Consider the following 144179-nt stretch of genomic DNA (forward strand, 5'->3'; position numbering starts at 1 on the left):
CGTATATGATAGACAGTGAGAGCACATGAACAGACAGCACAACGTGTAGCAATAGACGGTAGTAGTACTGGAAACATCCAGAGATGAGATATATACACAGCACTATAAGGCACAGTACGCATGACAGAGCAGTGGGCGTGTGTAGCGTAGACAGTACTGTTGAGCTAGTCACTGTACTGAGGCGTGGCACACAATGCTATTGGAAGGGCTGTATGAGGGGGCGTGTCACAGATGCGGCTCCACAAGATTGCTATTGAAGGAAGGCAGGGGGATGGCTGCTGACGCGAAGGAAGGGGCAGGCATGCAGGCGGGGGAAGGCGGCACCTGCCTGTCAGCTCTGTCCTTCGTGTATTCCGTGTAAGCGGGATTTTGCTCACTTGTGTCTGGGCTGTGAGTCCGTGCCGTGTGCCAGCATGCCCAGATACGAGATGGCTCTGATCCTGAAGGCCATGCAGAGGGTGAGTACCGCCGCTATTGTTGCTTCACCTTCCTTGTCTCTTGCAGGAAACGTGCTGGTCCCTGATTGGCACGCGGCGGGCCCGGGGCTCTTTGCCCTTCCTTGGGGCTTTCTGCCCTACCCCCCGGGGCCCCACGTGTCCTATGCGGACAGCAGGTAAGTCTGACCCGGGCTCCTGGCTGCCCTGAGATTCTCTCTTTGGATTACTGGCAGAGCAGTCTATGAATAGGAGCCCAACGCGCTTATCTATGGGACTGGCACAGCTACCAACGCCACAGTGTACGTAGCAGCTGGACAGTGCCTTCTACTACGGAACTCACAGCCTGGCACGGGCCACTAATATCCCACACTCACTGGGCAAAAGCCTGGCACGGGACACTAATAGCCCACACTCACTGGGCAAAAGCCTGGCACGGGCCACTAATATCCCACACTCACTGGGCAAAAGCCTGGCACGGGCCACTAATATTCCACACTCACTGGGCACACAGCCTGGCACGGGCCACTAATATCCCACACTCACTGGGCACACAACCTGGCACGGGCCACTAATATCCCACACTCACTGGGCAAAAGCCTGGCCCAGGGCATTTATATTCCACACTCACTGGGCACACAGCCAGGCAAGGGCCACTAATATTCCACACTCACTGGGTACGGAGTCTGGCACAGGGCATTAATATTCCACACTCACTGGGCACACTGCCTGGCATGGGACAATGATATTTCACATTGAATTTGCACACAGTCTGGCACAGGGCATCTACCCTCACTGGGGGCACAGAGCATTTATATTCCACACTTTCTGGGCACACAGCCTGGCACAGGGCATTAATATTCCACACTCTCTGGGCAGCAGCCTGGCACGTGGAATTACTATTCCACACTCTCTGGGCACATAGTCTGGCACTGGCCACTAATATTCCACTCTCTATAGGAACACAGGATGGCACTGGCCAATAATATTCCACACTCTCTGGGCAGCAGCCTGGCAGGTGGAATTACTATTCCACACTCTCTGGGCACATAGTCTGGCACTGGCCACTAATATTCCACTCTCTATAGGAACACAGGATGGCACTGGCCAATAATATTCCACACTCTCTGGGCAGCAGCCTGGCACGTGGAATTACTATTCCACACTCTCTGGGCACATAGTCTGGCACTGGCCACTAATATTCCACTCTCTATAGGAACACAGGATGGCACTGGCCAATAATATTCCACACTCTCTGGACACACAGCCTGGCACTGGCCACTAAAATTCCACACTCACTGGGAGAACAGCCTGACATGAGTCATTAATATTCAACACGGCACGGCCACTAATTTTCCACATTAATAAACCACATAGCCTGGTATGTGACATTTCACATTCACTGGGCACACAGCCTAACATGGGAACCTAATATGACACACAACCTCACACTGGCCACTTACATTCCACACTCACTGGGCACACAGCCTGGCACAGGCCACTTACATTGGTATTTCTCTGGGCAGATAGAGTGGCACGGGCCACTGTTTTCTTTGTGCAGACAGCTTGGCACCATGTACTGTAACTGGGCATATAGCTTAGCTCTAACCACTAAAATTGTTGCATCACTCAGCGCACAGACTGGCACTGAGTACTGTCGCTGATCATGTATTCTGGTTCTTGCTGCTGACACTGTATTGACAGAGGATGCTGTCACTGGGCACCTAGCCTGTCAGAGGACTGTCACTGGTCTGAGTACTATCTCTGGTGACCTATCTCAAAGCAAGTCACAATTACAGTTGAACTAGCATGGCACTGGTCGCTGCCACTGGGGTCCTAGCCTGGCACTGGCCATTACTGCGGAGTATAGAGCCTGGCACTGGCTTAGTGCCCTCTGTGCTACACTGTGTTGTACTTATACCCACCATGTATGGTACACTGCACTGTACTTCATTAAACACTATGTAATTTACAGTCTACTTGAGTCCGTGTAATAATCTATGTATATCTGGGTGATGCAAAGAATGGAACATAATTGCATCTGTAGATTTTAGTGTATTTTTAGTGTGTTGTATTTTTACTTACCGTAGTAATTTTTAGTTGTATTCTAAACTGTAGAAATCTCTTTGATGTTGAGAGATCTGGTTCAGTCTATCTATAGCTTAGTGCAGTGGTTCCCAAACTTTTTCGGTTGAAGGCACCCTTGATGGCTCTGAAATTTTTTTCAAGGCACCCCTCGGCAAAAATAACTACTGAAATGCTGTTACGACCCTTATTCAGCAGCACCCCCCAAAGGCACCCCCCAAAGGATGGGAATGAACGCCGAGGCACCTCTGACAGGTGCTCAAGGCGCACCAGGGTGCCGCGGCACCCAGTTTGAGAACCCCTGGCTTAGTCTATTGCTGGGCGTGTATTATTTTTGCACGTGTGTTGGTGTGAAATATATCTATAGCTGTACAAGCCACGATTATGACCATACTCCTTAGATTTCTTCAGCCTAATACTAATTCATTCCTGTGTGCTTCTTTTGGGGAAGTATCTATTAGCTGCATTATACAATGAAACATATTACTTTCATAGTATTCCATAGAATAACATTCTTATTTACAGTTGAATGGGGATTAGCCCACTATAACTTTAACATACAGTTCAATGCACCTTATCCATAGTTATAACATAGTTATAATCATACAGCTAGCACACTTGTATCAGATACCTACAATAAAGTCTGTATTTTGTTCTTTTGCACACAGGACCTCAATGTGTATGAACTATCCCCTTTCAAATGAAGTAAGAAGAATATGGAGACTGCCATATTTATTTCATTTTAAACCATACCAGTTGCCTGGCAGTCCTGCTATTCTATTTGTCTGTAAACAAGCCTGAACCTGAAACAAGCATGCAGCTAATCTTGTCAGATCCGCCAATAATGTCAGAAACATCTGATTTGCTGCATGCTTAGTCAGGTTCTATGGCTAAACGTATTAGAAGCAGAGAAACAGTAGGACTGCTAGGCGATTAGTATTGCTTAAAAGGAAATAAATATGGTAGCCTCCATATCCCTCTTGTTACAGTTGTCCTTTAAAGAGACTCTGTAACAAAAATTGCATCCTGTTTTTTATCATCCTACAAGTTCCAAAAGCTATTCTAATGTGTTCTGGCTTACTGCAGCACGTTCTACTATCACCATCTCTGTAATAAATCAACTTATCTCTCTCTTGTCAGACTTGTCAGCCTGTGTCTGGAAGGCTGCCAAGTTCTTCAGTGTTGTGGTTCTGTGATGCATCTCCCCCCTCCAGACCCCTCTCTGCACACTGCTGTGTGTTATTTAGATTAGTGCAGCTTCTCTCTGCTCTATTATCTTTTACAAGCTGGATAAATCCTCCTCTGAGCTGGCTGGGCTTTCACATACTGAGGAATTACATACAGGCACAGCTGTCTGCACTCTGCAGGAAGAAACAGCCTGACACTTCAGTGGAAGATAGCTGCAGGGGGAAAGAAACACACAAATGATCTCTTGAGATTGAAAAGGAAGGGTGTATACAGCATGCTTGTGTATGGATGTATTTTCTATGTGTGGACATGCTGTACATCAACCTACTTCCTGTTTTGGTGGCCATTTTGTTTGTTTATAAACAAACTTTTTAAAACTGTTTTTAACCACTTTTAATGCGGCGAGGAGCGGCGAAATTGTGACAGAGGGTAATAGAAGATGTCCCCTAACGCACTGGTATGTTTACTTTTGTACGATTTTAACAATACAGATTCTCTTTAACCTTTTCGGGACCGGCCACCTACCCCCCCTTAAGGACCAGGCATTTTTGGCGGGAAAGGGGTGCGCGCGTTTGGGGGGGGTCAGGCGGCCGGATCCCGTGTGTGGCTGCCGGGCATTGTGTCCCCCCTTGGTGGCCTGGGCCCCCCCTTCTGCCAGCAGCCTTCACTTACCTTCCAGGCTCCAGCGATGAGCCGCACGGGACCCTCTTCTCCGGCCGGCATCTCCGCTTCATCTGACGAGCAGTTCCGGGTCGCGGCTTGATGACGTCATCAAGCCGGGACCCGGCGCTGACGTCAGATGAAGCGGAGATGCCGGCCAGAGCGGAGGGGGGCGCCGATCGTCGCTGGAACGGCAGGGAGGTGAGTGGATCCTCTTCTTTCCCCCCCTGCCGCCGCAGCTGTCAAACAGATCACTACGATCCGACGGCGATCGTAGTGATCGTGTGATCAGCAGCCATACGCGATGGCTGCTGATCACTCGGGGGAGATGTCGGCTGTCATATGACAGCTTGATCTCCCCCTCCGGGTGCGCACGATCGCGTCGGGAGCGGAAATTTCGGGCCGGCGTAGATCCTACGCCGCATCAGGCTAGAACAGCCACAAGTGCGGCGTAGGATCTCATGCACATGGTCCCGAAAAGGTTAAGCATGGTGCTCATTATGCAATAAGTGGTAGATCGAGTAGATGATCATCTACCTGATATCGATTGTTTCTGTTCTGTCACTTCATATCATTAAATATTGGACAGGATTTTTGCTGAAGTCTTGTCTAATATTGATTCTGCCACTGCCACCAGTAAACGTGGTACCATTGTTTGTTTGCTGTGCCCTGCTTTACTTGCAAATAAAATACAGTATATACTTTCCTAACACAGTCCCAGTCGTATCTTACTTCCACTCACACCCCACAGCTAATCTTTGACCCATACAGGTTGCTGCGACTTGCATAGTGCAAAGCTGCATAGCGGCATGGGTAACAAATGGCAACCCACATCACCTGCCCATTCACTGGACTGCAGCGCGCCCGCAGAGTGCAGGAGCTGTGTACGGCCAATTAGAGCAGACAGTAGCTCCACGATGACCTTCAGCGCATTACAGCAGGAGCCTCAATGGCCGTATTCCTGGTCCTCGGTGAGAAAGCCAAAGATCTACTGGGAACCCCGTAGGGCATACCAGCCACCATTTGAGGTGAGGTTTTCCTTGTCCGGCCACCTAACCCCACGGACACCACTGAGTTTGCTCTTTTGTCATCTCTATTGCCACTTGTGTGGTTGGCCCTGTTGAGTTGCAGGTAGAGCTACAGGGGCAGATGATTGGCGGTTTCTAGGCAGAATTGTTTGATTCAGCTGAACTTCTTCTGAACTACCCCTTAGAACTGAAAGAAAACATTAACTGACCAGATGTCATAGTAATGTTTGGGGACCAGAACGATCATTTCTTGTAAAACCGTGGTAGGACAATCTAAGCAGAGAGGGAAAGATTAATGTCCTGTCGTATCAAATATATCAAAGCTTTACTGGCATTTGCCAAGCTGATGTATATTTATACTATAAACAGATATCAGTGTAGACGATGTGATAACGGTATTTATTACTGGCATCCAAAGTGTCTCAGTTCCCTTGTGTCTAAATATAGTAGAGCTAAAAATAACAGACAGTGTATTGCAATTGTCTCATACTACTGCATGTGGCTAGGATAGTGTTTGAAGTTGCTTGTGTGTAGCAGATCATTTTGATCTGCTTCACACAAGCACGGTGGCATAGTGGTTAGCTCTCTCGCCTTGCAACGCTGGGTCCTCTGTTCAAAACCCAGTCAGTCCACTATCTGCACAGTTTGTATGTCCTTCCTGTGTCTGTGTGGGTTTCCCCTTGGCACTTCAGTTTCCGCCCACATCCCATAAACATACAGATCATTTAACTAGCTATATGCATTAATATCCGCACTGGAGAAAAATCATAAAAAGTCTCATAAGCTGCCAAGAAGTTAAAAGTCCTCAGACTCCATCACCAATATTCCTTCAATAACTTCAGCGCTATAAATCCTCTCAAGCTAGTATCTCCACCACCACACACCCTTCAAAGTGCAGGCTTACCAATTTTTGGTGAGACCCAGATTATAAGGTCTAAAAGCTCAAACGGATCACCCTTGTGATCACCCAAACGATCAACTTCTCATAAGTCCTTGAAAGCTCGTGCGACCATTTCTCCTACCTATGCCAGCAGCGGCTCACAGCATAAAAAAATATAATAACCGGGACAAATCTAAGTGTACTCCTTTAAAATCAAGCACATTTATTGCACATCCAAGGAAAATTGCAGTCACAATACTCACTTCCGGGCCCTCGTGACAGGGACCCGTATTCTTAACTCGCATGTCACAAATAAAAGTCCTGTAGTGCCGTCCTCGTCTACCATCTGTAACACGCAAGTTAAGATTACGGGTCCCTGTCACGAGGGCCCGGAAGTGAGTATTGTGACTGCAATTTTCCTTGGATGTGCAATAAATGTGCTTGATTTTAAAGGAGTACACTTAGATTTGTCCCGGTTATTATATTTTTTTATGCTGTGAGCGGCTGCTGGCATAGGGAGGAGAAATGGTCGCACGAGCTTTCAAGGACTTATGAGAAGTTGATCGTTTGGGTGATCCGTTTGAGCTTTTAGACCTTATAATCTGGGTCTCATCATAAATTGGTAAGCCTGCACTTTTTACAGAGGAAGGAAGTAAGTCTGGCACTATAGTTTAATATGCAGCAATGACCCATAGATAGCAAGTTGTGGTAAACGTAGCAAAAATATGACAAACTTGACAAGCATCAAAAACATATGTCATACCAAAAGAATCCTAGGTGATGTCTGGGTGAAGGTGGGAGGCAGTGGATTTGGGTGCCGGTGGGTGCACGGCCTAACTACCGTTTCGCATGGCGGACGCCAAGCTTCTTCTGAGGTGAGCGTGCTATATTTATACATTAATACACTGTACAGTGCTGCAGAAGATGTTGGCGCTATATAAATACTAAATAATAATACAATTGTAAGCCTGTGATGTGCTGTCATTGCATCTACTTTAGCCTACACAGGAAACGGAAGCGACAAATGATCATGTCCATCAAACAATTTTGATTCAATTTCAGTTTGCATATAAATTACAATTCAATTTGCATCAATGTAGAAAAATTTGCAAGTCATATTTATCTGGCCAGTTCCTCTGCAGCATTATGTATTGGTACTAGAGATGGCCGGTACTCCTGCAGCATTCTGTATTGGTACTAGAGATGGCCGGTTCCTCTGCAGCATTATGTATTGGTACTAGAGATGGCTGGTACTCCTGCAGCATTCTGTATTGGTATTAGAGATGGCTGGTACTCCTGCAGCATTTTGTATTGGTACTAGAGATGGCTGGTACTCCTGCAGCATTTTGTATTGGTACTACAGGGAGTGCAGAATTATTAGGCAAGTTGTATTTTTGAGGAATAATTTTATTATTGAACAACAACCATGTTCTTAATGAACCCAAAAAACTCATTAATATCAAAGCTGAATATTTTTGAAAGTAGTTTTTAGTTTTAGCTATTTTAGGGGGATATCTGTGTGTGCAGGGGACTGTTGCTGTGCATAATTATTAGGCAACTTAACAAAAAACAAATATATACCCATTTCAATTATTTATTTTTACCAGTGAAACCAATATAACATCTCAACATTTACAAATATACATTTCTGACATTCAAAAACAAAACAAAAACAAATCAGTGACCAATATAGCCACCTTTCTTTGCAAGGACACTCAAAAGCCTGCCATCCATGAATTCTGTCAGTGTTTTGATCTGTTCACCATCAACATTGCGTGCAGCAGCAACCACAGCCTCCCAGACACTGTTCAGAGAGGTGTACTGTTTTCCCTCCTTGTAAATCTCACATTTTATGATGGACCACAGGCTCTCAATGGGGTTTAGATCTGGTGAACAAGGAGGCCATGTCATTAGTTTTTCTTCTTTTATACCCTTTCTTGCCAGCCACGCTGTGGAGTACTTGGACGCGTGTGATGGAGCATTGTCCTGCATGAAAATCATGTTTTTCTTGAAGGATGCAGACTTCTTCCTGTACCACTGCTTGAAGAAGGTGTCTTCCAGAAACTGGCAGTAGGACTGGGAGTTGAGCTTGACTCTTTTTGATGATACCAGCCCAAACCAGTACTCCACCTCCACCTTGCTGGCTCTCTGCCCTTTACCAATCCAGCCATGGGCGCATCCATCTGGCCCATCAAGACTCACTCTCATTTCATCAGTCCATAAAACCTTAGAAAAATCAGTCTTGAGATATTTCTTGGCCCAGTCTTGACGTTTCAGCTTGTGTGTCTTGTTCAGTGGTGGTCATCTTTCAGCCTTTCTTACCTTGGCCATGTCTCTGAGTATTGCACACCTTGTGCTTTTGGGCATTTCAGTGATGTTGCAGCTCTGAAATATGGCCAAACTGGTGGCAAGTGGCATCTTGGCAGCTGCACGCTTGACTTTTCTCAGTTCATGGGCAGTTATTTTGCGCCTTGGTTTTTCCACACGCTTCTTGCGTCCCTGTTGACTATTTTGAATCAAACGCTTGATTGTTCGATGATCACACTTCAGAAGCTTTGCAATTTTAAGAGTGCTGCATCCCTCTGCAAAATATCTCACTATTTTTGACTTTTCTGAGCCTGTCAAGTCCATCTTTTGACCCATTTTGCCAAAGGAAAGGAAGTTGCCTAATAATTATGCACACCTGATATAGGGTGTTGATGTCATTAGACCACACCCCTTCTCATTACAGAGATGCACATCTCCTAATATGCTTAATTGGTAGTAGGCTTTCGAGCCTATACAGCTTGGAGTAAGACAACATGCATAAAGAGGATGATGTGGTCAAAATACTCATTTGCCTAATAATTCTGCACTCCCTGTAGAGATGGCCAGTCCCTCTGCAGCATTATGTATGGGTACTAGAGATGGCTTCTACTCCTGCAGCATTATGTACTGGTAATAGAGGTGAGCGGTATGCTTGCAGCATTATTTATTGGTACTAGAGATGGCCGGTGCTCCTGCAGCATTATGTATTGGTACTAGAGTTGGTCAGTCCCTCTGCAGCATTATGTACTGGTACTAGAGATGGCCTGACTCTCTGAAGCATTATATACTGGTACAAGAGATGGGCAATCCCTCTGCAGCATTATGTACTGGTATTAGTGATGCCCAGTCCCTTTGCAGCATTATGTACTGGTAGAAGAGATGGCCAGTCCCTCTGCAGCATTATGTACTGGTAGAAGAGAGATGGCCAGTCCCTCTGCAGCATTATGTACTGATAGAAGAGATGGCCAGTCCCTCTGCAGCATTATGTACTGATAGAAGAGATGGCAAGTCCCTCTGCAGCATTATGTACTGGTAGAAGAGAGATGGCCAGTCCCTCTGCAGCATTATGTACTGGTAGAAGAGATGGCCAGTCCCTCTGCAGCATTATGTACTGGTAGAAGAGATGGCCAGTCCCTCTGCAGCATTATGTACTGGTAGAAGAGATGGCCAGTCCCTCTGCAGCATTATGTACTGGTAGAAGAGAGATGGCTAGTCCCTCTGCAGCATTATGTACTGGTAGAAGAGAGATGGCCAGTCCCTCTGCAGCGTTATGTACTGATAGAAGAGATGCCCAGTCCCTCTGCAGCATTATGTACTGGTATAAGAGAGATGGCCAGTCCCGCTGCAGCATTATGTACTGATAGAAGAGATGGCCAGTCCCTCTGCAGCATTATGTACTGATAGAAGAGATGGCCAGTCCCTCTGCAGCATTATGTACTGGTAGAAGAGAGATGGCCAGTCCCTCTGCAGCATTATGTACTGATAGAAGAGATGCCCAGGCCCTCTGCAGCATTATTTACTGGTAGAAGAGATGGCCAGTCCCTCTCCAGCGTTATGTATTGGTACCAGAGATGGCCGGTGCTCCTGCAGCATTATGTATTGGTACTAGATTTGGCCAGTCCCTCTGCAGCATTATGTACTTGTACTAGAGATGGCTGGCGCTCCTGCAGCATTATGTACTGGTACTAGAGATGGCTGGCGCTCCTGCAGCATTATGTACTGGTAGAAGAGATGGCCAGTCCCTCTGCAGCATTATGTATTGGTACCAGAGATGGCCAGTGCTCCTGCAACATTATGTACTGGTACTAGAGATGGCCGGCTCTCCTGCAGCATTATGTACTGGTACGACAACAAAACATTTGTAAAGCCCTTTTCTCCTATAAGATCCAAAGCGCATAAGCTTATCTCAGATCAGTAGATAGTGACGTGTACAGGGGAAATGTTATGTGATCATAAATGCCAGACTAAACAGGTGGCTTTTTAGTTTTGATTTAAATGTGTCCAGGGTTGAAGCTGTCTTGATTACGTTTGACAAGGCATTCCACAGAGTAGGGGCAGCATGACAGAAAGCTCTTGCTCCAAAGGTTTTTAGTTAAACTCTGGGGGTGGTCAAGTTATTGAATCCTTGTGATGTGAGGTTGTGGGAGGTGTGAGGCAACAAATGCTTGAGGTTTCCAGGACCTAGGTTGTGTAGGGATTTGAATGTTAGCGATCCAATTTTGAAAATGATTCTCCATTTTATGGGTAGTCAGTGTGGTGAGCAAAGGATTGAAGTTATGTGGCAATGGGGGGATGTTGGCTTGTTAACAGTCTTGCGGCAGCATTTTCTACTAACTGCAGGCAGTGCAGGTATTTACTGCTTGTCAGCTTGTTATATTATCTACGCAGCTAAGCACACCTCCGGCTCAGTGGTGTAATAGGCCTTCCCAGCCAATATGCACTGTTTTCACTGCTTTTTCTAGCAACACCACTTGGTGTTTTCCTGCATTGTCGTTTGCATGGAAAAGCAAGTTTGATGCAGTGTGACAGCAGGGCAACTTTCTCATTGACAGTTCTGACAGCCACAACCAGATCATAATTAAGGCTCATTTTATACTGGGACATTGCTTTGCATTATAGCATGCACATAATGCAACAAAATATACCATATCTTTGCAGTGGCATGCACACTGTAATACCTGCAAAGATGTAACCAACCAATGTCAACCTTCATGACATTGAACGCATCAATGGCTATCATTCATAAAGCATTCCCGCATGCGAAAATGCTAAAAACAGCCGACTTTACTGAACACTGAGCAAAATGTCAATTCATAAAGGCTGTTTCCGCATGCGAAGCTGACATTTCCGAGCAGAGCGATAAATTACCGCATTGTGCGGTGATTCCATGCAGAAATGTAACAATGTCAATTCATAAAACTTTACGCAAGCGGTATGCGGACGGGGATTACTGCTCCCCTGGATGTAGCGATAAGCATGTAAGTGAATGGGACAGACCTCCCAAGCAGCAGCAGAGAGAACACCGCATGGAGGGACTCGGCCAGCTTCTCCTGTTTCCGCATGCCTACCGACAGCCTACAGCGGGATATCTCCTCACTCCTATCGCAACAGGCAACCTTTTTTATGAATGACCACCCAGAAGGCTGAAATACCGACAGCTGTATTTTCCCGCACGGATTATTGTTACCGACAACACGTTTATGAATGATAGTGATTGTGTGCGATTGTAGCGCTGCATGTTCATGTGTTATAGCAACAGAAGCTCTTGCTTCACTATTAATGAGACATTAACCGATCATAAACTTTGAATAGCACTGTTACGATGCGTCAAACCGTGAAAGCTAAGTACACACACTACCAAGGCGGCCCACAACAAACGCTTCTGACGAGAATCTAGTGTGTCACTTACAATGTAACCAATGGGTAGGGCTATTGATTGTGTAAAGTCCATAGTGAGTCCATTATCAGTCCATAGCATATTTTTAGCTGTTACCTGAACTATCACATGAGCCGCTTCATAGTTATCACTGTATATTTGACAAGACACAAAACATTTATATCGCACTTTTCTCCTGGCAGACTCAAAGCACCAGAGCTGCAGCCACTAGGGCGTGGTCTATACCTGGCTTACCTATACTGGGGTGCCAATATCTGGCCAGGACCCAAACCAAACATATTTTTATATATATTTTAAATATTTAGTTGCACCACTCTGACACATACAAAGATAAACACTCCTTCAAGCCTATCAAGTGCATGCTTTTCACCCTTCTCTTTTCATAACTAGGGTTATACAGGTGGCAGCCATTAGCAATTTCTCCTTTGCTGGACACCACCTACTCCACCAGTTTGCCGGATTCTGTCCCGGCAATATGAAAGGAAGGGGAGGGTTTCTCCAATAAATGTAAAATATTTTATATTTGTCATCATGCAGCTGAAAAAAAGGCTGCTGTTATAATTTAGAAAATAGATTTTATTTCTGAAATCTTGTATTTTTAATTTGGGTCCACTTTAACTTTAAAGTGTACCCGAGCCAAAGCTTCCCTTGCTACTCCGTTGTCATTATTTCATACCGTTGCAAACCTAATAGTGGCAACTAAGTCTTGTTTAAAAGTAAATTAAAGCAGACCTGAACCCAGAACTTCCTTTCTGCTCTAAAAGATACACAGCAGCATAATAACCTTTAAACAAAAAACATTTCTTTGTAACACCTGATTCAAATCCTAAAATAACTGCATTTCTACTTCCTGATTCATGGAAGCAGACATATTGATAACAGCCTTTGCTTTCAAATGAGCTTATCTGCCATGGCAGTCATGTGACACAGGGGAGAGATCAAATTACAACTTGTGATTAGACAGGCTAAACTCTCTCTAGACAGGCTAAACACCTCCTATGCTTACAGAATAGGAGGTGAGCTGATGACAGCCTGGTGCTCACCAAAACTAGTCGGGTAGAGCACCCGCCTAATAGAGCCTGACGAGAACACTGCATACAGTGTGCATTTCTCTGTTTTCCTTCTGTCCTGTGCGAGAGTTCAGGTCCACTTTAATATGGCAGCCTCCATATCTTCCTCATGTCTGGTGTGGCAGGGAAGCAGTTAACTTTAACCATATAATAGAGGCTTCCTGATAACTGCTAGTCTGTCACCAGCGGTATCTATAGCAGCTACTTGTTCCTGATGCTCTTTACAACAGATGTATGTGATAACAGAAGACTAATTCAGAGGAAAATTACAGATGGGTAACCATGGCTTATTGCACACTGAGGATATTCTAGCTGCAGAGAAGATTCTCTTGATAGTGCAGATAGTGGTAAGGGCTGGTTTACCCTGGTCGCTTTTGTAGCTCTGATGATCGTTGGCGATCAGCAAAGCACTGCAGTAATGTATCCAATAGGGATTATTCTCACTGCAACGTTTGCGATTTGAACAAATCGCCAATGCGCTGCATGCAGCACTTTGGGGACAATTGCTTTTTGATACTCATTCTATTAAATGGGAATCACGAGCAAATTGCGGTAAACATGCAAACCTTTTTACACCAAAATCGCGAACGTGATTCGCAATTTGTGCTTCTAATGTGAACTAGCCCTAAGAGATACTTGTTTCTGCTCTTAAAGTAGACCTGAACTCCTGCAGAGAAGGAAAACATAGAGAAATCCACCCTGTATGTATTTAGAGAGTTTAGCCTGTCTAATTCCCCTTAATCTGTAACTAATCACCAGAGTAATTTGATCTCTCAGCTGTGTCAGTTAGCTGCCTCAGCAGAGCAGCTAATTTGTAAACACAAGATGTTAACCCTAAGTCTGCTTCCATGAAAGCAGGATGTAGTCAGGTCCACTTTAAGTAAAGCCCAAAGGCACATACACATGTTAAATACTGCAGAGATAGAGACTTGATCCCTTGGCTGACAGTTCTGGGCCCAGTGCTGTACAGACTCATCGTTGGCTTTCAGGCTAGCGATGCATTCTGTTGCTATGGAGAGGGGCTGAGAGCACAGCACATGATATAGCATCACAGAGCTTTTGGGGTGACTAGGAGAGCAATGCATATGATTGACATGATCCACCATTCACTGATGCATCCAGGGGGATTGGGGACCACTTTTCACAAGCAAGGGTGTGTACAAGGTGTTCGTATGAAATCACGCCGGGAGACTGGAGCGCTGGATACAGCCGATATACTGCTTACCCTGCTGCTGCACAAGTCCCGGCGGCGTTAAATACTATTCCCCCTCCAGGTAGACGTGGATGGTGGGGAATGATGTAATTCGGCTGCTAGCTATCGCTGGTGGCAGAATTATTGTGTTTTAAAAGTAACTTCAGCTCTGTGTTCTGCTGGCGCCCAAGTTACTCACTGTGCGCCGCTCTAGCCGTAATTCCTATTACAGTCTACGGTGGTGCTGACTGCGCCCAAATCTCCTGCGCTGGTATTACAGCATTCGAGTACAAGGCCCAAATAAACCCAAGATTGAACAGGGCATATTGTAAAGGCATTCAGGATAATATCATTAATATAAGCACATTATAGAAGCAAAGCAGTGAACAGAATATATCTGCTCTGTGCTAAATGTTCTGCATTACAGCTTGATTCCTCTCCTCTATGGATTCAGCTACCAAGTGGATCAGTCAGGTGTGACTGCGGGGCAGAAAATGTAGTTGCAAGACTCCATTTCCCATAGTCCTTTCATTACAGGAGAAACCATGGGGCAGATATAACAGTTGTGTGAAGAGAACTTTCATTCAGTCATGTGGGGAATAAGGACTGTTTTCCACTGCTAAGCACAATCGCACTGTGTTGCAGTCGCGCAAGCCCTAGTTTCCACTCACAGCGTTTGCATCATGAAACCGCCGTGAACGAAACACAATTGCCCTGAGAATTGCACAACCCAACGACTGCGTTTTGGGGAAAAAACAGTGCGCTAGTGGTAAATGCAGGGCTGTGGAGTCAGTATAACAATCATCCAATTCCGCCCCTCCATTTTATGAAACCGACTCAAAGTACCCAAAATTGCTCAGACTCCTCGATTTCCGACTCCATAGTAATTTTTACAAAGGCTATGGATTTGGTTCAAAAATCATCCGACGACTCAGTTTATGAAACCTCTGACTCCAGGTACCCAAAATTGCTCCGACTCCAACTCCACAGCCCTGGGTAAATGTGCTCTTGCGATCGGCTTTTTGAAACGGATTGCAGCTAGCAGAAAAGGGCCCTAAACAATATATACAGTACAAGCTGACAGGTCAGTTGAAGTGTTGCAGCTTTGCATGAGATTTAGACTTGCAATCAACCATGTCTTATTTGTATGACGGTTTTGCACCATTCCACCAGTATTTCTCATGTAAAACTAGTGCAAAAGTAAATAGTGATTTTACTCTCAGAACGCACGCAGATTAGTTTCTTCCAGTTGTGATTAAATGGGTAGGAAATAAGAAGAAAATATCATAGCATTGATAAGCCTTCCCCATGTATCCACATGAGGAAATGGCCCCTGGTACCTCACAGGAAGTGTGTGGGGAATGATTAGGAGAGCACTCTTCCAGCAGGAAGTAACAGGCAGTCTTGTATGGACAGGTGAATAGCTGATTTTCCTGTTGCATAGCCTTGTAGCGCTGCAGGCCACTCACAGACCTTGATACTAACGTTTCTGCATTTGGGTATAAGCAGGCGGAGCAGTGCTTTTCAGAGCTTCTAGATTTGGGCGCAGCCAAAGACTACAATAGGAATCATTCCTATTGCAATCGCTGGAAGCCGAATTATTTCATTCCTCCGCTATCCATGGTGGCCTGGAGGGGGAATAGTAATTAAAACGGCCCGGACCTGTGCAGAAGCAGGATCAGCCGTATAACAGCTGTATCCTGCGCCCAAGTCTACCGGCGCCGATTTCAAATGTACTCATAAGCAGGTACAACATATGCAACCGATGCTTTTTTCTAAACTTAAAATACAAGAAATCGTGTGGACGACTAGTTTATATGTTTGTGGAAGTACAATAAATATTTAAAGGATACCAGAGCTAAAGATATTTGGAGAAACGGGGGAGCAGGCATGTATGGGAAGCTGTCCTGCTGCCATACACACCCCCCCCCCCCCTTCTCCTCCGACTCCCTTATCTCCTTCCTAAATGCCCCCTGGCAACCTCTTCCGGGTCGGGCACTAGTGGATATCCAGAAGCTATCCTGTAACCATAGTTTAAAGGGACACTTAAGCCAGGAATAAAAAAAACAGTTTTACTTGCCTGGGGCTTCTACCAGCCCCCTGCAGCCGTCTTGTGCTCTCACTCACTCACGGAGCCTCCGGTTCCGCAGCCGCCAGCTAGTTTCGTTTTTCGCTGACGGAGTTGGTGGGCTTTCTGCGCTTTCGCAGGCCTGGCCACGCTTATCCTTCATGTTCCTGTCCTCAATAGCATCCTGCACAGGCGCAGGACGCTATTGTGGACGGGAACTCGATGAAAAATACACGTGGCCAGGCCAGTTGTGCCTGTCAGCGAAAACAAAACTAGCTGGCGACGTGGGACAGGAAGATCCGTAAGGACTGCAAGGGCATGGGACGGCTGGAGGGTGCTGGTAGAAGCCCCAGGAAAGTAAAACTGATTTTTTTTCCCCTGGCTTAAGTGTCCCTTTAAGGAAACTTAGTTAAATACGACCGAACCGTGACGATTGTTAGTTTTGAGTGATCGCCATGATGGACCACATTGCAAACGATAATTCATCATTTGCACCCTGTCCGCATTATGCTGATCGTGATAATGAAAGATTGGGGAACGACTGTTCACCATCTTTCCGTAGGTACTTAGCTTACTGATAGAGAGAAGTGTGATTTTAGACCGTTTGCTCTTCGGAAGCCAGTGGGCGTAAATGTTTGATTAGGTGAATTAATCTGCTGTATTATTGGGGGGAGGGGGGGGGGGGGTGCACAGCTGAAGTAAGAGGAATATGGAGGCTGACATATTTGTTTCCTTTTAAACAATACCAGTTGCCTGGCTATCCTTCTGATCCTCTGTCTGTAATACTTTTAGCCATAGACCCTGAAAAATTTTACGGGTCAGGTGCTCTGACTGAACTCTGACTGGATTAGCCTTCTACTTGTTTCAGGTGTGTATCAGATACAACTGCAGCCAAAGAGATCAGCAGGACTGCCAGGCAACTAGTATTGTTTAAAAGGAAATAAATATGGCAGCCCCCATATCTCTATCAGTTAAAGGGATACTGTAGGGGGGTAGGGGGAAAATGAGCTGAACTTACCAGGGGCTTCTAATGGTCCCCCGCAGACATCCTGTGTTGGCGCAGCCACTCCCCAATGCTCCGGCCCCGCCTCCGGTTCACTTCTGGAATTTCTGACTTTAAAGTCAGAAAACCACTGCGCCTGCGTTGCTGTGTCCTCGCTCCTGCTGATGTCACCAGGAGTGTACTGCGCAGACACAGACCATACTGGGCCTGCGCTGTGCGCTCTTGATGACATCAGCGGGATCGAGGACACGGCAACGCAGGCACAGTGGTTTTCTGACTTTAAAGTCAGAAATTCCAGAAGTGAACCGGAGGCGGGGCCGGAGCATCGGTGAGCAGCTGCGCGGGCACAGGATGTCTGCGGGGGACCATTAGAAGCCCCGGGTAAGTTCAGCTCATTTTCCCCCGACCCCCCTACAGTATCCCTTTAAGGTTTCCTTGAGGCCACTTGCAAGCTGCGTCGCCCCACTCTTCTGCGCCACTTCACCACTGCAAGGGCCATGGAAGTCTTTGGAGACTTGCACAGTTGACACGGTGCACTAGAAGTATCAAAATTGATGCAATACTAAAGCAAAGTCTGCAGCGCGTTACCACATAGTCTGTGCCTGCCGTACAGATTATGCAGCAATGCAAGACAGTGGGCGACGCAGCAAGGGCTTGATTCACAAAGTAGTGATAAGCTTAGCGGCGCGTGTACAGGTTTGCGCGCATAACAGTAAAGGTTTGCACGCATTAACTTTCCTGTTCACGCGCTAACATATGGGTTAGCGCGAGAACGGGGAAAGTTAATGCGTGCAAACCTTTACTGTTATGCGCGCAAACCTGTACGCGCGCTAACCCGCACGTTAAGCGTATCACGGCCGTGATAGCATTTATCACGGCTTTGTAAATTGAGCCCCAAGTGTGCATAACGGGAGCGTGGACTAATGGGAATATCGGTAACTTACTTCACGACCAGCAGGGATTATGGCACTAGCCCAGCAGGGGCTACCTTTTAGCCGCACTGTGGCGCAGGGTCATATGAGCGAAGCAGGTGGTTCGGTGCACGAAGCTCACTGACGGGGGCTGAAACCAGGCGCCCCATAGCAGCATTGTAATGCTGCGAGGGGCGCGTAATGGTCATTCGGGGCTCCGGGGAGTTTAGTGGCAGCCGGGAGAGCCGTCATTCAGCTTTCCCGGCGCCCAACTCGCCGACAACACGATATGTACGCCATATGAAGACTGATTTCTGAGATGCGGTGCTTGCACCACTATTAGGTGTGCAGCCAGCCTCAAGGAGTTTGCAAAGCTGTTTGTTTTTGAGATGACGCAGAATACTTAAATTCCTCATAATCCATTTCTGTGAGCGGAGCTATTATGTAATCAGTGTTTCTATAGCTACTGTTCAACACCTTGCGCTGACAGAGGCAGCAGCCAAGCATTGAAGACAAAGACATTTACAGATAGCCCCAATATATGCCACTTGGCCACCAGGACTGAAGGTAACCTTTCCTCTGACACTACATGCTTTAATGTATGCGGCCAGCGTGGGAATGTACTGACTGAGGTAAACTCCTTTAACCTTTCACCTACTTTAGTCAGAATAATGTAAGATGTTTTCTGATTGGTTACTTAGTGCTGTGTGGCTTGCTAATGTGTGAATGACTCAGACCAGCAGGAATCAAACAGTTCCCATGATGCAATAGGCTTTTCCTTGTGTTCCTCCTTGTCTCAGGGCTTGTTCGCACTATGAGGTATAATCACTAAATTGCGGTAAGCAGAACACGTGCGTAAAGCCTTATTTCACGATGAATAGAGTGTAAGGTGTTGCATGTAATATACGCATCGTGCGGTAAGAGTTTACACGTTATTCGTAATACCGCAGTTTAGTGAATACACCTGTTCTTGTGGTGCTGTCTGTTATGATTCAGTGCACATCGTATGCGATCTCCATGGCAACGTAAAAATTCATGGACTCTCATGTCTCTGTTCACAGTAAAGAGCGCGTTCCTGTAAGGTGTGATGTAATGCGTCCAATAGCATTTCAGCGTACAACGCACGTGATCTCCTGACTGGCTGTATTGCAGCCGACACCTGTGTTATAATGAATCTCACGGCGCATGCTGTTAGGATAGGAATTTTATAGTGTAATTGGGCCTTACAGTGTTTTTCCCCCATAATATACATTCAATAGCATGACATGGTGCAGTAGTCGTGAGCAGCATCTCATTGGCTGTCTCCTCTGGTAATCGACAATAAGGTGCCCATTCATGGTACAGATTTTAGTAAACAATCTAATTTAGACCAGATTATTCTGATTGTTTGTTTTTTTGCAAAACTCTTTCACGGGTAAATCATTGAAAATCATATCTGACCTATTAATTGCATATAAAATTGTGCCTGATTTGGGGATTTAAAGGACACTCTTGCATAACACATACTTCATATGCCTGTAATATTATCTGAATCTTAAAATAGCAGACATGATTACTATTCTTTTTTAAATGTTACCTTTTCCACATACATCCACGTATATACTCGCATATAAGCCGACCCGCATATAAGCCGACCCCCCAACTTTTCCCTGAAAAAACTGGGAAAAATGATTGACCCCCATATAAGCCGGGGGTAGGAAATGCTGGATTGGTGCAGCCCCCCAGTGTGTCCCAGTATAGCTAGTATAGTGCCCAGTATAGGTAGGTAGTGTCCAGTATAGCTAGTATAGTGCCCAGTATAGCTAGTAAAGTGCCCAGTATAGCCAGTATAGTGCCCAGTATAGCGCCCAGTATGGGTAGGTAGTGCCTCAGTTTAGCTAGTATAGTGCCCAGTTTAGCTAGTATAGTGCCCAGTTTAGCCAGTATAGTGCCCCAGTTTAGCTAGTATAGTGCCCAGTTTAGCTAGTATAGTGCCCAGTTTAGCCAATATAGTGCCCAGTTTAGCCAATATAGTGCCCAGTTTAGCCAATATAGTGCCCAGTTTAGCTAGTATAGTGCCCAGTTTAGCCAGTATAGTGCCCAGTTTAGCCAGTATAGTGCCCAGTTTAGCTAGTTTAGTGCCCAGTTTAGCTAGTTTAGTGCCCAGTTTAGCCAGTATAGTGCCCAGTTTAGCCAGTATAGTGCCCAGTTTAGCCAGTATAGTGCCCAGCATAGGTAGGTAGTACTCCCGGCTCCCCCCTCCCCCTCCCCGCCGCTGCTATTACCTGCAGGCAGCGGCCGCTTCCTAATCCGCGTTCCTCTTCTTAAACTTTTCAGCGTGTATCACAGCAGCGCGCCCGGCGCTGCTGCTGTGACGATGCAGAGTGCAGGAAAGAGCGCGGCTCCCTATAACGGCGATCTGTATCGCCGTTACCAAGGGAACCGCTCTTTCCTGCCCCTGCATCGTCACAGCAGCAGCGCCGGGCGCGCTGCTGTGATACACGCTGAAAAGTTTAAGAAGAGGAACGCGGATTAGGAAGCGGCCGCTGCCTGCAGGTAATAGCAGTGGCGGCCAGGGGGGGAGCGGGGAGGGGGGGGAGCGGGGCGCGGAACACCCACCACCCACCACTATACCACCAGGGAAGACTCGCATACAAGCCGACCCCCCCCCCCCCCCCCCCCCCAACTTTTGACCCCCTTTTTGGGGGTCAAAAATTCGGCTTGTATGCGAGTATATACGGTAGTTGATTTCTTTGCTTTTTTTTTTGCCTGTGTGGGTGCATTTTGATGGTGGTCTCAGCACTTTGCCCGAAACAGGGAGCATTTGCTGCATTTTGTGCCTGAAGTGCATTGCATTGCATTGCATTACCTTTCAACTTTCAGTAGAGAGACAAGACAAATGACCTTTATAGTCCACTTTTCTCAAGGCGTAATCAAAGTGCCAAAGATGCAGCCACTAGGACGCCCTCAATAGGCAGTCGCCGTGTTAGAGAGTCTTGCCCAAGGTCTCCGACTGAATAGGTGCTGGCTTACTGAACAGGAAGAGCCGAGATTCGAACCCTGGTCCCCTGTGTCAGAGGCAGAACCCTTAACCAGTACACTAGAGTTAGACTGAACCTGAAGTGGGAGTGAAACTATTGAACTTATTATATTACCATGCGTATATTGGTCATAGTACTCACGCACAACCTTATCTTTATTTTCCTCTTCCTCAGTGTATTGATGTAGTTCCCCTTCCCAAATGCTGTTCCATGTTCAAGAATTTTCCAGGATTCCTGTAATAACAGGAAGTGGGGAAATCCTTCCAAGTTGAAGAGCAGCAAATCCTTTTATTTTTATTTTTTTTGCAGCGTATAGAAGAGTCAGAGGCTCACACTATGCAGAGCTAAAATAAAAACCCTTCCGGCACTGGGCTTTATGCTTCAGGTAAAATAAGTGTGTAATCTCTGCTCTGCTTGTGCATGCTTGCTGAAATCCATCCTTGTCCACCCAAGGTAAACGTGAAAGGGTCATAAAAATTGATTAGCTCTCCATATAAGTACAGGAGATACACCTGTGAAATAATACATTTGTTTATTCAGCGCATGCATTTTATTTGAATATTTTTCTTGCCCAAGATATACTAACGTTCAGGGCTGTAGAGTGGGAGCAATTTTGGGTACCTGGAGTCGGTGGTTTCAATAAACTGGGGAATCTGAGTTGCATGATTTTTGTGCCGACTCAACAGCCCTGCTAAAATGTTACTCCAAGTTTATGGAAACCAATGAAAACCCTTCATTACAGGACATCCGTATTGCAAGAATTTCAGCAGACTCTGTGTTGGGCAGTAATCCAAAGTAGGGTCCCCACACAGACAGGTTGAAGGAACCAACAATTTATTGTTTCATGCAAAAATCACATAGGCATATGACCGTCACACCTACGATCGTTTCGGGGCTACAGAGGGGGTCCCCTTTGACAAGGCAGAATAACAGACTGTGATACAGTGTCCAGCACTGACAGGTACCTTGCTTAAGTTGTGCAGTCCTTGGGAATCGTCAATAGATCTGTGTTGGGCAGGTCTTTTCATTGTGCATCTAGCACAGGTGTAGTGATGAGGAATGTACATGGGCACATAGCCAAAATTGCTCCGACTCATCGACTCCGACTCCTTAGTCTAATTTTTACAAAGGCTATGGATTTGGTTCAAAAATCATCCGACTCCGACCCCTCAGTTTATTGAAGACTCTGACTCCAGGTACCCAAAATTGCTCCAACTCCTCGACTCCACAGCCTTGTTTTTTTCCAATTTGGGGATGATCAAGTCATTATAGAACTGAAATTTAATTTTAGCATTTCCTAATGGGAAGATACTGTTGAGGTTTTGTCACTTCATGCATTTTGAACAATAACTTGAGCAATTATCTGTATATAGCGAGTCTCATTGTGCTAAGGTGATGTAGTGTATGTGGAGATAATTTTACCTCCTGTAAAAATTTCTTGTCTGTCTCAGTAAGCCAGTTTTCAGTAAATATTACCCATACATATACATGTCTGAGTATTCAATTTATTTGAATTGACTGACCCAGCCTTTCCAAAAATTCAAGGTTATAGAGCTGGAGTTAACACCAAGGGTTATTGGAAGTATCCTTGAGGACCTTTGGCCCTTTTGTCCTCCCATGCTGTTTATCTGGGAAAACCGTTCTTTTCTTCTGATCATAGATGGGCTAGAGCCAAGCTGAAGAGCTCAGGCATCCAGTGATTGTGACCTCCAAATGGACCTATCATGCCCTGGTATTAAAACTGGCAAAGTACCTTCGAGCTCCGTACTAGATTGCATCTTGAAATAAGTGTGGCATGGCAGGAAGCACCTGTAAGCAGAAACCGAGGCTACAAAGTCTTCAGGACCGCTTTGCTGTAGGGTTATGAAAGTTTGATGGTTGCTCAATCACTAATAAAATGGAGGAAATGAGAGCAGTGGTGGTATTATAAAGGCAGGACATGCAAAATCTATGGCAGCATGCTGCTCAAGCACAGCAAAGGATGTCTCATCAGGTGACTCCATTTTCTGGCCAGATCAGAGCTACAGGTGTTGGAAACTACACATAAACAAAATGGCTAGGATTCCTGGAGAAGCGGCTCCTGCGGCAGACAACTATCCAGATTATGGGAATGCCTAAAGAGGTGCAATGTAGAAGGATTTGTGGAGCTAGGATAATTTAGGATCTTGGGGTTTCTCATACACAATCATTTTTGTATAAACCCTCCACCAGAAGCACCATTCAGACTCCTCACAGTTCACTTATTGAATTGTAAGAAAGACACCTTTTTGAGATAATTAATTTTATTTTACATGTATTTTAAAGGCAATAAGAAGAGAAAAGTTGTAAAAAATAATTAATTCTCAATTTTCTGTCTTTTGTAGTTTTAAAAAACCCACACATTTTATTTGTCCTGGCTATCACTGCAATTAAGTTTTTTTTTTGTCCCTAGCACAATGTATGACAACGACAATATTTTATTTGGAAATAAAGGTATATTTTTTCCGGTTTGTGTTTCTTTATACCGTATATACTTGTGTATAAGCCTAATTTTCAGCTCAAAAAATGTGCTGAAAAGTTACCCCCTCGGCTTATATGGGAGTCAGTGGAGGAGAACGGATGGTGGAGCAGATTTTGTTACTGGCAGAGGAGCGTAAGGATTATGCACTAGTGATGCTGCTCTGGCTAGCTAGTTCCCTGCTTTGTCCATGCCCCCCATCCCCTGAAACATGGTGTGCAACGTGTGCTTCTCAAGGCTACCTGTATCCCCCCTGGCTTTTGGAGCGGAACGTGCAAGCAACGTGGCAGCTGTTCAATGATCAGGGATTCTTCCTGTGTGGCAATCTCTGTGTCTTATCTACAACATCATCTAGTGGCGTCTTGAGACACAGCTGTATGATCTTTGGGTCACATCTGGCTCAGTGTTCTCCCCAGGCTCTTTTAGCCGGGTGCTTCACCCGGCTAGTTTTGGTTAGCACCCGGCTGTTATCAGCTCACCTCCTCCTATGCTGTGAGCAGAGTTGTGCACAGAAGCACCGGCCCTGCATTCTCTCATTTTGCCCCACCCGGCTACTATTTTATGCCACCCGGCTACTATTTCATCCCACCCGGCTAGAAATAATTTCTGGGGAGGACACTGTGGCTATGGGGAGGGGGGTTGACTTTTACTGTGGGCACATCTGGCTACTGTGGAGGAGGCTATACTGGGGCGGGGGCTTATATGCGAGTCAATAACTTTTTACTGGTTTCTGAGAAAAAAGTGGGTATGGCTTATATGCGAGTATATACAGTAATTATTAATATTGTAGCCTACTGGATTTCTGCCTGGCCACATGGAAAGCAGTACTGCCTATTTCTGTGACCTTAAGAGAAGTTAAACTCTTGAGGAGCAGGTTCTGGCAGGGAGCACCCGTTGCAGAATCGCCAGCGTTTCTCAAAAGTGTGGAAAACTCAAGCGTTATTGCACACAATAGAAATCTGAGTCACATAGTAAAATGCATATCTCTGCTTTTTGCACAACTAGCCATGTATTTTGCTTACTGTATGTGAATCGCATGCGATTTGCATACAATGTCTACCTATGCATTTTGCATGTGTTTTTTAATAAAAAAAGATACTGTATTTTTTTTCTATTGAATAACGGAGAATATTGAAAAAAAAAACACAAGCACACCAACAATGCATGGAGAGGCGGAGAAGGGGCATTCCTAACTCCAGAGGGGGTGTTTTGCGGGAGTGCTTTTCCTGCTAAGGACGCTCTTTCCTCATCAGGCTACTGACAACCTTGGGTGCACTTAAAAAGGAATAGAGCAGAAGCCCCCTGGCTAGAATCTTCTCTGAATAGCAGTGTCAGTGGGACAACTTTCTGAATGGGTCTTTGTACTCTAGCGGTGTGAGTGTGTATTGGTGCTATAATGCAGTGTTCTCCAAAGGCTCTTTTAGCCGGGTGCTCCACCCTGCTAGTTTGGGTGAGCACCCGGCTGTCAGCGGCTAACCTCCTCCTATTCTGTAAGCAGAGTTGCACATAGAGGCAATTCTCTCATCTCGCCCCATCCGGCTATTTTTTTTCATGCCACCTGGCTACTATTTCATGCTACCCGGCTGGAAAATTCTGTGGAGAACACTCGAGGGCAGTGGTTGCAAACCTTTTCGAGACTGAGTGCCTAAACTTCAACTCAAAAGTCTCTTGTAAAGTGCCAACACGCCATTTTGAACAAAATGACACCCCCCCTCAGAAGAGATGACAAACACCAGGCCATCAAACCTGCAGTGACCAGATTCTTCTGGGTTCAACGCGCGGGGAGGGAGGGTGCGTGCGGAAAAATGGGCGTGGTCATGACATTGTATGGGTGGAGCTAATGTAATGATGTAACAGCGAGCATAAGAAAGCAGTGTTTCCACCATGATGTAGTGAAACGAGGATTCGTATCATGAGTGTGCAGAAACTGTGTGATGCTATTTATTAGTATACCGTAACCCCAAAGCAGTAAATATAGCCAACTATGACCATTAAATAATAAATGCAGCAAGTTACCCCAGACTAAGCAATGAGTGCAGCATTTCACCAGAAAATAAACGCAATGTGGGCAGCTTTTCACCTGCAAAAAAAAATGTACTCACCTGACAGTCTCCTCTCCTGGCCGGACTCTGGCGCGCAGCTCCCTGGACGACTCCTGCAGTCTCCTGCACTGAATGCAATAGCAGGGCTACGGGAAGATGGCGCCCGAAGCCCTGTACTGGAGACACAAATAGTCTCCAGTGCAGGGCTTCGAACGCCATCTTCCCATAGCCCTGCAGGCTGGAGAGGGGCTGCGGGCTATGAACTGGAGCGGCGTCTATTAGACTCCTCGGCCAGTTAAATTTCCCGGGACATAGCGCAGCAACGATGGCGTGCCTGCCGATGAGGCTACGCATGCCGGGTCTGGCATGCGTGCCATAGGTTCGCCATCGCTGCTCTAGTGATATGCTGAAAATAACAAATTATACGCTGTACTGCTGAGTCATTTAGGGAACATCATCCTCATCAACATTATCTGTAATCTGATCTTTCTATAAATCGTAGAATAATAACACCCCCACCCCAAAAGCTCCCTCCTATTAGTCCCAACAGTTGTTTGCATTTTTCGTATTTTTTTGACCCATAAGACACTGACGTATAAGACTCACTTGGGTTTAGAGGGGGGGGGGGGGGGATATAACCCTAGGTGCGTCTGTGGTGCAGGGGCGTCTTATGGACCGCTCCCCCTAAGGCCTCGTTCATATCGGCCGTTTCTGTGCGCTTTTCACAGCGCACTGCCCTGGGCGATCAGCAAGGTATTGATTTTCCCCTGTAACTAAATGTAGCTGGTTCACATCTATGCGCCGCTCAGCGTTACAAAAACGTAGTGTTACATGCATTTCTGTGCACTGAGCTGTAAAGCGCACATCAATGCAAGTGAATGGGTGCGCTTTTTTTGGCGCACAGAAGCGCGTACAAACACATAGAAGCGCATGCGTTTTTTACCCCTAATTGAAGAAAAAAATACATTTACATACAAAAACAAAGTTTTATTGACAGCTGCTGCTGCTACAGTAAGCAAAACGCGTTTTAAAAAAGCACAACGCACAAACACGCACTAAAGCGCGCACAAGCGCATGTGTTTTTTACCACGCGCTTTCACACGTTTTTCAGCGCAGCAGATGTGAACGAGGCCTACGACGTTTATCTAAGCTACACTGACCAGCTACGCCAACTCCTACTACACTGATTCCCTTACCCCTGCAACCCCCATACACTACACTACCCTAACCCCTATGCCCACTAGCTATACTACACTAACCTCTGAAGCTATGCTACGCTACGCTTCACTGACCCCTGCTGCCTACACCAACTACAGTACACTTCACTAACCCCTTACACCCACCAGCTACAGACACTACACTAAACCGCTGTGTCACATCTTAATAACAACAAGTTTGCTTTATAAAAAATTAACATTTTAATTTTTTTTACCAATTACTGTACCTCTAAATAAAATATTTACGCAATAGATAACCTTTAATATGGTTGCGGGAATGGCAGACACTTCTTATGTGGGACTTGGGAGAAGGGGAAAGTCCTCATCAAAAAGAATCCAAAAATGATATACTTTATATACACAATTGAGAAACTCTCTTGGGGGTTAAAACAAATGTGGCCACTAACTTTTTCCCTAGCATTGTCCACTCCACAAGCCTGACTTATATTGTTGGTGTTCAAGTTCATGTTGTGGAAATTCAGAAACCTGAATCCGCGCGTTACCACACTTCAGCACCCAGATAAGTGGACGGGGCAGGGGATGTTTAATTGTTTGCGCTTCATTTGACTCACGTGAAACCAAACGTGTAGTGCAAATAAATGAACTCCACCTTCCCCTGTCCGCATGTCTGGGTGCTGAAGTGTGGTGATGGGCGAATTCTGGTTTCCCGATTTCAATAAACCTGAATTTAAATACCAATGCTAATCACTTATACCCTCTCTATTAGTTCAACCATAGTACCCAATAAGTGAAGCCATACTTCCCCCACACAAACTCAGCTTACATACTTTTCCTTATTCGCCCAAATTACAAGAATACAGTGAAGATGTGCTTACAGTATGGGAATATTCTGTGCAGCAATTTCCCTGCAAGGTCAGGCCTCCCTTATGTTTGATGACTGGTGAGAGAGAATACCATCATGTTGGTGTGCATCCCTTTAACATGCTAGGTGGCTGGAGCCAACAATCTTCTGGAGCAGTCTTCGCTTTGGCTATAAATCCATCTAGACAGGACTGCTACTATGCTGCAGCCATGATGGCCTCCATAGAGTACACAGGCTCATTCAGAATGTTGCCCCACTGATGTGGATTTTCCTCCACAGTGCAGTAGCTGATTCTTACAGCCAGTCATCCTGTCCAGCTATTTTCGATGGCTGAAATGCAGACTGCTCTTGAGGATTTCTGGTTCCTGTCGACTTAGCGGGAAGCATGCCTAAATTCTGGTATTCTCTCTCACCGACCGCCAAACACAGGTGAGACCAGACCTTGCTCCACAGCACATTTCCATACTGCGACCTTACCTTGTCTTCTTGTATCTTACAGTTCCAAACTTGATAGTGGCGCCAGTCACTACAGGAAACCTTTGTTCACCTAATTACTCCTTCATAATTATGGTAGTGTTTAACTGTTTATTGCATCCTTAAAGCCAATGTAAATTGAATTAAAAAAAAAATAAACAAACCTACTTGCCTAAGGCGAGGGGAAAGCTTTGGAGCCTTCCCATTCCTCTCACGGTCCTCTCGTTCCAGTGCTGTTATCTCGTTCCAATCTGCCGCCACATGAGGCTTCGCAAAGTCTTTGGGAGCCCGAGAGCTCCCAAAGATGAGCTGCTCCGTACTATGCATGTGTGAGCCCGCAGTATGGAGCTGTCTGTATTCGGGAGCACTTGGGCTTCCAAAGTCTCACGTGGCGGCAGATCGGTTGAATACTGCCAAAGGTGGTGATAGCGCTGGAACAAGGGCACCAGGAGCGGAAGGGGAAGGCTCTATAGGACTCACAGCCTTCACTCTCTATAGGTAAGTATCTGTGTTCTTTTTTTCAGTTTGGTTGACATTTTACTTTGGTAGTTCAGGCATAACATCCTTCAGATAAGGGCATTCATGACTCCCTTGCAAATTCAGAGCTCAGTGCAGGAGATGTTGGAATTCTCTCTTATGGCTCTGAATAAAGGTCCTCCTGGGTGTCTCATATCTATCTCCTCTTCTCCCTGTGTTCTGTTGTGTTCCACTGACCTCAGCAATAAGGGGTGGGGGTGGTGGTGAATAGTAGCCTGAGAGGACTGCCATGGGAAGACATGGAGCAAGCGAGGTAACTATGATATGTTTGCTATGCTTCCTAAACCTAGCTTTGCATTGTAGGGTGTGGAAGGCCCCAGTATACACCTAGACTTTTTATAATTGATATAATTTTTGAAGGAGAGGGATCTCTGTTTATATGCGAGCTTATACTGCCCTGTTATTACTAAAACTGATCAGGTGCATTTTTGTACAGCATATAGAAATATTTTTTTAAACATTTTTTGTCATTGTGCTCACAATGACTACCTTTTCTAATTGTCTTTTGTTTTGCTGCTTTGCAGGGTTCCTTACTGTAGGTCCTGTCTCCACGTTTAATTAGCTGATGGCTTTGGAAATGGTGGAATTAAGTAAAAACTGCATGTTAAGAATTGGATCTTTCAGGAACCGACTTCAAGAGAGCAAACCAAAGGACAAAGACTTTTCTTGCACTGTTTTAAGCTAAAGCACCTGTGTTTTTCTAAAATTGTTTTGGGGAAAAAAGGAAGTACTGTACAAAGATTTCTCTCACTGCAACCATGAGGGCTTCAATGGAAGCTGCAGATATCGCCATAGTGGCGCTCTACTTTGTTTTGGTGTTATGCTTTGGATTTTTTGCGATGTGGAAGTCGAACAGGAGTACTGTAAGTGGATATTTCCTGGCTGGTCGATCCATGAATTGGGCAGCTATTGGTGCCTCCTTATTTGTAAGCAATATTGGTAGCGAACATTTCATTGGACTCTCAGGATCTGGAGCAGCAAGTGGATTTGCTGTAGGGGCCTGGGAACTCAACGCCCTGTTGCTATTGCAGCTCCTCGGATGGGTCTTCATTCCAGTGTATATCCGCTCTGGAGTGTACACTATGCCAGAATATTTATCTAAGCGTTTTGGTGGACATAGAATCCAAGTGTATTTTGCTGTCCTGTCCTTGATTTTGTATATTTTCACCAAACTTTCTGTAGACTTGTATTCAGGGGCACTGTTTATTCAAGAATCTCTGGGATGGAACCTCTATTTGTCTGTGATTTTGCTCATCGGAATGACGGCACTCCTCACCGTAACGGGAGGTTTGGTGGCTGTCATTTATACAGACACTCTTCAGGCCTGCCTCATGATCATTGGGGCATTGACTTTGACCATCATAAGCTTTGTGGAAATTGGAGGGTTTGAAGAAGTTAAAAGGAGATATATGCTTGCAACACCTAACATCACATCTATCTTGCTGACCCATAACTTTACCAATACCAATTCATGCCACGTCACACCAAAGCCGGATTCACTTCAGATGCTTCGAGAACCCACCGATGAGGACATTCCGTGGCCTGGCTTTCTCCTGGGTCAGACTCCAGCCTCAGTGTGGTATTGGTGTGCAGACCAAGTCATCGTGCAAAGGGTTTTGGCTGCAAAGAACATCTCTCATGCCAAAGGGTCAACTCTTATGGCTGGCTTTTTAAAGATCTTGCCGATGTTTTTAATAGTAATTCCAGGAATGATCTCTAGAATCATGTTTGTTGATGACATAGCTTGCATTAACCCTGAGCACTGTATGGAAGTGTGTGGTAGCAGAGCCGGGTGCTCCAACATTGCCTACCCCCGGTTAGTAATGAAGGTCCTTCCTGTTGGCTTGCGTGGTCTCATGATGGCTGTAATGATTGCAGCTCTTATGAGTGATCTGGACTCCATCTTTAACAGTGCAAGCACCATCTTCACTCTTGACATCTACACATTTATCCGGAAAAGTGCCACCTCTCGAGAGCTCATGATGGTGGGAAGAGTCTTCGTAGCTTTCATGGTGGTCATTAGTATTGCTTGGGTTCCCTTAATTGTGGAAATGCAAGGGGGTCAAATGTACCTTTACATCCAAGAGGTGGCAGACTACCTGACTCCCCCTGTTGCTGCTTTGTTTCTGCTGGGAATATTTTGGAAACGGTGCAATGAACAAGGGGCCTTCTATGGTGGCATGATAGGTTTCATACTGGGGGTCACTCGTCTTATTTTGGCATTTGTTTACCGTGTCCCAGAGTGCAACCTGCCCGATAACAGGCCCAGTTTCATCAAAAATATCCACTACATGTATGTAGCAACTGCACTTTTTTGGATCACTGGGCTCATCGCTGTAGTAGTGAGCCTCCTGACAGCCCCTCCAAAGAAAGAGCAGATCAGAACCACCACCTTCTGGGCATTAAAAAACGTAAAGCAAAAGACATGCAAAGAGGACTCTTACCAAGTATGTGGTAAAAGTTCCACACCTGTCACAGAGAATATTAAACCAGCACTTCTGAATGGGAAGTCAGATGATCATATTAAGAGTGTCCAAACTGAGGACTCCAACCTTTTATTGACTTATATAGATGACTCTAACCCGCTGAGCTCCTTGAGCGTTTCTGAGGCTGAGACGCCGGTGGATTGTTATTCCAATGGGCAAGCAGCTCTTATGGGTCAAATCCCTACCGAAGAGGTTAAAGAGGACCAGAGCCGGTGCTCTAAGTTTGTTGACTGGTTCTGTGGCTACAACAGCAGCTCCTCCAACAAAAGAAACGTGAAGGAGGAGGACGATGAAGCGGTGTGCTTAAAAATGCTAGAAGAAACACCGGCTGTTCAGCGAATTCTCAACACCGGACTGGTCTGTGTATGCTCCGTAGGAGTGTTCATGTTCATATACTTCTCTTTGTAAGGGAAGAATTGGCCTTGTGCAAGGCAACAAGAGCAATCAGCTGACTGACATAAGGCAAAGCCTTTGAAGTGATGGGCACAGTATGGGGCCATTTCATATTTTGAGACATTGTTTACTTCGAAAAGGCCTTCATCCAGCTCATTGATGACCACACCAGAGCACTATCCCATGTGGATTTCCTTAAGGACCAATGTTTAAGTCTACCAAATACGTAATTTATTGTTTTAAAGGAATGTTTACTGGCGGGTAGATCAAGTTAAAATTAGCTTTCTGTACATGGTTCAACAGAAGGAAGTATTTGGCACACCAAATTTTCCTCCATTTTTTTTTTTTTAGAAAACTACCTTGACTTTGCCTTAGTCTTTAATGTGAACTAACTTTACTACAGTGTGTTTCTTAAACTTCAGCTAGTGTTTGTTTTGTTGTTTGTTTGTTTTTATTTAAAAGTAGTAGGGCGGTGCACATGTGAAATATTTTAGCAGAGTGCTAGCTTCCCATCTTTTACGTCTCTAAAGTAAACCTAAAGAGAAAATAGACTGAGATAAACCATTGTATCTGTCCTCCTACTCCTAAAAATTAGTTTTAGATTAGATTAAAGCTGGCCACTAACGGTCCAATTTCTAGCGAAAATTCGTTCGAGCGATCAGAAATTCTGATCGGATTGGTTGTAAATAATCTCCATTGGTGGACACAATCGATTATGAACGAGTGAAGGAAAAAGTCGCCCGAATGAATTTTCGTCGAACGAAAATTTGGATTTTCTTGGTGGTCGTCATAGATAGGAAGCATTGATTGGTTAGTTGATGGTGTATTGAACGATTTTTCGTCCGATCAGAATTTCTGATCACTCGAACGATTTTTTGCTAGAAATTGGACCGTTAGTGGCCAGCTTTAGATATGTTAAACTTGAAAAAAATTGTTTTATTGTTTGCTTTCCGCTCAATAACTAAGGGCTCGTTTCCATGTAGCGCGTTTTCAGCCGTGCTTATGGTAACGCAGGGACAGCAGAGAGTGCATAGACTGCACTGTCTGCTGTTTCCATACATTATTATTATTATTATTATTATTATTATTATTTAGTATTTATATAGTGCCGACATATTACGCAGCGCTGTACAGTGTGTATGTATGTATATATATATATGTATGTATGTATGTATATATTATATATCTTGTCACAGCGCATGGTTGCCTGCAATTTAGGGCGATTGCGTCCGCGATCCCATTCAGTATAATGAAAGAAATCGCTAGCGCTGCCTCTGGGGAGTTTCGTGCAAAGTTGCAAATGGAAACGAGCCCTTAGTCTGTCCAATGTCTTAATAGGTAAAAAGTAAGAAATATTGTCCCCCCCCCCCCCCCCCCCCCCCTTTTTTTTATTTTTTTTTATTTTAATCTGGACTCAGAAGAACAGTTCTCCGCCAGGAAAGTATTGTATGGCTGTAATTCCTCATCTGTAAGGGATGCTATTGTCTGACTGGGTTCCGACTGGAGAGAAAATCCGTTGCATAGCTGAATATTCCTCTTTTTTTCATGCAAAAAAAAAAAAAAAAAAAAGCAGAAAATAAACACACGTCTTTCTCATCATGTCACTTAAAGTGAACCAGAGACGAAGCACCCTCATGTATTTTACCATATATATCGGTGGGAACATTAGAGAAAACACCTACCCTGCTCTCTGTTTCATTCTTCACTGTTCAGCTTGCTTCTTATCAGCCCTGATGAAATCCCCGACTGAGCATTCAGTCTGGCTTTGCTATAATAACTCAGCTATAATGATTCCTGAGCAGAGCCACAAGGGGGCAGGCTTGGGCTTGAAAAAACACCAGAAAACACACACTCAGCTATAATGATTCCTGAGCAAAGCCGGACTGAATGCTCAGTCAGGGATTTTATCAGGGCTGATAACAAGCAGGCTGAGCAGTGAAGGATGGAACAGAGAGCAGGGTAGGTGTTTTCTCTAATGTTCCCACTGATATGTATGGTAAAATACATGAGGGTGCTTCGTCTCTGGTTCACTTTAAGATTCCTTTTAAAGCCTGGAACTTAAGACCCTAAATCTCTCCTAATCTCATGTAGACCCTTAAAGGGATACTGTAGGGGGGTCGGGGGAAAATGAGTTGAACTTACCCAGGGCTTCTAATGTTCCCCCGCAGACATCCTGTGCCACTCACCGATGCTCCGGCCCCGCCTCCGCTTCACTTCTGGAATTTCAGACTTTAACCACTTCCGGATACCGGGTGGTTTTGCTGATCGGTGCTGCGTGGGCTCTCCAGCCCGCAGCACCGATCAGCTAGCAGCCAGGCCGATCAGACTTCCCCCCTTTTTTCCCCACTAGGGGGATGTCCTGCTGGGGGGGTCTGATCGCCGCCGGCTGCTTGCGCTTGAGGGGGGGGGGGCTCTCTTCAAAGCCCCCCTCCGCAGCGCTTCCTGGCCGCCTTCCCCTTCCCTCCCTCTACCTCCCCCTGTGAGCGGCGCAGGACGGAATTCCGTCCTGCGCCGGATAGGATAGGCTTCAGCCTATCAGGTGCCGGCGGTCCCCGGCCAATCAGAGGCCGGGGATCGCCGATCTCCGCCACGGCGCTGCTGCGCAGCAGCGCCGTATACATGTAAACACCGGGGAAGATCTTCCCCGTGTGTTTTACATTTACCCTGCGAGCCACGATCGGAGGCTCGCAGGGTGTTCACGGAGACACCCTCCGTGAACTGACATGGAACGGCCGCTCATACGAGCGGCCGTTTCCATGCAATCCACTTCAGGATTCAGGGGCGTAGTTAAGCGTACGCCGAATCCTGAAGTGGTTAAAGTCTGAAAACCACTGCACCTGCGTTGCCGTGTCCTCAATCCCGCTGATGTTTCCAGGAGCGTACTGCGTAGGCCCAGTATGGTCTGCGACTGCGCAGTACGCTCCTGGTGACATCAGCAGGAGCGAGAACACTGCAATGTAGGCGCAGTGGTTTTCAGACTTTAAAGTCTGAAATTCCAGAAGTGAAACCGGTGGGGCCGGAGCATCTGTAAGTGGCTGCGCGGGCACAGGATGTCTGCGGGGGACCATTAGAAGCCCTGGGTAAGTTCAACTCATTTTCCCCCGACCCTCCCCCCCCCCCCCCCCTACAGTATCCCTTTAATGGTAGAGCCTCTTTACTAGCCAATTTCTAAAGCACAGACTTGCCACATCAGCAGACTGCAGTTGTCTCAGACAGATCAGTCTGTGCCCCGCCCACACAAACTCTTCCAGTCAATTGACCACATTTTTAAAAATGCCAAAAAATCCAGGTGCACAAAAAGTGTATTTGGCCAGTACAAGAATTCTTGTATGTGCTCATGACATCCAAATGTATTACATTACATAAATTGTATTGGAGAAAGAAAAATAATTTTCTTTGCAAAGAAATGCATAGTTTGCTTGCATTTACTCCACAGTGTGGAAATACATTAGTGTAGACAGCCCGTGCTAATCAATGGGCATATTCACATAATCCATTTTTATGCAGAAAAATGAACAGCTTGCTACGTTTTTGTAGTTGCATACTTTTCTGTAGAAGATACACATGGTGACATGGTGAGACAGACACGTGCATGTACACTGCCAAGCGCACAAATTACTATGCTGTGTACACTTTTTTTTTTTTTTTTTAATTTATTTTTATTTCTCATCCTGCAACGGTTAAACTTGGGTATGCAAGTGACAGTTTCTGTCCTGTTGAGATGTTATCGGGACCTGGTCCGGAGTGTTGTATAACTGATGAGAAATTACAACCGTAAAACACTTTCCTAGCAGAAAATTGCTTTTGAGAGCAGGAAAGCAATAAAAAGGGTATATAGTTCATTAATTTTAGCTCTGGCATACTTTAGTGAATCAGTCATTGAGACAATGAAACATTAAAAACGTAAAAAGTCGTTTTTGAAATCTAAAATAAAACTGTGGGATATCTAAAACGTCTTTTTATTTTTTTTTTGTTTTAGGAGCAGGATCACAAATCAATTGTTTATCTCATCTGTTTATTTTCACCTCGTGTTTCATTTAAGCTTGCCCATTAACAGTTCAAATTTTAGCAAACACACTTATCAAAATCACAAGTTTGATAAGATCACTCAAATTGAAAGAAAATGTGGTATTCCATCGATCCACACCACAAAACAATCCAACTTGTGATCATATCTTCACCAGTTATGATCCCATCTATGAACAAATCTGCCAAGCGGAGTCATTATTTCTTAGTGACCCAGAAGCAAAAAAAAAACAACAAACTCATGATATAATAAATTGGTTGTGTAGTACGGATAAATAATAGAACATTAGTAGCAAAGAAAATAGTGTCATTTTTATTTTCAGGTATATAGCCTTTTTTTTTTATAACATTGCATCATTCTCCAGTAGTTGCAGATTCCACAATGCACTCAGCATTTTAAATGATTTTACAGAGCAGCCTAAAGACCCTTTAAACTTTTCTCTGCAGAAAAAAACATAAACAAAGAAGATACAATTAGAGACAGTTGAGATAAGAGCTTCAAAAGAAAGTGCTGTCCACCACTTTATAAAGTCACATAGCTCACAGAAGCTCTTTTGCATAGATAACTGAAGTTTCTTAACTCTTTCTGTACTGGAAACAATACGAGACTCAGATCTGTGCTAATGTTTTATTTCTTAGTAGTATTACACATACAAATCATTATATCATAAGTTTATTTTCATTTAAGATTCCCTTTACCCCCCTGGCGTTCTATTTTTTGCGGCGCTCGGCTGCGGGTGTTTTTTTTTTTTTTGGGTCATATAGCTAGCCTAGCGCTAGCTACATGATTCCCCCTCCCTGCGCCATCCCGCCCACCCCTCCAATCGCCGCCGGCAATCATACCCAACAGGAAATCCCGCTCTGAGCGGGATTTCCTGTTAGGGCTTCTCTCGTGGCCATGGCGATGATCGGAATGACGTCGGGGGGGAGGTCCCAATCCACCCCATAGCGCAGCCTGGAGGTGATTGGCCAGGCTGCGCTGGGGAGGGCCACTTTCACGGCGAGCGGCGGCGATTGAATAAAAAAAAATGCCACCAGGGGCTGAGATCTCCACGGCGGCGGTAATGGACGAGCTGAGCTCGTCCATACCGCTAAGGTGGTTAAAGGAAACCAATCGATAAGGCTATCGTTCAGGATCGATTGGGCTCATCAGCTTCTCTGCTGTCATGCAATTCGATCTTAACAATCTGATAAAAAATATGACCATTCACTACAAAGGGTTCTGCTAATGGGCACCTTTTACAGTGTACATGGGGCAGCACAACAGGAATCGCAGAACTATAGACCTGTTTCCCAATAAAACGTATGCAATGCAAACAGTAATGATGCAGCACCCAGTGAGCCAATCGGATACCAGCTTTCATTCATATACCCACTCTTGGCTGCTGTGCACGTAATTTTGATTGGGTGCTTTGGGTCAATGTACACCACTGATGTGTGTAGTGAGTAACATGCTGACGGACTCCAACATACAAGTGTTTCTAAAAGCACACAATTTACAGAGGCAACCACCCACTAATTTACATCCATTTCTTCAACTATAATTTATCATGACTCCAATTTAGGTTAAAGGGGCACTACAGCGAAAACAAATAAAATTTAAAATATGTGCAAACATATACAAATAAGAAGTACGTGTTTTCCAGAGTAAAATGAGCCATAAATTACTTTTCTACACTTACAGTAGGTAGTAGAAATCTGACAGGAGTGACAGGCTTTGGACTAGTCCATCTGTTTGTAGGGGATTCTCAGGGATATATTTATTTTCAACAGCACTTAGTGAATGGCAGTTGCTCTGTCTAACTGCCAAAAAACTGCGTAGGAAGCAGGGAAGCTGGCCAGCATCATTGTTTAAATCCTTTTTAGGGAATATATAAAGAATAAAAGCCTTGCTGAGAATCCCCTATGAAGAGATGGACTAGTCCAAAGCCTGTTACTTCTGTCAGATGTCTACTACCTACTGTAAGTGACAGCAACATAGGAGAAAAGTAATTTATGGCTCATTTTACTCTGGGAAAAAATGTACTACTTATTTGTATATGTTTGTACACATTTAAAATTTTACGTTTTTTTGCTGTAGTGCCCCTTTAAGTAATTAACCCTGAGGAAAATACACACACACACACACACACACACACACACACTCTCTCACTCTATAAAGGACAACTGAAGTGAGGTACGTGGAGGCTGACATATTTCTTTCCTTTTCAACAATACTAGTTGCCTGGCAGTCCTGCTGATCTATTTGGCTGCAGCAGTGTCTGCATCACAACAGAAATTAGCATGCAGCTAATCTTGTGAGATCTGACAATAATATCAGAAACCCCTGAATTGCTGCCTGCTTGTTCAGGGTCTATGGTTAATTGTATTAGGAATTCTGCCTCTAATACATTTAACCATACACCCTCAACAAGCAGGCAGCAATTCAGGGGTTTCTGACATTATTGTCACAAGATTAGCTGCATGCTTGTTTCTGGTGTGATTCAGACACTGCTGCAGCCAAATAGATCAGCAGGACTGCCAGGCAAAGAGTATTGTTTAAAAGAAAAATAAATATGGCAGCCCCCGCATACCTCTCACTTCAGTTGTCCTTTTAAGACCGAGCAGACATCACAGGCTCTGTCTTTTATACTGGAGGTATTCTTAAAACGAGACAAAAACATGAACATGTGGCATTGCCTAAAATACTGTACATGTGCACTGAGCCCCAGTCCTGCTGTGTAGGTATCTTTAAAGTACAACTCCAGGCTTTCAACTAAATACAGCGTTCAAATACATTCACACATGGGAACCAGTTTACTTGGGTATTGCGTTATCAGTTTTAACAGTTTATATTAAGGCAGATAAAAACTTATTTTCCCTACCCAGGGGTTGCAGGATATGTCAATGCATCCAGATAACAAGCAGGTACAGCGACATGAGATTTCCGCTTTTCTTTGCAAACATTATGAACCCGCAAGACTTCCCACTGACCATTGCTGGCATCTGTATTACTTTTACATTTCGTACAGCTATTCTTGCGACTCCCACTGTTCTAAAGCCAGCCGTTTCTTCTTGGTACAGCTGTGCAATTTCCTGTGTCACCTGCTTGTTCAAGCTATAATGATTATGCCTCATGGTGATGATGAATTACATAGCCCAGTGCCCCTGCAGGTGCAGAGCAGAAACAGGAAATAGGGGTGTCACCAGACTGGCTGTGTGGTTTGATAGGGAAGTATTATTGTAGAAAGTTTAGTCCTATGTTGTTGGTGATTAAAAGGAAGAAAAAATGGTGTAAGGAATCATGAACATGTCCAATCATCAGCATGGAGCTGAACAAATATAGCTTTATACCACCTATGCAAAACCTTTAAAAACTTTCTGCCAAACTTTAATGCATATTAAAATTAGGATATAGTACTGACAAGATACTTCACCCGACACATAATTTCAGGCAAACACAATACAGAGAGCTGTTACCACCAGGAAGCTCATTCGTATCTACAGCATGTGTGGACCCAATTCAATTCACTTTATCTCCTATGTGTTCTAGAGCAGTGTTTCTCAACATTTTATTGGTATGTACCCCTTTTAAAACCCTGTACTCACCAAGTACCCTCTAGCATAGTAAACATTATCACAAGTACCCCTTGACAAATACACATTTAATCGTTGTACATGATAATTGGTTCTAAACAATATCCAAGCTTTTACTATTGCTTTTAATTGGCTAAAACACTAATTTGGTGTTTAAATAAGATTTATTATTTTATAAAACTCTAAATTTGGTATTCTTGGTTAAGTATATTAAGCCTGAGTACCCCCTGGAACAATCAGATGAACCCCTGGGGTACACGTACCACATGTTGAGAACCTAGGTTCTAGAGGATATTTTCACACCTTTTTAAATGGGGTTGTAACATCTAAAATATTGGAGAAAAAATAGGTAATGCCCCAAATATTTATGTAAACTTTTTTTTTTTTCTGAAATAGGTCCTATATAAATAGTTACCTTAGGGACTTAACTTGTTTTATTATGTATGTCATAAGGGTATATTACTATCATTTTTGCAAATAATGGCTTGTAATTAGTGACGGATGCAAAACTGAAAAAATACACCTTTTGTTTTCAAATAAAATACTGTGGCCATACATTGTGATATGGACATAAGTTTAACAGTGTAATAACCTGGACAAATAGGCAAATAAAATATGTGGGTTTTAATTACAGTAGCATGTATTTTAAAACTGTAATGGCTGAAAACTGAGAAATTAATTTCTTTTCATTTTTCTTCTTATTATTCTCATTAAAATGCAGTTAGAATAAAATAATGCACCACCCAAAGAAAGCCTAATTGGTTGGGGAAAAAACAAGATATCGATAATTTTGTTGTGAGAAGTAGTGATAAAGTTATTGGTGAATGAAAGGGCGGAGCACTGAAATGTGAAAATTGCTCTCGTCCATAAGAGGAAAAACCCCTTAGTGTTAAACTAGTTAAACAAAAAATAAAACATTATCTCCTAGGAGTAAAAGTGAATTGGATAAGAACATGTGACTTTCAAGAGCTTTTTGGAACATTTTTCAGATGCTCACTAAATCGTAGCTCACAAATCTCCCTAGTTTGGAAGCGAAGCCTTCTGTCCCTCTTCACTCTTGTACATCCCTGTGCAGTCTGTTTTAGCGCACTGAACATGGTGTGTAGATTGGGAGGACACATATAAGCCATTTAATGTTCGTATTATAGTCCATGCCTGTGCGTTGCTGTCCTATTGCTTATTTTTCTATTGTATAAATTTTTATGGAAAACGCACAAAAGCACCTCCTCCCTGCGATTGGGCGTGTTTTATCTTTGAGGAGTTGACTAATTGCAAAAGATTACATTTTACTGAATTTTTTTAGGAGCATAGTTGTCTTATTTCTAAATATGTTTAGAATGTTTTGCATGGTTACAGACATGCTTAGAGACAAACAAGTGCCTCTTCACACAAGAATCTGGCAGAGAATTTGCAGATTACTATTTATTTATTTTTTTTAATAAGAGAAAAATTACTGCATTTAATTTTATTTTGAACGGATACTGATGTCCTCAAGCCACTGCTGCAGACCTCAATGTACCGTGGCAGGAGCTGTGTTCATCTCCTAGTCATGGTTTCTTCAGCTGCCCTTCTGTTTTATGACATTAGTGGGGATTCCCTGGGGCTCCTCACCTCATTGGTTAACTCTGATCACATGATGCAGAGAACCCGGAAGAGTGTAGTGTAATTCAGTGGGATGCTTGACTGCATTATGTAGCCCAGCCATCCACAGGGCTGGTCAATGAGATGCAAATAATTACAGGTTTATGCAAATTTTCTATGCCACTTGGAGATGGACCAGTGGAATAATTCCTAGGGGGTCCATTTTCCAGCTGCATACATTTTCTTACAAAATTTGCATGATCCTGCATCAACTCTGAGGGGCCGCTCACATTGGCGCGGTACGGTGTGTCATTTTACTGCAACCTAACGCCAGGGCGTTGAAACTCTATGGGGTAGTGCATACAGCGTGTGGTGCACTGCGCCATAAGAATCCTATGTGATGCAAGCGCATACCTACATTAACTGCCGACTTGTGCGGCGGACCAGAAGTCATGTAAGTCTATAGCAGCGCGTGAGTTTAAAAAAAGACCACCACAAGTGTTACACGTCGCTCATGCGTGGAAGCGTATTTCAGCAATACATTTCCGTGCAGGTCATGGATTCAGCCACAGGAAGTGAGCGTCACTTCCTGCTTGGTGTGCTGCCAGACGGGGATTACCGCGGTAATCCCTGAAGGCATGTTTTTGATGGGGATTGTACTGCAACCGTAGGGATGCAGTGTGAAACCGCCCTCATTGATTTGGATCTCAGTAACTATCCCCAATCTTTAGTCCCTGATGAATTGTTTGAAGTTTGCCTTTCAAAGAGCCTCAGACAGCAGAAAAGAAAACGAAAGCACTTTCTTAGGCTAGCGGTAGTCCTTAAAGGATACCTGAAGTGACATGATGAGATAGACGTGTGTATGTACAGTGCCTAGCACACAAATAACTGCTGTGTTCCTTTTTTTCCTTTCTCTGCCTGAAGGAGTTAAACATCAGATATGTAAGTGGCAGTTCCTGTCTGAGTCAGGACTGGGTCAGACTACAGTGTGACCCTCACTGATAAGAAATTCCAACCATAAAACACTTTCCTAGCAGAAAATGGCTTCTGAGAGCAGGGAAGAGATAAAAAAGGGTCAATAGTACATAGATTTTAGCTCTGGCATACTTCAATGAATGTGTCATTGAGCAAAAAATAAAACGGTAAAAACTTAAAAAGTAGATATAAATATAAAATAAAACTAGAATATCTTAAAGTCATTTTAGAAGAAGGATAGATACAAACTTTATTTCATTAGTTTATTTTCACCTCGGGTGTCCTTTAAACATATACATCTAGTTTGTATTATTCATCAGTGTTTTAGCTGTTTGCCTGGAGTTATGATTTCCTATCCTACATCATACCTTATTTGTGTTTTATATTTATTTTCTTTGTTGTCTAATAACTGCACTTTGTGTGCAGGTGATCGCATTTTTGTAAAATTTGTTTCTGTGCTTTTCTACAGTGCATTGTTACACCAATCCTGTTTGGGAAAATAAATTAATTGATTTTGGTATTCTATTTTGTGATAATATAATTGCCTTACCTAAGTATTTTTTTTTTCTTTTATTTAAAAAAAATTACCTGGAAAAAAAAAATAAAAATTACAGCATGGTGGGGATATTAACCACCATACAAAAGCTTTTGTTGACTTTTTGATGTGTTGTTGATTGATTACTTGTGTTCTGTAATAAGGCTCAGCTGAGTAGTGAACTGGTTAAGAGCATCACCTTTGACATTAGAGACCAGGGTCTAAAGTGACTCAGAGCTGAACTAAAGAAAACGTTTTATACATACCTGGGTCTTCCTCCAGCCTCATACGCTCCGATCGCTCCCACACCACCGTCCTCCTCTGCTCGCAGCTTCAGTACCGGATCCCCGCACTTTTGTCAGTTGGAGCCAGTCTGACGTAAGAGAAGTGCGATATTCGCTTATCTCTCCAGCAGGCACTGTAGAGATAAGTAGAGGGCGCACTTCTCTGGAGTAGAGCGATCAGAGCGTATGGGGCTGGAGGAAGCCCCAGGTATGTATAAAACGTTTTCTTGAGCCAATCTCTGAGTCCCTTTAAAACTTGCTGGATTTAATACTCGTCCAGAATTCATGGACAAGGTGCCTTTTTAATGGTGCGTTTTTCTAGCAAATGATGCTAGTTTCGCTAAGATCTTTCAGATGAAAAGAAAAAAATCATATTGAATCAATCCACAGCATTAAAGGAATCGTCGGGCAAAAAAAAAGTTTCACTTACCGGGTGCTTCTACCAGCCCCATGCAGCCATCCTGTGCCCTCGTTGTATGTGTTAATGTTCCTGCACCAGCGGGAATGCGTAAAAATGTACGCAATGCGGCCCTCCCACCCCGAGGTCGGCAAAAACGTAACTAGCTGGCGGCGGCAGAGGACTGGAGCAGCAATGAGTGACTACGAGGGCACAGGATGGCTGCATGGGGCTGGTAGAAGCCCCAGGTAAGTGAAACTGATTATTATTTTTTTTTTGCCTGACAATTCCTTTAAAGAATACAACTTGCAATTGTATCTAAACCAGTAGCGATCATATCTATGGAAAATCCGATATGCAGCTCAACCATTTCTCTAAGACTGGGAACACGCTAGGCAGAAAAGCTAGCAGTTCTGAAAACGCTAGCGGATGCCACTAATGAAAGTCTGCAGCCGCATGTTAAATGCATACATGTGCGCTTTCTGTAATTGCACAGAAACAACACACATATATAATGTATCTGAATGGAGACGCAGAGGAATGAGTTTTTACTTTTTGTTTTCTTTAAATATGATACTATATTTTACTCATTGATTAGGGAACATCATAAAAAAACGCAAAACTCATACAAAAATGCAGCACAAAAAATGTAAACGCACAGTGCAGAAAATGCATGATTTTCTGCACTGCCTAGTGTGATCCCATCCTTTGGAAACAATTGGTAATTGTTCAGGGTTGATTGGGCCCACAGCTTCTTTTTTTTTTTTCTTTTTTTTTTCCCATACAATACAATAGTTCAATAAAAATTGTACTATTGCTTGATGCTCCAGGGTAGCCTACTGAGAGCAACATTAGAGGCTGCCACACTTGGTTACCATGAGGAGAAAAACACTATACAAATGTATAGAATGCCTTGAGGAATTCCTATGTGCTTTATGAACAAGGGACCATGCATGAACACAGCAGACAGGATTTACTAATGTTGTCTGAACTGTAAATCAATAGGTAAGAACTTATCCTGCAAATCTTTGTGATGACATCAATTCATCAAAGGCTGTTAGGTACACACCATACAATTTTCTGTTAGACCTATCTGCCAGATAGATTGTTTTTATTTATTTTTTACAACATGAAAAAAAATCTATCTGGCAGGTAAATCTAACAGAAAATCGTATGGTGTGTACCTAGCATAACTGCTGTTCAGTAGCAAAATCATTCCTCACTATGGTCTGTCATCACCCTGGCAAGAGCTAGTATTATTATTATTATTATTATTATTTCTTTATAGAATACTGAACAAGTGATTATGTTGGCACTTTATAACTCAATAATAATAATACAAAAAATGTCTGCAGGGCACAATGAATAATTCATGTCTCGCTTAAAGTGAACCTGAGATGGCCCAAAAGGAAAAATGTATACATACCTGGGGTTTTCTCTGGTCTCCTTCAGGCTGATCGGCCCTTCACTCTCCTCCTCCGCCACCTGGATCCTCTGCTACGGCTCCCGGTAATGCAGCCAGTTGGGCCGTAGTGCTCACATGCAGAACTTTCTGCGCCTGTGCACTAGTACTGCGCAGAATGCTCCCGGATGCAGGAGCGCGACGGGAGCGTGCGCAGCCAGCCTGCGCCGACTGGCCAAATTACCGGGAGCCATAGCGGAGGATCCAGGAGGCGGCGGAGGATGGGGAGGGACCAATCAGCCTGAAGGGGCTAGAGGAAGCCCCAGGTATGTATACATTTTTTTTCTCTTGGGCCATCTCAGGTACACTTTTACTGTTCCTCAAAGGACCACATCATCTAATGTCCCTAACATACTTAACAATTCATGGAGCCATATGCAATTCACTTTTTCACCTGAGCTTTTTCTTAGGAGATATTTTTTCATCCTTAAATTAAAATAAGTTTACGGCACTTCAACTAAAAAGTATGAAAAAGTAAACGAAAAAAGTACTATCAAAATCACTTTTAGCATTTCTGCTTTCTGATAGCTTCAAATGCATTTTATTGACGAATTTAAAAATATCACCCAGGAGAAAACTCAGGAGAAAAAGTGAATTGCATCTGGGCCATAGAGTTGTTAAAAATAACATTAGTTATATGCAGGTGTACAGTGGAGGCTGAAATGTGGGCAGGAACTAATACACAAGGCATGGAGGTGATGATTGCATTTCAAAGTTCACTGGAATGTGCTAGTCTACAGAGATTCACCGGGCTCTGCTAGTCTACAGAGATTCACTGAGCTCTAGTCTACAGAGATTCACTGGGCTCTGCTGGTCTACAGAGATTCACTGAGCTCTAGTCTACAGAGATTCACCGGACTCTGCTAGTCTACAGAGATTCACCGGGCTCTGCTAGTCTACAGAGATTCACCGGGCTCTGCTAGTCTACAGAGATTCACCGGGCTCTGCTAGTCTACAGAGATTCACCGGGCTCTGCTAGTCTACAGAGATTCACCGGGCTCTGCTAGTCTACAGAGATTCACCGGGCTCTGCTAGTCTACAGAGATTCACCGGGCTCTGCTAGTCTACAGAGATTCACCGGGCTCTGCTAGTCTACAGAGATTCACCGGGCTCTGCTAGTCTACAGAGATTCACCGGGCTCTGCTAGTCTACAGAGATTCACCGGGCTCTGCTAGTCTACAGAGATTCACCGGGCTCTGCTAGTCTACAGAGATTCACCGGGCTCTGCTAGTCTACAGAGATTCACCGGGCTCTGCTAGTCTACAGAGATTCACAGGGCTCTGCTAGTCTACAGAGATTCACAGGGCTCTGCTAGTCTACAGAGATTCACCGGGCTCTGCTAGTCTACGGAGATTCACCGGGCTCTGCTAGTCTACGGAGATTCACCGGGCTCTGCTAGTCTACGGAGATTCACCGGGCTCTGCTAGTCTACGGAGATTCACCGGGCTCTGCTAGTCTACGGAGATTCACCGGGCTCTGCTAGTCTACAGAGATCTGGCAGGCTGCACAGATGAGATAGTACAGTACGAGAGGACATCACTATACAATCTGATGCATATTGTGACCTGTGTTGGCAACAGACATGAGTTAGACCAGAGCAATTCTTGTCATAATTAGTGTTCCATTGACTACATCTCTAGTGTAAATGGAGAACTCTCTGACTCTGTAGTCATGTGGGAAAATAAAAAGATAATTCTATTTCCTCAGTAGTTCTGGATGGTGTTGCATTGATTTATGCTTGATTAGAAAAAAACACTGTGATCATTCTGTGTCCCGTGTAGAGCTCCAGCAACCTCTGCAGTGAGAGTAATATGGAGGCTGCCATATTTATTTTGTTTTAAACCGTACACGTTGCCTGTCAGTCCTCCTGCTGATCCTCTGTCTTGTCTAATGCCTGCTACACACCATGCAATTTGCCATCAACTTGACTGTCAAATCGATAATTTCTGATAGCTCCGATCTGATTTTCAGTAATTTTTCTGATCGATTTTCCAATCCCTTCTAAACAAAATCCATTCCAAAAAACGTTTGGAAATCCGATCGGACTTGTCGGGAATCAACTATTCAGCCGTCAGTCTGACGGGAAAGTGCATGGTGTGTACTAGGCATAATACTTATAGCCAAAAACCCTGAACAAACCTGCAGATCAAGTGGTCGGACTGGATTAAACCACATGCTTGTTTTAGGCATGTGACGGAGACACTACTGCAGCCAGAAGATCAGCAGGACTGCCAGGCAACTGGTATTGTTTAAAGTGCAACTGTTGGGCATAAAATAAAAAATCAATTCTTTATTTTTATCTGGGAAACAAGTAATAAGGATGCTAACCAGGCAATCCTCTTTCCTTCCTATTTTCCCCTCCCACATCTCTGTTCCTCTCTGATTGGCCAATATTTGTTAAGCTGAGAAAATGCACTTTCTATAGTGAAGGGCGGGCAAATCAGGCAGAGGAGAGTAACGGAGGAAATGACATCAGGATTGGCTTCAAAATAGCCACACTTAAAATTGGAAATGCTAAGGAGTTTCTCTTTTTTTACTGTAGAAAAATCACTCAAATCAAAATGTGGACAGTGCAATACATACAGTATGTTATGTAAGTAGAGCAATATGTGGACAGTGCAATACATACAGTATGTTATGTAAGTAGAGCAATATGTGGACAGTGCAGTACATACAGTATGTTATGTAAGTAGAGCAATATGTGGACAGTGCAATACATACAGTATGTTATGTAAGTAGAGCAATATGTGGACAGTGCAATACATACAGTATGTTATGTAAGTAGAGCAATATGTGGACAGTGCAGTACATACAGTATGTTATGTAAGTAGAGCAATATGTGGACAGTGCAATACATACAGTATGTTATGTAAGTAGAGCAATATGTGGACAGTGCAATACATACAGTATGTTATGTAAGTAGAGCAATATGTGGACAGTGCAGTACATACAGTATGTTATGTAAGTAGAGCAATATGTGGACAGTGCAATACATACAGTATGTTATGTAAGTAGAGCAATATGTGGACAGTGCAGTACATACAGTATGTTATGTAAGTAGAGCAATATGTGGACAGTGCAATACATACAGTATGTTATGTAAGTAGAGCAATATGTGGACAGTGCAATACATACAGTATGTTATGTAAGTAGAGCAATATGTGGACAGTGCAGTACATACAGTATGTTATGTAAGTAGAGCAATATGTGGACAGTGCAATACATACAGTATGTTATGTAAGTAGAGCAATATGTGGACAGTGCAGTACATACAGTATGTTATGTAAGTAGAGCAATATGTGGACAGTGCAATACATACAGTATGTTATGTAAGTAGAGCAATATGTGGACAGTGCAGTACATACAGTATGTTATGTAAGTAGAGCAATATGTGGACAGTGCAATACATACAGTATGTTATGTAAGTAGAGCAATATGTGGACAGTGCAATACATACAGTATGTTATGTAAGTAGAGCAATATGTGGACAGTGCAATACATACAGTATGTTATGTAAGTAGAGCAATATGTGGACAGTGCAATACATACAGTATGTTATGTAAGTAGAGCAATATGTGGACAGTGCAGTACATACAGTATGTTATGTAAGTAGAGCAATATGTGGACAGTGCAATACATACAGTATGTTATGTAAGTAGAGCAATATGTGGACAGTGCAGTACATACAGTATGTTATGTAAGTAGAGCAATATGTGGACAGTGCAGTACATACAGTATGTTATGTAAGTAGAGCAATATGTGGACAGTGCAGTACATACAGTATGTTATGTAAGTAGAGCAAGTATTTATCTACTTGTATCTTTTTTTTTTTTTTTTTCTGAGATAGTATGGCTGACAGCTCCTCTTTAAAAGGAAATACATATGGCAGCCTCCAAATCACTCTCTAGCTTGGGTTCACTTTAAACAAAGAGCAGCTAATTTCTGTTTTTCGTCTCAACTTGAAGTAAACCGCCTGTGTTAGGAATATAGGCGCTGCCATTACTGGGGCTGTTGTAGTGAGAACTATGCAGCCAATGAAGCTGGAACTCTATCTGCATATTTATGTCTCTATCTGTGTTCACAAGGAGAAAACAACCCTGTATAACTATTAATCAAGTCATTTTATATTTCCCTAATCTGAAAACAAATTAAAGGCCATAAAACTTTGTGTGGTTGTGCAAACCCTTAGGGCCCTTTTTCACCAGCGCGTTTGCGCTGGCTGAATCAAAGTCGCAAACTGCTAGCGATTTTACAATCGCTACGGTTTGCTTTTTAACATAGGAATCGCGGTAGGTCATTTCCACTACCGCGATTCGTTTTTTTCAGGAACGCGAACGCGCGGCGGAGCGATATTTGCTGCAAATTGCTATGCAGTGCATAGCATAGCAAAATCGCGGCCACAAACGTTGGGAAATCGCCGGTAATTACGATTCAGTGAACGCTAGCGACTGCTAGTGGAAAAGGGCCCATCCAGTAACATTTCTCATGAGAAAGGGGTATCGGCTACTGATTGGGATGCAGTTCAATTCTTGGTTACGGTTTCTCTTTAAAGTGGACCTGTACTCTTGCACAGGACAGAAGGAAAACATAGAGAAATGCACCCTGTATGTATTTAGAGTTTAGCTTGTCTAATCCCTCCTCATCTTTGGCTAATCACAAGTGTAATTTGATCTCTCAGCTGTCAGCTCAGAAATCTTGGCAGAGAAGCTAATTTGTAAACACAGGATGTTAACCCTATGTCTCCTTCTAAGAAAGCAGGAAGTGGACACTGCAGATTTATTGCAGGATTTTGTAACAAAGAAATGTTTTACTTTACAGGTTGTTATGCTGCTGCTTATCTTTTATAGCTGAAATCAAATTCTGAATTCAGGTCCACTTTAAAGGGTAAACTTAAAAAGAGCAGTTTAACTTGCCTGGGCTCCTCCCAGTCCCCTGCAGCCGTCCCGTGCCCTCGCCCTCATCCCCTGTGCCTCTAGTCAGCCGCAGCCCCCTCTCCAAGCTGGGCGCCTGATCGCACTCCCGTAGCGTTCTTCTCAATTTTTACATACTGCACAAGCACAGAACACTCTTGTGGACACAGCATACAGCTGATCGCAGAACGTGGCAGCTGATTGGAAGAAAGTGGAATGACGTTGAGGGCACGGAAAGTCTTTCTGCAGGGGGCTGGAAGATGCCCCAGGTAAGTTAAACTGCTTTTTTACATTTAGGTTTCCTTTAAACCCAAAATCGGTAAACTCCATTTAGAATAGGTGTGCTACAGATAGATAGATAGATAGATAGATAGATAGATAGATAGATAGATAGATAGATTGATAGATATTATTTTTTTTTTTCACTTTGTTTGCTTTGACTGGCTTTTGCCCTTTTCCACTGGTGAAATGCTGGCGTTAAATGTCTGCAGGGAGAACAGAAACACAGTTTTCCTTTAATTAGAACACTGGGTTTGATCATGTGAGTTTAGCAAACAGATGCTGCCTCCTGGCACTCCTTGAAATGTTCTGTCTCATGATCTGTAATGTAGAATCACTGTAAGGTTTTTTTTGTTTTTTTTTATGGTCCATGCAGTGTATAATGAGAGCAATGGCAGCACCCCCATATACTTAATGGGTCCTAAACGTAAACATTATGGTATTTATGAACCCTTATTTAACTGGTTCCAGACCAACACAGTTGAAATCTACGTCCTGCTTGTGACTTTGCGGATCCGACAGGACGTAGATTTCAACAATGGTCCCTCCGATCGTGCCTGTTTCTCCTCACCACAGATCACTCGCCCTGCCGTCTATATGGCATCAGAGCTGTGTGAGCCAGTCAGGAGCCGTTTTTATAGGCTCTTGACCCTGTCATCACTGTAAGTCAATCCCATTGGCATACATTGATTGACAGCATCAGGAGTCAATGAAAGCGGCTCCTGACTGGCTCACACACCTCTGCCATCTTAGAGACGGCAGGGCGAGGGACCTGCGGTGGGGACAGAGCGGCGTGACCAGCTGAAGCAGCAAATTATTGCGGCGAGTCAGTAAGCGCCGTTTTACTGTACTAGCAGTCTCTGGTCCTTAAACGGGCAGAGACTGCTGGTATGGAAGTAGTTATACGGCTTCTGCATTTACAGTACCATAGATAAAAACCTGTCCACTTTAAAAAAAAAAAAAAAAAATCTATAAAAAGGAGCCTTCCACAAATGTTACTTTTTTTTTTTTTGGGAAGGTGTGTGTGTGTGTGTGTGTGTGTGTGTGTGTGTGTGTGTGTGTGTGTGTGTGTGTGTGTGTGTGTGTGTGTGTGTGTGTGTGTGTGTGTGTGTGTGTGTGTGTGTGTGTGTGTGTGTGTGTGTGTGTGTGTGTGTGTGTGTGTGTGTGTGTGTGTGTGTGTGTGTGTGTGTGTGTGTGTGTGTGTGTGTGTGTGTGTGTGTGTGTGTGTGTGTGTGTGTGTGTGTGTGTGTGTGTGTGTGTGTGTGTGTAGGGGGATGGGTGATGTGACATCAACACACTCTGCTCTGGTCCACAAGCACATAAGGGGAGTGTCTGCGACTTGAATTGAGACACGTAGCAGTCAAGCTCTGAGGAGCAGTTCCCAGACTGCCAAGTATACTAAAGCTACGTACACACACTCTATAACTAATATTTAAACGATCCCCCCCCCCCATGAATGATTGACACCTGACAACATTATACATTTGAAGTCAGTGACCGCATAACGATGGTGTACCGATCTTTCAAAACTTGGGACCGGAAGTATGTAGTGCGTAGGTTTTGAACGCAGCGATCATTCATCATCGTCCGATACCTGTGTTTTACATACCGATTGTCCGAACAGAACCGTCAGGATAGATCGGTCTATTGGACGAGAATCGTCTGTTGGGGTCGTTCATTACTAATTTTGCAACAGCATTGCAACGATTATCAGTTGTTGGTCATTTGTTGTCTGTTTTCCAACCATTCCAGTCGAGCAGATGTGGAAGGCTTTAGTTCATTATTTCATGCATTCAGTTTTACAAACCGGTAGCTGTACTGGGGATACAGTAGTACTAAATACCACAGTGTAGTATATGTAACATACAAATCACAACCTCAAGAAAAATTGATGCCCACTTTTAGGATCTCCAAGTAATTTTGCCCTCAATGTTCTTTGTTTGTTTGTTGTCTTTTTTTTAATGGAGATCATTAAGGGAACAAGAAGTGAGAGGGATAAGGAGGCTACCATATTTATTTCCTTTTAAACAATTCTAGTTGCCTGGCAGTCCTGATTTCATTGGCTGCAGTAGTATCTGGATCACACACCTGAAACAAGCATGCAGTTAAATACAGTCAGACAGAAAAATCTGGTCTGCATGCTTGCTCAGGGTCTATGGCTAAAACTATTAGACGCAGAGGAGCAGCAGGACAGCCATGCAATCTGCATTGTTTAAAAGAAAATGTCAGCCTCCATATCCCTCTCACATCAAGTATGCTTTAATTTACTGTATTTTAAATACTATTCTGCAAATTAATGGAGCGGCAGGTAATGAATCTGATCAGGTCACAGATATGGAAATCTCTGAAATGAAATGTTCATTACAATACCTTATAGGAGAACTGTAGTGAGAGGTATATGGAGGCTGCCATATTTATTTCCTTTTAAGCAATACCAGTTGCCTGGCTATTCAGCTAATCCTCTGCCTCTAATACTTTCAGCCATAGGCCCTGAACAAGCATGCAGCAGATCAGGTGTTTCTGACAAATTTAGACAGATATGACAAGATTAGCTGCATGCTTGTTTCTGGTGTGATTCAGACACTTCTTTAGGCAAATAGACCATCAGGGCTGCCAGGCAACTGGTATTGCTTAAAAGGAAATAAATATGGCAGCCTCCATATCCCTCTCACTACAGTTCTCCTTTAAATACTGTATATACTCGCATATAAGCCTAATTCTTCAGCACAAAAAATGTGCTGAAAGTTACCCCCTCGGCCAATATGAGAGTCAGTGGAGCAGAACAGATAGTGGAGCAGGTTTTGTTACTGGCAGAGGAGCATAAGGATTGTGCACTAGTGATCCTGCTCTTGCCAGCTGGTTCCTTGCTGTGTTCGTGCCCCCCCCCCCCTCATTCCCTGCAACATGGTGTCCAGAGTGTGCTGCTCAAAAATACCTGTGTCCCCTGGCTTGAGGAGCAAAGCGTGTAAGCAACATGTCAGCGGTGCAATGATCGGGGATTCTTCCTGTGTTGCAATCGCTGTGTGTCATATCTATGACGTCATCTAGTTGTTTCTTGAGACACAGCTGTATTATCCTTGAGGCACATCTGGCTATGAGGAGGGGGGCTGACTTGTACTGAGGGCTAACTTGTACTGGGGGCACACCTGACTACTGTGGAGGGGGATATACTGGAGAGGTGGCTTATACACAAGTCAATCACTTTTTCCTGATTTCTGAGGGAGAAGTGGGTACCTCGGCTTATACGCGGGTCAGCTTCTATGCAAATGTATACAGTATATTGCAATGCGCATTCACCTGCATGATAATTGGCAGATAACAAATATGTTGCCATACCCGAAGATATGGGAAGCTTACTCTCTGCTGAGTACAGCACATCAGGTATTCTATCCACACTGGCTATTGTGGATAGACCCTGATGCTCTGACCTAGAACAAGTATGCATTTTGAAGGTGTGTGAGTGGCCACTAAAGTCAAGATCAGCATGAAGTCAGGTTATTGAAAATAAAGATGGCTGTTTCCAGTTTCCTATCCCTTTAAGATAAGGCTGTGTATTTTGTTTTTCAGTTCAGATTTTTTTTTGTGCTGAGATGGTCTAAGGTCCCGTTTCCACTTGTGCGGTGCGAAATGCCGCCGAAAAAAATTTGCATGCGGATGTGAATTTTGCATGCGGTTGTATGCAAATGTTCATTCGAATTCGCATGAATGACGCTGTATGCGAATTTAACCATGGCAGTGCCTGTGTGCTTTTCCATTGATTACGAATTCGCATGAAAATTCGCATACACCCGCATAGCGGTATGCGAATTCTGATGGCTCTGCCATGCATGATGGCTCTGAGCGGACGAAAATGCTCAGAAATCCTGACAAGTGGAAACAGTCCCATCCACTTGTATTGGCTATACGAAATCGCATGCGCCATATGCATGCGAATTTGCGATAGTGGAAACGGGCCCTAAGGCTGGCCATACACTGACAACTAAAGTGATCCTAATTGATTTCCAATCAATATATTATTCCTTGATTGGCAGTGTCTGTTAACTTTTAATTGATTCTGTGGGGTAAAGGGGGTGGAGCCAGATGTGATCAACCACTACATACCGTAGCTGTACACTCTTTTGAGCACTAGAAAGCTAGTGGTGGCAATATGGTAAAGTTAATATTGCATTAGATTTAGATTTTGGCACCCTTCTTATGTAATTTGTGTTTGAAAGTTGGATAGTTCAGATAAAATGACCAACATTGGATGGTGTAATATTCTGGGGGAAGTTTTGATGTTTAGTAGTTGGTAGAGGAGACCAAAGCATAGAAGGGTCACAACACACCAGCTAGTGAGTTTCTTAGCGTTAAAATAAAATAACACTGCTTTATTCAGTGTTCTCCCCAGGATCAATCAGCCGGGCGGAGCGCCCGGGTAAGTTTAATTACCGCCCGGCTGATGAGACTGCATGCCCCGTTGTCTCTGAGCCCAAGTAAAATAAGTTACTGGCCGGCTGATAAATCTGCACGTCCCTGTCATCGCGAGCCGCAAGTGTCTGGTAGTGTTGTCCGGATCATGAACGATTCGGATCTTTGATCCGAATCTATTTTGTGAGTCGAATCATCCGAATCATCAAAATGAGTGATTCGGATGAAAAGGGGGCGGGGCAAGGAGCGACACTCCCCCTCTCAGCGGGCAGCGGGGTCCTGGAAGCAGAGCTGAGATGGATCGCTCTGTTGGATGGGAGGCAGCCTTGCAGGGAGACAGGTAGATGAGAGAGAGGGACATGGGTGCCACTGCCAGATATGTGTAGAGCACACATACTGGCTATAACGTGCTGCTGATTATAGGCTGTCTGTTCCGTAGTTGTGCTCAGTGATCACATTGGAAGCTTTTGGCTCAGCTCAGCACAGCTCAGTAACTTTGCAGGCACTGTGATTGCAGCGCAATATGATCCTCCTGCACTCGGCACTAAACAGCTGCACTTCACTTCTGGGAATGATTTCTTTCACTGTGCGATGTTTGCTTTTAAAGTACACAGATGAACATATAGGTGAAATACATGTAAAGTATATGATTGCAGCCAGGGCTGTGGAGTCGGAGTCGGGCAATTTTGGGTGCCTGGAGTCGGAGTCGGGAAAAAATGCACCAACTCCGACTCCTAATGAATTTGTAACTGTAATTAAAATAGAAAATATGATAAAATGTTCTATTTCTCAGATAAGTCATTAAAAATAATGTGTATATATACAGTATATATACAGTAATAGCTGTGCTTAGTCCACAAAAATGAAATAAACCAATCAAAATTAGTTACTTGTGCTGCTTCAATAAAGCAGTCCCCGTATTTTTAAGGTCAGATATACATATCTGATTGTGACTGTATATATGATGTGTACACAGGAATCTCTTTTATATACTAAATAACATCTATGCTGTAAGAATAAAGCCTGATGTGTAGCTGTGTCACTAATAGAGATGGTCAATGAGATGGAAATAATTCTGCACTGATGCTGATTTATGCAAATTTATGCACTCCCTTTGCTGATGAAATCAAATAATTTAATATGTTAAAATTTGGTTTGGTGACTACAAATAAAGGGTACCTGAGACGGATGAAAACTAAAGTTTTATACATACCTGGGGCTTCCTCCAGCCCCCTTCAGGCTAATCAGTCCCTCGCTGTCCTCCACCACCCGGATCTTCTGCTATGAGTCCTGGTAATTCAGCCAGTCAGCGCTGTCCGGCCGCATGCCGCTCCCACAGCCAGGAACATTCTGCACCTGCGCAATAGTGCTGCACAGGTGTAGTATGCTCCTGGCGGCGGAGTGTGTGCATGCGCACTACGCCCGACTGGCTCAAGTACCTGGACTCATAGCAGAAGATCCAGGTGGTGGAGGAGGACAACGAGGGACTGATTATCCTGAAGGCAGCTGGAGGAAGCCCCAGGTATGTATAAAACTTTAATTTCATCTGTCTCAGGTTTACTTTGTTACACAGTAGTACTATACTCTACATATGCACTCCCCACAGAGCTGCAGGGAATCCACTGAGAATGCTGTGCACATTGAACACAGAGGTGTTGTCTGTCACCCATAAACCTTGTTCAGATTGTGCATGAAGAATGTGTAATAGAGGAAGAATCTCCTCATTCCCCTGCAGAGTACCTGCACATCATTCTTACATGTACCCACACTTACATTGCCTAGGGCCTGATAGATGTTATTTGTTCCGGTTTGTACCTTTTACAAGTACTTTTACCATGAACTAGTTTTAGTCTAAAGGGAATAAATATAGTAGTCTACATATCCTTCTCACTTTAGTTGTCTTGTAAAATTCCTAAGCGTTGGCAGTAGGGTTGCAACGGTATGAAATCCCACGGTATGATAACCGTCAAAAAAAATACCACGGTATACGGTATTATACAATTATTTGGACCCGGGACCCCCCCCCCCCCCTTACATTAAATAATGTGCCGGTCCACCCCAGTGTGGGGTTCCCCACTCCCTCTGGAACTGTAAAATGGCTCACCCTGCTCCTGCAAAAGTCCTGGTGGCGTAAGACATAGGTGTAGCCAGTAGTAGGTGGCCGTAGCATAGGTAGCCAGGAATAAGTGTAGCCAGTAGTAGGTGGCCATAGCATAGGTAGCCAGGGGTAGGGTGTAGGCAGTAGTAGGTGGCCGTAGCATAGGTAGCCAGTTTTAGGGTGTAGCCAGTAGTAGGTGGCCGTAGCATAGGTAGCCAGGGATAGGGTGTAGGCAGTAGTAGGTGGCCGTAGCATAGGTAGCCAGGGATAGGTGTAGGCAGGATAGGTGGCGGTAGCATAGGTAGCCAGGGATAGGTGTAGCCAGTAGTAGGTGGCCCAAGCATAGGTAGCCAGGGATAGGGTGTAGGCAGTAGTAGGACTCGAGGCCGCAGCATAGGTAGCCAGGAATACATGTAGCTAGTAGTAGGTGGCCGCAGCATAGGTAGCCAAGGATAGGGTGCAGGCAGTAGTAGGTGGCCGTAGCATAGGTAGCCAGGAATAGGGTGTAGGCAGTAGTAGGTGGCTGTAGCATAGGTAGCCAGAAATAGTGTGTAGGCAGTAGTAGGAGGCCGTAGCATAGGTAGCCAGGAATATGTGTAGCTGGTAGTAGGTGGCTGCAGCATAGGTAGCCAGAGATGGGGTGCAGGCAGTCATAGGTGGCCGTAGCATAGGTAGCCAGGGATAGGTGTAGGCAGTCATAGGTAGCCGTAGCATAGGTAGCCAGGGATAGGTGTAGGCAGTCATAGGTGGCCGCAGCATAGGTAGCCAGGGATAGGTGTAGGCAGTCATAGGTAGCCGTAGCATAGGTAGCCAGGGATAGGTGTAGGCAGTCATAGGTGGCCGTAGCATAGGTAGCCAGGGATAGGTGTAGGCTAGGCAGTCATAGGTGGCACAAGTGTAAAGAAAGAGTGCCGGCGATGTAATACTGCCTAAAATTTGCCCAGCTTACCAGTCCTGTTTGTAGAGCTTGGACCGGGCATTGAGTGGCAGCAGGATAATGAAGAATGGCATAGGGATATCAGAGAACATTCAGCGCTTCAGCGCGCAATACTGAAGAGGCAGATTTTAATTCAAAGGCTGTCTCTTGATTGGCCGTGATGGGCGGGACAGGAGCCCCGTTACTGAGCCAATCACTGCTCTCGCTCTTCTGCTGCGTGTGCGCTCCAGCCGATGGGGAAGCAGTCTCTGCGTTCCAGGTGCATCATCATAGGACGCGCATCCCATCCGGCACCTGCGCAGTGCATCAGCAAGCCTCCCGCAACCAGGAAATAGCTTCAGGAGCTTGCTTTTCATGGAGGTAGACAGGGAAATGTGAACAGCGGCAGTGGCGGTGATGCGGAAGTGGCGGCGATGCGGAAGCGGCGAAAGGCAGCGGGAAAAACCGGTATTTTGCAAATGTGCATGGTATGATTACCATGCACATTGAAACCGTGATATACCGTAATACCGGTATATCGCGGCAACCCTAGTTGGCAGTTAAGAGACGAATTTCATGTTACATACTTTTAATCAACAAAATTGTAATATGCAAATTAGAGGAGTCTGAGTCGAGGAGTCGGAGTTGGTGGAATCCTAAACTGAGGAGTCGGAGTCGGTGGATTTTTGGACCGACTCCACAGCCCTGATTGCAGCATGTGGGTATTGTGTTCAAACAAACATTTCTGCTCTCTGCTCGTCCCTCCTCCCTTCTCTGTCCATTCCCTGCCCTCTGTCTATCTTCTCCCCTTCTCTGTGTGTCCACCCCCCTCCCCTTCTCCTGTCCTGCTAGTCATTTCACCCCCAGAATGCTTCGGTAGTAAAATGATCCGAGATTCAGATCAAAGATCCGGATCTCTTCAATGATCCGATTCGAATCATCCGAACTTCCCATCTCTAGTGTCTGGCTGTCAGATGCGCTGCTTCCCCTCTACACTCGAGATCTCGCGCTCCCCGAGCTCGTGCTTTGATAGGCTTAGCAAACAGGCATGACATTAGAGCTAACCGCCTTCTGCAGAGCCGTGTGCCGCGTGCATGTCTGTGAGCTGTGCAAGGACGTGTATGGAGAGAGAGGCATGTGCACAGCTCACTGACGGACGAATATCTGTCTTGCTTCATATGCAGGCTATATATATATATCACTAGCCACTAGTCTGACCTACCTACCCACCCCACTAGCCACTAGTCTGACACACCTAACCACCCACCCACCACACTAGCCACCAGCCTGACCGACTTACCCACCCACTCACCCCACTAGCCACCAGCCTAAACTACTTACCCACCCCACTAGCCACCAGCCTGAGCTACTTACCCACCCACCCCACTACTAGCCTGACCTACCTACCCACCCCACTAGCCTCCAGCCTGACCTAGTAACCCTCCCACCCCACTAGCCTGACCTAGTAACCCACCCACCCTACTAGCCACCAGCCTGACCTACACCCCACTAGCCTGACCTACTTACCCACCCACCTCACTAGCCACAGCTTGACCTACTTACCCACTACACCATTACATTACAGTTGGCTATGCCCATGTAATGGTTCCACCCATTTTCCAGCACACGTCATGGCCACGCCCATTTTACCCCACCCGGCTACTTTTTCATGCCACCCGGCTGAAAAAAATTTCTTTTTCGATTAGATAATTTAGTTCGATTATGCCGTTAGATCGAATATAAAGATTTTTCCAGCATGTACGATCAGATTTTTCTTGAAAAAAAACGTGATAAGCGTTCGAATTTCTAGATCAAAAAAATATATTTTCAACTTTCATTCGATTTGATCATTTAGATCGAATAAACGGGAAAATCAAACGTTTTTATTGTATCGTGTATGGGCACCATAACTGTGGTGTTGCTAACTTGCAACAACAGTCAATATCTGGAACCATTTCTTCCAAATCCATACCAGAAACAAGCAGACATCTGCTCTGAACCTCAGTCAATTACGTATCTGATCTACTATTGATCTATCTATGTGTATGACTACTTTTAGGGGCTTATTTATAAACCTGGCAGAAAAAGTATCTTCTCAAATAATATTTTTCCAGTCGCTAGATTAATAAAACTAATGATCTGCATACTTGTTCACCACTTTTATACAGGAGCTTTTTTCACCAGTTTCAGCAGAAATCTGCTATCAGAGTCCTTAAAGAGGAACTCCAGTGAAAATCATAAAAAAAAGTGCTTAATTTTTCCAATAATTATGTATAAGGCTCCATTCACATTAGCTTTTGCCAACGAAACCGGCTGTACAGTTCCATTGTCCGTTCCGCTGAACGGACAAAGTAATGCAGCAGGACCCAATTTTCCGGACCGTTTCGCTCAGCGGTACCGAAACGGAAGGTTTTGCAGCTACATGGGAACAAATAGAAAACAGTTTACAGCACACTGGCTGTAAAAACTGACAATTTTTACATGATCCTGATGGCCGGATCCGTACGGCCGGCTCCGCAAAACAAACGCAGATGTGAACCGGGCATTAATGATTTAGTCAGTGTTTGCCCATTGTAAAAGCTTTCCTCTTCCTGATTTACATTCTGACATTTATCACATGGTGACATTTTTACTGCTGGCAGGTGATGTCACTTGAAGTAGCTGCTGCTTTTTTTTTTGGGCAGTTGTAAACAGTTATTTCCCACAATGCAACGAGGTTCACAGAGAGGAAACTGCCAGGACCATGGTCCTCACAGTTTCCTGTGGGAGGGGTTTCACCACAATATCAGCCATACAGAGACCCCTGATGATCCTCTTTAGAAAAGGAAAATATTTATCATGTAAAAGGGGGTATCAGCCACTGATTGGGATGAAGTTCAATTCTTGGTCACGGTTTCTCTTTAAGTACCATATGTATAATCGGATGTTGTCTGACCTTCACCAGACAGCCTAGTGCCTCTTTGTCATTGGATCACTGGGATGTTTCCTTCAATTATTCTCATTACATTACTGATAACCTCCTGTAATTAATCTGTTTGCTCCTTTATGAATCTGTCAGTAAAAAAGTGGCAATCTGGGTTGTAAACGGGGAGAATAAAGTGTTAGGGCTGGAACCCACTAGAGCGATTTTGTGAGCGTTTTTGGGAGCGATTCAAACCGCTAGCGATTTCCCTAAACTCTCAGCTAAGGTCAGTGGATGGGCCAAATTCCACTGGAGCGATTGCGATTACCAAAATCGCAAACGCAGGACATGCAGCATTTTTAGCGTTTCTGCAATGTAAAGTATATAAACGCTGGCAATATCGCTCGTCGAAACCTACACAGAGCGAGCGTTTTGACATTACCGCACACTAAAAAAGTTAAAATTAATTGAAAGGACCACAACAGAATTAAAACCGCTAATCGCTTCACAATCGCCGGCAAAAAGCTGACACTTTAAAAACGCTACCAAAATCGCTCATGAAATCGCATACAAACCACTCATACAAGACGCTAGCGATTGTGATTAGCGATAGCGTTTTGTAGTGGGTTCCAGGCCTCAATCTGTTTCTAGATTCCAACTTCTTTAAAGATGCCCTGTCGTGTGTTTCATCTTTTTAAACTGCTCAAGAGTTTGTTAGCAGTGCAGACTTTCTGTTAGTTAGTCTGATGCTTGTTCTATTAGACATTTGCTGTAATCTGCAGCAGACACAGTGGAGGTTTTGCTTGACCTGTGTTCCGAGAAGCTGTTTCGGGTCAAAGCCTCCTGTTAAATCTGACATAACTTCCAGTACTAACATAAGTAGCAATGAATGTGGGGGAGTGGAGTCTTTACAGAGCAATCATGTGAACGTTTAGTGCTTTATGAAAGGTAAGGACACTTAGACAAACAAAGGTTCATCTAGCTCAGATGTGTCAAACGCAAATACAAAGTGGGCCGAAAATGAACACTGGGACCAAGTCATGGACCAACCTCAATTTCTAATGGCCACCTTCCTCCCTTATAAAGTTCCCAGTTGTCTTATGCCCCCCAACCCCTATGCTGTTCCCTGGTGCCTAGTGGTCCTGCCTCCCCTATACACTTTCCCTGGTGTCTAGTGGTTTCCCCTACCTCCCCTATATGGCTTCCCTGGTGTTCTTGGGCTTCACCTCCAATACAGCTTCCCTGGTGGTCTAGAGTTGGCCAAACATAATGCAAAGAGGGGAAACCACTTGAGGGCCAAATTTAATGGCTCTGAGGGCCAGATTTTGACATCTATGATCTAGCTTGTTCGTTGTGTGGCCATCTTACTAGGGTATACTGGTTTCTGAGTAATGGGGACTGTATGTGGAATGCTTCTTGTGCTTAATGGGTACTGGTCCTATAAAGGTGGCTAGAGGGGTTGTTGGAAGAAGTGCTCAAGTATCCTACAGATCCACAGCATATGCATGTTTTTTCCTGGCCGTGAGGAGGTGCACATAGCAGGTTACTGTTCCTAACACAATATGGGGTCAGTTTAAAGGGAACCTGAACTCAGAACTTCCTCTCTGCTCTAAAAGATAAGACATAGCATAATAACCTTAAAAGAAAAAAAAATTGTTACAGCTGATACAAATAACAAACATAGGCTTAACTTCCTGTGTTTACAAGGCACAAAGGAAAGGGTAAAGAAAGCCCTTAATAACAGCACCACTGGGAAAGTACAAAAGTAATATATTTTATTTCATGATTCAAAAAGGTAAATATATTGACATAATGAGATTCAACATAATATTAAAAACAATTAAAACATACGGCAAAGATAAATCACTGCTGCAACAATAACAATAATATATTCATTAATGTGGAAATAGTAGCATCACAAAAGATATACCAAAAATGCTGATAGAATATTTAATTTTTAAAGCACAGTGGGCATAATCAAGAGCCCAACAGTGCTGTGAACCCGGGTTCAGTAATAATAGTGCAAATAACAATGACATAATTAATAATATAGAAAAAAACTGTGCAAATCAGCAAGTAATTAATACCACACCTAATAGTGCAAATGACTGGAAAAATGGCTGCAAACACACAATATATAGGAGCAGCCTCTAGATAAAGTGCATAAGGAGAAAAAAAGAGAGGTGCAAAAAAGATACTTATCCCCAGGCAATGATGCAGGCAGCAGGAAAATAGGTGCCCCTTAGGACTGTCCTAAGGGATTAGTCACAGATTAGGGGGAATTAGAAAGGAGAAAGTCTCTATATACATACAGGGTGCATTTTTCTCTGTTGTCGTTCTGTTTTGTGCAAGAGTTCAGGTCACTTTAGTGCAAATCAAATCAGCCTATTGCTATATCTTCTGGTATAAGGGCTGGGGCACACCGAGCGGCTTTTTCAGCGTTTCTGCAGCTGCTTGCGGATACGCTTGATCACTGTATCTCAATGGGGTGGTTCACACCAGAGCGGGAGGCGTTTTTCAGAAACGCATACTCCCGGGGTGAGGCATTTTTTGGATTGTGGATGCGTTTCTTCCTCAATGTTAAGTATAGGAAAAACGCAAACCGCTCTGAAAAACGGCAGTTCAGAGCGGTTTTGCAGGCACCAAAAACGCTTCACAAAACCGCAAAATGCTAGCTGAAACGCTACAGAAAAATAAGAAAAAGCGTTTCAAAATCTGCTGCATTTTGCGGATCTGCTAGCGGGTTTTGGTGTGCACCAGGCCTAAGTGAGGAAACTGGAGCACCTGCAGGAAACCCATACAAACCCAGGGAGGATGTATGAAATCTACATAGGCTACTTACTGGTTGGGATTTGAACCTGGGACTTTGCTAACTACCGAGCTGCTCATGAAATCAAATGCTGCCAGCTTAACCTAATTAGTCTTTAGGCATTAATTCAGAAGGGTTGGGAGGAAATGCTTCAGTCACAATCTATCACCTTTATTACCATTTGCCCTGAAGTGTAACTCCATTTTCAATAAATTATGTTGTGTACTGTATGTCATTAATTCATGAACATTTTTGTAATACGGTTTTCATACCTTAGTCCCGCTGCCCTGACATGCGCATGACTCCGTGTGTGCAACACCATCTGTGGTCAGGTGCATGTCCAAGTTTTAGCACTAACTTTTTATTGAGGTCCATGCATGTGGCATTGCGCACCGAAGTGTCAGCCTCTTGGCTATATAAGCTCCTGGTAGCATCTGGTGCTGTTCGTTCACTGCAGCTCCAGTATTGTACTTTGAGATCCAATCACGCCTGTTGTCACTTAGCCTACTCTTGCCTGGTTTTGCCTCAGAGACCTATGTGTGGTATCACTACTACTATCTGCATTCAGTATCTCCACACTGAAGTGTCCCTCTTTCTGCCTGTGCTGATGGGGCAATCCCTAGGACCCTGATCTGGTAGTCACCTGCTGCAAAGTGTAGTGGCCCATCAACCTTGTGGGATGCTATGGTGACAATCAACCACTAAAGACAGTATAAACAGTACCACAAACTGAACAGAAGGTTAATTTTGATAGCTTTTTTGTAGTCTGCAGTCTAGTCCTGTGGAAGTATGCTACTTTGCAGCCATAGTAACAGTTTGGTGGATGAAGACGATCCAAACCTTTTGTTTGTGTCCATTTCCTTCTGCATGTGCTTCATTCATGCAGGTAGGAAAAGTCTACAGCTAGGAGTATAACCTGATCCTATGTTTTATTTTGTTTATTTATTTCTTAGCTCACTTGCAGCCACATGCATTTTTGTTCTCCTTCAGTACACCTGAGCTCTTGAATGATAAAGACCATACATGTCTAATTCTGGCCTTTAGAGCTATCAAATGTAGCCTCACAACTTCCCCACTGTGCATTATGTATGGCACACTCTAGACCACCAGGGAAGTTATCAGCTATCATTAAGGATTCAATCTCACTCCGATACGCGTGAGCTTTTTTTATGTATTTTATACAGTTTGCATAAATAAAGATTGTTCATCCTAGGAGCAGAACCTTCCTTTTGTTTTGTACACTCTTGCTTGGCTTTGGTGACCAGTTCCGGATTTTTGTAAGTGATTGTAGCGGACCTTTCTGCCATTTCACCAGGGAAGTTATATTGGAGGTGAAACCCTAGATCACCTGGGAATCCGTACGGCGGAGGGAGAAAGCCCTGGACTCCAGGGACCTGTATAGGGGAGGGAGGGGTTTCCTCTAGACACCAGGGAGCTTTATAGGGGAGAGAAAGGGCCACTAGACAGGGAACTGTACAGGTGAGGAAGGGAGGACCACTAGATGCCCCAAAATGGTATTGGGGGGGGGGGGGGGGGGGGGGGGGGCTTTAGACACCATAGGGAGGTGGCCACAGAAGTTGGCCCACTACTTAGTCCCAGTGTTCAATTTTGTCCCACTTTGTACTTGAGCTTCACAACCCTGATATAGACAAAGCAGATGAAAAAGAGAGCCACTTTTGTAAAGGTTGTTGAAATCTTTGGAATTAATTTAGATGTCCTGGAGAGAATTTGTTTTGTTTTTTAAATTACAGAAGTGGAGTTACACTTTTTTTTTTTTTTTAATGCCTTGAGATTGTTATCCAATTATAAATAACTCTGTGAAAGAAACAAAGCATTTGCCAGTGGATACTGGAACTCTGTGTTCTTGAAGATATTTCAACACCAGTAGAAAAAGCTTCTTCAGGGTGAAGGAAGAAATACCCAACACTTAGTTATACAGGTCCTCTGCTTACTCCAGGCACCAAAGAGGCCATCCAACTGACATGCATTGTGCAAAAGTTATTTGTTCCAGCTCCCTAGCTTGAAGGGTGTATTGTCTTTTAAAGGGAATCTGAAGGGAAAATAAACTTATGAGATAATGATTTGTATGTGTAGTACAGCTAAGAAATAGAACATTGATAGCAAAGGTATGAGTATCATATTGTTTCCAGTACAGGGAGAGTTAAGAAATGTCAGTTATCTATGCAAAAGAGCTTCTCTGAGATATCTGACCCAACTTGGATCAGCTACAGTGCTGTTTTCTGAAGCACTTATCGCAACCTGTCGCTCACGGTTTCTTGTTTAAGGTTTTACTGCAGAGGAAAGTTCTAATGCTGGGTACACACCATAAGTTTTTCCTCTCGATAGATGGATTTGATAGATAATTTACGACATGTCCAATATTGCTTCCGATAGTTTCTGCACTCAAAAGTGAATGGAAAAAGATAAGAAAAAGGAGCAGAAGATAAGAGAATCAAGTGGAAAAAACGATCGGGTGGAAAATCGAGTGGAAAAACGTACCCTGTGTACCCAGCATAAGGGTCATTAGCCTGCTTTATTTCATGGTTTAAAATGATCAGAGAGTAGTTTGTAAACTGCAAATATTAGAGAATCATGCAATGTTATTAAAAAAAGCTATATAACTGAAAATTAGACCCTTTTCTTTGCTACTAATGTTCTATTCATTATTTGTACTACACATACAAATCATTATATCATAAGGTTTTTTGTTGGTTCAGTGTCACTTTAAAGCAGATCTAAAGTGAAAATAAACGTGTGATATAAGGAATTGTATGTGTAGTAGGAACAATAAATTGAACATTAGTAGCAAAGAAGAGTCATCTTTATTTATTTTCGGTTATAAAGCTTTATTTATAACATTGCAATCCAATAAGGGCCTATTTCCACCAGCATTTTGCATTCCACATACGGTCTCCTGTATGCGAATTTCCGCCCTAAAGCTGTAAAATAAGCAGAGTTAATGACCCTTTACACTTTCCTGCAGTAAAACCTTATATCAAGCTGTCTCTCACTGTTTCTTGGCTGTTTCAGCTCTTCAGAAAAGAGGACTGAGTATGACCATGTTAGTTCTCTAGCTCAGAGAAGCTCTTTTGCATAGATGACAACCCTAGTTTTTTAACTCTTCCTGTACTGGAAACAATATTTAACTCTTTTCTTTGCTACTAATGTTCTATTTATTATCCATACTACTCATACAATTCTTGTCATGAGTTTATTTTCACTTCAGATTTGCTTTAAAGAGAATCTGTACTCTAATATTCTTACAATAAAAAGCATACCATTCTATTCCTTATTTTCTTCTGTGCCCCTCTGTGCTGTTTCTGCCACTCTCTGCTGCAATCCTGGCTTGTAATTGCCAGTTTTAGGCAGTGTTTACAAACAAACTAACCAGCTTGTGATAGGCTCACATGAGTGTGTGAGTCATACAGAGTGTGCAGGGGGCCTGCAGAGGGTGTGTATAGCTTCTATCCAATCACAAGCAGCCCTGCACATTCCACACATTCAAGCCTTAGCCCGACAGACACGAGAGAGGAAAGGAGATAAGATTTATTACAGAGACCGTGCAATTAGGAAAGGCTGCAGTAAGCCTGAGCACATTAGAACAGGCATAGGAACTTATAGGATAGAAGAACTAAGGCTGAAAAATTTGTTAGTCTCTTTAATATGCTTGGGTAAAAATGATAAAACAGCATTGTATGTTAGTGATGAGTGGTGTCAATGGCCTCCTCCTCTGTTCTGGGTTGGGGGTTCCTCCATCAACTCATTTAAACTGAAGAAGTCATTTATGTTAGTGACGCGGTTTATTTTAAAACACGAAAAGGTATCCGGATGAAACTACTTTATTTCTGTATCACAGAATGAATAATTACAGAGATCATCTCAGATTACATCTGTTGTGCCAAAATTGTTTGCAAGCTGCTATAAGGATGTGTCAGTCAGTCAGCTGCTATAATGATGTGATGTGAGCGGGCGACATTACTCTTCATGTGGGAAGGACAAAGAATGTCTCATCTTGATGGAAATTCCCCACTGTGATGATTTGCATAACTGTAGAGTTGTAAGCAGAGGCTGTTGTCTTAGCGAGACAGCTGCAGAGAAGGAACAGGGAAGATACTCTACCCTGTAAGGATTAAAGATGCCACTCAGAATGCAGCCTATCGATTCACAAGAAAGCAGTGACATTACTAGTCTATCCAATCACTAGAGAGCAGTGACATCACTAGCCTATCCAATCACTAGAAAGTAGTGACATCACTAGTGAATGAATAGGCTGCATTCTCAGAGACCAGTGACATCATTGAGAACAGCTTATTCAGTCACTAGAGACCAGTGACATCACTGAGACTGCAGCCTGTCCATTCACTAGAGACCAGTGACATCACTGAGAGTACAGTGTATCCATTCACTAGTGAGCAGTGACATCACAAGTTAATGGATAGGCTGCATTCTCAGAGACCTCACTGAGAGGGCAGCCTATCCATTTGCTAGAGACCAGTGATATCACTGAGAGGGCAGCCTATCCATTCACTAGAGACCAGTGATATCACTGAGAGGGCAGCCTATCCATTTACTAGAGACTAGTGACCTCACTGAGAGGGCAGCCTATCCATTTACTAGAGACCAGTGACATCACTGAAAGGGCAGCCTATCCATTTACTAGAGACCAGTGACATTACTGTGAGTGCAGCCTATCCATATACTAAAGACCAGTGATATCACTGAGAGGGCAGCCTATCCAGTCACTAGAGACCAGTGACCTCACTAGCAAATGAATAGGCTACATTCTCAGAGACCAGTGGCATCACTGAGAGTGCAGCCTATCCATTCACTACAGAGCAGTGCCATCATTTTTTTGTTTTTATTATATTGAGGGCTCTTTCACAGTGCGACGCTAAAGTCGCACGCTATAAAGTACTTTAACGCACAGTAACGCACAGCAATGCAAAGTCTGTGCGACATTCACAGTGCACACGTTGCGTTTGTGTGTAACGTGTAGCGTTATTAGAAAGTGCTGCATGCTGTGCGTTTAGCAATGAATCTGCTGCGTTAGTTGTGTTGCACATGCTCAGTAATGTTTTTTTAATGTAACGCATGCGCTGTTTTCGTTCCATCACTGCAACAAAAACGGCACACCAAACGCAGGGCTAAAGAATGCACTATAACGTCCAAGTTATAGTGCACAACGCGTTTCGTTAGGGACACGTTGTGCGACATTAACGTCGCATCAAACGCATCGTCCTGATGTGAAAGTAGCCTTAAGCTGTGTGTGTGTGCGCATATTTGTTTTTTTTTTTTAATCTATTTGATACAGTTGAATTTTATGTTTAGTTTAACGCTGTGGACTTTTCTTGTGGAACATGCTAACAACACCTGAAAGACCTGTATTGTTGGTTCTGTTTTAGCTGAGTAAGAAGAAAAAATGTTCCCAAATGGCAAATTAAAGCAACTTTACTTTCTTTAAACTTATTTTGTTTGTGTTGTGGAATAGATTTCAAGAGGACCTTTCACAAATTCCCATCAGAAATACATCTGATGCAAAGTATAACTTACTGCATTTCCATATTAGCATTGGTTTACATGATTGTTTATGGAGCTTATCTGGGGAGAGTTTGCTGAACACTGTACTTTATTTGTACTGAATCGATTATTTCTTAAAGTAGACCTTGCTCAAGGAAAATGATTTCAGATAAGACTGAATACATACAAGTCCAAGGTCCAGGCTCTGTACAGAATTAGGGCCCGTTCAGACTGCAAAATGCGGACGGCCACGCATGCGGACCGCAACGCGTACGAACGCACACCATCCGCGTTCGTATGCGTTGCGTGGCTGATCCCATCACTGAAAAGTGAATGGGACAGCCGCGCGTTTTTGTAAAATCTGCGTGCAGCATGCGTTCCCGGACCGCACAGGTCCGGAACGCATGCAGTGTGAACATCAGACATTGCACTCTATGCAATGTCTGATGTCCTGCGTGTCGGCCACCTGCACGCGTTTCCAAAACGCGGCTGGAAACGCGTGCAGTGTGAACGGGCCCATAGTGAATTGGTATTTTTCTTTTATGGCCACTTCCTGTTTAAATCAAATGTAAGGTGTAGGTTCCCTCAGGAATGTAAAGAGATGATTTGCATATTCGGGAGTGATGCATCATGGGAACCCGCACTTGCTCACTTAGGCCTCTTTTCCATGGACTGTTGAACTGTGTGCTCAGCAAGCAGTTGCCAAGCTGCAGTGAGCAGATACCAGGCAGCAGGAAGAAGTTGTGAGCGTTTGAGAGGCATTTCACTGCCTATCAACAGTCCATGGAAAAGAGACCTTAGTCATTGGGAGTTATATATAGCCAGATACTTACCTAGGGAGAGGGAAGGCTCTGGGTTCTGTAGATAATTATCTCTCCTCTTCGGTGCCCTGGTTGCAGCGGCAGCTCCTCCATTTAAATCTGCCGCGGGGGACTGCGGGAGCCGAGTCCTCCCAAAAACAGGCAGCTCCATACTGCGCAAGCGCAACTGTGCAATACAGGGCGCTCGCAGTTTGGACTGGCCCCTCTTCGGGAGCACTCGGGCCCCCGAAGACTTCCAAAGCCTCCTTCAGCGGCGGGCACAGCAGTGTTTAACCAAATTGGTCGAATACTGCTACGGGGGGGGGGGGGGGGGGGGGTTGAGCGAGCGAGCGAGCGCTGGAACACGGGGACCATGAGGAGCGAGAAGGCTCTACAGGACCCAGAGCCTTCTCTCTCCTTAGGTGAGTATCTGTGTGTGTCTCTCTCTCTATCTATATATCTATATCTATGACTCCTAATGACTTTAAAGAGACTCTGTAACATCAACAAGATCCCCTGGGGGGTACTCACCTCGGGTGGGGGAAGCCTCCGGATCCTAATGAGGCTTCCCACGCCGTCCTCTGTCCCACGGGGTCTCTCTGCAGCCCTCTGAACAGCCGGCGACAGACCCGACTGTAATTTTAATATTAACCTTTGCTGGCTCCAGTGGGGGTGCTGTGGCTGCTTTCGGCTCGGAACTAGACGGAAATACCCGATCTCCGTCGGGTCCGCTCTACTGCGCAGGCGCCGGAGACTTGCGCCTGCGCAGTAGAGCAGACCCGACGGCGATCGGGTATTTCCGCCTACTTCGGAGCCAACAGCCACCAGAGCGCCTGCGCAGGAGACGGGAAGGTAAATATTTACGTCGCCGCTCTACGGAGGGCTGCAGCGAGACCCCCGGGGGACGGAGGACGGCGTGGGAAGCCTCATTAGGATCCTGAGGCTTCCCCCACCCGGGGTGAGTACCCCCCAGGGGAAAGTTTGATGTTACAGTTCCTCTTTAAAGCTGAAATATAATGTAGGAAAAAAGGTGCCCCTATGGGTATCCTCACCTCAGGAGGCAGAAGCCAGCATGCGCAGTAGCACACACCTGCTCGGGCTGCGGTGGGAAAAGCAGAGCCTGCTTGTGTCTGTTCTACAGCACAGTGTGGCAGCGCATTGTGGGTCGTTGGAACCAGGGCTGTGGAGTCGGAGCAATTTTGGGTACCTGGTGTCGGAGTCGGTGATTTCATAAACTGAGGAGTTGGATGATTTTTGTACCAAATCCACAGCCCTGGCAAGTATTAGACTAAGGAGTTGTAGCCATTTTGAGTACTTGGAGTTGGTGGTTTCATAAACTGATGAGTCGGAGATTAAGTCCGATGATTGTTATACCGACTCCACAGCCCTGGTTGGAACGGCCTTGCTGGGGGCAAAGGGGCAGCCTCTCCAGGATCCAGCGGCTTCCCTCTCCTACTCACAGGTTTGCTTTAACGTGGATCTGAACTCTAGCACAGGACAGAAGGAAAACATAGATATATGCACCCTGTATATATTTATAGAGTTTGGCCTGTCTAATCCCACCTCATCTGTGTCTAGTCACAAGTTGTAATTTGATCTCTCCCCTGTGTCAGCTGACTGCCACGGCTGATGAGGTCATTGAAAGCACAGGATGTCATCAATATGTCTGCTTCTGTGAAAGCAGGAAGTAGTCACACTGCCGATTTATTGCTGGATTTGTATCAGCTGTAACAAAGAAATGTTTTCCTTTAAAGGTTATTATGCAGTTGCGTATCTTTTAGAGCAGAGAGGAAGTTCTGAGTTCAGGTCCGCTTTAAGAAGGCAATATTCTGTTTTGTAGGGAAAGGTAGTGCAGACCTGCAGTAAATAAAAAGGTTGTTTAAGGCTAAAAGTGACACGTTCTCATCAAGAACTGACAAATCATGTTTTCATACAGACGTTCTTTTCTCAAGATTCACAGCTCTGTACGGAAACTGCTGTTTTGCTGAACACTAATAGCTTTGACATTTTATTTTTGATTTTGCGTTTTATAACCGGTAATCAGCCCCTGCCAGGATTGCTCATGCTGGGAGCCACTGCGAGAGTACACAGAGCACCAGACGATGCACTGAAAAGGCCATTCACCATCAGGCTAATTTACTAATGCTGTGTACAAAGCAGCAGTGTTGTGCAGTAACCCATAGCAACCAACCAGATTTTAAAGTGGAGCTGAACTCTTGCACGGGACAGAAGGGGAACATAGAGAAATGCACCCTGTATGTATTTAGAGAGTTTAGCCTGCCTAATTGACCCTCATCGGTGACTAATCACAACTGTAATTTAATCTGTCAGCTGGCTGGCTTGGCAGAGCAGCTACATTTGTAAACAGAGGATATTAACCCTTTGTCTACTTCAATGAAAGCAGGAAGTACTGGTAGACACACTGCAGATTTATTGCAGGAGTTCTGTAAGCTCTAATAAAGAAATGTTTTTACTTTAAAGGTTGTTATGCTGTTGCTTTTCTTTTAGAGCCGAGAGGAAGTTCTGAGTTCAGGTCCGCTTTAAAAGGAACCTGAGATTTGAGACCTATGGAACCTACCATATTTATTTGCTTTTAAACAATACCAGTTCCCTGGTAGTCCTGCTGATCTTTCTGGTTAGTAGGGTCTAAATCGCGCACCTGAAACAAGCATACAGCTAATCTTGTCAGATTTGTCATAAACATCTCATCTGCATACTTGTTCAGGGTCTATGGCTTAAAGTAGGCAGAGGATCAGCAGGACAGCCAGGCAAGGTGCATTATTTAAAAGGAAATAAACATGTCAGCCTCCGTGCCCCTTTCACCTCAGGTTCCCTTTAAAGCAGAGTTCACTCTTGTCAATGTGGAAACATACATGTTTTTTGTGCACGTGGTTTTCGGACACTGCTCGTTCTGCACGTTTTTCCTCATTGCCTAATGACTGTCAATAAGAAACACACAACACGTGCGAAATTATGCTGCGGGTTGTACGTTTTTTTTCCTCCATTTGAAAAACACATTTGAGTGTGAATAGGCCTATTGTTTCTCAGTTTAAATTTGTTTTCCTATGCAAAAAAGTGCACAAAAACAGACAAGTGTGAACCTTGTGAAGTGAAAGATAAATTCTGATTGGTTGTTAGTTTGGTGCCATTTGGCCAGTGCAGTATCCATGAGCCCAGCACACCATCCCGTTGTTCTGGGGTCCAGCTGCATGTAGAGGGCCCAGAGCTTTCTTTGATATGGTTATTCCGTAGTTGTGATGAGCACAACAATGTTTCTCAAAAGCTAATTGGACTCATCCAAAAGACCTATGTATTTCCTTTTATACAATGCCAATTACTTTGCTGTCTTTTAGGCCTTGGGCCAACTAGAGTAATTTTGGTATGCGCTTTGGGATCACCTGCGATTGGCCAAGTCGCAGTTTCAGGTCTTGCAGCATTTTTTGACCATTTGCGCTCCAATGTAAAGGATAAGAACTCTGTATGATTGATTTTGAATTGGAGTTTAAAAGTGATTTTACAGCGACTTTGTAAGTTTTTTTCTGATTTTAAATAAGGTTTAAACTATTTAAAGTGGACTTGAACTCTTGCACAGGAGAGATGGAAACACACAGAAATCCACCCAGGGTCCTTCCTGTGTGTGGAGCCTGTCCAATTCTCCTTTCTCAGCAAGTAATGAGCTATTGTAATTTGAGCTGTCAACTGACATCCGACACATACCCATGTCCTCTAGCACAAAAAGGTCATTGGCGGTTCTCTGATTGAAGATAGTGGAGTGCCTATGGCGTCTTGTGTTGGGGTGTGGAGCTACAGCACTGGAAGGCTGCAGAAATTAGTCTCGAAAGTCTAAACTTTATTTAAAACAGGATACAAAAGAAAAAAACACAAATCTGAAGCGCTGTACAGTCACCAGCGGTAGTTTGTACAGTGCTACCAATTGCCCTACAAATGGCACCGGAAATCGCTGTACAAAACGCTAGCAAAAATGCTGAGCGTTTCGTACAGCAATTAGCGATCTGCGGTGGCACCCTGGCCTTAGATCCTGTGCCTTTTACACTACATATTTAAAAAAAATACTCGGATAATTCTGCTTTCTGTGATTTCTGCCATTGCTCCCAGAAAGCATGGCACAAAAAATCCGCTTTTCCGCATCTTCCTAATAAAACATTTATGTGAACATTAATGTGTTTACATTGTACCAGGAATAAGCTGTAGCCTTTAGCTAGTTGCTATGAAAGACCGTATGTAGTGGAATATAACCTCCTGAGCGAATATGTAAAAAAATGTCCGTTATAAACTGACTGTACCTTTTTGGGTGCATTCTCACTGCATCAGCTGTGTTGCAGAATAGTTCTGGGTGTTACCTCACTGCCTATACAATCCTATGGGCCTGCCCACGTCTCTGCGTTGGAATGGATCGCATTATTCTAACTCGCTGCATGCAGGCTTTGTATGAACGAGTACGGTATAACGCATGCAGCGCAGTTCACACACATAATTGTGCATTATGCAATATGTACAATGTACAACCAGCCTATGGGCCCGTTTCCACTTGTGCGGTGCGAATCGCCGCGGTAAAAATTCGCATGCGGATGCGAATTTCGCATGTGGGTGTATGCGAATTCACATGAAAATTCGCATGAATGACGCGGTATGCGAAATTAACCATGGCAGTGCCGGTGTGCATTTCCATTGATTTCCATGCGAATTCGCATGCAAATTTGCATGAAAATTCGCATACCAAAGCCGCAGGCGATTTCCCTATTAAATACATTAGCGGCGATTTGCATGCATTCCACACGCAGGCGAATTCTGAGGGCTCTGCCGTGCAGAAAAATCCTGCACAGAAAAACGCTCAGGAAAACTGACAAGTGGAAACAGGCCCATCCACTTGTATAGGCTGTGCGAATCTGCATGCAGGAAACGCATGCAGATTCGCGATAGTGGAAACGGGCCCTATATCCTAACCATCACTCCTGCCAACATACCAGTTCCTGTATTGGTCCTACCGCCACACTTATCCCCAGACATTCAGTTTCCAATGTGCTTCCTCCCTTGCCAACTCTGCAGCCTCTAGTGCCCTCCTGCAGTGTACCATGTACAGAGACTGCAGCGGAGATTTCTCCTGCTATCTAGTCCCACCGCCCACATGCTTGTCTTCTGGTCTTGGCTAAAGGCTTTTGTTATTAAAGTTCTCAAGCCTCTCTCTGATAGCTGCTTTGACGATACTAAGCTTTGTGACAGCAGCAGGAGGTGCGCAGCAATGGGACAGGTGAGTAGTTATTACACTCCTCCAGAATGTCCTGCTAATAGTTATCTGTGGAGTGAAAAGAACCGCTGGCGGCATGGTGGAACCAATATTGGGGAGAAGGAGCTTCACTGAGTATCCTGCATTTATTTGTTGATATTGATTTCTCTATTGAGAGAGGCCAATGGGGCAGGGGGAGTCTCCACAACGCACCGTGCATTGACTCAAATAGGGAAATGTATTTATCCAGAAACACAAATGTTACTGAATCTCCAGATTATTTAGGTGCCGCAGCACCAGTCTGTTTCACATCCAGAAGTGCCTACGAAAGAAATAAAACCACCACAAGTGGTTGTTCCTGTGTGTATCTTAGTAACCACTCCGCTGGAAGCTTTTCATGTGCTTGATGAAGGAACTTCTGAATCTAAAACACACTGGTGCCATCTCGCCTGATTTATCTGTTTATATGACGTTTGTTTCAAAGTTTTTATTGAAAATTTTAAAAATGATCAATGGATAACAAGAGAGAGGAAAAAGACCAACAAAGCTCATGTTGCACAAAACGTAAAACATAGGGTAATCATGAGTAATACAGCAGTTACATGACCATAGCCGAACAAGGGGTGTGCGAATAGTGAGAAAGCTAGGCTACCTTCTGGTCAGGGGTGCATTGCATCACCCAGGCCGGGAGGGGAGTGAGAGCCCAGCTTTGGTTCACAAGTCACCCAATGTACCTAAGAGAAGGGAGGGAGAGAGACAAACTACATGAGGGGTAACGGGAAGGGCCAGACTGGACCAATAGGCCTGGTAAGGGTTGGGAAAGGGGGGTGGTGCCTGTGAAAAGATAAATGTACCTCAGAGGATTAAACCAGCTATCTGTGGTATGCTATGGTAAGGGGAAGGTGTTGGAACCGACCTGGAGGGGGAAAGGGGAAGGGAGGGATGTTTATATGAAGTTTGAATGGTATATTCATTTTTGAGTATATTATAGAGAATATTTTTGAATCACTAAAATTTCCCTTTTTGGCCTGTTTTGACTCCCCAGAGAGTTCCGGATCTGAGTGTTGATAAGAGGTATTACCGTACTTGTTTTAGGCTTGTTTCAGACTAGCAACTAGCGTTTTGATTGCGGTGTGATTGAATGATAGCACGGCACTGCAAAGCTAAAAACCGGCTTTGTAAATTGTAGATACTTGCGGTAATGCGCAGTAATGAGCCTTCATGTAATTCTTGGCAGTGAATAAAATCTTAAATGAGGCTGTGTAGCGCTCCCTGCATGTGGAGGAAATACGCATTGCAAGCAAATGTATAGACAAATCTTGGTGCTGCGCAACTCAACGCGAACCAATTTAAAATATCTGCGTTGCCATTGACTTACATGACTTCCGGTTAACACACGTTGCCGCAATTGTTGCTCCATTATGCGCTGATGCTTTTGCATCAGATGCCATGCTTCTGGCGCATTGCACCGCATCAGGTATGACATTTTCCATAGACTTTCATTGCTTTAGCGTTATCATGTGGTGAAAACAGGTAACGCAACGCAGTGAAAACATCCCAGTGTGAAAGGGGTCTAAGTCTTTTTGAATTCCCACAGAAGTTGGGCCAAGCAACAGCATTACCCCACAGCTTTAACATTTTCAGCTAGACTTCTTTCGGACACAGGGACAGTTTTTCCAAAATACATTTGCAGGTGCAGAAGACTCACTTGACATGAAGTCGGTAGAGCTACACTGATTTTTTTTTTTTGTCACCTGAAATGACTGTGGTTATTTAGTGTGACAATCCAGTGTCCTCTATGTCAGCAGCCTCTTCAGCAACCCACTGAAGTGGAAGATTCTGCTGTGATGACTACTACAGTGACAGGCCTCCTGCTCCTCCTCCCAACTCTCTTCTTCCTAGGTAGAATGTGGCAGAGAGGTAAACTGTCACCTGAAGTTATCACAGAAGATTTGGTGTGCTGTTTATCCATATTGTGTACATAGCATTATATTTTTGTCTCTGCTTACTAAGCTAATACATGGTCTACTTCTAGCTTGATTTGGGCTTTAGTTGTTGATGCAGCCTGTCTATTGCGCAGATAATGCGCAGTTTATACTTGGGCTACGAGGGATTTTAAGATCAATGCTTGCCCTAAACGACCCGAGCTGCTGTCCTAGTTATGTCATCTCTGCGCGATGTGTGTAGATATTGTGATGATTCCTCTGTGTATCGTGTCTGCGTCTCATGCTGTCAGGTGATTTCAGCTCTATGCTGAGGCTGCCTAATATAGCAGGTTAGCGTTTGCTGCTCCCGCTGAGACAATATTACTGCTCGTTTTTCATTACAGCTTAGGGGAACAAGTATGGAGGGAGGGGGGGGGGGGGCAATATTAAAGATGAACAGCAGATTAAAAATGATGCTGCACAGTAACCCCCAATTATACACACTCCTTATCTACAGTTCCTATCCTTTTTTCTTTTAGTTAGATGCCCCTCTCCCTCCTAGGAGACCAGCTATTTTTTTTAACTTTTTTTAATTTTTAATTTTTGATGTGCTCAGCAGTGATCGTGTGACTGTTATTGACCCTGGAGTAATAAAGGACATATAAAGTGAGAGGGATACGGAGGTTGCCATCTTCATTCCCTTATAAACATTGCCAGTTGCCTGGCTGTCATGCTGGGCTTCTGGCTTTAATTGCTTTTAAAGTGTACCCGATGCGCACAAGGGGCTGGTCAGATGGGATACAGAGGCATGTTCCCTTCTCCATGGCATGCCTCTATGCCCCCCCCCCCAGCTCCACGCTTTCACCCCCCCCCCCCCCCAAAAAAAAAAAAAAACAGTCAAGCAGATTCTTATCATCTAACTGTGGAAGGGGCGTCCCTTGCGGGAGAGGCACTCCTGCAAAATGCTCACTCGGAATGTTCCTAACGCCTCTTCTCCAGCTCTGATTGGGCAGCTCTGCCTCTGCCCAGCCTCCTTTCTCTGCTCTGTGATGAGCCACGTAGAGCTTGCAGCAACGTGACCGCAGGGGTCACTGAAAATGAAATTGCAGGATATCTGTCCACAGGAGCGGCGCAGAGTGACCTGATCCAGCTATCCCCCCCGTTGGTTTTTTGTTTGTTTTTGTTTTTTAGCTGTCAGACCACCGTGATCTGCATTCTCATTCTGGGCTTAGGAATTCAAGTATTAGAAGCAGAGCATCAGGACATGAGTCAGGCAAAGGGCATTGCTTTTTTTTTATAGAATGAAGCAGCAGTCTCCATGTTCCTCTCACTTCAGGTTCCCTTTAAGAATTCCAGGCCCTCCATGCCACATTGCATTCTAGGAGAGAAGGTGTGGCTGAGCTTCTACTCACCGCTTCTTCCAATCAGGATGCTGGTAGGGGGGCGTGGCACACCTGGCACTCATCCCGCTCCTGTAGGTGGCATAGCCATTGAAGGGCAGAGTTCAGCCTTCACAGCTCTTTGAGACTGGGAGCACACATATATGAATTGCTTATATTTTGCCTTGCATGGAAATCGTATACAATGTAAGTCTATGGGCCCCACATAAATCCCATTAGTATGTGTTTTCCAATGCAATTTTATGTGCATTCTAAAACTGCACAGCAAGTACCTTCTTCCTGCATATTGTATCTAAATCCCATGTGATACGTATACAATGCTTTCCTGTAAGGGCCTGAGCCCACTAACGTAGTTATGTCCGCTGCTGTCTGCTTTTCAGCATTTGTAACATTGATGTGTAACTGAAAAGCTGCCCAAATGCGTCAGTGGGCTCAGGCCCTAAGAAATAAAAAATGCATGTGATTCGCACAGTCACACTGTTGCACCCATTTACCCAGGTTTATAAATTTAGTGCCTGGTCACCTCCCCTTTCAGTATTGCAGGATTCAAACACCTGACTGTAAGTTGTTCCTTTTTAAAAAGATCCAATAGATTACTTTCATTATTACTACAAGAGTTAGTGTGAAAATTGCACTGAGCTGTGCCTCACCGAGCTCTTCAGCCTGCAGCGAGGTTGCTGTTTTATTCCTGAGTGCATCAGATATGGCTTGATTTAAAGCCGAGAGCTTTTGTGTGCAGCCTACACTGATTGTAATTAGCACACTGTTATTTTCCTCACTGCAAAGCTTCCTGATGGACCTGGATATTACAGTTTTATGCAAGATAGTTGCTTCCAGCACTAATACTGTCTCAGAGCTAAAATTTAAATTTTCACACAGATGACTACTATATTTTAAGACAAAGGCACTTAGGATAACTATGTCAGTATGAGTAAATTCTGCAATTATTTTGAGTAATGATGTCTCTTAGTTGCTGTGATCTAAAAAAAAAACATTACTTCTATAGTTAACTTCCTGTGAAGTTGCCGCTGCTCCAGGGGAAGTGGAAGCCAGGGAGGGTATAAAAGCTATATATACACTTGGTATAGATGTTGCCAAAAATTATTTACAAAATGATCGGCTGTCATGTGATGATTCAGCTTTTGTTTCAGCTTCTAAGTTTTAATCTGGGTGGAACTCCTGTAAAATGTCCCATTCACTGGCACTCCATAGAGTCCTCATTTAATGAATGCAAGGGGTCCTGGAATCTAAGGGACCAACAATGGGACACATAATATGATGAGATAAACATTTATGTACAGTTCCAATCCTGCATAGGAATAACTCTTTATCCATTTTTTAAAAGATTACTGTAAGGGTTAAAAATTCAGGTCTATAAATCAGTTTCTCTGAACATCACAACTCTCACTGATAACTAATCTGGAGTCATAAAACTCCTGTGTGGCTAAATAAAACCTTCTGAATACAGGAAACAGAAAAACACTTTAATAGTTAAAGATTAAAGTTGTGACTACAATAGAGGTTAGTGGGTGGGGAGCACATAGCTAGTTTAGTTGCAGTAAGTAAATTTATTCAAAAAAAAAATTAAAATGGGCTTGAAGTGTGCTGGACACTTGTGTCCTCCAGTCTCCTGTGTGTTTCCATCACTGATGGCCTCTGTTGAACTCCATATTTGAAATGCTTGTCTGCAGCCTTGGACTCTGCCATACCCAGCAGCAGTATGTGATCCCCATTCATGAACATGGGAAGCGGCTCACAGGCTTAAATGGAGACAGGCTTTGAAGTCTAGATGAGGCGTAGATTCTCGCAGCAGTCATCTGACTCCATCTTGCCTGGAGATGTCCCCCCCCTTCCACAACCTCATACACTGTATGTCATGCCCAAGGCCAGGCTAGGAAATCATACCACAAACAAAGGGCCATTCACTTCTAATAGGAATAATATTTTTAGTTCATTCCTCTTTATTTTGTTTTGGGACTTATCTGCAGTACTATCAACAATCTCTCTATCCAGGAGGCAGACTCAGTTAGTTGAACGAATCAGGAGACATGCATTTACCAGCATTACAGCTCCAGGAATGATAGTGTTATCTCCCCTGGGTATACTTCACTGTCTGATGCAGCGAGGTTTTCTGCACATGCTGTATTGGGGCATAATATCTGCTTTGGTTAACTGGGAGACAAAAGGGCTGCACGTGTTAACAGGTAAAACTTTACACTACCTCGGTTCAATGTATTTGAAGTATGTTGACTCAGCCCTTGACCGAAGATGTTTGGGGAACCCAGCTTTACAGTATAGATGATCAAGGAAATGCAAATAATTGTGGCTTGCGTAAAAAAATTTGATGTAAGTGGTATGCAGCTTGGAATTGCGCTAATGAAATGTACTTTATGTTGATTTTGATAGGATGGGTTCCAAGCTGCATACAATTTGCATAAAATGTGCATGTGCGCCAGAATTATTTGTATCTCACTGATATTGGACAGCCCCTTATCTGTCAGTGTGGTTGCTGGCAGGGACCCCTTTCACTTGGTCTCTTCCTTTCTTCACTGCAGCAATTGACAGGTCAGCACCTGTTTGGAGATAAGGAATGGAATGGCTCTTAGAATGTGGGAGAGACCAAGTGAAGAAAGGGAGCTCTGCTAACAGATCAGGATCTGTCAGATGATGAAAAGTCATATTTCTGAGCATTTTTTAATACAAAATATATGGAAGACCTTTATTCTACTCCAGTTAGCTAAATAGTTATAGGGGTTGCAGAACACCAAATTGCTAGCTGTAGGGATGTTTTAACACAGCAGGAGGTGTGAAAACTCACATTCTTAAACTCCATTAAAGCCTACTCCATAGGATTTAGTGTGTTCAATAGCACAAGTACAGTTTTTTTTTTGTTTTTTTTTTAGTCTTTAAAATCAAATTACAATCAAGGAAACATGGTATTCAAAGATTAATTACAATGGCGGATATAACTGGATGGATACCTTTTTTATTTAATATGCTTTTAATTTAATAGCCGCCCTGCTGGCAGATGAATAGCTGTCAGATCTACAAAAGTGGCATTTATGAGCAGTTTTAGACACAAGGTGTATTCAAGCCTGAGATTAGTCACAGATTTTAAGCATGCATTTACTGGAACACTAGTTCTTCAATTTATTTCTATAAAAGTTTTGTTGAATAAAAAAACAACAAAAAAAGTTATCATTCTGGCAAACAAAATGGAAAATTCCTTCTGTACCAGTTCATAGATTCAGGGCTCGTTTCCACTGTAGCGGTGCGGAATCGCCTGGATTCCACCGCAGAAGAAATCGCATGCAGGTGCGGTTTTTTACGCGTTATTTTACGCGATTACGCATGCGATTTCGCATAGGTTAGGCTATGTGCGTTTTTAACCATGTCACTGCCTGTGTAATTTACATTGGTTCCTATGCGGAATCGCATGCGTAATCGCGTAAAATAACGCGTAAAAAAACGCATGCGATTTCCCTATTAAATACATTAGCGGCGATTCGCATGCATTCCACTAGCAGGCGAATTCGTTGGCTCTTTTGTGCGTTTTTTCACCGCTCATAAAAACGCACCACGCAAACGCTACAGTGGAAACAGGTCCATTCACTTGCATTACATGTGCGAATCTGCATGCGTTGGACGCATGCAGATTCGCGATAGTGGAAACGAGCCCTCAGATCTCCTCCTTGGTGGCTTACAGCTTGCAGTCATTTTGAACCACTCTGACTCTGTCGTTGGTTCACCTCCTCATTCTCCTCCTATGGTGTAAGCAGAGTTGTGCCGGCCCTGCATTCCACGGTCACGCCCCACCCGGATACTTTTTTATGCCACCCGGCTGGGAAAAATATACTGGAAGAAAACACTGCACATTTAGGCTGCTTACACACCAATACGTTACAGGCGCACGTTAGTGCAGCCTCTAACGCTCCCCCAATGCACAGCAATGTAACACAAGTGGGCTGTTCACACTGCCCACGTTGCGTTACATGTAACGCTGCACGTTCTTCCGAAAGTGCAGCATACTATAGTGTTACAGCGGCTTAAACCGCGTTAGACTGTTTGCACATGCTCAGTCATGTTAGGGAGGAGCGGAGAGCGGCCAGGCACATGGCTAATTAATATTCACTGCACGTTGTGACGTGCAGTGTTTACTTCCTGGTGCGGCCGCTCTGTGCGGCGATTGGCCGGCGAGACCACGTGATGCCGCATGCGTCCAAGAGTACGCATCATGGCATCACGGACGCCAGAGTGAGCTGCACAACGCGGCTCACTCTGACGTCCACATCGAAGAGCACCAGGCCTTGCGTTAGTTGCACGTTATGCGACCTTAACGTAGCACCTAATGCAACGTCTTGGTGTGCAAGTAGCCTTAAGGGTAGATGGCCCATCATGGTTGTTGGTCACTAGCAGGGAGGTGTGGCTTAAAATCAGGGCTGTTCAACTCAAGCCCTTGAGGGACATGTCCATGCTAGTGTGTGATGGAGTCAGAAATGGGGATGTGTTTTGCTTGTTGAACCACATGCACCTTTCCTGATTTGGGTCCCATCCATTAATTTGAGTTGTGTAAAAAAAAAAATGTGTGAGGACCTTGGCCCTCGAGAACTGGGGTTGGACAGGAACTTTAGATTGATGGGGTGGGGGGTTAATGAGCATTTTCAGGCTGATGCAGATTTATGCATTGCTACAACAGGTGTCTTCCATTTTTATTTTGCAAAAAGAAAATTTTGGTTTTTTTTACTAAAATTTTTATGCATAGTTCAGATTGTTATGAAAAGCCCTGATCTTTCAGGGACCCTGTATTGAGATGGACAGGATGCCATATTTATTTCCTTTTAACAGAGTCTTGTATGGAAAAAAAAAGTGTCCAAAACAGGTACTTGTCTTGGGAGAGGGAATCCTTTGGATCCTCGAAAGGATCCCCCAGTTCTCCTCCACCAGGCGGTTCCTGTGCTTTCCCCTCTGCAAATCTATTTGTCAACGGCGTGCATGCGTGGTAGTGCAGACACTATTGGGCTTCAGTGGAAAAAGCCAAGCTCGATCGGATCTGTGGTTTTGCGCATGCACAAGCCACCCGCACAGCAGCATGGACCCACTTGGGAATGGCTATTTACTGTATGCCGAAGTCTGAGTGGGTCTGTTACTACGCAGCATGCTTCTGGTGCCCTTGTTCCTGGCTTGGTGGAGAAGAATGGGGACCAGATACCGAGGCTCTCCATTCTTGAGGTAAGTATTTGTTTTTTCCCCCCGCAATCCTCACAGGTTTGTTTTAAAGAATACCTGTTGCCTGGTATCCTGCTTATCCTTTTGGCTGCAGTAGTGTCTGAATCACACGCCTGAAATAAGCATGGGGATAATATGGGTAGACTTTAATCACAGCACCTTATATTCATACTTGTTTTGGTTTGTGGAGGAAAGTAATAAGCTTGGCACACACATCCAATTTTGACTGGCTAATGATTGGCCAACAGTATGAGGGCCGACAGATTTTCTAGTACTATGAACAGATTGTAGGTGAGCTCTCACAGTGCATGGCGGTGATCACATTGGCTGTGTGTATGCTGCACCCTTAGAGAGGGCTGGTGCACACCAAGAGCAGTTCTGAGTGTTTTTAAGATGCTTGTGGGTGAAAAACCGCTTGACTAATGTTAGACAATGGGCTGGTGGACACCAGAGCAGCTCGTTTCCCCCCAAACGCAAACTCGGGAGCCGCAGCATTTTTGCTGATTTCTGAGGCGATTCCGCCTCAATGTTAAGTATAGGAAAGTGGAAAACTGCTCTGAAAAACGCTAGATCAGAGCTGTTTTGTTACAGAAGCTGTTCAGTAACCGCTTTACTGTAACCATATATATGTTCTGGTGTCAGTGATATAAAAGGCATTAGTATATCTGCCAAGCAAGTACAATTTACAAGTCACCAATGGCAGCCTCCATGTATTTCTCACCTCATATTTCTATTACATTTATGCTAAAGGGATTATTGTTGTTTTGAATTCCAGCCGGAGACGGTGGCCACTCTGAAACGCACCATAGAAGCTCTGTTTGAAAAAGGAGCAATCGTTCGAAACCTCGAGAGCCTGGGAGAGAAGAACCTTCCATACAGGATGAGGAAGCACCATGAGCACCATGTCCGAGGAGGGTACGTCTCCATCTACCTCTGCTGATACAAGGCAGCATCCTAAATTATGGGTAACAGTGTCAGGGCCAGTGCACACCAAAAAGCGCTAGTGTAATCACAAACGCTCAGCACTTTTTGAAGTGATTTTTCTAGGCATGTGCCTAGCGATTTTCTAATCATGCCTAGCAACTTTTGGAACATTTTGGTGTAGCATTTTTTTTATTTTTTTGTTACAGTAGAGCTGTAACTGAACAGCTTCTGTAACAAAAACGCTTGGAAAATCGATCTGTTCTAGCGCTTTTCAGAGCGATTTTCCACTTTCCTATACTTAACATTGAGGCAGAATCGCCTCAGAAAAGCACAGAAATGCTGCAGGATCCGCGTTTGCATTCGTGGAAAAAAGCTCATCGCTCTGGTGTGCTCCTTCACATTTAAATACATTAGCCAAGCACTTTTCAAAGCACTCAGATGTGCCCTTGGTGTGCACCAGCCTTTAAAGTGGATCCGAGATAAGCTTTTACTCATTGCATAATTGTGTTCCTTTCATATGGTTTATAGGACATTCCTCAAGCCAAATACTTATGTTTGTTTTGTTTTAATACTCTAATTCCCTATAAACTAAACAAGCCACGCCCACAGCTCCTTTTGTGCCTTGGCACTGTAGCAAGGGCTTATGGGAGCTCAGTCTGGGGAGGAGGAGGTTACTAGCCATTGATTTCAGAGGCAGAGGGGAGGAAGGAGGAGGAGAGGGGACTGAATTTACACACAGGCAAGCTGATAGCATCTCCAGCCCTCAGCCTGTGACAAACAGAACATGGCTGCCCTCATTGTATAACAGGAATAAATAATCATAAACTTTTGAAGCTGTTTGCAGCCAGATATGCTGTGTAAAGTATCTAAACTTTAGATAAGATATATAGACAAGTTACTTGTTATAGTTAGTTTTTTTTAATCTCGGATCCGCTTTAACAAGTAGTTAACCCCACCCCTGCAAAAAACAAATACAAGCCGCTGTGATGGTTTCAATTAATGTGTAAAATGTTTTGTTAATTTTACTGTAAACTCATTGCTGGATGGTGCTGTTATGTCAGTAAAGCTCCTCCTTCTGTGGAATACACAGTATTGGGCAAAATTAAATATCACTTGTGATCTAAAACAAACCTGACTGTATACAAAATCATCTCTGATAGGACTGGAAGACATAACAATAACATGCTTACTTAGGCCCAGTGCACACCAAAAACCGCAAAATGCTAGCAGATTTTAAAACGCTTTTTCTTATTTTTCTGTAGCGTTTCAGCTAGCGTTTTGCGGTTTTGTGAAGCGTTTTTGGTGTAGTAGATTTCATGTATTGTTACAGTAAAGCTGTTACTGAACAGCTTCTGTAGCAAAAACGCCTGCAAAACCGCTCTGAACTGCCGTTTTTCAGAACGGCTTGCGATTTTCCTATACTTTACATTGGAGGCAGAAACGCCTCCGCAATCCAAAATCTGCAGCAGCCCGGGAGTATGCATTTCTGCAAAACGCCTCCCGCTCTGGTGTGCACCAGCCCATTGAAATACATTACCCAAGCGTATCCGCAGCCACAAGCGGATCGCAAAACGCAGCCGAACCGCTCTGGTGTGCACTAGGCCTTTAAGAGGAATTGTAGTGAAAATAATGTAAGTAGTGTTTTTTGTTTTTTTTTAAATAATTTAGTCAGTGTTTTCCCAATGTAACATCTTTCCTCTCCCTGATTTACATCCTGACACTTATCACAGGTCGTGACATCTCTAGACCTGTCAGGTGATCTTTGTGGAATGTTTGTTTACTCATAGTTCTACAGCCAGTAGAAAGTATATCTGATCTTTCAAAATGCTTGGGGAAGGAGGGAATTATTCTACATACCTAATCAGCCTAGTACTAGTCGGACTGCCGGTATCATTTATTCACAGACAGATTTAGGATCAAGTGGAGTAAGGAGGCACATTGACCACCTGCCTGATTTTAAGCCCCATCTACACCATACAATTTTTGTCCAATTCGATTCAATCTGACATGTCCGATCGGGATTCGATTCAATTTTTTTTTGCATCGGACAAAAAAATGTATGGTGTAGATGGGTCTTTAGGCCACTATCTCTCAATAAATGGGTTGAAAAGCTAAAAGACAGGGTCTTGTGGCACTAGATGCTCTCAAATGACATCCATTCAAATAGTATCAGAGGTGGTAAAGAAGGCACATTGGTATATGGTGGAGGTGACAAATTACAGCCTGACACCTGTTTTGCAAGAAGACTTGCTTCGTCAGAGACATCAGCCTATGAGAGCCGATCACTCTCTGAGCACCCCAGGGGGACAGCCAAGCGTCACAGCTTTTCCCAGTAAAGCGCTGCCATAGATTGCAGCGCTGTACAGTGTAAATAGACAGCGATCGCCGCTGGGAAACTGATGACAGAGCGGAGCTCCTAAATTCAAGTGGGGATCCCCTGCAGTCTCCGCCCCCAGGACTTGGCGCCAATTCTGGGGGAGCAGCCTTGTTCACACAAATTGGCGTTAGGCGGACATTAGGAGGTTAATGTTTGAATACCTATGAGGGTCATAATTGTCAATTTTCCCTGCTTGAATAATTGTTTTTATATAAAAGAAAAAAAAAACACAATTCTTGCCCTGAAAATAAATCCTTGTGTCAGTCAACAGAAGTCAACAGAAAGGTCACTGAAAGCTACACTGCAACACTGACCACAGGTCTGGGGGTAAACATGGGGGGGGGGGGGTGCTACCGGCGGGGGGTCTGTCAGTCTTTAGGAAGTCAAACGCTGCTACTGCCCTACACCCAAACAAACACTTTAGAGTAAGATTTTTCCAGCATGCGGGATCGATGGTCTTGATCCATTTTGGATGGAAATGGATTGAAACAACGATTGAGCAGCCACATTGAGGCAGCAATGTGGACTAGATTACATCATTATGATCAAATCTGCAAGAAAATGATGCTGCAATTTGAGTAATGCAGGAGCGCATTATAATGGAGCTTTGCCTTCCAGTAACTTTAAACCAGACTTTCATTGTTTTCTATTACTTTAATGCAATTTTGAGTTTCATTCCACTTTAAAATCGCTTCAGTTCTTCATAGCTTGGCTTCCACAAGTTACAAGAAACATTCTTTTGAGATTCTGCTCTAAGTTGTTATGATTGCACCACAGTCTTCAGAGTTGTCAGCCACACATTAACCCTACAAGTCTATGGTTCTACCACATCCCAAGCTACTACCAGCCTGGGCTAGTGACACAAGGCAGGTGGGCTCCATAGTTTCCTGGTCCAGTAACCGACTTCTGCTTCCACCATCTGTGTGTCTCAGTAGAAATTGAGGTTCATTAGGCCAAGCTTTGTTTTTCTAGTCTAAGTTTTTCTTTCAAATAATTTTATTGAGGTTTTCAAAGAAAAAAAAAAAACAGCTTATGGCAATACAAGGGAGTAACATGTCCCAATTAGCAGCGCATAGAGATTCTTGTACAACAATATATTATGCACACATCACACATAGCCATCACACTGAAATCAAGATGGCTACCTGCTAAAAAATACTGGGGAGGGATCATTCTCCCATTACAACCAGTCGGACTCGCCGACCCAGAGTGGCCGGCGTACCCTCTAGGGGGCCATGATCCTTTGTCTACTATAAATCCAACCTCAGATCCTCTTAAGGAGGACTTAAACACGAATAAGACAAACATGGAGAGAAAGAAAAGAAGAAACGGGGAGAGAGAGGGCTAGCAAAGGGAGGGAGAGGGGGGAGGGGGGATAGGGGTAGCCCGCCGCAGTACTAAAGGCAGTTGCCTTATTATGGTAGGTTCCCTATAAAAGGGTTAGCTATGACCGGTAATAGTAAGGTAAGCTTTCCAAGGGTCCCAAATTTTGTCAACCTTGTCCCTTCTGTCCAGCAGGATTCCCGCCAGCTTTTCTTGGATCATGAAATTAGAGACTCTGGTTTTCACTTCAAAGGGGACAAGTTGTTTCTTCCATGCCCTAGCAATGGTTTGTTTGGCTGCTATAAATATAAAAAGGGCTAGAGTCCCTTGAGATTTTGTGAGGAGGTCGATGGGAAAATGGAGTAATGCTGACCATGGGTCCCTGTGGATTTGCTTATGGAAGACCGCTTGAAGCAGCCTGTAAACTTTGGACCAAAAGCGGGAGAGCATGGAACAAGACCAAAAGGTGTGGAAGAGATCTCCTAAAGATTGACAGCCTCTAAAGCATAGGTTATTGCCTCCCAGATGGGCCAGTCTTGAAGGGACCCAGTACCACCTCATCATGACTTTCAGGGAGGACTCAACTAGGCCCAGATTAATCGAAATATGGAATGTGTTCCTCCAAGCCTTGTCCCATTCCTCGTTTGGTCTCGTCCCCCGCAGGTCCAGTTCCCATTTTGTAATGTAAGAGTGTTTGAAGGATGGGCCCGGGTCCATGAGGAAAAGGTATAATCTACTAATCAGGCCCCCGCCCCCTGGGTTGCGCAGGCAAGCCGACTCAAATACTGAGAGTGGCAGGTCTGCATCTGGAGCATTCGCAAGTAGTGACTGAACACAGTGCCTCAATTGGAGGTACCTGAAATATTCTGACCCGGGGATTTGGTATTTTTCTTGTAGATAGTTCCAGCTAACAACCTTAGCATCCTTAATTAAATGATGGACCAAAAGAAGCTGCTTTGATACCCACCATTTGAAAGAAACTGGGCTTTCCAAAGCTGGGGGGAATAGAGGATTATCGACAATGGGAAGTAAAGGGAGGGTAGGGGATAAAAGTTTTCTGGAGTACTTAAAAGAGTCCCAAACACGTAGACAATGTCTAAGGATTTTGCTCATAAGTGGCGGCCTCATCTTGGGGGGTAGCCAGATAGGGCATTGGACAGATTGTGGAGCTACTGCTACTATGTCAAAGAGGGACCATAGAGGTCTAAGTTTTTGTCCGCCTTAGTCTTCATCCTTGGCTAAAGGTGCGTACACACTTCTGATTTCTTCAAACAACGGGTCGTCAGACCCGCCTGCGGGGCGGCCGTTCTGACGACAGTTTGCCCGTGTGTACAGTCTGTCGGCAGGCTGATAAGGCTGGTCTTGACCGATTCGCTGAGCGGATTAGTCAAAACCAGCCTTATCAGCCTGCCGGCAGACTGTACACACGGGCAAACTGTCGTCAGAACGGCCGCCCCGCGGGCGGGTCTGACGACCCGTCGTTTGAAGAAATCAGGAGTGTGTACGCAGCTTAAAGTGAACCTCCGGACTAAAAATCTACTCAGCAGAACTGAAAAGGCTTAGTGTTTCTTTTACAGTTTAACAGCATCAGAAATGTGTTTTTCTTACCACAGCATCATTTTTAGCTAAGCTCCACCCATCAAAGAAAACTGCCCGGGCTTTTTTCCCCTGATGCTGTGCAAAGCATGATGGGATTTCCTATGTTATTCACGTTGCCTAGCAACTGGGAGGGTTGATCAGCACACAGGACAGTTGGAACTGTGTCTCATGCTCCCTGTCACCTCCTTTCAACGAAAAAGATGACTGCCCTCATGAAATCAAACATTTGTCTGTTCTTTTAAAACAGGGTGGGTAAGAGATTATATCACCTATCTATTTTAATTAACATAACTAATGTAACTTAATGACCGTATGTTTGTTTAGGCTGAAGTTCCTCTTTAAGAGGAGAGTAACCTGCGTGGTCTGTCAAGTTGTGCAGTCTGAGATAGTTTTATGGCCACCACAGTAGTAAAGAATGTTTGTCTCATTTACTGTAGTCTTTCTGTCGGTTTAAATCAGTCTGGCTATTCTCTTCTGACCTCTCTTACTAAAGTGATCCCGATGTGCGCTTTAAAAAGAAAAGGTTGTATACGCTCATAGAGCGATTCTGGTCCTCTCCATGTCCTCATTCCACCACTGTCCTCTGCCCACCAACCCCAGTGAAGATATTTGACCCGCAGGCGAAATAGGTCTTCGGCCCTCCTCAGGCAGGCTTCGGAAGCGCTCAGAACCCTGAATGCTTAGAAAGAGGAGTGGATCCGTGCTGCGCACACACATGCACACTGCTCCAGTCTTCGGAAGCACTCAGGGGTGCAAGTGGTTCTGAAGCCTTACAAGGAGTCCCAAAGGTGCGTTCCATAGCATTGACTGATTAGATAATTGTACAAATAAGCAGGTGTATGTAGGATTGCAACCATCATAATGGTCATTGGTCTTTATAAGAGAAAAGTGTATGATACTGGTCCACGATAGCTGGTTGATGTGTAAGGTTGAATTTTACAATAATATGTCTGCCAGATAGTTTTGGTAAGCATTTTCTATCTTCTTTTTTAACGTGTCTGATTTTTTTTTTTGTCAAGGTGATAAATTCTTGTGAGTGCTGGGCTGTAAGAGTGTCGCGGTAGGTGTCCCTAGTGGTTGCCTGGCAACTGCTGATGCCATTAAGGCAGCTAATCAGGCACGTTTTGCAAAAGAAAGCCCTGAGTTTAACCCTTGTGCAGTGAAAAGGGGAGCAAGATCTTATTTGAGCAATATATTAAAAATAAAAGCACATATTGAGCTTCTAAGTACAATGTGTTCGCTGAAATGCCTGATGATAGGCAAAGCTGAACCAGAGCCGGGACAAGGTCCTCCAGCACCCAAGGCTGAGACACCAAAGTGCGCCCCTCCATCCCTGCCACCCCAGCTGTCACACACTGATTGCTATTAGACTAAGAGGCGCCACAGGGCCCACAACCTCCCCAACACCTTAATATCTAGTTATCTGGTTTGCAGTCACTGCCATCTATGCCTTTTTCTTATTTATTTCTGCTTCAAACACAATTAGGAATGACAGCTGAATGAATTCTGCGCCCCCTCCTACACTGCACCCTGAGGCTGGAGCCTCTCCAGCCTATGCCTCGGCCCGGCCCTGAGCTGAACATTTTACAGGCACTAAGGAGAACGTCCTCCTTTTCCCATCTAACTCCATAGAACAGTGCATGCAGCTCCACTAAGCCCAAAGTGCATGAACTGCCAGCAGGAAACTTTATTGCAGGGTGAACACCGCTACATCCCACCACTTCTCTGACAGTGCTCGACCTGGCCAGCAAATCCAAAGGTCACAGTAAAGGAGAGAAAGGGTCCGCACTTGTCAAAAGAAGCTTCTCTCCTTTACTATGAACTGCCAGCAGACTGTCAGCCAAAGCAATCAGGAATGAATGTTTCAGCTGACATAATCCTGTCTGGAAAAGGCTTTCCTGACCTTCTCCAATGTACCTTTCATTGCCCACACAGGTAACATCTGACATGTGGTTGAGAAGAGAATTTATACCACACATAGACAAGACACAGAACCTTTATATCGCACTTTGCTCCTGGCGGACTCAAAGCGCCACTAAGGCACACTCTATAGGCAGTAGCAGTGTTAGAAATCCTTGCCCAAAGTGAACAAATGCATATTGTAGAGTGGCCTACATGGGGCTGGAGGAAGCCCCAGGTAAGTATAAAAGCTGCTACATGTAATGTCTCAGGTGCACTTTAATTTTAGCTTTGATAAACCTGCCCCAAAGGTCTTTACTGAACATGACAGGTTAGTGTGTCTATAAACCTAAGAAAATCATACTACATTTTCTATCTAGATGTGGGCTCTCATTTGCTTGTGTCTCTTCATGCAATCCCAAACAGGCTCCGAGATATTGACTGGGGCTCGGAGGACTCCTTGTTCTTCTTTTTGCTGAAGGAAAACGCAATGACTTTGTATGGTTTGGGGCCATTTTCTCATTGCAGAATAAACTCGAGACTCATTAGGCACCTCCCTGATGGTACTGCGTGAAGAATAAATATTTGGGTGCTTTTATTAGCATTTAGGAAAACATTTACGTTTCATTCCAAATGCACAAATGTATTCCTAGATCTGTGTAATTACTCCGGTGTAGAGCTAATTTTAACATGTCTATAAGCGTCATCATTAGCTGTTGTCAGGGGCGTTGCTAGGATCCTAAGAGATCTGGGGCACTTTTGGGCACTCCAGCTGAAATGTGGGTGTGGCCATGCATCAGAATGTGGGTGTGGTCATGGGGGAGCTAAATTTACATGAACATAACAGCGGTTTCAGTAGGCCTGCCCAGCAAAATGTTAGATGAAGCTTCCCTCTCTATTAAAAAATAAAAAAAATGCAGCATATCACATAAATAGGCAGGGTCACTTAAACCTAACTAGGCAGAGTTACCTGGCTTTCGTGCTGGCTGCTCTGGCTTTCTGTTGGGCGAGCTTGCCTGCTGCCGGTCCCCCCTAGAGCATTCCCTGAACTTATATTGAATGGTTGGGAGCATGGAAGGGGGTTCCATGCTCCCACGGGCATTCCATTGAGGCACCACAACTCCCAGCCCACCCTCATAGAAGAACCACAGCTCCCTACATGCCCCATAAAGCCATCACAGCACCCAGCAAAGCATTACAGCACCCAATATGCCCGCATAGAGGTACCATAGCACCCAGCATACCCCCATTGCTGAGTGCTGTGGTGCCATGCTGGGTGCTATGGTGTCTTGCTGGGTGCTATGGTGCCTCCATGGGGCACTCTGGGTGCTGTAATGTCATGCTTGGTGCTATGGTGCCTTTGTGGAGCATGCTAGGTACTGTATGGTGCCATGCTGGTTGCTGTGGCACCTCTACTCTGCCTGTGGGACATCGAGGGCACCCTAGGACAGATCCAGGGCACGTGCCATTGATCTTTGGGGCTAGCAACGCCCCTGGCTGTTGTCAAATCACTTGCAAAATTTTGGCTCAGGAGCCCAGACACTGTCCATTTCCTGTTTTTCTCAAAGGGATTCAGTCTGTGCCATTCTCCCTTGCACTCTGAGCAGTAGAGATATGATACAGTTTACGCAACTGCCACACCCACAGTGCCTGAAAATTAACTCACTGCACACAGTTCTGCTGGTCATGTAGTCACATATTAAAGGTGGCCATACATACAGTGATTTGGCTGTACAATGGGCCATTTGATTCAATCATTTTATAGAATCGAGAGAGAATCGAGTCTGTTCCAGTATGCCCAATTGATGAAAAGTGGCTAATATATCAAATCGACCAGCTTAGTCGATCAAGCAGGATGCAAGATATCAGTCAATTAATGAGGGGTTATGGATGAATATTGTGGTATAAAGTAGGGGTGGGGCAGAATTAATGAGGTGGTGATTATCTGGGAATATTGTGGTATAAAGTAGGGATGGGGCAGAATTAGTGAGGTATGAGGTAGAGAGGGTTATGGAGGAATATTGTGGTCTAAGAAGAGATGGGGCAGTATTAGTGAGGTATGAGGTAGAGGGGGTTATGGATGAATATAAGATAGGGATGGGGCAGAATTAGTGAGGTATGAGGTAGAGTGGGTGATGGAGGAATATTGTGGTATAAGGTGGGGTGGGGCAGAATTAGTGAGGTATGAGGTAGAGTGGGTTATGGAGGTATATTGTGGTATAAGATAGGGATGGGGCAGAATTAGTGAGGTATGAGGTAGAGTGGGTTATGGAGGTATATTGTGGTATAAGGTGGGGTGGGGCAGAATTAGTGAGGTATGAGGTAGAGGGGCTTATGGAGGAATATTGTGGTATAAGATAGGGATGGGGCAGAATTAGTGAGGTATGAGGTAGAGGGGCTTATGGAGGAATATTGTGGTATAAGATAGGGATGGGGCAGAATTAGTGAGGTATGAGGTAGAGTGGGTGATGGAGGAATATTGTGGTATAAGATAGGGATGGGGCAGAATTAGTGAGGTATGAGGTAGAGTGGGTTATGGAGGTATATTGTGGTATAAGATAGGGATGGGGCAGAATTAGTGAGGTATGAGGTAGAGGTGCTTATGGAGGAATATTGTGGTATAAGATAGGGATGGGGCAGAATTAGTGAGGTATGAAGTAGAGTGGGTTATGGAGGTATATTGTGGTATAAGATAGGGATGGGGCAGAATTAGTGAGGTATGAGGTAGAGGGGGTTATGGAGAAATATTGTGGTATAAGATAGGGATGGGGCAGAATTAGTGAGGTATGAGGTAGAGTGGGTTATGGAGGTATATTGTGGTATAAGATAGGGATGGGGCAGAATTAGTGAGGTATGAGGTAGAGGGGCTTATGGAGGAATATTGTGGTATAAGATAGGGATGGGGCAGAATTAGTGAGGTATGAAGTAGAGTGGGTTATGGAGGTATATTGTGGTATAAGATAGGGATGGGGCAGAATTAGTGAGGTATGAGGTAGAGGGGGTTATGGAGGAATATTGTGGTATAAGATAGGGATGGGGCAGAATTAGTGAGGTATGAGGTAGAAGGGGTTATGGAGGACAAATTGGTTTAAAGAGGCGCCCTGGTGTGTGATTAAAGCGTTTAAAAACAGTTTAAAATCGACAAAAAGATGAGGTAGCTTACCTCAATGATGAAAAATCTTTAAGGTACAAAAGATTTTTTATTAGTGGTAGCACAGGCTACGAGGTATGAGGTAGAGGGGGTTATGGAGGAATATTGTGGTATAAGGTGGGATGCGGCAGAATTAATGAGGTAGAGGTGGTTATGGAGGAATATTCTGGTGTAAGGTAGGGGTGAGGCAGAATTAGTGAGGTATGAGGTGTGTGGGGGTGTTATGGAAGAATATTGTGGTTTAGAGTAGGGATGGGGCAGAATTAGTGAGGTATGAGGTAGAGGGGGTTATGGAGGAATAATGTGGTTTAGAGTAGGGATGGGGCAGAATTAGTGAGGTATGAGGTAGAGGGGGTTATGGAGGAATAATGTGGTTTAGAGTAGAGATGGGGCAGAATTAGTGAAGTATGAGGTAGAGGGGGTTATGGAGGAATAATGTGGTTTAGAGTAGAGATGGGGCAGAATTAGTGAGGTATGAGGTAGAGGGGGTTATGGAGGAATAATGTGGTTTAGAGTAGAGATGGGGCAGAATTAGTGAGGTATGAGGTAGAGGGGGTTGAGGAGGAATAATTGGGTACAGAGTCATTAGCTGGATGCATTCTCTGAATTGCCACCAGGCAAATGTAATGTGATGGGCTGCTGTTACACCTTTACTGTTTACTGTTTGTGTAGAATGTGTGTGCTGAGTAGCAGCCCCTTCCTCCTCTGCCCAGCTCCTTGCCATACATCTCTTACGTCAGTGTGAATGGCACACAGACAGGCTGGGTGAGAGACTTGAGTACAGGAGCTAGCTTATGTCCCACCCGCCCTCAGCCAGCCTCTCAGCGCTTAGTGGAAATTTCCAGTGTCTTTGTGCTACCAGCTGCTGCAGCTCTGACACAGCTACCCAGAGAGGAGAGGCATTGTAGCTAGCTGGCATTATGGCTGCAACTCTGCTCCTGCCCACCCTGTGCTCAGCGACTCCTCTCCTAAATGGCTTTACTTATCAGCCTGCGTAAGATGACACAATATAGATTTGGATAAGAAGATTTCCTCCAATATCATCAGAGGTTTACAATATTTATTCAGGCTTAGCTCTCTTCCACATGTGCTGGCTTTATTCCAGGACTAAATGGAAAGTGTACCTGTCATTTGTGCTCTGTTAACCTCTGACAGTAGTGCATCTGTGTGCACCAGTATAACTCACGTATCTGCTATCTGCACAGTTTATTACACTATACTCATTGTGGATGATGTGCCTGTATATTAAGAAATGGAGTAAAATAAATACTGTGAGTAGAAGTATCCAAGCCCAGCCTGACAGCCACCTTGTAGATATCTGTAATAGCATTTGCCACTAGGGATGAGCAGTTGAAATGTATGCGCTCAGACTCAGTGTGAATCTGGCCTATTACCTGGGGCCAGAGTTCCCAGGGGACAAATTCTTTGTAGAGCGTTGCCTACATCCAATGGAGTGTTCTGAGGCATCCTTGCAAAAGAATCATTCCATGTAGACCATATTTGTAGTATTGCCTCACACACACACACAGGATCAAACCCATAGTCTTTTACAGTTTAGCAGAGACAAACAATACTCAAAGTTTTATACAAGCGGTTTCCTCCAGCCCCATCTGCACAGATCGCTCCCATGCCTTCTCCAGCCTTCTCCAGCTCCTGTGCTGGGTTCCGTGACTCCAGTCCGTCTGAGCATGCTCAGCACTATTCTCCGCCGGAAAGAGCGCACTGCGCCTGCTCAGACTGGCCGCGACTGGCTGAAGTTATGGGACCCGGTACCGGAGCTGGAGAAGGCTGAGGACGGCGGTGTGGGAGTGATCCGTGCAGATGGGGCTGGAGGAAGCCATATGTATAAAACTTTGACTATTGTTTATCTCTGGTTTCCTTTAAGGGGAGTGCAGCAGCTGAAAAAGAGGGATGATGCCCTCTAAGCAGTATTCAACAGAGAAAAGAGCTGGCGCATCCAAAGCTTATCTTTATTGGTTCCATGTAAAAGAATATGGCCAACGTTTCGGAGCCACATATGGCCCCTTTATCAAGGCAATGTTTGCTCGGAGGCAAAAATCTGTCTGCCGCAGTGCAAAGATTCCTGTAGAGGAAGTGGGTGTCTGGCTCCTCTAGACACTCGCAGGGAGTGATGTCTATTCATCTGGTATCAGCAGCCTGCAAGCAAACATTGCCTTGATAAAGGGGCCCTATGTGGCTCCGAAACTTTGGCGCATATGCTTTTACATGGAACCAATAAAGATTAACTTTGGATGTGCCAGCACTTTTCTCTGTCTCATAGCAAGCAATAGAAATTAGGACATGCTCATTCCATTATAAAGAGGAGCGTGGGAAGGGTTTCTCATCATGTTTCCTACTTTAACTCTAGCTCACAGGTGTCAAACTCCAATCCTGGAAGGGCTATATCCATGCCGGTGTTTAGGATGGACTTACAGTTGGAGAAATGTGTTCTACTTAATATGAATCACAACTTGTACATAATGTGCTTTACTACTGTTTACAAAAATATTAATGCAGAACTATGCACAAATGTGACAGTAGTGGTCACATTTGTGCATAGTTCTGCATGAGTATTTTTGTAAAGATTGAGAATTTGCACTTTTCCAATTAATTCTGTGTTCTTTCTTTTCCTGTATTGTAAAGGTTGATATTGTGTGCACTTCTATATAATTGTGGATTTCTTCTTTAACATAAAGACACAACCAGCACTATATTTCTGGATAAGCAGATTTGTTTCCTATAGAAGCTTATGGTGGAAACACATCAGCTCCCGACTCTACAAGGGCCTTGATGGACCACTGGAGCGGATCCTGCTGATCCGGCCGAGTGTGGACCGAGCCTGATGAACAGGTTGCCTTTTTGGGGTGTTTTTGGCCTCTCCCCAAACAACAACCTGCACACCACTTCCAGTGTATTTTACTTTGTGGCTGATACCCTCTGCTGTCGTGGGCCTCAGCGGATTGCACCCTCACATAGCTTTGTAGCCCTTTTTCAAAACTAAGTAGGTAGTTCCAGATTGCTGAGCAGACAATGACACCAGATGAGTGTTACATGTGGGCGGCAAAATTACAAAAATTTGCCTAGGCAACAGTTAGTTGCCATTACCAAATACGCAATATGAGGCTTCATTTAGGAGAATAGAGGTACCGATCACCATTTTAGGGGAATTACTGTAGGCAACCAAACCCCTGATTGCTACAGTAGTTACTGAGTTTACGAATAGAGCAAACAGATCTTAACTCTAATGCTGGGAATACACAATGCGTTTCTGCTGCTCAATTCTCTGTTCAATCGTTTTTACCGCTTGATTCTCATCTTTTGCTCGTTTTTCTTATCTTTTTCCATTCACTTCTATCAGAAATCGAGCGGCAAAATGATCGAACGTGAGATCTTTGCTTTGGTGAACAGAGTGGTAGGTTTATTTTAGCTTGAGAAATATATAGCATTGTTGACAATATCTTCTTCTTCTTTTTTTTTTTTTATATCCAGGTACTATTTAGTTGACTTTTATGCTCCAACTACCATCATTCCCGTAATGCTGGAACACCTAAGTCGTGACATTGATGTCATCAGACCTACCATCCTTAAACATGAAGAGGAAAAGAAGCCGGAGAAGCCATGCCCAGGAATGCTGCCCCCTACCAACCTAGAGGAGAAGTTCAGAACCAGAAAGAGGAAATGATTACCCTTCACCCCTTTTCCCTATAGGTCTCTGGAGCATCTTTCTTTTGTACAATTCTGCATGTATATATTTTTCATATGCCTAATAAAATAAATCACTCTCACATCTCTCTTAACCATGATTTCATAAAGCTGGTTGGTTAAATTGAACCTCCGGACTAAAAATCTACTCAGCAGCACTGAAAAGGCTCGGTGTTTCTTTAACAGTTTCACAGCATCAGAACTTTGTTTTCCTTATCTAAGCCTCATTTTTAGCTGCACAGAAGATAAGCTCTGCCCCATCAAAGAAAACTGCCTGGGCATTTTTCTCCTGATACTATGCAAAGCATGATGGGATTTCTGATGTTGTTCTCATTGCCTAGCAACTGAGAGGGGTGATCAGGACACAGGACAGGTGGAACTGTGTCTCATGCTCCCTGTCACCTCCTGTCAACCAAAAAGATGGCTGCCCCATGAAATCACAAACATTTGCCTGTTCTTTTAAAACAGGGTGGGTAAGAGATTATATTACCTATCTATTTTAATTAACATAACTAATGTAACTTAATGACAGTGTTTGTTTAGGCTGAAGTTCCTCTTTTATATGAATGTGATGCTCTGCTTTAAGTGGCATGAACAACAGTTAAACACAGCACTTTGTTCTTCGGGGGAAAGCTCCTTGCTTCAGTGGGCAGCTTCTGGCCGTGTCAAAAGAGGTGATATCAGCTTTTGTTTACATTCCTTTGCCAGATGCATTTAGTAAACATTGGCAAACTGGCGAAACTGAGCTGAGAAGCGGAAAGAGCTGAGAAGTGATCACTAGATATATTTTAATATATAAATACAGCAGCTATACAATGAAATGCAATGGCAGCTTTCACAGCAGATAAACTGTACTTTGGGACCTTGTAATTTGTAGACAGACAAACCTGTATTACTTGAGCACAAAAGCAAATATGAGAACTGTATGGGTAATAAAAAGTAGGAAAACACATTTGTATTGAATATTATGTCAGCGTTTTATCCCACTGTAATGTTGACACAATTTGAAAGAGCAGAAAAGCTCTGCTCAGCCTCACCCCAACATTCCAGGAGATCCGACCGCCTCTCAGGAGACAGGCGGACATCTGATCCGGAGAGAACGTTTTGGGAGTATTTTAATGTTTGCTGCTGTTATAACATTTGATGGACAAACATTTTTCAAAAGGTCATATTTACAGAGGCTACTTTTACTTATTCTCCATTCCAATGAAGCTTCATGGAACTGCCTTTAACCACTTAAGGACCACGGGCTTAAACCCCCTAAAGACCAGACCATTTTTAAAGGGGAACTGAAGAGAGAGGTATATGGAGGCTGCCATGTTTATCTCCTTTTAAGCAATACCAGTTGCCTGGCAGCCCTGCTGATCTTCTGCCTCTAATACTATTAGCCATAGCCCCTGAACAAGCATGCAGCAGATCAGGTGTTTCTGACTTTAAAGTCAGATCTGACAAGACTAGCTGCATGCTTGTTTCTGGTGTTATTCGGATACTACTGCAGAGGAATAGACCAGCAGTGCTGCCAGGCAACTGGTATTGATTAAAAGGAAATAAATATGGCAGCCTCCGTATACCTCTTACTTCAGTTCCCCTTTAACAAAATAGGCCACTGCAGCTTTAACCCCCTTGGCAGTATGATTCTTTCCGCATTTTAGAGTCTAAAAGTGTTGCCATTTTTTTGCACCCTTTCAGACCCGAAAACCTGGAAAAGATCATGCTACCAGGGAGATCTGTAGCAGTTCTGCAATCACTATAGGAAAGTGGAAAAGCGGTTTTCCACTTTCCTATACTTAACACTGAGGCAGAATCGCCTCAGAAAACCGCCAAAATGCTGCAGGACCCGAGTTTGCGTTTGGGGAAAACACTAACCGCTCTGGTGTGCTCCATCCCATTGAAATACATTACCCAAGCGGTTTTCAGCACGAAAGCGTTCTTGGTGTGCACCAGCCCTAAGGCCTTTTTTCTGTGGACAGTTGAATTGTGTGCTAAGCTAGCCGTTACCAGGCAGCAGTGAGCAGTTATCAGGCAGTAGCAAGCAGTTGTGAGAGTTTGAGAGGCATTTCACTGCCTATGTCCGTGGAATAGAGGCCTCAGTGAGATGCTAAGAATTCTGCCTTGCATGACCATTTAATGCAAAGTGTATGCAGCTTGGAACTGGGCAAATCAAACAATTTTGACTGGCGCAGTTCCAATCTGCATAATTTACATTCATTTTGCATGTAAGCTGGGGAGTACTAGCATCACGCTGACCATCTGTACACATGGACATTGGGATAAAGGCACATGCTTTTCATAACTGTGGCCTGGGGCCTGCTTGTTGCGCTTTAGTAGCATTTGCCACCGATCGGCAAAGCGCTACAGCAGTGGAACCCTATGAGGGTGGTTCCAATACCGCAATCGGCGATGACGATCAGTGATCAAGCGATTGCATGAATTGCAGGGCCAAATCACTCCGGGAACTGATTACGGAAATCGCCATCACAAAGCACCACCAGAAGGTAGCTTTATCAATGGCATATTTTAGGCCATGTGAACATCACTGGGATTTTTTTTTTAGATGAAAGGGGAGAATGAAGCCATTTATAGTATTTTTAGCATTTCAAGGGCGTGTAATAGGAAGATGCAGATTATCAGTAAGTAATAAATCCTTATTACAAAACAGTGCTTTGACTTCCTGATTGATGTTGCCACATGTTATAGGAAGAATTTATGTAACTTAGTTCTTTTTGGAAGTGTGTGTGTGTGTGTGTGTGTGTGTGTGTGGGGGGGGGGGGGGGGATACTTGATCTGTGTGTATTTGGTAACTGCTTTCAAACAAGTTGGAAGGAAACAGCCAGTGCCGTGGCTGGATAGTGTACTGGTTAAGGGCTCTGACACAGGCGACCTGTTCAAATCTTGGCTCTTCCTGTTCAGTAAACCAGCACCTATCCAGAGAGTAATCAATGCTGCCGAAAGGATCATTGGGTCTCCCCTACCACCCTTAGATCTCCTATACACCTCCAGACTGTGGTCTAGGGCAAACAAAATACTGAACGACCCTACTAACCCTGGCAGTCGATACTTTGACCGTCTGCCTTTGGGATGCCGATACAGATCGATTCTCACCAAGACCTCCAGACATTTGAGCACATTCTTTCCCCAGGCTGTCCTGCTGAACTCGAACTACCACCCTAGCAAAGCCCCCCTAGCCCCTCCCTAGCCTGCACTGACGGTGCACCGTTGTTCAACCATGGAATCCCTTTTGCTCGCCACATTGTCAGGCTGTTACCCCCCCTACTTATGTTTTTGCTCATCATGCTGTCGTGCTTAATCTTACTGTTATGCTGTAATGTTAATCTTACTGTTATGCTGTAAAGTTTGGATGTATGTTTGTAGATACTCCGCTCCTTCCCCATCTGTACGAAATGCCCCTTATCTGTATAACACCTTTCCCTGCCGTGTGAACCACAAAAAATTCCGGGCGCGACATCGTCGCACTCGGCGAAATAAAGATGATTCTGATTCTGATGAGGCTCCCTGCACACTGCAAATCCGTATTCCGATTCCGTTTCCGATTCCGTTTCCGATTTTCCTTGAATACATTCAACAGAAAAACGGATCAAAAAACGCAGCATGCAGTTAAGATAAAAAATCTGAATCGGAATCGGATGTAAAAACAGATTAAAAAGCGGAATCGGAATCTGAAATGCATGCAGTGTGCAAGAGGCCTAAGACTGAAGGCAAGACTTCCTAACACTGCTACTGCTTACTGAGCCCGCCCTAGTGGCTGCAGCACTGGTGCTTTAAAGAGGAACTGTAAGCATCCTCTCAGCGATAGGCAGTTAAAATGCATGGGGTGAACCATTTTTACTACTGGCAGAGTAACAGGTTTTTTTTTTTCCTTTATTCCAGCAGTTGTAACTGTTATACAGTAAAGGCTGTCACCGCCTTTTTTTTTTTTTTTTTAATTTAACTGACTGACTGTCATCTGAAGGCGCCCAATGCATGTGTGGAGAGAAGTGCAGGTAGAGAACTAGCTGAAGGAGGCTAAAAGTAGTTTGTCTGTATATACAAACAAAATTGAATGGTAGTTGTAAAGCAGTACAGTAATTGCAGCAGGGTAAATGAATGAAAAAAAGGGTGGTTTATTGTGATTTAACGAGGGATAGAGGAGAAAGCAGATCAGGTCCGTTTCTGAACTGTGAGTGTTCAGCCTAGTGGGTGGGGCATAGAAATTTCCTGTCTGTTTTATTACTCCCCACTGAGGGCTCGTTCATATTAGAGGCATATTCTGCCTTTTTTCAAGCGCAGTCGATTTTTAAAATCGCCCCCAAAGCGCTTGTGCAATGAATGTCTTTGAGAGTGTTCATATCAGTGCTGTTTCGTGCACTGTGTGTTCAGCAAAGCGGTGCCTATTAAAGGCTTAGCTATTAAAGATGACATACCAGCAAAATGCTGGGTTTATATCAGAAAATACTGGGTTTTCTCCTATAAAGTGGGTATACGCTATCTGCTGGCAAGGACTTGTTTTTCAGCTTACAGTTCCTCTTTAAGTACGCCAGGAACAAAACACAAATAAATATGCTGTGTCTCATCTTAGCATTTGGGCCTGGTACCCACTACAAAGTGCTATCGCAATCATTAGCGATTTTGGGAGCGTCTTCCTTGCCCCTACACAATGCATTACAATCGAAATGCTCCCAAAATGCTGCATGTCCTTCAATTGCGATCATCCATTTACTTTGGCAGAGCGTTTAAGGAAATCGCTAGCGATTCAGTTCCCTAAACACTCAAAACTACAACTCTAGTGGGTCCCGGCCCTCAGTGTGGTCAGCTTGTTAAATATAATGTTTTCAATAAGTCCTGCAACTATTCTCTGGAAACTATTGTACATAAGAACTGGGGCTGCGCAGTGATGGCCAAAGATTTGCAGTGCTGATTGACAGGTGGACTCGCCTGTTCGCCAGCAAACTGCAACACAAGGAGTTCACCCATCGCCAATCACCACATTTACACCGGCTTTCTCTAATGGTGACACATGCAGCCAGGGGGCCCATCTGCCAGAGTTCATATAAAAAATGTGGCCACCATGACTTCCCCCGTCTAGAACAAATGTTGCCTCATCCATGCCTGATCTGGGGGGGGGGGGGGAGAGGGGGGGGGTCCATATCAGAGGCAGAAGTAATAAGATGTCTGCCCAAGAGCCCAGGGCTGCTTTGCTTAGTAGTATGTCTTCTGACGAGTCGTGGGTGGGGAGGCAAATCAAAGGATGAAAGGGTATATGTCACAGTTGACAACATGGCCATCCATCCTACCCCTCAAGCTCACTGCCTGGGTGTCACCCTGGACTCCAAAACATCACTGATTCCAGCAACTTCCACCTTCTCTTAGATCCTCCCCTTCCTGACCTTGGAGACCAGAAAACTCCTCATTCATACCTTTAGCTTCTCCCGCCGGGACTGCTGCAACTTCCTTCTGTCTGACCTCCCTTTGAACTGCATCAACACACACACACACATCCATATTTTCCATCACTCCACCTCTACGACTCCACTCTATAAATCCCTCCACTGACTCCCTATCCACTCAAGGATCACCTTCAAAATTCTGTGCATGGCCTACACATCTGTACTTAAGACATGCCCGTGCCCGACCTACATATCTGAACTCGTCCACAGACATACACCCGGCCACCCCCTCTAATCCTCCCAACAACCTGCGCCTGACCATCCCGCGCATCTCCCACTTCCATGCAAGACTGCAGGACTTCTGTAGAGCTGCCCCCACTCTTTGGAATTCCCTTCCTCCACCCTTCAGGCTTACCTTATCTTTTCAAACCTTCAAACAAGCCCTCATGATGCTCCTCTTCAAATTGCATATCAGCAACATCAAGTAGTCAGTCTTAATAGGAGGAAACGGAGAGCATAGCTCCCAACTGTCCCTCTTTTGGAGGGACAGTCCCTCTTTGGCAGCCCTATCCCTCTGTTCCTCTTTCCTCCTCATTTGTCCCTCTTTCTATGTAAATACCATACATATATTTCTCTACTAAAAAATGTGTTTGAGTGACTAAACTTTATATTCATCCTTTAAATTGATATATTACTAATTTTAAAATGTTAATATGAAGGAAAATTAACCAGGATAGAAAAGACCAGTGTGGTTTGAATTATAAGACAACATATTTTTCTTATAAAATCTTTATGGTATGCGTGACTAGGAATGTGATGGGGTGTGGCAGGGGTGTGGCTTAACCCCCTTGGCGGTATGAAAAATACCGCCAGGGGGCAGCGCAGCAGTTTTTTTTTTTAATTGTTTTTTTTTTAAATCATGTAGCGAGCCCAGGGCTCGCTACATGATAGCCTCCGGCGATAGGCGATCAGGAAATCCCGTTCAAAGAACGGGATTTCCTGGAGGGCTTCCCCCGTCGCCATGGCGACGGGGCGGGATGACACGTCGGGACGTCATTGGGAGACCCGATCCACCCCTTGGCGCTGCCTGGCACTGATTGGCCAGGCAGCGCAGGGGTCTGGGGGGGGCGCACGCCGCACCGGATAGCGGCGATCGGGCGCGCGGCGGCGGCGATCGGGGTGCTAGCTGCGTCCAGCAAAAAAAAAATTATGAAAATCGGCCCAGCAGGGCCTGAGCGGCACCCTCCGGCGGCTTACCCCGTGTCCAGCACGGGGTTACCGCTAAGGAGGTTAAAGGAGTTAGCAGCCAAAATTGAAAAAATGAGGTTTACTCATCTGGGGCTTTCTCCAGCCCCTTGCAGCTGACTGTCCCACGCCGACCGCTCCGCTCTCCGCCGTCGTCCTGAGCTCCCGCACAGTGCAGAGGCCAACCGCGTGGTTGGCCTTACTGCGCCTGCACGAACTGCTGCTGTCAATCATTGCCATGTGGTCCGCGGCAGTGCGCCGTGGGCCACGTGGCAATGATTGACAGTGGCGGTTCGCGCAGGTGCAGAAAGGCCGACCCCGCGGTCGACCTCTGCACCGTGCGGGGATCCCGGGACGATGGCGGAGAGCGCAGCGGTCCGCGTGGGGCAGTCGGCTGCAAGGGGCTGGAGAAAGCCCCAGGTGAGTAAACCTCATTTTTTCAATTTTGGCTGATGATTCCTTTAAGTGTCCGTCTTTCTTATCTCAAAAAGTTGGGAGGTATGACGGAGAGTAACTGGCATTCTAGCAAAGGACTCAAGCTCAAGAAATGAGTTCTCTACAAGGTCTACAGTAGGATTAAGTGGGCCGTTGTGCATCCCAAGGTGAGCTGCTTTTGCGGGCATCGTGTGTGATTAATCACGTTACATCAGCTTGTCTGGTAGTATAAAGGCCTGTAAAGGCAAAACACAATCGGCTGCAGAAATAAATGATTGTTCAGGACAGACAGGTAACCCCTGCAGACATGAATCATATGTGGCTGCTGGCAGAGTGTCAGCTGAAATGATCATGAATGTTGATTTCAGCTGGTTTTGTCTACTGTCTGCATAGTGGTTTTTCTACATGCATCTCATTTAAATTATTTTTCTGTTTGTTTCAATAGATTTTTTTTATCTATAGCAGCAGGCAGCAAGTAAGGAATTTAGTTACAGGCATAATCTGCGGAAGTAGCTATATGAGTAAGATTACAAACCAGCAAGCTAGAAACAGCAGGGCCTGAAAACTTCCCAAAATAGGGCACATTAGAAGTAAATATAACAAATCAGCTTATAAGAGGCAAACTTGTGGCATAGTTGCATAATTGAGGCATGTACCAGACAGGAGGCAGGGGGCAAGCTCCTGTGTGTACAGTGCCATTGAGGCAGTAAATGCTACTACATAGAAACATACAGTAACCCGATTTTCCCTGGGGGGAGGGGGGGGGGGAAGAAGGTGGGCTAGATAAGTTTGGATGTTTGTTACTCAATCCGCGCAACAATGGCTCAATGGATTTGAATGAAATTTGGCACACACATACAGTAGTACATTACCTGAAATACCATATAGGTTACTTTTTATCCCAATACCCAAAAAGTGGGCGGAGACAAATGCAAATTTCACAGGGAAAATGTAAACTGCAGCCATTCTTACACTGTTAATGGTAGGGTTCTCAAACTTTGCACAGTTGGTCACTGGGTGACTGGGATTAATATTCAGAAAAATGGGTGGAGCCTACAAAAGCCTATTAGAATGCACCTATTGATTTTCAAGGGGAATATTTAATTGCTGCCATTCTTGCTCTGTTAATGGCACAAGCCTCAGACCTGGTGCAGTTGGTCACTGGTTGACTGGGGTTCAAATTCAGAAAAGGGGGTGGAGCCACAGCCAATACAATTTGTTTCATTTCATTGCAAATTATTGATGCCAAAGACAGCAAAGCTCAAAAACTAGGTCAATGAGTCACTGAGTAATTGTGTGTTAGGTTTAAAAAAATTTGGCGGAGCCAACACCAGCTAAATACATACCTGGGTAACGCAGGACCATCAGCTAGTATACAATACACTTATTTTCTACAAACAAAACAAAGTGACATTTGCCATACTAGGTAGTAAGGGACCCATTCTGGAAAGAAGGAAATTGATAATTCTTTCAATATTTTCCCCCAGGGGTCTGACTTTGGTGCAGAACCAAACAAATATGCAGGAGTGTTCCTATATTCAATCACATCTCTGCTGCACGCTCCACTGTATCATACCCTAAGTTTAGAGACAGAACTGCACATACTGATGATGTATGGCTCAAAATGCACTCCACAGCCAGCAATCCACCAGGTGCAGAGTGATCTAAGCACTCTGTGTTTCCCATACAGGACACCCCCACACTGGATGCTCACCAAATAGACACCACCTCAGAATCCAGGTGGACAGGGCCACAGATAGACCATGAGTGGGAGGACTGGTGTATGGGACCCTGGGGATTATGGGGTCCCGCCAGAGGGGTCCTACCATAAAGCACATGAAGGCACTTATCAGACACTTGACTAGAGCTGCAAGTTCCGAGGGGGATGCTTGCTGGTATAATGTAGATTCTAAATGTCATCCCAAAGCAGCTTTAGCTTTTGTCTGTCATGCAGACCATCCTGACACCCCCTGGAGTGCAGAGTTCTCTAGAAAGGCTGTAAATCTTCTGGTAGTCCAGGGGAAAAAAAGTTTATTTTCCCTGTCCAGAGAACCTGAGAACTAACGGTGCAGAGAGAAATAGCCCTCTGCACAATTATTCTAATGACTATGTCTGCTTAGCCACTGGTAAGAAATCTTATAAAGGTTTGTAGACAGTCCCTAATGCTGAATACACACGGTTCGTTCTTGCATCGAATGCGCCGCTCGATTCCCGACGTATCGATTATTCCCGAACATTTCCGAGCGCATTTCGATGATTTTTAGGTCGATTGCCATGTAAAGTATGGCAAATCGACCTAACGATCCATCGAACCGCGAATCGGACATGTCGGAAATAAACAAATCGACAGGAATCGAGCGGCACATCGAAGGAGAATCGAGCGCGGGAACGAACCGTGTGTATCCAGCATAAATGTGCCTCAGGATCTTCTGTTGTGTACACTACAGAGCCCAGGTGGATACAGAACTATAGTATACTTTATGTGCTTGAGTATGACTTCTGATATAGTAAACTACTTTGCCGGGTCCCTTGGAGTTTACTATAAAGGGATTCTACTGTATCAATACTAAAACCATTTCTGCTCCTGTGTACCTCTTCTGACGCCATACAGCTTTTATTTTCTGGGCATTGAAGGAGCCTTGTGGAATTCCCCAAATTGTACTTGTTGATTTTGTAATCTGAATAAATGTTACATACACGGTTACATCCCCACACTCTCTCCCTACGCACAATTTTCTTCCTTAAAGCAGCAGGGACAGCTATACTATCCCAGGGAAAAAAACACATGTATAAGTAAATAACTTCTTGTTCTACTTGTACTGTCCACGTTTTGGTTTCAGTGAGTTTAATATAGTAAATAAAGAAAATTCTGTTTCAGGCATTTGCCATCTTAATTTCCTCTGACTGAAGCCAATCCTGATGTAATATCCTCCCTTACTTTTTTCCACTAAAAACTGTTGTAGCTAGCATGCTTTGTAAACACATGTGAGCACAGCATAGATCAGATTTCAGCAGCTCACTGAACAGCCCTCAGCCAATCAACAAGCTTCCTTCACGTCAGCTAAAGGTAGCCACTAATGATCCAACCTTTTTCATCCAATCTTACCATTTCTATGTAATATAAAGGTAGCCATACACTGGTCGATTTGCCATCAGATAGATCCCTCTCTGATTGAATCTGATCGGAGTGGGATCGTATGGCTGCCTTTACTGCAAACAGATTGTGAAACGATTTCAGCATGAAACGGATCACAATCTATAAAGCTGCTGCCACCGCCCCCCCCCCCCCCCCCCCCCCGGGCCCCCGCATACATTACCTGATCCGGACCGGCGCATGTCCCCTGGTCTCTGCTGTCTCTTCTCCGTGCTCGGCTCCTCCAGCTTCACTGAACTTCTTATGTGCAACCCGAAATTGGCCTCTCTTAAAGTCCTACTCAATTCTATCAATGCCCTCTGTGACTTTTGCAATATATGTATCAATTAGTGTATGGCTAGATGTCATAAAATTGCTCTTATTGCGTAGGCCAGAGTCTCTAAGGAGAAAGCAGTCCTCCCCTGCCGGTCTAGGGCCACCAGAGGTAACATTAGGGGGTAAGTTCCCCAAAAAATATATAAGTCCTGTTCCAGTTCAAAAAAGTTAGGTAAGTGGGTCGGACTAAAGGATAGGCCATAATTCAATACTTTCTCTTCTATATCAGACAGTACATACGAAGAGATATTTACCACCAAAGATGGGCCTTCTAAGTCCTCTTCCTTGGCCTGAGATTCATCACACTGCGTGGTGGTTTTCCTTTGGGTATACCGCTTGTACCTGCGACCACCTCTCCGCTTCCTCCTCCCTGGGGGTGGTTTGGAGGATTCTCCCTTGAAGTAGGGGTCCCATCTGATGAGGAGGTACCAGCTCCAGAGGCGTTAGGTGTTTTCTATGTGGTCCCCTCTTAGGTCGACAATGCGGTTTCCCTTGCGCCTGTGATGATAGTATTTGCCAAGAATAAACATAGCCCGTTGTATAATCGGCCTTATACCGATTACATTTTTGTCTCTTCCCTTCCTCAAAAGATCTCATGAAATCGTCTATCTTTTTGTCCAATGACTAAATATATACCTTGAAGTCTTCCTCCGGCAGCAGTTCTTTCATGCACCCCCTAAGGGGTTCCATCTTGCCATCTAGTATTGGAAGTTCTTCTTGGATGCACACTATGGTATGCAGCATAGCATCAAAGGATGCCTTGTTCCAGATTTTCTCCCATACTGCACAGAAAGCCACATCATTGGGAAACAATAATGGTGCCACATGAGCTCTTTTACATCTGGGTATTCTCCTAGCTCTACAATATTCAGTGAGAGTTTTTGCATGTAGATCTAGATTGATCCTTGATCATTGTTAGAAGTTAAGTATTATATGCTTGAATTTGTAGGCCTCAGTTATATTAACTGAGTTAGTTAAAAGACTTGATGTGCAGAATTGTCCTTTAACCATCTTAGCGGTATGGACGAGCTCAGCTCGTCCATCACCGCCGATGGCTGCCGCTCAGGCCCTGCTGGGCCGATTTTGTTCAAATAAAGAGCAGCACACGCAGCCGGCACTTTGCCAGCCGCGTGTGCTGCCCGATCGCCGCCACTCTGCGGCGATCCACCGCGAGCAGCGGCAAAAGAGGGTCCCCCCAGCCGCCTGAGCCCAGCGTAGCCGGAACAAAAAGTTCCGGCCAGCGCTAAGGGCTGGATCGGAGGCGGCTGACGTCAGGACGTCGGCTGACGTCCATGACGTCACTCCGCTCGTCGCTATGGCGACGATCTAAACAAAACAAGGAAGGCCGCTCATTGCGGCCTTCCTTGTTTATTCTGGGCGCCGGAGGCGATCGGAAGAACGCCTCCGGAGCGCCCTCTAGTGGGCTTTCATGCAGCCAACTTTCAGTTGGCTGCATGAAATAGTTTTTTTTAAATTTAAAAAAAACCCTCCCGCAGCCTGCCTGGCGATCTTAATAGAACGCCAGGGTGGTTAAGGAGATTTTCTCTTAGAGATAAATAAAGACAGTTCTGATTTTCAGCAGAACATTGTACTGAACACTCCCAAGGATGTATTAGAGATATCTAATACAGAGGCCAGACTAGCTGGAGACAACCAACATAAACGTGAGCCAGTGTTATGAAAACATTTTCATTAGAACATTAAACAATGTGCTTCTTGGAATTAGGGGGGCAGTTCGTGCATGCGCAGTAAAGACGGGGTTTGTCATACCACGAGGGGTCGCATGCCCATGCCCGCCAATTGTAGGCTTGGGGGTATGGCTCAGATGATGTTACATTTAACTCTTTAGTGACCAGTGTTAAAGCAGGTGACAGGCCGCAGAGAGTCACTCTTTCAGCTTCCTGTAACTGCTGGCTTCAACCCTTTACTTTTATTTATAATATGTCTTGTCATCTTATCTAACTGTATGTTGTATATAGGACTAAGAGCAACGTAGTCTAGATATCACGTAGCCTAGCTGTAACGTAGTATAGACTGAAGATAAAGACTGATTACCATTCACCAGAAATGGAATCAAGAAGCTCTATCGCAACGAACTTACTACAGAACAATCTGCTTTGCTAAGATGTAACCACATGTACTGTATATCTGTTTACTGAATAAACTCCTGAAACTTTGAGGACGCCTAAGAAGTTCTATCTCCTATGCTTTTGCTGTGATGAGAGTCAAGTTATCTCATTTCCTTTGAGTTGCAGCTCTAATGAGTTGCTGGTGCCGGAACAAAGGTGTAGTGTTGTTGCCAATAGCAACCAGCGTATAGTTTCTTACAATCATCTCAGAGTCTCCAACTCAGTTTGTAGAGGTTTCACATCAGGCTTATTCAGAAATGGCATCCCGCTCTCCACATTGGCCAAAATAGAGGCGGCCTGAGCTCTAGAGTAATAAAATGTGTCCACAGCTTGCTCCTTCGTGTTAGCCATGGTGCTCACCAGTAATGGTACTGCAGCAATGTAGACTTGTTTCTGGGAGCACCCACCACCAAGCTCGAGTTTTCAAGTGTGTGCCCAGATCCTCTCCCCTGTAACACGGGGAGTCAAATCCAAGATTCCAATGAAGGATCAGCACCACATGGAGTATTGATAGCTCTGATGCTTTATTTAATGGAACCTTAACTGAGAGGCATATGGATGTCTCCTTTTAAACAATACCAGTTGCTTGTCAGTCCTGCTGATCTCTTTAGCTGCAATAGTGGCTGAATCACACCCTGAAACAAGCATGCAGCTAATCCAGTCTGACTTCAGTCAGAGCACCTGGTCTGCATGCTTGTTCAGGGGCTGTGGCTAAAAGTATTAGACACACAGGATCAGGGAAGTCAGGCAACTGGTATTATTTTAAAAGGGAAAAACCATATCCTTCCCAGTTTAGGTTCCCTTTAAGTGATAAAAGTAACAGGCAACGACAGCCCGCTGTTTCAGCCTATATGGCCTCTCTCAAGTTGCCACAATGTCAAATGCAATGAACATGTTCAAACAACCTCATTAAATACCCATAATCCCACCCCTCAGGGCGGGCCAGGCACCTGTGTATCATCTAGGAAGGGAGAGGAGCCGGACCTGATGTTTTTAATTTTGTTTCTGTTTTTTTTTTGTCACAAAATTTTTTTATTGTTTTCAATATAAAAGTAAACAGATCCATTTAAGCATATCTGAAAAATACAACTGCATTGAAATGTGCACAACATAAGGTACATTCTATTCTGCAACCGCAGATCTTTGTCATTTATTCATGAAAGTGCTGGGGAAATCGCTATACAAAGCGTTTTTTCAAGCCTTTTTTCAAGTTTTTTCCCTATAACTTGCATTGAGGCAAATTGCCCCCAAAATGGCACAGGCTGCCCTTTGTTGAGCGGATCGGAATCAAACCGCTCAGATGTGAACACTCTTATACGAAATCATTGCACAAGCACTTTTAGGTTGATTTTTCAAATCGCCGGTGCTTAAAAAAGGCAAAAACGCCCTAGGTGTGAACAAGCCCAATTTGTGCTGTTTGAAACGCAGCCTGTGTCATATATGCAATCCGCAATCATTGTTTTTAATGGGGTTTTTGTTGGGATGTATTTGAACTGTGGTATATATGGTTGAGGACTGGTGTCTTTTAAAGATATTTGATACAATAAATAAATGACTTGGTATACTTTGTGAGGCTGTGTGACCATTGAATTTCTTTTAGTATATGCTCATTGCCTAGGTTAGCCTTCTCTCTAAAGTGAGAAATAAGTCCCAAGATTTTAGAGACACTGCTTATGATAATTGTTGATCGTGAACAAGCCCTAACCAAGTTCTTCAGATTTTGAAATATAGTGAAAAGAGGAATAGAGGAAGAGGGAAAAAAAACAAAACAAATGGAAGAGAGAAAGATCAATCAATATGTAGACTCATTCAGTGTTGGAGAAATAGATTGTCACAGGGGCCATAACTGCAGAATGTATGCCTGCTGTCTAGGCTGGGGGTCCAACAATTTCTTTCTTCTTTAAAACCTTAAAGGATACCCGAGGTGACATGTGACATGATGAGGTAGACATGTGTCTGTACAGTGCCTAGCACACAAATGACTATTCTGTGTTCCTTTTTTTCTTTCTCTGCCTGAAAGAGGTAAATATCAGGTATGTAAGTGGCTGACTCATTCCTGACTCATACAGGAAGTGTCTACAGTGTGACCCTCACTGATAAGAAATTCCAACTATAAAACACTTTCCTAGCAGAAAATGGCTTCTGAGAGCAGGAAAGAGATAAAAAGGATTGCATAATTGTGCCCCTTACTTTTTTTTTGTTTTAATACCCTATTTCCCTATAAACTAAACAAGCCTCACCCACAGCTCCTCCAGCACCTAGGCATTCTGAGTCCCATGTAGCAAGTGCTCATGGGAGCTCAGTCTGGGAAGGAGGAGGCATTACCAGCCAGAGATTTCAGATGCAAGGGGGTGGAGGAGGAGAAAAGTTTTCACAAGCTGAGGGGTGGATTTGCAGAGCAGCTTGCCTGTGTGATGACAAGCAGAATATGGCTGCTCTCGACGTATCACAGGAAGAAATAATCATATACTGTTGAAGCTGTTTGCAGCTAGATTTACTGTGTAAACTTTAGATAAGATGTATAGAAGAGTTACTTGCTATAGTTAGTTTTTCATCTCGGATCCGCTTTAAGTACCCCCCCCCCCCCCCCCCCCCCCCCACACACACACACACACAGGGAAGCTCTTCTAAGGTACACCTCAAACCATCTAAGACTGGCCTGTGCTTCGGGCTCAATGATCCATAGGGATGGCCCAGCCTTGGAGAACTCATGGAGAAGCACACGATCAGTTTGATCAGCTGATAGATTTGTAAGGCTCTGATTTGCTGGTCATGATCATGTGTTAAACCAGGAAGTCATCACAGCAAATCAGAGGCTTACAAACCTATCAGCTGATCAAACTGATCATGTGCTTCTCCATGAGTTTTACAAGGCTGGGCCATCTCTAATGATCCATTGTCTGTGCTGGAACCTTCATTTGCTCAAACATGCACAACACCTGGAATCTGACTGCCTGTTGCAGGCAGTGTTCTTGAACATTTTTTTTTTTTTTTTTTTGCCACTCTCAAGCCATGGTTGAAACAAATAAGTGTTTCTCTATAAATACCCTGTTTATGGCAGGACACATCTACCCAACTTTGTGAATAATTTAGGAGTGGTAAATGGAATTTTACAGCTGCACGTCTCAATGTCAGATTCCCGTCTCTGTCTGTTGCACAAACGCAGAGTGGATATGTGCCAGTCGTCTCCGTGAGGCATGAACACTGAACGTTTCCATGTTAGGCAGGTATACGGTATTGTGAGCAGAGGGAGCTTCAGCCGAAAACAGCACCAGCAGTGTGGAACTGGAAATGTACAGACAGGGAGTGTGTGTACCCAAACAAGGTTGGGAACAGGGGATGCTAGCAGCTGTAGAAACGCAACCAGTCCCAGCATGCTTTGCCTTCCACAATATGTTGCTTTTTCAGAGTTGGCACTTTAGTTCTGTATGATCTGGATGGAGATATCTCCATGGAAAAGTTATAAGGTGCCAATTCATTGTTCATTAAATAAGGAATGTCAATTACAAACATGGGAAATGATCACAAATGAGGCACATAATTTCTGTCAGCAGTGTTATCTGTTATGCCATAGTTACTGGGCAAGCAGAGGGCGCCTTTATATGGCTGACCAGCCATTTTAATCACTTAAGTACCAGCGGTCTCTACCCTCTTAAGGACAAGAGACCGCTGGTACAGAAACGACAGAATCCAGCACATACCCATCGCTACCACCATCAACGTCGCACGTCGGGAACCTGGGCCACCCACTCTGCCATCTCTATGACGGAAGAGTTCCTGTGAGCCAGTCAGGAGCCGCTTTCATTGGCTCCTGACCCTGTCTTTCAATGTAAGCCAATGGGAGTTGCTTACATTGAAAGACACGGCCAGGAGCCAATGAAATCGACTCCTGACCCGCTCACAGGGCTCTGCAGTCATAGAGACAGGCAGAGCAAGGGAGCTGCGACGAGACACGGCGGGAATTCAGCAGCAAGATCGGCGAAAACGACAGATGTGCGCAGCGGCGGCTGATTGAAATCTACACCCTGCCACCCATGTAACCACCAAAACAGGGTGTAGATTGCAATCACTGTAGTCCTTAAGTAGTTAAACATTTGCATTAATTAGTAATGATTTGTTTTGTTTTGTACTTTTTGCAACTGAGTACCTTTTGCAATGAATATATTTGAAATAGCTGACTGGCTGGGTCTTGTATCTTCATTTCCTGCTGGGATGGCAGTGCAGATGTTCCAGAGAAAAACTGTCCAGACTCCTCCCCTTATCCCATCATTACCCATACATAACGTAATTAGAGTTGTTGGGAGGTAGCAGTCAATCTCTCCCTTTCAACACAGATCACCGGATCCTGCCCCCCCCCCCCCCCCCCCCACCACTACCACCAAGGGGCAAACCCAGGATTTTTAAGGGGGGGATTCCTGAAAGGTCTCCCTCAGCCTTGCACAATACAGTATAATAATACGGTAGGACATCATGCTGGGTACACACAATGCAATTTCCTGTCCAACTGACAGGATCTGACAATTATTTCCTAAATGTCCGATCTGCTCTCGACAAAGGGATCAATCAGGAGCAGCTTAGATACAGATAATAATGATGACAGCCAACATTGCTAATGTATTCACACAGCAGGGCACAGGGCTATGCTCATACCTGACTCCCCAGAGCTGCTCCATGCTCTGTACACACGTTGCTGCTCCATCCAAAGTCAACTGTAACAAGGAAAGAAAGTGGGTAGTGCTGTGAGCTGCAGGATACCTGCAGATATTCTGGTGTCTCAACTTGTGCCTGTCCCCAGACACTGCACCGGCCCTGGTCTGAGGGGGGATTCTGGGCAGCTGACCGGCCTATGCCCCCTTCCTACTGCTTTCATAGACGCTACACTGGTGATCTGCCCATACGGCCTTACAGCTATGAACTATAAGACTATTGGGACAGTAAACATATGCCAATCCTAATATATGATTGATTACATACATGGATCTTGGAGGTAGTCTGCTGCATATTGACTTAGTACCTGGAGGCAAACCCTTGTTGTCAATCACAGAGGTCAGATGTTTCTTGTTGGCCACCAGGTTGGCACACATCTCCGGAGGGATTTTGGCCCACTCCTCTTTGTAGATCAACTCTAAGTCAGTAAGGTTTCAAGGCTAATGTTTGGCAACTCGAACCTTCAGCTCCCTCCACAGACTTTCTATTGGATTAAGGTCTTGAAACTGGCTAGGCCACTGCAAGACCTTCATGTGTTTCTTCTTGAGCCATTCATTTGTTGCCTTGGTCATGTGTTTTAGGTCATTGTCATGCTGGAATACCTATCCACAACCCATTTTCAATGCTCTGGCCCCGGGTGAGGAGGGAAAGAGGTGGTCACCCAAGATTTGACGGTACATTGCCCTATCCATTCTCTTCAGTGTGGTGAAGATGTTTTGTCCCCTTAGCAGAAAAACACCCTTAAAGCATAATGTGTCCACCTCCATGTGTGTTCTTGGCCTCATATGCAGCATTTCTCTTCCCCCAAACATGTCGAGTTGAGTTGATGCCAAAGAGCTAAATTCTAGAAGTGACCATGTGCGGTGGCTGGTTGACCCCTGGTGAAGTTATCATACCCTGCTGTTTGTCTCCTGTCCCCTGCGAGGAGGCAGAAAGCGGAACACCAGGAGGCAGGCTTGTGCTTTGAGTGCTCCTTGCCTTCAAGGACATCCGAGGTGAAAATAAACTGATGAGATAAACAATTGTGTCTATCCTCCTTCTCCTAAAAATGACTTTTTTTTTAGATATCCCACAGTTTTATTTTATATTTAAATTTAGTTTTTACTGTTTTATTGTTTCTACTTAAGGTGAACCTCCTGACTAAAAATCTACTCAGCAGAACTGAAAAGGCTTGGTGTTTCTTTAACAGTTTCACAGCATCAGAACTTTGTTTTTCTTACCAAAGCTCCACCCATCAAAGAAAACTGCCCGGGCTTTTTTTCCCCTGATGCTGTGCAAAGCATGATGGGATTTCCTATGTTGTTATTCACGTTGCCTAGCAACTGGGAGGGGTGAATAGCACACAGGACAGTTGGAACGGTGTCTCCTGCTCCCTGTCACCTCCTTTTAACCAAAAAGATGGCTGCCCTAATGAAATCAAACATTTGCCTGTTCTTTTAAAACTGGGTGGGTAAGAGATTATATTACCTATCTACTTGAATTAACATAACTAATGTAACTTAATGACAGTATGTTTGTTTAGGCTGAAGTTCCTCTTTAAGGGCTTCATTCCACAGGGCCTTTTAAGCGTTGTTGTTCCTACATGCGTGCTGCTCTTCGCACGACTACGTTTTTCTTGACACAGGATGCAGATGGCGTTGGTTCTGTCAGCAGCACACACACAGAAATATTTCCATACTGAAGACCCTTGTTGAGCTGGTCTAGTACCAATAGAAGTGACCATGTGCAGTGGCTGGCTGACCCCTGGTGACGTCGTCACAACGTGCTGTTTGCTTCTGTCCCCTGGGACCTCTCCCTGCTCCCTACCCTTTTTTCCCTCCACGAGGCTTGGTCTCTCTTGCAGAACTCTATATGCCACGGGATGACGAACCAACACACCCCCTTGAACCCTGAGTTTTGGCCTGCTTCTGCCTTTCATGTTTGTTTGAGTGAGTGACCAGTCAAGCAATATTTGTAAGAAATGTCTCTGTCAGTTCACTGACTGCCCGTCACACAACGCACAGCACAGTAAGGTTTGTTGTAAATAACGTATACTAATCAACAATCTGTGAGAGCGGTAATTTGCGGTACATTCTAACTGAACGTTTTTTGTTTGTTTTTTTTGTAACGCCCTTACAGTAAGTAGTAAAAATCTGGTAGATCTGATAGGTTTTAGACTAGTCTATTTCCTCATGGGGTATTCTCTATATTTCCTTTAGGCCATGTTCACAGTGGTGTGTTGTGGTGCGGCATAACGGCAGCTCTATAGCGCAGCTTGCCGCACTGCAGTCCACCACCTTTGCGACATTCACAGTGCGGCGGGTGCATTGCAACGGAGCGCGGCATGGTAATGCACTGCATGCAGTGTGCTACCGCAAAACATGTGTGTTAATGGTTAAAGTGAAACATACTTTTCATTGTATGCTTCACTGTATGCGACACAATACGCGTGTCACATGCTGCGGCACTTTCCCATTGCATTTCTACTGTCACATTGTGTTCCTACCATCACAGGGAAGGCAACACAACGGTCACTCTGAGCATGGCCTTATCGTTTACAAAAGCACTCCCTGGAAAGGATCAGTATGGAGTTACCAACCAGCCTCCCTTTTCATACACACTATTTTGCCAGTTCAACTGAGTAACTGTCATTTAGTAAGTACTCTTGAAAGTAAAGAAGACACTGAGAATCCCCTGTAAGGAGATAGACTAGTTCAAAACCTGTCAGATCTGTCAGATTTTTACTAGCTACTGCAAGTGACAGCAACATAAAAGAAAATACAGTTATTGTGCAAATTATTCTGGAACAAGTGTACATATGAATTTACGCAGATTTTAAATTTTACAATTTTTCGTAATAGTGGTCCTTTAATTCAAAAAAAATTGGAACCTGATTAGTTGCTCAGGGCAACTGCTCCACTGTTTCTTTGCATTAGCTTTGAGAAATGTGCTGCAGATCTCCACAGAGATGCAGCCACGGGCTGGCAGGCAGAGATGCCCGCTAGAGAACAGAGAGGATCGCGGCTGCATGAGAAGGAAGGTAGCAGCCACATAGGCTCAGTGCACACGCCCCCTCCATTCCTTATCAGCGCTGTGGAAATTTCCACTGTCTCTGTGAGTATCAAAAGATTGGAGGCTGCTCGCAATACAATAGAGACATTTATAGCAGGAGATGGCTGAGGCTCTCATTAATTCATATACACTGGGGTGATAGAATGTGGAGAGAAATAATTATACGTAATAAAACAAGACATGGCCTGGCAAGACAAGGGCAGCTGAAGTCACTTTAAAGGCACAGTAACCCTGTAATGTAAGCTTACTTTGTGGATGAAATGAAAGCTGGGTACATACAGCATGCAGCAGCTTTTGATTATTAAAGAAAATATTTTTTTTTTTTTTATTTCATCAGATCAGATTATACATATACAGTGGGATGCGAAAGTTTGGGCAACCTTGTTAATCGTCATGATCTTCCTGTATAAATCATTGGTTGTTACGATAAAAAATGTCATTTAAATATATCATATAGGAGACACACACAGTGATATTTGAGAAGTGAAATGAAGCTTATTGGATTTACAGAAAGTGTGCAATAATTGTTTAAATAAAATTAGGCAGGTGCATACATTTGGGCACTGTTGTCATTTTATTGATTCCAAAACCTTTAAAACTAATTATTGGAACTCAAATTGGCTTGGTAAGCTCTGTGACCCCTGACCTACATACACAGGTGAATCCAATTATGAGAAAGAGTATTTAAGGGGGTCAATTGCAAGTTTTCCGCCTCTTTTAATTTTCTCTGAAGAGTAGCAACATGGGGGTCTCAAAACAACTCTCAAATGACCTGAAGACAAAGATTCTTCACTATCATGGTTAAGGGGAAGGGTACAGAAAGCTGTCTCAGAGATTTCAGCTGTCTGTCTCCACAGTTAGGAGCATATTGAGGAAATGGAACACCACATGCTCAGTTCAAGTTAAGGCTCAAAGTGGGAAACCAAGAAAAATTTCGGATAAACAGAAGCAAGGAATGGTGAGAACAGTCAGAGTCAACCCACAGATTAGCCACAAAGACCTACAACATCATCTTACTGCAGATGGAGTCACTGTTCATCGTTCAACCATTCGGCACACTTTACACAAGGAGATGCTGTATGCGAGAGTTATGCAGAGGAAGCCTTTTCTCCGCCCACAGCACAAACAGAGCCGCTTGAGGTATGAAAAAACACATTTGGACAAGCCAGCTTAATTTTGGAATAAGGTGCTGTGTACTGATGAAACTAAAATTTAGTTATTTGGGCATAACAAGAGGTGTTATGCATGGAGAAAAAAACAACACAGCATTTCAAGAAAAACACCTGCTACCTACAGTAAAATATGGTGGTGGTTCCATCATGCTGTGGGGCTGTGTGGTCAGTGCAGGGACTGGGAATCTTGTCAAAGTTGAGGGACGCATGAACTCCACTCAGTATCAGCAGATTCTGGAGACCAATGTCCAGGAATCGGTGACAAAGCTGAAGCTGCACCAGAGTTGGATCTTTCAACAAGACAACAACCCTAAACACTTCTCAAAATCCACTAAGGCATTCATGCAGAGGAATAAGTACAACGTTCTGGAATGGCCCTAGACTCGAATATAACTGAAAATCTGTGGTGTGAGTTAAATAGAGCTGTCCATGCTCTGAAGCCATCACACCTGAATGAACTAGAGATGTTTTGTAAAGAGGAATGGTCCAAAATACCTTCAACCAGAATCCAGACTCTCATTGAAACCTACAGGAAGCGTTAGAGGCTGTAATTTCTGCAAAAGGAGGATCAACTAAATAATGATTTCATTTCTTTTTCCAAATTTATGCACCTGCCTAATTTTGTTTAAACAATTATTGCGCACTTTCTTTAAATCCAATAAACTTCATTTCACTTCTCAAATATCACTGTGTGTGTCTCCTATATGATATATTTAACTGACATTTTTTATTGTAACAAACAACAATTTATACAGGAAAATCATGGCGATTAACAAGGTTGCCCAAACTTTCGCATCCCACTGTATGTGTCCTTTAAAGTCCATGTCTAGGAATCCCGTCCCTGCCACTCCTCCTTTCCACAACCCTAACAGAGAGGTGGGTCCTCACCCTCCAAACACTGCTCAACACTGGTCCTCTTTTACAATCAAATCTCACCGTCTTCCTTTCCTCTTCTATTGTCCCTCATTTTGGCCTGATGTACAGGTCTGTGTAAATAAATGCATTTCCATGCTAAAAAAAAACCCCCAAAAAACAACACAATAGCCAGTCAAATTTTACCCATCGAGTTCAATGGGAAAATTTAGAATGCTGCCATTCTCACAGTAATAAAGCCAAACTTGATTGATTTAGAGTCCGAATGCAAACGTTTCCGAATGGAGTACCAGGCAAAAATACTACTAATCTAAGTCCAAAGGACAGCCCTATGAGGTACTAGAGAGTACTAGAGATTTTAGTACCTCATAGGGCTGTCCTTTGGACTTAGATTGGTTGATTTGGAGTCCCCAAACTTTGCACTCTTGGACACTTGGTAAATGAGGTTAAAAATTTGAGGAAAGTGGGCAGAGCCTAAAACAGCCAATCCAATTTCAGCCATGCATTTTAAATAGGGAAATGTAAACTTCAGCCATTCTTACACTGTCTGCACAGTTCTCAAACTTGGCCCAGTTGGTCACTGGGTGACTAGAATAAATATTCAATAAAGTGGTTGGAGCCTACAACAGCCAATCAAAATTCACCTATTAATTTTCAAGCGGAATATTTAAATTGCTGCCATTCTTACACTGTTAATGGCAGAGGCCTCAAACCTGCTACAGTCCATCATTGGGTGACATTCAGAAAATAGGACAGAGCCACAAACAGACAATCAGATATGTTTGATTGAAAAACTGCTTCCATTCTCACATTATTGATGCCAACGACCCCAAAGCTCACACTCTTTGTCATTGAGTGACTGTGTGTCAAGGTTATAAAAAGTGAGCGGAGCCAACAACAACCACCAAAATTTAACTTCGGCCATTCTTACACTGTTAATCGCAGGGATCTCAGACTTAGCACAGTTGGTCACTGGGTGACTAGGATTAAAATTCAGGAGAGTGGTTGGAGCCTCCCACAGCCAATCAAAATTCTTACACTGTAAGGGCCGGTTCAGATGGACAGCAGGTGGCTTCGGGTGGCCGGAAGCCACGTCGTCTGCGATGTCTCGTTCGAGGGGCAGCGGTACGATGATCGTCGGCTTCCTGTCGCGATCGGCATTTTTCATCCGCGCAAGGGGACATGAAGCCGCAGCGGCTAGGTGACCCTGGACGCCGCATGCGGCTTCTAGAGCAGGCTGAAACGACGCGGTAAATCGGGATCGGAACACCGCATTTGCGCAATCGACGGTAACCACGCGATGCTAAATGCTCCCATTCATTTGAATGGGAGTGTTTAGCCGACGAGTCCCGAACGCTTGGCGGTAAACGCCGCCAAACGTCTGTGTGAACCAGCCCTAAATAGCAGAGCCCTCAGACCAGGTACAGCGGTCATTGGATGGCTGGGGTTTAAATTCTGAAAAGGGGGCAGAGCCGCAACCAGCCAATCAAATTTATTTGATTGATTTCAATGGGAAAATTTAAACTGCTTCCATTCTCACATTATTCATGACAAGGACCCCAAAGTTCAAAAACTTGACATTGACTGACTGACTGTGTGTCAAGGTTAGAAAAAGTGGTGGGACCCAACAACAACCAAATACATACCCGAGCAACGCAGGTTACGCAGGTAGTAATAATATAAAATTAGGTGTGATGAAGGTATGACTGGAAGTGTTGTCAGGGACCGACTGGAGGTGAGATAAATGTGTGGAGTAGGCCTGACTAGAGGTGTGATAAATCTAAGACTAGAGGTGTGGGCCTGACTAGTGTCTGATGAAGGTGTGACTAGAGGCACGACAGGGTGTACCCGGAAGTGTAAGGAGAGGCATAATGAAGGTGTAACTGGATTTTTCTGGGTTCAACCTGGGACGAGGGGGGGGGGGGGGGGGGGTAGGCGAAAATGGGCATGGCCATGACATTGTATGGGTGGAGCTAACGTAATGATCTAACAGCGAGGCATAAGAAAGCAGTGTTTCCACCATGATGTGGTGAAACAAGGATTCGCATCATGGGTGTGCAGAAACTGTGTGATGCTATTTATTAGTATACCGTAACCCCAAAGCAGCAAATATAGCCAACTATGACCATTAAATAATAAATGCAGCAACAGTTACTCCAGACACCAGAAAATAAACACAATGGGCTTGATTCACAAAGCGGTGCTAACTGTTAGCACACCTGTGAAATCCCCTTAGCATGTCTAAACGAGCTTTACGCGCGTAAAACTTTATGCGCGCACTGCACAGAGCTCAGGGCGCTCTGCACGAAGTGCCCATTAAAGCCTATGGGACTTAGCGCGCGCAAAACTTTGCGCGCGGTATTTAGCGCGCGATCTGATTCAGAAATCCGGTGCTAACCTACTTAGTACCCTGGTTAGCACGTCTAAATACTTTAGACGTGCTAAGTAGGTTAGCACCGCTTTGTGAATCAAGCCCCATGTGGGCAGCATTTTAGCAGAAAATAACACAATGTGGGCAACATTTCAGCAGAAAATACTGCAATGTGGGCAACATTTCAGCAGAAAATAACGCAATGTGGGCAACATTTCAGCAGAAAATAATAGTACAGTGGGCACTGGGCATTTCACCTGCATAAAAAATAATTTACTCACCTGACAGAAGTCGCCTCACTCGGCCGGCCTCTGGTGTGCAACTCCCCGGACGATCTTGCTCTTGCATATCTCCCGCGCTGAATGGAATAGTAGGGCTACGGGAAGATGGCGCCCGAAGTCCTGTACTGGAGACACAAATAGTTTCCAGTACAGGGCTTCGGACACCATCTTCCCGTAGCCCTGCTCTGCCTGCCGGAAGACCATGCAGGCTGGACCAGGGCTGCAGGCTATGAACTGGCACAGCGTCTATTAGACACCGCGGCCAGTTGCAATCGGACAGTGGCCAGAGTCCCAAGGCTGGGACGTCCCGTGGCTAAAAGCGAGACGTTTCCCGGGACATCGCTCAGCCTGGGACAGGGGACCCTGAAACCGGGACGCGTCCCGGCTAAAGCGGGACGTCTGGTCACCGTAAGCCAGGGCATACATGGAGGTGTATTGAACATGGGACTAGAGGTGTGGCAGGGGAGTGCCTCGGGGTAGAGAAAAAAAATGGTGGGTGTTATAATTTAAGTAGGACTCAGTTATTTGGACTGAGTTAGTCAAAAAGGCTTGGGGTGCAGACTTGCCTTTTAAGGGGATTTTCTCTTAGAGAGAAAATCTACAGTTCTGTCAGCAGGACTAGGACATCCCAAGAAGCTGCTCTATGGACAAGGCCACAGGTCTCACTGACCTCAACATGTACACCACAAGAACAATCAACATAGGCCATATTTACAAAATACCACATTCTTGTGAGTAAGGGAAAAGTGACATTAAATATTAATCGAGTAGGTGGGCTGCGGGCATCATGACACCACGAGGGGTCTAAGCCAATAGTCCGGTCTGGGGGATGGCTAAGGTGAGGTCACATTTAACTCTTTCCTGGTCAGTATTAAAGGGCCGGGTGGGCGAACGGAGCTCACTCTGCTTCCTACTTTCCTGCTATCTATATGCTGACTGGAACCTCTAAGTATTTCCATTCTATATGTAATCTGATATGATGTATGCTGTACATAGGTAGTCTAGAAGATGTAACGTAACCTAGAAAGGAACATCTACAGGATAACATTGAGAGCCCTCCATGGGCCTCTCATGGAAGATATACTAACTACGCATTAGGCAGAGCACTGGAATGCTACGTGTACCCACACCTGATGGCAGACCTGCTCGGTTTGCTCCCCAAAAAAGCCAAGTAAGCAGGATGAGTATAGATGCTGTTTAAAGGACACCCCAGGCGAAAATAAACTGATGAAATAAAGTAGTGTATCTATCTTCCTTCTTCTAAAAATGACTTTTTAGGATATTCCACAGTTTTATTTTATGTTTAAATCTACTTTTTAAGTTTTAACTGTTTTATTGTTTTTTCTCAATGACACATTCATTGAAGTATGCCAGAGCTAAAATATATGAACTATTGACCCTTTTTATCTCTTTACTGCTCTCAGAAGCCATTTTCTGCTAGAAAAGTGTTTTATATTTGGAATTTCTTATTAGTGAGGGTCAGGCGTAACTAAGAACCCCCGGGCCCCCCTGCAGAAATTGTGAGCGGGCCCCCCGGGGCCCGCTCGTGGCTGTTTTGGGTGGCTGGAGGGGTCGCACCATGAGGGGAAAGCTCTGGCCACACTCGGCGGGGAGGGGGGAAGGTCCCCTTCCTCCCTCACCTTGGGCTTTCCCCTCTGTGCTCCCCTCCAGCTTCTAGCTATACAAGTGCAGCGAGCGGAGCTGCGGCCAGCGGCAGGCAAACATACCTTCCGTGCGTCCAGACGCTTTTCGCTCTAGTGACTGACGCGACTTCCTCTTTTATACAGGAAGTCGCGTCAGTCACTAGAGCGAGAAGTGTCCGCGCTGCACTTGTATACAGAAGCTAAAAGCTGGAGGGGAGCACAGAGGGGAAAGCCCGAGGTGAGGGAGGGGGGGGGACCTTCCCCCCTCCCCGCCGAGTGTGGCCATAGCTTCCCCCTCATGGTGCGACTCCTCCAGCCACCCAAAACGGCCACGGGCAGGCCCCAGGGGGGAGGGGTGGCGGGCCCCCCGTGGGCGCATGGGCTGCATCCCCTATTGTTACGCCCATGCACTGTAGTCACTTCCTGTCTAAGACAGGACTGAGTCAGCCACTTACATACCTCATATTTAACTCTTTCAGGCAGAGAGAGAAAAAAAAAGGAACACAGCATAGTTAGTTAATTAGTGTGCTAGGCACTGTACATACCCATGTCTATCTCATCATGTCACATGTCACCTTGGGTATTTATATGACAGTGCTCGTTCTGTAACCAGGTGCACTTCAGTCATGTAATTTGGTAGCTCATTTATGTACAGTGGTGCACCTGTGAATATCATTTTAGTGTTATATCTTTTTTAAAGTTGTTATATTGAATGGCTTCTTGTTCAATAGCTGCTTTTCCATGAATGCTCATCAGCCTCTGGCCCTGATCAGTGCTGAGGAAGTAAATGAGGCCGCTTCTTTGGCTGTCCACACCTCTGATTACACACACTGATTGCTCTAATAGACAGACCATCCTTGTCAGATATTCAGCAGAGATAATCAGCGCTGCCCTTCTGCGCCCCTCCAGTCACCTTCTCTGACTCTTCCTCTACTACAGCTTGATTATATTTCACTTTGTCAGCTCCCTATTGATTTATGCAATTTATTTTTTAAGGGTTCTTGTCTTATTTTCAGACCATTCTAACAGCTGTTCACACCTCCACTCTCCTAATGAGGGCTCCACACCAAGGGGCGGGGTGTAGTACCAGTGATGTAAAACGAGGCAGTGCAGATCATGCATCTGCTCCAGGGCCCCTGGACCAGAAGGGCCAACTTTGGGCCTACTTTCACGTGCTCCATTAGCGTTGGAGTTGTAATGTTATTGATCATCTCAATGTTTGCCAATGGCCCACTGCCTAATACCCCAAATCCACCTATTTGCTTGATTAAAGGAACACTATCAATTAACATGTTTTTTTTAACTGGGATAGGAATAGTTGGTGACAGGGCCGGGCCGAGGCATAGGCTGGAGAGGCTCCAGCCTCACTGCGCAGTGTAGGAGGGGGCGCACAATTCATTCAGCTGTCATTCCTAATTGTGTTTGAAGCAGAAAGAAATAAGAAAAGGGGATACATGGCAGTGACTGAAAGCCAGATAACTAGATATTAAGGTGTTGGGGAGGTTGTGGGCCCTGGGGTGCTTCTTAGTCTAATAGCAATCAGTGTGTGACGGCTGGGGTGGCAGGGATGGAGGGGCGCACTTTGGTGTCTCAGCCTTGGGTGCTGGAGGACCTTGTCCCAGCTCTGGTTGGTGAAGTGTTCTTAACTACTGCTATATAGATTCCTTATCTCTTAGTTTACTGTTATAAAATTCCTTTCACAATTCACTGAGAAGTCAGGGTGATGTACCAGTGAATCATGAGGTGAGGGGGGAATTCCTCTCCCTACATTTGTTAACCCTGTATGTACTTTATACCTTTAGCGGATGACAGGTCTCACTAGCCCTACTTTTGTACAGTTTTAATTGTAAAAATGTCTTTAACGTTACTGTCCTACCTAAACCGCCACATCCCCGCCGCTGTACAGTAACTAAATCCCCCCTAACTCCCCGTGGCGCAATCCGGGCAGCGCTTCCGTGAGAGGCAGAGCTATGAGTCGCAGCTCTGCCTCTCAGCGCGTCTGTCAGCCCGGATCGCCACCTCTCCCCCGCCCCTCTCAGTATTGCTTCACTGAGAGGGGCGGAGGAGAGGCGGAGATCCGCCCCTGACAGACACGTGTAAAGGCAGGGCTGCAGCTCATAGCTCTGCCTCACACGGGAGAGTAGAGGGCAGCAAAATCCATGACCAAGAAAGTCGTGGATTTTGCGGGGGAGAGGGAGGGCGAGTTAGGGGGGGATTTAGTTAGTGCACGGCAGCGGGGATGCGGCGGTTTAGGTAGGACAGTAAACACATTTTTAAAATAAAAACACAATTTATAGGAGACTTCAGTGTCTCTTTAAACTGCAGCTGTGTGTCTCTCTGAATGAGCTGTCTGCACTGAGAGCAGAGGAAATTTATCTTGTTATTTTTCAGGGCTGAAAGTTAGTATTTTAGATTTGGGGAAAAAATTTATTAATGATGATTTCAGGGAGGGGGTTAGTTTTATTTTAGTTAGGACTAGTGACTATGTGGTTATGTGACCATGCCTTTTATCTACTTCCTGTCTAGAATAAAACAGGAAGCAGAAGTGAGGGCTGGAACACTAGGGCGATTTTGGCAGCATTTCCAAACAATGCTTTGCCAGTGATTTAAATAGTTAGGTACCCATTAGTGTGATTATTTGCGATTAGGCCTCTTTCCCACCAGGACGTTGTGTTTTAGGGGATGTTATGGTCGCATAACATGCCCCTAACGCAACGCCTGGTGGTGTTGGAGGTGGACGCCAGAGTGAGCCGCGTTGTGTGGCTGTTGGTGCGCCTTTTTTGTCTCATACCTTGCGGGGGCCACGTGAACACTCCGCATCATGTGGTCCCGCCAGCCAATCAGCGGCCGCTCCAGGAAGAAAACACAGCACAAGTGATGGGAAGTCGATTCATTAAAAAGAGCCGGACTTCCTATCTCCACTGTTCAGAATTGATTCAGAGCGGCAGGACTGAACCTAGTGATGGGAAGTCCGGCTCTATTCAATGATTCAATTTTGAACAGTAGAGATAGGAAGTCCGGCTCTTTTCAATGAATCGATTCAATGAATCCAGCCGAACTTCCCATCACTACAGGGCAGTGCAGTGAATATTAATTAGCCATGTGGCTAACAATAGCGACTCTCCCCTCCTCCTCTCCTCCTCAAAAAAAAAAGAAAAAAGAAAATACTGAGCATGTGCAAAGCCATGTAGAACGCACAGCATGCTGCACTTTTAAATAACGTGCAGCGTTACAATGTAACGCAAAGTGGGCACTGTGAACAGCCCATTGGTTTTTCATTACTGTGAGTTGGGCTGCGTTACAGGCTGCACTAACGTGCGCCTGTAACGTCTTACTGTGAAAGCAGCCTTAGGGTTAATCCCAATGTAGGACATGTAGCATTTTGGGCGCATTTGTACGCAATGCTATGTATAGAAGCATGCCAAAATCCCTTTGAAAAGCAATTTTGCAGTGTTTTGAATTTTAAATAAAGTTTATCATACTTATCGAGTGTCCCGATGGCCGGCTTCCACCGTAGCCCGTCCCCTAGCAGAAGAGGTAACAGGTGCTTTTCTAATTGGTCCTAGAGACGCACCTATGACTTCTTCCATTAGGAGGCAGAGCTACGGCCGGAAGCCAGACATCAGGACACAGTTTACTGTACAGCGCTGCATTTCAGGGCAAAACAGCCTAGGAATCGATGCACACAGCTCTTGCACAATTTAAAAGCGATGCAGCGATCCCTAGTGGGTTCCAGACCTGAGAGACGATTACAAGAAGCCAACCAGAGTCTCAAATATTGATCACCTGATCAAATTGCTCTCATCTACTGTCCTGGAACATAAGTCCTGTAGCATAAATTGGTCTTCTCTACTGAAGAGAAAGCGAATCTGGGTCTTCCACTCTACCACAGGCTGTGTTGGGCATAAAGTGCCCCTCTACACGGAGCAGGAAAAAATGGCGCATACCACAATAGAAACTTTGTGGCGCACCATTGAAAAGCATGGTAAACGTAATTTACCATTTTAAAGTGCAACATTCTGGCGCACGGCACCCTGCCGGTAATTATCTATCACTGTGTCAGAATGTTGCATTTCAAAATGTTAAATTACGTTTTACCGTTTTTTTCAATGGTGCACCAGAAAGTTTCTATTGCAGCCAGTGAGCGGAGGGTTCAGTGTGAGAGGCGGCAGGGGTTAAACGATACATTACCTGCTCCTGTACAATCGCTTTTCCTCTCCACTTGTTAGTTTGAATGAGCCTGGCAGTCAGCCAATCACCATGTGGCTTCAGTCCCCGCATGGTGATCGGTTGGCTGCAGGACTCTTTCAAACTAAACAGGAAGTGGATGGGAGACGGGATCGGGAAGGGACCAGGTAATGTATCACAGATGCCGGTAATTACATCTTATTGCTAAGGTTATTTAACGTTTTAGGAAATTTATAAAACGTTGAAGAGACTCAGAGGCGAATTCAAATAATAGATTTATACATATCTGGGGCTTCCTCCAGCCCCATCCGCATGGATCGCTTCCACGCAGCCGTCCTCTGCCGTCTCTATCGCCGGTACCGGGTCCCCTCACTTCGGCCAGTCAGGGCCAGATGGCGCAAGCACAGTGCGCTCCCTCCGAACTGCGCAGGCACATGCGTAAGGCAGGCGCCGGAGAGACAGAGGGAGTCATTGCGCATGCATAAAACTGGCCGCGCCTGACAGAAGTTACGAGACCCAGTACCGGCGATAGAGATGGCTGAGGATGACGGTGTGGGAGCGATCCATGCAGATTGGGCTGGAGGAAGCCTCAGTTATGTATAAATGTATTATTTTAAATTGTCTCTTTAAATAACCTTAGTAGGAAGATGCCATTATCGGCATCACCCTGCACCATGTTTTCCCGGAGCCTCTTTGGTATGTACACCCTTCTACAAGATGGCAATTTACAGCAATTACACTCCTGTTCTTGGGAACTAGAGAAAATCTTCCATCTCCAGCAGAAAAGCGAAACTTTTCCCTGAGCCTTTCTGCTTGAAGCTCTGTTTAAACTATGCATCTCTGGGGGTTTGGTAATGAATTCAGTTGTTTGCACTGGCATTAATCCTTATAAATCACAATGAAACTACTATAAGTGTACAACTCGGGATAACAGAAAAATGAAACAAACATGTTCATTATCGTTACGTTATTGAAAAGTTTGAACAAGAGGAAAGCAAAGCCATGTGTGCCCCCTTTTCCCTGAGTGCTGCTTTCTTTCACAATCCTTCTATTGAGTATTCACCAGGATTAGGCGGGACTCTGACCAGAGGTGTATAATACAGACGACTTACTGGCCATCTTAATGCTTTAAAGGGGCACTCTCACTTTAATTAAATGTAAGGCAGTGTTTTAAGGGGCACTCTCACTTTAATTAAATGTAAGGCAGTGTTTTAAGGGGCACTCTCACTTTAATTAAATGTAAGGCAGTGTTTTAAGGGCACGCTCACGTTTATTAAATGTAAGGCAGTGTTTTAAGGGGTACTCTCACTTTAATTAAATGTAAGGCAGTGTTTTAAGGGGCACTCTCACTTTAATTAAATGTAAGGCAGTGATTTAAGAGGTACTCTCACATTAATTAAATGCAAGGCAGTGTTTTAAAGAGGATCTTAAGTGAAAAGGGAAAAAAATAAATCAATACATTGCAAATTGAGAAGTTAATGTGCATATTGTTTGATCCACAAACATCCTGCACGCCATCCTGGCAGACATGAAAAAAACTAGACAGCACCAACTCCCATCATCTATAACCACACCCCCATATCAGGGCCGGTTCTAGCTACAATAGGGCCCCGGGCAAATGTAACTTAGGGGAGCGATATTTGCAGCGATTTTGCTATGCAGTGCATAGCATAGCAAAATCGCGGCCGCAAACGTCGGGAAATCGCCGGTAATTTTTTAGCTTTGCGATTCAGCAATCGCGTGAACGCTAGCGACTGCTAGTGGAAAAGGGCCCTATGCAATTCTCTTTTTCACCTGAGTTTTCTCCTAGGAGATAATTTTTCATCTTTGATTTTAAATAACTTTCCAGTACTTTTCAACTAAAAAAGTACCAAAAAGTTGCTTAAAAAGTACTATCAAAATTATTTTGAGAATGTTCTTGCCTTCTGGGGTTAAAAGGCATTTTATTGACAAGTTTAAAAATATCACCTAGGGGAAAACTCAGGTGAAAAAGTGAACTGCATATGGCCCTCACTGTCAGAAGATCTGCACGTCAGAACTTCTGTTCCACCTTGCATAACCACTTGAGGACCACAAGTTTACACCCTCCTAGTCCTGGGCTACTTTTTTACAATTCTGCACTTTGAGGGCCCGTTTCCACTAGTGTGGTGTGATTCCGTTGCGGAAAACGCGAAAACAAATTTGCATGCGGATGCGAGTTCGTATGTCTTTGAATGCGAATTTCGCATCTGTTTGTAAGTATGCAAATTTAACCATGGCAGTGCCTGTGTGCTTTTACATTGATTTTCAGCAAAAACGTATGCAAATTCTCATGGAAAATTTGCATAGCGAAAACGCAGGTGAATTTTTTATTAAATACATTACTAGCCTTGCGGTGTGTGAATTCTGATTGCTCTGCTGTGTGGATTTTTTCTGCACAGTCCACCGCACAGAATTTCTGACAAGTGGAAACAGGCCCATTGATTTATATTGGTTATGCGAATCTGCATGCAGATTTGCTCTAGTGGAAACGGGCCCTAAAAGATGCTGCTTGGCCATACAGCTTAGCAGCCAAATTAATCTTCTCCTCTTCTGCCCACCAACAGACCTTTCTGTTAATGGGATCTGATTGCTGCTGCGTTTTTTTTTTTTTTTAAATTAATGTTATTGATTTTTTTTTTATAAAATTGGTGTTTTTCTTTATAATTTATTCTTCCCCCCTTGCCCCGAGATCCAGTCAATGTGATCGCCTCTCATAGACATCAGCCTATGAAAGGAATCACTTTGTGAGCCGCTCCATGGGACAGCCAAGTGACAGGGCTGTCCCAGTACAGTGCTGCGCTAGATCTCAGCACTGTACAAAGTAAATAACGTCAGTTTCTTCTTCTAACAGACTGCCAACAATGATCGCGGCTTTCAGGCTGTTTACAGAGCTCTGTCACTCAAGCGGGGATGTGTGCGCCAATTGGCGTTAGGCGATCCTCTAGCTGCCCCCCTCCAATCGGCGTTAGGTGGTCGCGAGTGGGTTAAAAAGGTTTCTGATCATATCCGGTACCCTCCCCCTGGAAGGCTCTTCAGTGCGTAATCGAGAATTAGTTAAGTGAGAGTACTGGGTGGATAATGTGGCTTTTGTGCACTGGCCAGGGTACTTGCTAGTGCTGGGCTCGGGTGGAGGAGAGGCAGTCCCCCCCTCATTGAGTCACATCTGAGTAAGGCCCTGGCCGTGCTCAGATGCGACATACCACATTTAGTTGCCACCGGGTATCTCTACCTACCTCTACCCAGCAAAACTTTGATGGAGCCCCCTAATGCTCACACCCTTTCCCTTGCCAACTCACTGTGACCTTCACAGCCTGGGGCCCATCTTACAAGGGTCATGAAACAAGTGTGACCATCATAATATTCACACACATAGCAAGTAAAGCCACAAAAACACCAGATCTTAAGGATGGACCACTTTATCGGAGGGTGCGAAGTAATGATTGGGCCCCCCTTATAGTTCTGCCCCCCCTTCCCTGTGGTCACAGGAGCTGCTCCGCTGTAGTTATGCCCCTGTCTATTTTGAAAATGTAAAGCATTTATTTCTGGCAACTGAGCAGCAAAACGGATGTTTGTTTGCAAAAGTCCTGAATCTGGTTGTCATCCCAACATAGCCATATATGCCACCCAATTGTTCAGTAACTTGTTAGCAAATGTACAGCATTATCTTCAAGCACTTTATCCACCACTACAGTATATCTACGTCCTCTGTGACTTCATCTAAGCTACGAGTCAGTAGATATAGGTCTTGCAGCAGAAGCAGTGCTGTGCAGGATTGGGCTTGCTTCTGTGCACACTTCTGGCACTATCTGATGCAGCACTAATTGGTGAATGGGAATATATGTTTCCTGAGCTAATGAGATTGATTTTTACCATTAAAAATACTTTTTTTTTTCTCAGTTCATAGTGAAAAATTCACTCTGTAGCATTATTTCAGAATCAAATATCTTCACCATAAATTGTGAAAGGAACATAATCTAAGTTTGTATTTTTTCAATTTTTTTCCTTGTTTTCCCATTAAAATTCATAGAAAACAAAATTGTTGCTGCACTTGGGGACCTGGAGGAGGCATTGGCTGCACTTAAGGGACTGGAGGGGTTAATGGCTGCTATACTGTTTGCAGTGCAGTCCCTTCTGAGCCCTAAGTGCATTCATTAGCTTTGCTGAGTTGACTTATACTTGAGTCAATAAAAAATTCCAGCTTAACAGGGTTGCATATTGGAGTCGACTTATACATGAGGTCAACTTATATTCGAGTATATACAGTATTTCTCTTCTATTGACATTGTACCTTTTATCCAACACATCACACCAAAGCACAGCTAGTAAGAAGATATGAAGTGGATGAAGCACTGTTTCCAGCTCAAAGATGCACTTCTTGTAAATGTACGTTTCCTGTATGAAGTGAATCTTGGTACAGCCGTAAAACTAATTAAAAGGTCAAAAGTAAAATCCTGAGTTTCTGACCTCTGTATGAATACTCTATCCACAGCTTTGGAAACAATATGACTGCAGAATTCTGTACAGTATTCACAACTCCCTGGTACCGTGTGCAATTTTGGTTTTTACCTGGAGCTATTTTAGGAAACCACAGAGTTTATATTTAGCCTTCGAAATAGGTAGGATCGACCAACCGTCTCGGGTATAATGGCGCCAGCTACCTGCTCATAATACACAAAACAAATCTCTTGCGTTTTCCCCATAACACGTTACAGCTATGTGAGCATTAGTGCTTTTAGTTATAAAATGCTGACATATTAAGCAATTCTGTAGAAAAAAAAGGGGTCGCACAAGACAATATAACAATGCACATCCCCCTAAAGGTGGTCACACATCATATAATAAAGCTCCGCAACTTTGGAAACTATATAACTGCAAAATTCATCTTCTGTACTGTATTCACAACTCCCTGGTACCGTGTGCAATTTTGGTTTTTACCTGAAGCTATTTTAGGAAACCACAGAGTTTATTTTTAGCATGGATATAGGTAGCATCAACCAACCGCCTCAGGTATAATGACGCCAGCTACCTGCTCATAATACACAAAAAAATATCTTGAGTTTTCTCCATATTACGTTAAAGCTATGTGAGCATTAGTCCTTTTAGTTATAAAACACTGATATACTAGCAATGCTAAAAACAAGGAACACCAAGAGCCCCAATAGTGTAATATGTACTGGTAAATGGTTACTAGATAGAGTAAATATTAATACTCACAAACCAGGGTTACCATTAGGCAACCACTGTAAAAGCAGGTAGGGAGATTTTCCTGACCCCACTCAGGAATAAGAAGTCGATCTCTGTAGATGAGAAAAAGGGGGTTCAACCCTCCACCCAGGATGGACTCAATATTATGCAGGAGAACAGAGGAGCCAAAAGGATAAAAAGAAGCTAAATGAGCTTAAAAAAACAAATTCTTGGTAAATAGAGGAGGTAGTGGTGGACTTACCTCCTCCAAGTAGACACACAACGACTGTAGTAAAGACAGTCAATATATTTTATTTATGAACTCCAAATATGCAATGCATTTCGCAGGTTTGATCCCGCTTCATCAGGCAATAACAACGGAGCAATAGCATATGTGGTCAGTAGAAGAGCCAGGCACCTCTGTGACAATATATTGACTGTCTTTACTACAGTCCTTGTGTGTCTACTTGGAGGAGGTAAGTTCACCACTACCTCCTCTATTTACCAAGAATTTGTCCTTTTGGCCCCTCTGTTCTCCTGCATAATATTAGCAATGCTGTAGAAGAGAAAAGGGATTGCACATGACAATATAACAATGCACATCCCCTAAAGGTGTCCACACAAAACAGGTTGTTCAGAAAAATCTAATTTTTTTATTTATCAGACTGAGGCGCTAAACCTTGTACTACGGAAATCTCGTTGTCCCCATTTTTGTTTGCCTGATGAAGTGGGCTTGACCTGCGAAACGCGTTGCACTACTGTTTGGGGTACCGTTTAATAAATATATTGATTTATATGAAGACAGGATTTCGTTTCTACTTTTGGAAGGCAAGCCCACCACTTCCTCCAAGCATTTTTAAAGTTTTTATTGAATTTTATCCTGCTGACACCTCTGTTCTACATACTAACATACTGTGTCCACCCCTGGTGGAGGGAAGTGCTACCCTTTTTTTGTTTCCTTACTACAGAGAGTGACTTCTTATTCCTGAGTGAGGACAGGTCTAATCTCCTCACCTGCCTGTATAGTGGTTGCCTGTATGGTAACCCATGTTTGTGAGTATAAATGTTCTCACTAAACCATTTACTAATTGCCTATAACATACTACACCATATTGGGCTCTCAGTATTCTCTTATTTTATTTTCTTATTCTTTTAAGTTAGCCAATAAATGGTATCATCCTGATTCAAAACTTCTTCCTTTTACTTATAGCTAGCATGGTACAGCACTCTACTGCTACTAATTATTTACAGCTAGAGAGTCCATGATGAATTTTCAAATTCATATCAGCCATCTAGTGTTTTGACATTAAAGGCGCCCATAGATTACTCTTGGTGGTCTCTGATTCAATAAATATAATCGAATCCGATGAAATCAGTGCAGCCAAGAGCTTACCCAATTGATGATGCAACTAATTTCAGGCTGAAAGGGGACACATGTATCAATCAGACATGCTGGAAAATATCGGGCCGGCAGTAACAGCGTGTGATAATTGCAAACAATGAATGTGATGAAGACACCCGGCTGCTGCCCCCTGAATGTTTTCTGTCCCTCCAGCCCCCCCCCCCCCCCCCCCCCCGGTGTTTGTGAAGTTATACTTTACCTGTGATGACCGCTGTGCTCAAGCAGCTGCAGCATGGCCATGTTTGTGCCAGAAAAGGAGCGCAACCCCAATGTTTTGAAAGGGCCCGGCCAGCAGGGCCAAGGAGGACACAGGAAGCCTCTACATACAGTGTTCCCCAACCCTGTCCTCAAGGCCCACAAACAGTGCATGTTTTGTGGAAATCCACAAAGGTAGTTAATCAGCTCTGCTGAGACACTAATTACCTCACCTGTGCATGTTTGTGGTTTTTTTTGCAAAACATGTACTGCTAGTAAGCCTTGAGGACAGGGTTGGGGAACTCTGCTCTACAGCACATGTGTCAAACTCAAGGCCTGGAGGGCCAGATCCATGCCAGTGTTTAGGATGGACTAAGAAAGAGAGGAATGTGTTCTACATGCTGGACCACACCTTTCCTGATTCAGACCCATCGATTAATTTGATAATAGCTGTGTCAAAAATGTGTGTGGACCTCAGCCCTCATTAGAGGTGGCTCGAACCTCCGATTTTCGTTTCAAGAACCTCGAACGTGGACTTCTGCAAAAGTTCGGTTTGCGCGAACTTTCGCGAACTGCAATAGACTTCAATGGGGAGGAGAACTTTGAAAACTGGAAACATTTATGCTGGCCACAAAAGTTATGGAAAAGATGTTTTAAGTGGTCTAACACCTGGAGGACAGAAATCACATTGCATGCTAAATTGGAGGCATAAAGTGCTTTAAAACATCTTGCATGTGTATATATCAATCAGGTAGTGTAATTAGTGTACTGCTTCACACTGGCAGACCAAACTCACTGTGTAACGCACCGCAAACAGCTGTTTGTGTAGTGTAGCTCATGACAGAACAACAGTGACTGTCCAGCTGATCGAATTTGGTCTGTTCACAATGAAGCAACAACCTTATTATCTTGGGTGTGCCCCCCCCCCCCCCGGGATGCTTATATAGCCGGCTGTCATTGCTTCATTGTGATACGCAAGCCCCTTCACTGCGGCAAGGTAATGATCACAAAGGGGAATTGACACATGTACATGCCTTTTGTTTTGTTGTTGCAGCTGCAGTGCAGCCAGAAAAATGTCCTGGACCCTGTTGGTGGTGGCGGAGAAGACAGTCCAGCGGCCTGCAGGCAGAGATGCTGTGTGGGGACTCTGGGGAACGACTTAGTCTTGGAGCAGGCAGTCACACGGCGTGCAGGCAGAGATGCTGTGTGTGGGGTACTGACTTAGTCTTCGGGCGGGCTGTAGCCCTCCAGGATCCATGCCTCATTAATTTTGATAAAGGTGAGGTACTAAACACTTTTGTTACCTCTTCTCAGTGACAATGCCTCCAGCTGTGCTGAAGGTCCTTTCTGACGCTTGAGGCAGGGCAAGTCAGAAGTTGGATGGCAAATTGTGACAGCTCTGGCCACAGGTCAAACCTGCACACCCAGTAGTCCAGGTGTTCATTGCTGCTCATGTCTACATCCAGACTTAAGGCCAGGTAGTCGGCTACCTGCCGGTCGAGGTGTTGGTAGAGGGTGGATCCTGAATGGCTAAGGCGAGGCGTTGGACTAAAGAATGTCCGCATGTCCGACATCACCATGATATCACTGGAGCGTCCTATCTTTGCCTGCATGGACGTGGGATAAGGATTACTGGCAGTGGTACCTTTATTTTGTTGTGCTGTGACATCACCCTTAAACGCACTGTAAAGCATAGTTGCCAGCTTGTTCTGCAAGTGCTGCATCCTTTCTGCCTTCAGGTGAGTTGGTAACATCTCCGCCACTTTGTGCTTATACCGAGGGTCTAGTAGCGTGGTCACCCAGTACAGCTCATTCCTCTTGAGTTTTTTTTATATGGGGGTCCCTCAACAGGCTGGACAGCATGAAAAATGCCATCTGCACAGCAGACGTACTATCCATCTCCTCTTGCTCTTCCTCAGTGATGTCAGGTAAGTTCTCCTCCTCCCCCCAGCCACAAAGAATACCACGGGAATGTTGAGCAGCACAAGCCCCCTGCGACGCCTGCTGCGGTTGTTCTTCCGTTTCCTCAAAAAAAACAACAACACACCTTCCTCATCATCTGACTCGTCTTCCCCACACGACTCTTCCTCCTCCTCCTCCCCCCTCTGTGCTGCCGCAGGTGTTGAGGAAACATCTGGTTCTGCTGAGAATTGATCTCACAACTCTTCCTCCTGTTCCTGTAACTGTTCCTGTTCACGCTGCTGCACAGCTTGATCCACCACTCTACGCACGGCACACTCCAGGAAGAAAGCATATGGGATCAAGTTCAGGGGCAAACCCAGGATTTTCAAGGAGGGGATTCCTGAAAGGTCTCCCTCAGCCACACACAATACAGTATAATAATATGGTAGGACATCATGTTGGGTACACATAATGCAATTTCCCATCCGACCGACAACGGGATCGATCAGGAGCAGTTTGGATACAGATAATAATGAGTACAGCCGACATTTCAAATAAAGGGGAAAGTGAAGCATTCACACAGCAGGGCACAGGGCTGAGCTCATATCTGACTCTGGTAAGTTCCCTAGAGCTGCTCCATGCTCTGTACACACACCGCTGCTACATCCAAATTCAACTATAGCAGGGAAAGAAAGGGGGCGGTGCTGTGAGCTGCAAGATGCCTGCAGATATTCTGGTGTCTAACTTGAACCTGTCCCCAGACACTGATCTGAGGGGGGATTCTGGGTAGCTGTAATACCCCCCGCATTTGCCTATGCCTGATGGCGCCTTCACTGCGAGTCACCATGTTTGTCACCTCCTCAAATGGCCGCATGAGCCTGCAGGTATTTCGCATGAGTATCCAGTACTTCTTCCAGAACATCCCCAGAGCATGTTCTTTCACTGTAGTTGTAGAGATACTGGTTGACGGCTTTCCCCTGTTGTAGCAGGCGGTTAAACATCAGGAGCGTTGAATTCCAGCAAGTCGGGCTATCGCAAATCAAGCACCTCACCGGCAAGTTGTTTCTCCATTGAATACCGGCCAAGCATGCCATGGCCGTGTAAGACCGCCTAAATTGCCCACACACCTTCCTGGACTGCTTCAGGACGTCCTGTAAGCCTGGTTACTGACACACAAATCTCTGAATTATTAGATTCAGCACATGTGCCATGCAGGGTACATGTGTCAACTCTCCCAAATTCAAAGCCGAAATGAGATTGCTACCGTTGTCACACACCACGTTGCCGATCTCCAGTTGGTGCGGGGTCAGCCACTGATCCACCTGTTTGTTAAGAGCAGCCAGGAGAGCTGCTCCAGTGTGACTTTCCACTTTGAGGCAAGACATGTCTAAGATGGTGTGGCACCGTTGTACCTGGCATGCAGCATAGGCCCTGGGGAGCTGGGGTTGTGTAGCTGGAGAGGAGATCGCAGCACCAGTAGAGTTGTACTGCCACTCAGCCAAGGAGGAGGACGACAGCGAAGATGATGTAGCAGGAGAAGTAGGAGGAGAAGGAGAGGAGGTGGCAGGAGGCCTGCCTGCAAGCCGTGGAGGTGTCACAACTAGGTCCGCTGCACAGTCACATACTCCCTGCTTGACAGCGGTCACCAGGTTGACCCAATGGGCTGTGTAAGTAATGTACCTGCCCTGACCGTGCTTTGCAGACCAGGCATCCGTGGTGAGATGGACCCTTGACCCAACGCTGTTTGCCAGAGATGACACCACTTGCCTTTCAACTTCACGGTACAGTTTGGGTATCGCCTTTTTTGAGACATAATTGCAGCATGGTATCTTCCACTGCGGTGTCCCAATGGCCACAAATTTTCGGAAGGCCTCAGAGTCCACCAGATGGTATGGTAACAGCTGGAGAGCTACCAGTTCCGTCAAGCCAGCTGTCAGACGCCGTGCAAGGGGGTGACTGGCAGACATTGGCTTCTTCCGCTCAAAGATTTCCCTCATGGACACCTGGCTGCTGCTGTGTGCAGAGGAGCAGGAACCATTCAAGGTGAGAGGCGGAGTGGAGGAGGGTGGCTGTGATTGTGAAGGTGCAAGGGAGGAAGCAGCTGAAGATGATGCACCTGAAGGAGGAAGAGGAGAAGGAGGGTGGCTTTGCTTTTGTGTGCTGCTTTTCCTCAGGTGGTCTTTTCATTGCAGTTTGTGCCTTTTCTCCATATGCCTTCGTAAGGCAGTTGTCCCTATGCGGGTGTTGGCCTTTCCACGGCTCAATTTTTGGTGGCAGAGAGAACAGATGGCATTGCTCTCATCTGAGGCAGACACACAAAACAATTTCCACACAGCTGAGCCCTGGGGTGTGGGCACTATGGTGGCGTCAGCAGCTGACGTTGAAGGGCATGTTGATTGACTGTCCATAGGTGGTGATACATGGCGCCGGACACTGCCACCAGCTGTTTCTGACAGCAAGCTCCCCCTGCTTCTTTCAGGAACTCATCTCCTACTACTCCTCTCTGACTCCCCCTCTGAACTGTCCCCCTGTTCATCTCCTCTATTGGGAACCCATGTGACATCCGTATCATCGTAATCTTTATCATCATAATCATTCTCCCCAGCTTCGCTTATATCAGACACCTCATGAACTGCACCAACAGCAGGTACTTCATCATCCTCTTCCTCACACCTTACGTCCATAGTGTCGCCTAACTCAGACATATGAGGTGGTGTAACTTGCTTAGCGCCTTAATCTTGTTGTAACAATAATGGCTGTGAATCAGTGAATTCCCCACCAAATAACTCCTGAGAAATGTCAAATGTTACGGATGTGGTGCTTGGAGTAGCGCTGGTGGCTGCGGAAGATGAGGTGTTCTGTGTTAAATAGTCAACCACGTCCTGACAATCCTGGGAGTTGATGGGACGTGCCTTCTTCTGAGCACTGTACTTTGGTCCAGGGCCGCACGAAATCACATCAGCATGACGTCGAACAGACCTGCCGGGTGGCCTGCCTCTGGGTCTGCCTCTGGCTGTTGTTTTGTCCATATTGTAGGGGGGGGGGGGGATGAAGTGAAAGGTATGTACTGACTTGACTAATACAATGTGCAGTCACACAGGTGCAGTGAAAGGTATGCAGTGACTGATATTACAATACAATGTGCAGCTGTCACACAGGTGCAGTTAATAGTTATGCATGGACTGGTATATAAAACAGCGTGCGGTCACACAGGTGCAGTGAACAGGTATGCAGTGACTGGTATTACAATACAATTTTCAGCTGTCACACAGGTTCAGTTAACAGGTATGCACGGACTGGTATATTAAACAGTATGTGGTCACACAGTCACCCGCAGTGACTGGTATTACAAATGTGCAGCTGTCACACACACAGGTGCCGTGAACAGGTATGCAGTGGTATATAATATAACACTGCATGCGGTCACGTTGGTAGGTGCACTGAACAGGTATACAGTGATTGGTATTACAAATGTGCAGCTGTCACACACACAGGTACCGTAAACAGGTGCAGTGACTGGTATATAATATAACACTGCGTGCGGTCATGTAGGTAGGTGCACTGAACAGGTATGCAGTGATTGGTATTACAAATGTGCAGCTGTCTCACACACAGGTACCGTTAAGAGGTGCAGTGACTTGTATATTACAATGCGTGCCTTTGTCACGCAGCTGCAGTAAACATGAACAGGTATACGGTGATTGGTATTACAAATGTGCAGCTGTCACACAGACAGGTACTGTGAACAGGTGCAGTGACTGATATATAATATAACACTGCGTGCGGTCACGTAGGTAGGTGCACTGAACAGGTATGCAGGAATTGGTATTACAAATGTGCAGCTGTCACACACACAGGTACCGTGAACCAGGGGCGTAGCAATAGGGGGTGCAGAGGTTGCGACCGCATCAGGGCCCTTGGGCCAAAGGGGCCCCGTAGGGCCCAACTGAACTTCAGTATTAGCTCTCTATTGGTCCTGTGCTCATAATAAACACTTCTATAGATACTTTGATTAGTGGTAATCATTAACAAGCTGCTCCCCATCCCCTTCTTGCACCTCTGACACTGTAGTTGCCATTGGCAGATTTTGGTGCGCCATATCAATTGTTATGTATAGAGTGCTTGTGGGGCCCCACTGTAAAACTTGCATCGGGGCCCACAACTCCTTAGCTACGCCACTGCCGTGAACAGGTATTCACTGAATGTGCTGGGCCTGGCAGTGGCACAGTAGGAATTACCAAGGGGCCAAGGGCCAGCTGCAACTGACTGACAGGGCTGTATATGCAAGTGTCTGTGGGACACACACACACACACAAAAAAAAAATAGATCACAAGAACATTAGCTCTCAAAAGAGCTGATGAGGAGTGCTTTTTAGCAATAAGTATCAGCAACCTAACAAGCCTAACAAGAGCCTAACTAAGCTTTCCCTATGTCTCTCTGCAGCAAGCTCTCCCCTCTCTAATTACTGCAGCCACACGAGTGAGGGAAATGGCCAACACTGCCTGCCTTTTATAAAGGGGGGGGGGGGGGGGGGTGCTCCAGGAGGGAGTGTAGCCTGATTGGCTACCATTTGCCTGCTGACTGTGATCTAAAGGGTCAACTTTGAGCCTAATGATGTAGTATAGGAGGCGGGTCGAACTCGCATATAGTTCGCGGTTCACCGCGAATGCGAACCACCAAAGTTCGTGTGTTCGCGTTCGCATGCGAACAGTTCGGGCTTTCTCTAGCCCTCGTAGGACTGGTTTGACATCCCTGCTCTACAGGATCCAGAGGCTTTTTTTTTAGGTATGTATTCACCTCGGGTTCCCTTTAATGAGAGGAACAGGCCCCTTCCTTGCCTCTGATCTGAAGATATCACATTGGAAAGCTTCCTCTGTAGCTTCATCATCCTTTGACTTTGCTTGTGGCCGGGGCTACAAGGTCAGCATTGCCTGTAGGAAATAATAGTGTGATTTATTAAGCTATATATGTGTTGTTGATTCATGTAAAGTACAATTGTAGTTATGCATGATCGGGCAAATCTAATGGAGAAATCATAGCTGTGAATGTTCTTTTCTATATAATCAGCTGCAATGTACAGGCAGACCTTGGCAAAAGACTTGCACACCTACGGCTGCCAAATTTTAGGCTGTGAAACAATACAGAGCCTCCTGTGTGGGTGTGCTGCTGGCATATGAGGAATATTCAAATAAAGTTTCCTCTTAGTTCACATTATGCAAATTGATTTATAAGAAGAAATATTCAGTGCCTCAGCTCTGCTTTCTGTACTAGAAGATTAGCTGACCGCAGGCCAGAGAGGTTGTAGAGAGGCATACATCAAATAAGGGCGCCAGGAAAAAAGGGCACAGGGTATAGCTGACATTTTATAATATTTTTTTTATCATTTTTTTTATCTAATATAAACTCAAAATGTTGTCTATAACAATTAAAACAAAAATATATGTACAATCATAATAAGCATAGTAAACTATTGGTAAATATTACCAATATTTTACTACAGCTAAACCGAACCCTACTCTCACACAAAACCCTCCCTTTACTGATGCCTAACCCTAAAACCCCCCTTCCTGACGCCTAACCCTAATACCCCCCTTCCTGATTCCTAATCCTAATACCCCCCTTCCTGATGCCTAACCCTAAGACCCGCTTGGTGTTGCCTAACCCTAAGACCCCCTTGGTGTTGCCTAACCCTAAGACCCCCCAGTGGTGCCTAACTCTTAAACCCCCTTCCTGATGCCTAACCCTAAAACCCCCCTTCCTGATGCCTAACCCTAAGACCCGCCTGGTGTTGCCTAACCCTTAGACCCCCTTTCTTCGCTGCAAATAACGTTAATACAAAAAGTGATAATTATGAAATTAGAAATCCTAAACTCCCTCTTCCTGATCCCTAACACCCCTTCCTGATGCCTAACCCTAAAACCCCCTTTCTCCGCTGCAAATAACGTTAATACAAAAAGTGATAATTATGAAATTATAACTCTTAAAACTAATTTCAAAATGATAGAAAAAGTTAAAACGATAATTTACAAATTATCAAAACGAAACATTTTGGTGGGACGGGCCCAGCGCCTGCTATTTATTGGATGCCCAAATTTCTTCTTTGGCGCGGAATAGGCGATATTTTGCATTAGCACCTATGGGGCCCCCAAATATTCCATTAGCTCCAGGTGCTCAAATTTCCTGATTCCTTCCAGTACAGAGCGCCATCTGGTGGGAAGTGGGAAGTTGTATACTGGTGCTTTGTGTCACAGGTTAGGTGGTCCTGATGCACTAAGCCTTTCTACTAAGTCCCTGCCTTCCCATCTTATTTCTATAAAACACTTTCAATACCTCGTTAGTAAAAGAGTACCATGAATAAGGAGAAAAAAGGAATGCCAATCATTAGTTAAACCCACCTAAATCCATAACAGGGCACATTTATGTAGTATGGAGTTCCCTTTGACCCCTTTGAAAAATTTTAAAAGAAGGCATCTTGAACTTCAATGGGTAACGTATGGAATAGGTTTAAAGAGGAACTTTAACCAAGGATTGAACTCCATTCCAATCAGTAGCTGATTCCCCTTTCCCAT

General features: G+C 44.6%; 2 protein-coding genes across 3 annotated transcripts; both read left to right on the top strand.

The window, feature by feature from the left end:
* The first annotated feature begins 282 nt into the window (after positions 1-282).
* MRPS6 (mitochondrial ribosomal protein S6) lies at positions 283-98040 on the top strand. 2 transcript variants are annotated; one of them, XM_068266066.1, is made up of 3 exons: positions 283-458; positions 83758-83897; positions 97745-98040. In XM_068266066.1, the coding sequence occupies exons 1-3, from the start codon at positions 414-416 to the stop codon at positions 97935-97937; spliced, it is 378 nt and encodes a 125-aa protein (XP_068122167.1). In that variant the 5' UTR covers positions 283-413; the 3' UTR covers positions 97938-98040. The 2 variants fall into 2 exon arrangements, with proteins under 2 accessions (XP_068122167.1, XP_068122166.1); XM_068266065.1 differs by lacking the exon at positions 283-458 and adding an exon at positions 37545-37700.
* Positions 29365-32736, top strand: SLC5A3 (solute carrier family 5 member 3). Its single transcript, XM_068266064.1, has one exon. The coding sequence runs from the start codon at positions 29592-29594 to the stop codon at positions 31725-31727; it is 2136 nt and encodes a 711-aa protein (XP_068122165.1). The 5' UTR covers positions 29365-29591; the 3' UTR covers positions 31728-32736.
* Positions 98041-144179: the final 46139 nt, after the last annotated feature.

This window comes from Hyperolius riggenbachi, chromosome 2 (assembly GCF_040937935.1).
Source record: "Hyperolius riggenbachi isolate aHypRig1 chromosome 2, aHypRig1.pri, whole genome shotgun sequence".
NCBI classification, from domain to species: Eukaryota; Metazoa; Chordata; class Amphibia; order Anura; family Hyperoliidae; genus Hyperolius; species Hyperolius riggenbachi.

Bases quoted from the DNA above. Each gene is read 5' to 3' on its own strand.
- MRPS6 (XM_068266065.1), top strand. From the start codon at position 37,644: ATGAAGAGATGGACTAGTCCAAAGCCTGTTACTTCTGTCAGATGTCTA. The intron at 37,701-83,757 runs GTAAGTGACAGC...TTTGAATTCCAG, and splicing joins TCAGATGTCTACTACCTACT to CCGGAGACGGTGGCCACTCT. The intron at 83,898-97,744 runs GTACGTCTCCAT...TTTTATATCCAG, and splicing joins GAGCACCATGTCCGAGGAGG to GTACTATTTAGTTGACTTTT.
- SLC5A3 (XM_068266064.1), top strand. From the start codon at position 29,592: ATGAGGGCTTCAATGGAAGCTGCAGATATCGCCATAGTGGCGCTCTAC.